The sequence below is a fragment of the Quercus suber genome, unplaced genomic scaffold (genome assembly GCF_002906115.3).
Source record: "Quercus suber isolate HL8 unplaced genomic scaffold, Cork oak 2.0 scaffold_156, whole genome shotgun sequence".
Classification (NCBI taxonomy): domain Eukaryota; kingdom Viridiplantae; phylum Streptophyta; class Magnoliopsida; order Fagales; family Fagaceae; genus Quercus; species Quercus suber.
Genome location: NW_027069617.1, coordinates 1,120,334 through 1,261,307, shown reverse-complemented (window position 1 = coordinate 1,261,307; position 140,974 = coordinate 1,120,334). Strand labels below are relative to the sequence as shown.

The window sequence follows — 140,974 nt, the reverse complement described above, 5'->3', positions numbered from 1 at the left end:
ATTATGCGTACCTTGGCTTGTGAGGGTATTGGGGCTTTTATAGTGGCTTGAGGTTGACATCCCTTTCTTGGCGCGGAAGTCTTTTCCTTATAGGACTCTCCTTGTAGAACCCTAAACGTGATGAATAAGTCTCCTCCTTATGCGGAAGATCTTTACCAAATATATAAGATTTCCGGAGTCCTACGGGCGCAAGGACTCTATTTGGGCCCTTATGAGAGTGGGTCAAAATATCCCCCATTGGGGGCTCAACAGGCCCATGGACAACAAGCCCAACATCCTTCACTCCGTCCATATCCGGCCCGTTCACATCAGGTCCGTCCAATGGAGGCCCGTGCAAATGATGGATCTGATCATTCGGGCATAAGTGGACCATACTCGATCCGTTCAGTCACATAAGACATCCCAAGATATTTTGTCCCTTTCAGTTGCCCCCTCACCCGATGGGTCCGTCAGCAATACTGAACGAATCCATGGGGTGACGGATCTAAAACTCGGTCAGGCATACAGGACGCCTATATCCGTAAATTTTCATCCGTACATTGCTGGATCAGGAGCTGATGCATTAATGTGTTGTGCCAAGTGTCATCCTGACAATGGCTGTTGTTTTGGAACGAGGCGTCGCTTCGTGTTCCGTGCACTCCCAGTATAAATATCAGTCCTCCGCCCCTCATTTCCTCACTTAAGGGCCCAAATAGAGTCCTTGCGCCCGTAGGACTCCGGAAATCTTATATATTTGGTAAAGATCTTCCGCATAAGGAGGAGACTTATTCATCACGTTTAGGGTTCTACAAGGAGAGTCCTATAAGGAAAAGACTTCCGCGCCAAGAAAGGGATGTCAACCTCAAGCCACTATAAAAGCCCCAATACCCTCACAAGCCAAGGTACGCATAATAAACCCCTCTCTAGCACTCTAGAGTTGTGAGAATACTTTCTGACTTAACCTTCGGAGGGTGTTTGGCCGGCACCACACCGGTGTCCTTCGATAGGTTTACTCTTTTGTTTCGTGCAGGTTAGCATACGAAGCGAAAGGAGTATCGTGCGATCCATTGGTGAATTTTCTTGATTCATCATATTAAAATATCAATTGATTTTTAGTGTAGACAAAGATCACTAAACTCCATATTCTTTATTCGATAACAATAAACTTTTAATAATAACTCATTTTGAACCAATTGTTTCTTCATCTCCTGGGAGGTTAGAGGTCTAGCCATCGAGTCCACCAAAGAGATGGGTCTCCTATGATGCTATTAATTCCTTATGGAAATGTTGGTCAGGACAATTTATCGTCCATTATGCCTCCCATTAAATACTAGCTATAAAGAAAAATATTAATTAGTCTAACTCAAATATAAATTTGCTGCTTCCCTATTGCCTCTTTAATTTAGACCATAAGCTATGCTAGATAATCATACATGATATGTTGTAGAAAGATTGAGCAAGCTGATAAGGGGATGACTAAGTTGTTCATAAACACAACTCAGGCTTGATTTGATAAAAAGTTTGTTAATGTTTGCTTATTTGTAAATGATCGAAACTTGAGCCTTAATTTTAAGCTTGTATAATAAACAAGCTAAGCTTGGTCAACAAAATTTATTTAAGAATAGACTCATGAACAATATGGCTCAAAATGATAATAATAATAATAAAATAAATAAAAAAAACCAAGCTGAGCTTAGGTTGGTTAATGGGCTTGATAATAAAAATGATATGAGCTTAAAAAATAAACTCATATTTTACTAACTTTTTAATTAATTAGGAGTACTGGGAACACATGTTTAAACCAAATGGGTTTGATAATGTGTTTGTATTGGATTTAGAACTCAAAAAAACTTGATATTGAGCCTGAGTTTGGCTTAACTTATGAATAAAGCCAAATCTAGCTCAATTTAAGCTTTTGGACTCAATAACAAACTTAAGCTCAAACATAGCAAAGTTCAGTTCAACTAAACCTCTTCTCTTTTACAACCCTATCAAATTGTATGTTTGAGTATTTTATACATCAAAATAATCAAAACTAGCATTAAGATGTGCACACGGTTATTTAACAAAATTTTTATATTTTAATTTTGTAATCGAGCAAAAAAAAAAAGATGTATGTGAATTAAATCATCTTCAAACTAATCTTCAAAGAAAGCGTCTTTTCTAATTCGTAATTTATCCCCTAGATGCGTCCTTCTTAAAGTTGAGCTGTAATTGTAGAACTGATCATCTAGTCATTGTCCACACTAATAATCAACTCATCCATTAGAGAGAATTTCAGTGCTTGAACTCATTTCTCCAAAAACAATTTTACAAAAGAAGTCAATCAATAAGTTATTTTACTTTAACAAAAAAAATTAAAAATATATTTTTAATAAAAAATAACCCAAATTGCAAATTGCATCCTGTGCATTCTCAAATATTTAGATGGAGAAAAGTTATAACTATTTACATAAAATTCTTAATCCTATAATTAGTAAGAAGTATTAGATAAATAAAACCAACCGACTGCATCCATAGTGAATTCAAAATTGCAACATTGAGCACAATACTTCAAGAGCATGTTTATCACCTATAAGGCTAAGGTTCTAAGCAAGATATAGAGAGTCAACTTCATCTGGTTTGAATTCTTCATTATCATCGTCGTATTCACTATCGTTTTCATCCCCAAACATATCTGCATTGTTATATTCAATATCGCCTAAAGATGATACACCTTCATCTTCACACTCATTTGTCTTCATTTCCATCTTCTGCTTCTTCTTCTTCACCTTCACCTTTTACAATACCATATTTTCAGCCCACGAGGATCATGACTTCTCAATATATCTGTAATTAATCCAATCCAACCCACATCAAAGTCAAGAAGAGTATATCATTTTAATGGAAATAATCAAAATATCAAGAGAATGCATATATTTATACATCTTTATATTTATCAAAGTCAGGTCAGGTTAAATACACCTCGTAACCCAAACACTACAAAAGAACCCTAAAAATAGAGAACATTTTATATTCTATATCAAATTTTATAGAACTAAAAGAATCAAATGCAAAACTTAGAAAATTTGGGGAGTTTGGGTTGCAAAACACCAAGCTTTCAGGGGAAAAAGAAAGAGGATATTGTGGTAGTAATGAAAGATGGGGTCTTAGATTCTGTTTAAACTATTCAAACCTACAAGAATCAAAACTTAAAAAGTTCAAAACTGTTGGGAGAGAATATTAGGGAAGGGTGCTTGTTAATGAAGGCTGATGAAATCAATAAAAAAGAGGGTTAACCACCCTAAGAAGGAACTGTACACCCTCTGAACCCTCAATTTGAAAGCAAGTGAAGAAGTTGGACCTAAAATCATAAAACATGAAAGTAAAGAAAACCTCAAATCTTAATGTTGTAGCTATTATCCTGTGGCAAAAGGAAAAATATATATAAAAGAAAAGAAGAAGTCAGATTTTATCATAATGGGAGTTGAATCTTAAAAGTAACTTATGCAAGCAAATGAATTCCACACACAGCTCTACTTTACCTTCTAGGACAGGAAATTACAACAATTCTTTCAGAGGAGATAAAGCAAGGAAAATTTCCACTTAAAAATGGTGCAACTCACTTTCCAAATGATAAGAAAGGCATCATATAGTACGTGGTTGAAGACATTCAACATCAACTTGGCTTGCTTTAAGAAAAAAGGGTTTGTTTTGTCTTCCTCAACAATACATTCACAAATACTTATAAAACAATACAGTCTCAAACAGACTCATGTCAATGGAATCAACTACATGATCTATGATTCTTAACATATTAATCAGTATCAGCCAAGCGTATTCGAGGACTATAATAAAACACAAAAATAGATTAATGCCTCAAGTCAATCTGCAGCGAGACAAGAAAGTCCAATGTAGGAAAAATCAATTTCATGACCCGGATAAATTCAACAATAATCTTAGAAAACATAATAAACAAAAAGCAATACAAAAAAATGCCTTAAGTTTTGCTACAAGTGATAAAAGGAAGGGAATGAAGGGAGATTTTATACAGCAGCCAACAATAAAGGTAATATAAACCAAGGAATCACATCAATATCATGACCAAGAATAGCAAGACATAATATTGTGAACAAACAATAGATGGAGAGAGATAGAAAGAATCAGGAAAGCGGTGTACTCAACTCTTAATATATAAAACGAAGTACAGAAAGTGTATAAGGACAATTTCTTGGACTGATCTTTGGTTTTCTTGATTCATCAAGGTCGTACTCGTAAGCAACCCTATTTAGATCAAGCTTAGTATTTTGAAGTTCTTCAAAAAGAAAATCATAACGGGGTCCTCTAGATTAATCCTGAAATAATGCCTAGTAACCTCTGCTGCGAAAAACAGATTAAATAAAATATAATTAAATCTATCAAGAAAGGGATGAAATTGCGTAGGCTGAAACTAAAGAACTCGTACCTTTTTTTTTCTCTCCATGTTCTGATTTCGGAGCCAAAGATTCTACAGGTGAATCTTGTGATTGTTGCATGATAGCTTTAGGTTCTGTGGCTATCTCAATTGCTGACTATTTATGTCACATTAAAAAACAAAAAAACAAAATCAACAAGTAATCATAGGAGTTTTCTAAATGAAAGTCAGATCAATCAACGAGTAAAGCATTGAAATTCATACCAAAAACATCACAGAATGCCCGACTTGATTACAAATCCACTCCGCTCTTGTTAATTCTGGTAAATGAATGATTTTCTTACTGTTTCATGTTTAAAAAAAAAAAAAATTGCAATTCTCTTATACTACTGGAACCAAAAACCTTGCACTTTGATGAGAAGATTCGTGAGTAACGATTTACAGTGCTTTTGAAGGTCAACATGAAGTATTGGACTACTGCTGCAGTTAAAACTGCAAGTTTAGAATCGATTTCCGAGAAAGACAAGAGCGGAAAAAATCATATTGTTAACTTGATAAGAGCCCAATTGTAATCTATTACTAGGAAAAAGGAGATTACTAAAACTGATAGGCATTATACATTACCCCCACTAAGGCATGGAGAATGCGTAAGCGATTGAATCTAGACTCCACACGTGGAGCAGCTGTGAGGCAAGGGAGAGTAGGTGATGGCTAAGAGATTTTGCCTTGATCAGTGCTGAAGGCGTGACTGCCTTGAGAAGCAAGTAAGATTTACACCTGACATGGTACTCAAACACTCACAAAAAGGAAGATAGTGACCTTCTAAGGTCAGAGGCTAGCTATGAGAACACCCCTTATTGACTGAGTACATCATGAGTCACCATGGGAACACGTGTACCAATCACAGTACTCCTGATGTCCCTCTTAATGTCCAAGACTTCCCAAGTAGTGGCAAAGCTACCTACCCACAAGTCCCAGCGCCATGTTGGTGTAATTCTTATCATTTAGTCAGCAGAGAGCATTACAGCTGTATAAAGATCTCAAGAGAGAGAATATAATGACTTGACACCTGTCCTTGTATTCAACCATATTCCTTAGAGTATAAAAGGAATATGTAGCTGAACTTCTAAAGCAAGAACCCAAGACACCAACCAGATATTTTGAGATGAAAGTAGAGAGTTGGTAGGAGAAAAAGGCAACTTCATTGTAAATTGATCTCTTTCCCCATACATAATACAAGCTGAGCCGAGCAAGAATGTTTTGTTCTTGCTCAAATAGTGGTTTTTTATCCCTTCTCTAGAGTTTTCCACATAAATCCTGTGTTGTTTTCTTGATCAGCTTCTTCTTCTTGTTTAAAAGTGCTTCTTTTGCATGTCCTACCATGACTTTATTTATTTCTTGTTTGAGTATCATGTCAAATCTTGCATCTTCTCGAGCTTTCTCATGTAAATGTACTATTAGATAACTTATTTCACTCTTATAAATAAACTCAAATCTAACTTGCACGTACGGGCATCATATTACGATGATTATTTGACTCAAATTTTGATTGAAATTCTAATTTTAGAGATGTTTTTAGTTATGAAATTTGGTTATTTGGTTTTATAATATGATTAATTACACGTTATTCATTCTTCTAAAAAAAAAAAAAAAACTTGTTTTATTCATATATCAGTCATTATTATTTAAATGCTTAAAAATCAATAAATAAAGGTCCTTAGGAAATACTTTTCTTCTTGTCCTTTAATGAATAGTGGCAAATACAGCAACTCACAAGGTTCGGCAATGGGCTTTGGCTGATTGCCTATTGCTAGTTCTACCGGACACGTGATGTGGACATGTACCTAAAGCTGAACGCATGTCCGTATCCCAGCGTGTCCAGTAGAATTGGCCACTAATCACAAGACTAACCCATGGATATGATACTCTCACTTTCAAGGCCAATATCAAAATGCAAGCATGCTTACAATTTGGCTAATTTAAGATTGCTTGAAGCACTTTCAATTATTTCTATTTTTCTCTCTATATGAATTGTAGAAAATTTGTATAGGAGTCTACCAAAAGAACACCTTTTTTCTTTTTCTTTTCATGGGTCACAAATTGGTTTACAATTAACAACAATGACAATGATGTCATGGTGAGATGTTTCTAAAGGGATATCTATTAATAATAATAATAAAAAAGTAAATGATACTCAACCTCAAACTTGAAAGGAAAAAACACTCTTATCTCTTGAGATTTGAAAAAAATACTACTCTCCATTTACAAAAAGTTTAACCATAATTAGTAATAATATAACTGATAAATTTAGAATTAAAATGCAGAGTTTATCAAGTACCAAAATACTTACAACGACAAATCTCTCCACAGCTCTTTGAAAAAAAATGGAAAAGAACAAACAAAAGTCATACTAAATATGTTAAATTAATCTTTAATCAAAATTTTAAAATAATGGATTTTAATTTTGAAAGACAGGATAATTTTGAAAAACTGCCCTTAAGCTAAGGGTAAGTTAGCATACAACATTTTTAATATTAATTAATTAGAGTTTAGTTAAACAAAAGTCAGAAAGAGAAAATATTTTTCCCTAGGAGATTTGGAGTGAAGTGTCATTTTCCTAAACCTGAACCTTAAAGGAGGAGAGTTTTAACATCTCAATATGATAGGAGGGATTCGTGGTTTGCATTTTTTAAGGTGTGGCTGTCTGGCATTTCTTTCCCCTTTTACACAACTAATGCACCCAGACAGGATTTGATTTGTGATGTAAGAGTCGAACGTTGGTCCATTCTCTTGATGTCTTTTTTTTGTTGTGTTGTTGATGCTATTAGACCAGGGATGTCATGGCCATGGCCATGGGTAAGTTAATTTAATAAACATTAATAAATCTTGGTTCCCTAATCGTGCCATTTTTTAAGGAAGACAAGTATGGTCCTATGGACCGCGTGTTGCTTGGGAACAAAACGCTTGCTGATGATGATTACCTTTTACTTGTTTTGATGATATTATAATAAAATCCAATAGTGTAGGTACCATTAACATTGAAATAATAAAGAATGGCCGAATCATCACCAACATGAGAGTGCATCATTTTAGAGAAGATGTAATACCTTTAGAACATGGCCAGCAGGTTCTTAAAGACCTGAGTGAAGCTAAAACAGCTGAGAATGCTAAAGACATCACAAGTTGAGGAGTCTTGGTGATACTGTCAGTACAGGGGTAAAGTTCTCAACCCTGACCCCTGAGCCATTTTCTTTGTATCACTCAAGCTTTGAGATAGGTCTGAAGAGAATATTTTCCAATCTAACCTTGATATAGTCAAACAAAATGATGGAATGAATCGAAGTAAAAATATCATGATATGAACCTTTTGTTTCTCAAGTTACTGAAAACCTTTTTTCAATTTTCTCAATCACAAAGCATTGGGTTGCTCTATGAGTTAATTCTTTCAATTCTTAATTATCAAAGCATCTCATTAGCTAGAAAAATACTAAAAGAATCTTTTACTTGCGTAGCAGCATCCCTCCAGTTTGGCATCTGCATATATTCTATTCTCTACCACCACAAAACAAGTTGATATTCTCTATCAACATAGCACAAGCCGATATTCTCTACTGCCACAGTACAAGCAAATACTCCCTACCACCATAGCAAAAGCCAATTCCTAGCTGAATTATACATCCTTCCATCCTTCCATCCTATCAATCTACCTTCAATAATTGTTGCTTACCTTCTTGAGGAAAGGAATTGAACTAATATACAGGCAATAGTTGCCAGAGATCACATATTAACTGCAGACTCAGCAATACAGCAATTTAAGAAGGTCAAAGGAAGCAACACAGAGGATCACACCATTGAACGAAAGGTTGTAAAAGCGGTCAGACAGCTAAATTGTTGAATAGAGGTTGCGCTTTAACTATCATGAAGCAATGCTCATATAAGGATGTGAAGATTGTGCTTTGTTAAATGGAGTGGTAATGTACAGCTTTTTGTATTTTAGCAATCATACTGAGCTCTTTAAAATCATTAAACAGAAATTCTCAAGAGCAAATAAACTCTATTTAGTTAAAAATTACAGAAAATTAAAAATAGATAACTGAAATTTGAAAAAGGAACTAAGGTAACAGAAGTTCATATAATAAAATCTCACACATGCATGTGAACAGAACCAATGGCTTTGATAATAGGTTGGGGTGAGTGCAATAATCTCATAGGCATCAATGCAAGTGAAACTTTAAGAGATTAAAATCCTATTCTTTATGAAACCGACTTGGACATACTGAAGATTTAAATATGGCTGCTCATGGTATTTGGATATAATGTGATGTCCATAAACCACAACCTATTATCAAAGCCATAACACATTATCAGTATTATATTAATAAGAAAAAAATTCTTCATTGCTAATAAATAGATACTAGTGATTCATTTGCATTTCCATTGGCATTCATTCCATGTCATGAATAGATGGCGATTGGCTTATCCAATTGACCAGCATTTTTCATGTTTGTATCCCACTACTATCGAAGTCATTCAGTTTTGTTTTTATATCATTCTATTAAAAGTTTGAACCGCATTTACAAAAGATGGTCTATGCCTCTGTTATGTAGGATCATTAGGGATTTAGTACTAAGATTTCTTGATGAGTTCTTGAAGGGTTTATGGATAAGGATTGATGTTTAAGGGTTCAGGTAAAGAAAAGATTGAATCTTGAATACGTAGATGGCTGTTTGGTGTTTAAGCAGTGAATAGAACAAAAAATAAAGAAAGGTAAACACTAAGCAATTACACCCTGGTTTTCCTAAGCAATCACATTTAAGTAGGAGAAGGCAATCATACCCTCAAAGCTTAAAATAAGCTGCTGGAATTTTATTAGAATCAATCTCACAATGAGTGTAATTGACTACAATAAACCTTTATATAGGCTATAGCTAAGTCCTTTCCTAGAAGGACTACGACTCCTAAATAACTTATTCCTAGGAGAACTAGGATTAATAATAACAAAGAAAAAGTGCTTCAAAGCTTCTAAATCAAAAAGGAAAAGGACTTGAAACATAAAATAAGATTCATGGGCCTTTGGCCCAAAAAAAGAATATTATATATACGGCATATGTAGCCACCCTCTCACATAAGGACGGATCCCACAAGCATGGGACCTACCCCTATGTGAGAGGATGGTTATATATACTTGACACACTATATACTCCCATCCTTTGATAAATCCAAGGACAGCCCATTTTGGAAATCTTGAAATTACCAAAGTGCCCTTACTCTAGTAAATCTTAATTAAAACTGATCCAGCGGCCAATAAACAAAAAAAAAAAAAAAAAAAACTCTATTCAGCTTTAAAATGACTAAGCATAAAAAAAAAAAAAAAAAAAAAAAAAACTCTATTCAGCTTTAAAATGACTAAGCAAGGTCCCAAGAGAGCTCTCCATCATCTGCAACATTCCAAACTAGTGCTTGAGCACTAGAACCTACTATCCCCACCTCTTATAAGTCTTTAAAGGAGGCTGCCAGTTATGTTCCCCATCACTGTAATTATACATATGTCTGGTTAATATTTCTCACTTTCTTTACCTTTACTGTGTCAAAATTGTGAACCAAATAACCACAGTTAGTTCCTTGTACCCTGACCTAAAATGAAACCCTAGGAGGAACTCGCTTTTCTTGCTTTTTTTAATGTCCATTGTATATTAGTGATGATGATGAGGTTGATTAAATTTTTGCAAATATGACATGACTCGTAAACATCAACCCAAGTAGGAAAATTGTGATTCCAAAATATCATCAAATAATCACTTGTAAGGATCTAAGACTCTCTAAAGCTATTGTTGTACAAAGAATGCAAGATGAAAGGTTTTTAAAATAATCTTAGAGTAAAAGGCCTTTTGTCAATACCAAGAAAGTATATGTAGCAGTTACTAGGCAAGAAAACAAAGACCAACCATATATACATTGTATTATTTTAGGCTACCTTACGTATAGATCTGATATACACGAGGTAGTTCTTTCTTATCATAAAATTTTATTTATCAAAAAAAGAAAAAATAAAACCAAGACTAGCCTTGCAATCATCTCAGCCAGTTCCCTGGAAGTTAAACTCTACAACTATTAAACATGGCCAAGAGGTTATGAGATCAACCTCCTATCCTTCAAGTTCCTACAAACATTATGGTACTCAACCAGATAATGCCTTAAGAAATCAGATCATCATGCATAGTTGCACTATTTCTCTATACAGAGGAAAAAAAGAGATCTAACTTCTAAGCAGAAACACAAATTAGAAGAGCAACTATCTTCCTCCAGCTGTATCCTACCCACATTTCTCAACAAGAAGCTAACTCTTTAAGAGCAGAAGGGTCTTGCTGATATTTCTTAGGAATCCTGTCAGGTATGTCAATACCAAAAAACCCAAAATGAGTTGTTACAAATTCTTAATTTTGTCAAGCTTGGTGGTATTTCCTTGGCAAGAAAATTGGATATCTTAAGTCTTATTCATTTTCCTTTTCTCTTGGAACCACTAAATCGAGCCAAAGAGAAAATACGACCCACATATCTGCAACTTCTTTTTAATTCGATACATATCTGTAGCTTCTACTGGAGAAAGAAAAGAATTCACCATTTTTTTTTTTTAAGTTTTACAAAGCCACCATACATTTCATGTCAACAACTATACATCAGCATATATCCTATTCCTCATCAAAACCCTATTTCCAGTAACAGTATTGTTCAATATTCTCCTCTGCTACTGTAGACTTCAACACACATTTGTATTGTGTTGCTCTATTGCACCCGTCCTAAACAATGAAAATTAGCTCTCCCTTACTTTATAAAAGGTTTAGTTCACTCTATTTTTCATAAACATGGCAAGTCAAGGTTTTAAGTCCTCATCTCACAATTCCATCATTCTCATTAATCTATTACATTATTGATTTTGATACTTCTAAAGGTGAATTTTACATGCTTTATGTTAGACTTCTTCAAAACTATCAGAATCCTCATTTAGATTATTTTTTTTGTTTTATTTTTATTAGTAATGTGATAGCATTAAAATTCAAAAAAAATAAAAATAAAAATAATACGGGAAGTATAAATGCAAAAGAAAGAACAGCATAACACTGAAAATTAAGAAACAGGCTCAGACTCGTGGGCTAATATGTAAAAAGGCTATGAAATCCAGAAAAGCAGTGGTAGAATTGTCATTTAGAATCTTACCATTCTTTTGTCTATAAGAAAATAAATACTCATTACATCATCAAGTATAAACAAAGCAAAAGACACAACCTCAAACAAAATATGTGACCACAAATTATTCATGCTATACAAGTGTTATCTAAGTCACATATATCACCCTGCTATGAATATAAAAACCTCTATAGATCCAGCAATCAGATGCAAAGATCTAAGACTTCACAACTGCTGTTATACAAAGAGAGAGTTTAAAAATAAGTGGGTCCTCTATATTATCATACTGGGAAAAAATTTCCTTGTTACCCTGCAATGACCATAAAATTTCCTGGTCACTTCTCCATCAACACCCACAATTCTATCACATGGCCAAGAATCCAAACAAAGAATCTATCTCTATCCATCCTGCAAGTTCCTACAAAAATTATTAAACTCCATAAGCCAATGAAGATGTCAAATCATGATTCAACACATACACTTTTTCAAAATCAACGTGCAAAACATCTAAGTTACTTAATGATTAGGCAAGTTATAAAAGTGATCTTCCCATGACCTCTCCCTAACTCAACTCCCCAACAAGAAGCCAACACTTCTAGAAGCAGCAGCAACCCTGGAGGGAACTATGAGGAACCAGTCCAGTGTATGCAAATTATAAAACTTAAGCATACAACTGTAAGGTTTAAAACTTGAAAACCTGTGAAGCTAATCATCAGCTAGGGAAGAAAATAAGTTAGTGTGGAAATCTTGATCCACACATCCCAAACACTGCAATGGCTCTACCTCCATTACTTAAGAATGGAAATTCTCTACTGTTAAACCTTCAACTGTCCATTGCATCATCCTCATCTTAGTTCTTACCGATAAAAGATTTCTAGGCTAGCAAAATTTGCTTTATAAGGCAAACCCAACCCCTTACTCTATCCGTAAAATATCATAAGTTCAACTGAACACGCCAATAACTGACCGAACACCCATAAGCGTATCCCCATGAAACCCAACTGTTTTAACTCCATGAATAATCTCATCAATTTATCCTAAGAATAAGTTTAGAGCTATTGCCAATAGATTCTTAAAAGTATTTATCATTGATCAAATTTAGTGAATATTCTCTGGACTTGCTTTGCTGTCAAGACCATGAACTATCATCTCACATCACCATTGTGGTTCCCTTTGAACAATCTTTGCCACTAACTCATCCTATTGGATTGTGATTTTGCTTTTGTTGCAATTTACATGCTTGCTTTATGTCAGACTCATTGCTTTTCTACCAATAATCTCTACAATTCCTATGTTCAAACCCATTAATGCTTTGGTCTAAAAAAGCAACTAAATACAACAATGACAAACAAAGTCTTAGTCCCAAAATTTTGGGGTCAAACAAAGTACTCAAAACATCAACCAAAACAAAGTTCCACCCTCTGATCATCACAAGTATTCATAAACCCAAAATTACAAACTTGAAAAAGAAAAGATTTTGCAAAAAACCCAATTCGTATATCCCCATAATTCAGCTAAAAAAACAAATTTGCAACCAACCCAATTCGTATATCCCCATAATTTAGCTTTAAAAAAAAAAAAAAAAAAAAAAAAAAAAGTAATGCTATATTACCTAATAACTTGTTATTAAATTCACATTTTAAAAATCCAACCGTTAAATTACATGTTCTATATGTTCTTAACATGCATACCAATTTTCATACTAATAGGATGTAATTTATCATTCGATCCATAAACTCATATTTTATGCATTATCTTAAACTACAAAAACTTGAATTTAAACAATTGATTGATGATATGACTATTAATTTTTGATCATCTTTAAATTTTGTAAGCATGAAGAATATGCGAAGATAATGTAATCCATCGGTGGATTTATCAAAATTCACATCTAATTAAAAAATATTAGGTAGTGTAATATTGCTTAAAGTTACACCAGGTGTAACTTGAACCCAACTTATATATATATATATATATTCATCCAATTGATTTGTAAACTTTTTTTGATGAACATTTGATTTGTAAACTGTTAGCTATCCCTTAAATCATATTGATAACTATTATTACTCTTTAAACAATTTAGATCAATATATTTTTTTTGTTAAAGAATTTAGAGATAATACGGTTAGAATATAATAATAATTAAAAAAAATGATAAATCAAACAAAAATTTAAATACTATACTCTACGGTTTACATACCTTAAGTAAACTAAAGTTAGGCTTCCCGTTGGTTATGATGCCATAAGGTCAAATTGTCACCATTGACAAGGTAATCCTCAAATTGTTAGAAAATATTTTAGTGGAATCCATTAGAAGTTTTATTTTCGTTTTAAGCAAATAAAACCTTTATTCATCATTTCACCACTTTTCCATTGGGTTATCACCATTCAGACCGCAAAAGGTGATCATATCTTAATCAAGAGCTATAAATTAAAATTAAGTTAACAGAAAGATAAAGCCAGATAATTCACCATTGACCAAACATTTCCCATCAACCAAATCCCTTTGATATCTGCACACCCATCGGTTTACACAATTTTATACTGCATGTTCCACCATTCTCTTATTCTATCAACAGATTCAACACCAAATCCAGAAAGAGGTCACAAAAGAGAGAAAAAAAAAATATGGGTTACAAGCATTTAGCCATGTTGATATTGATCTCTATGTGGGTGGTGGTTGTGACCAATGCAGATAAAAAAGCAGATAAAAAAGCAGAAAGATTCGCAATCTGCATCAAAGAGTGCACACCTGTCTGCATGAGTTTAGCTGGTGCAACAAAGCCAGCTTGTGACCCTGCTTGTTTTCTTGGTTGCAAACAGTTACTAGGTAAAGGAGCTGTGAATGAACCTGCAAAGGATAATTGATTTTGATGTTCTTGCACACCATATATCAGGTTTTGTTTTGTTTTTATGATTTGGGAATGGTGATTTGTAACAATTTGTGATTGGACCAATAAATGAGTTTTTATTAATGTATTTTGTTTCCAAATAGTTTTTGAACAAATGCAAGAAAATGCAAGTCTATGTTAGGGATGAGCATGCATATATCTAGATAAATAAACACATCACATCGCACGGATCGGGGTTCATTATTTTCATCACAAATACATAATATGAGAGGCATGATGTGTTTTTTGTTTGCCATGAAATGACTTGGATGATTTCATGTGAATAAAAAATTGATATATTTTCTATCCTTACACTTCTTCATTATTTATACTCTTTTTATCATTCCACTTTTCGATCATCCGAATCTAATTTAATTCAAATGAGTTAATGAAAGGACACTCTTTGGCCAAGGAACACATGAACTCGTGCATGTACAGTTGTGAGAATACATTAATTCTCAAATTAATATAAACCCCCTAATTTTTTATTTTTTTTAAAAGGGGTGCTGAATGCATTCTTTGGCCAAGTGCTCAACAAATCTGATTATATATCTCTTAATCAAGTTTCTTTTGTAAAAGGAAAAAAATTGCAATGGGATTGTCTCATAATGAACCTGTCACTAGCTCTTTTATTTTTAAAGAAGATTATGCTATCAATTTCAAAACTATAATCTTATCATTGGATCAGGAACTTCATAATAATCCAATGACAGGTTAAAGGTTTCATCATGCTATTTGAGGCTTGAAACACAGGTTTTAACTGTAGCCTAATTTCCATTTATTTATTCATGTATCCATTTGTTAATTTTTTTTGGGGTGTTACAATGGAAAACACAAGTCAACAGAAAACAACCCAATAGATTGAAACATATTTTCCAGAATATTACATTCTCAATGGACCATAAAAATGAAATTTTACACCTCAAAAAATCCCAAAAATAACTCATCTCTTAGCAAAAAAGAAAGAGACTAGAGGGCAATAGAGCCATAATCAACGAATGTCTTGGAAACATAAGGTACCAACGAGTAGAGTAACAAGACTCTTGGCAACAAAGTTGAGTGTTAATCTGCTTTTCCTATAAATATTGTATCATCCAAGAGACTATAGGGCAATTGGTTACAACAATCTTCTTACAAATTAATAAAACAATGAGTAATGACTTTTTTTGTGCAGTGATTTTATGATATAAATTTGGTACAAAAGCAACCTAGAATGTACAAGCTGCTTCATAAAATTATCAAAACAAAAAGTCTAATGCCATAATTTTTTTCAAAATTAACATTGATGTGTCATAAAAAAAAATTAATATAGTAGCAAGATCATACAAAAATAATGTCATTCCTATCACAACTTATCAAATTTGCAAGTTACGAAAAAACAAAGTGTGCTCTTAGCATTACTCTTGACAAAAAATTGGATTAAACATAATGCAAATTTCATTTTTCTTCTTCTTTCTTGAATATTCAAGGCTAATAATTTTTTTAAATCACAAAAATTTGTATAAAAAGATTCAAAATAGTTTCATGTAGTTTTGAAAAAATGGATTTTTTTTTCCTTCAAAAAATTAAAAAAAGAAAAAAGAAAAAAAGGCCAAGGCCATTTGAGGTCCAAACTCATAGGTAGCACACTAGTGGATAAACCCACAAACACATACACACATAAACCCCAGGAAAGAAAAGAAGAAGAAGAAAACAAAGAAAGTGCAAGCAATGGAGGCACTGAGAGTGTGGAGCCTAACGACGTCGCAGCCATTGAAGCACCTCTTTCGCCTCGCAACCGCCGCCACCACCGCCACCTCCTCTGTCAGATTCGTTCTCAGGTGCTCCTCCACCGCCGCTACCACCACCACGGGAGGCCGTAACCGCCGATCTTCTTCGTCTTCGTCTTCCACTTCTGACAGAGACGCCGTTCGCGCCATTCGCTTGAAGAAGGTAATCTTATAATTTTATCATTTTGGTTTATGTGAGGGAAGAATGGAAATTCAAATGTTGAACTTGTGGAGTTTGAATTGTAGTTACGAATTGTTACTTGGAGAATAGGAAGTTAAAATGTTTAATCTCTGTGGATTTTGAATTGTATTTCAAGGCAGAGAAGAAAGCAATCAGATTGATTTATCTAATAGTATTTGTCCAACTTGCAAAGTTCTAATATTTGCAAAAGTTTTGATTTTGATTTTTTATACTCTTTGTTTGGTTGCTGAGAAAAAGTTGGAAATGTAGGATTTNCGACCCACATATCTGCAACTTCTTTTTAATTCGATACATATCTGTAGCTTCTACTGGAGAAAGAAAAGAATTCACCATTTTTTTTTTTTAAGTTTTACAAAGCCACCATACATTTCATGTCAACAACTATACATCAGCATATATCCTATTCCTCATCAAAACCCTATTTCCAGTAACAGTATTGTTCAATATTCTCCTCTGCTACTGTAGACTTCAACACACATTTGTATTGTGTTGCTCTATTGCACCCGTCCTAAACAATGAAAATTAGCTCTCCCTTACTTTATAAAAGGTTTAGTTCACTCTATTTTTCATAAACATGGCAAGTCAAGGTTTTAAGTCCTCATCTCACAATTCCATCATTCTCATTAATCTATTACATTATTGATTTTGATACTTCTAAAGGTGAATTTTACATGCTTTATGTTAGACTTCTTCAAAACTATCAGAATCCTCATTTAGATTATTTTTTTTGTTTTATTTTTATTAGTAATGTGATAGCATTAAAATTCAAAAAAAATAAAAATAAAAATAATACGGGAAGTATAAATGCAAAAGAAAGAACAGCATAACACTGAAAATTAAGAAACAGGCTCAGACTCGTGGGCTAATATGTAAAAAGGCTATGAAATCCAGAAAAGCAGTGGTAGAATTGTCATTTAGAATCTTACCATTCTTTTGTCTATAAGAAAATAAATACTCATTACATCATCAAGTATAAACAAAGCAAAAGACACAACCTCAAACAAAATATGTGACCACAAATTATTCATGCTATACAAGTGTTATCTAAGTCACATATATCACCCTGCTATGAATATAAAAACCTCTATAGATCCAGCAATCAGATGCAAAGATCTAAGACTTCACAACTGCTGTTATACAAAGAGAGAGTTTAAAAATAAGTGGGTCCTCTATATTATCATACTGGGAAAAAATTTCCTTGTTACCCTGCAATGACCATAAAATTTCCTGGTCACTTCTCCATCAACACCCACAATTCTATCACATGGCCAAGAATCCAAACAAAGAATCTATCTCTATCCATCCTGCAAGTTCCTACAAAAATTATTAAACTCCATAAGCCAATGAAGATGTCAAATCATGATTCAACACATACACTTTTTCAAAATCAACGTGCAAAACATCTAAGTTACTTAATGATTAGGCAAGTTATAAAAGTGATCTTCCCATGACCTCTCCCTAACTCAACTCCCCAACAAGAAGCCAACACTTCTAGAAGCAGCAGCAACCCTGGAGGGAACTATGAGGAACCAGTCCAGTGTATGCAAATTATAAAACTTAAGCATACAACTGTAAGGTTTAAAACTTGAAAACCTGTGAAGCTAATCATCAGCTAGGGAAGAAAATAAGTTAGTGTGGAAATCTTGATCCACACATCCCAAACACTGCAATGGCTCTACCTCCATTACTTAAGAATGGAAATTCTCTACTGTTAAACCTTCAACTGTCCATTGCATCATCCTCATCTTAGTTCTTACCGATAAAAGATTTCTAGGCTAGCAAAATTTGCTTTATAAGGCAAACCCAACCCCTTACTCTATCCGTAAAATATCATAAGTTCAACTGAACACGCCAATAACTGACCGAACACCCATAAGCGTATCCCCATGAAACCCAACTGTTTTAACTCCATGAATAATCTCATCAATTTATCCTAAGAATAAGTTTAGAGCTATTGCCAATAGATTCTTAAAAGTATTTATCATTGATCAAATTTAGTGAATATTCTCTGGACTTGCTTTGCTGTCAAGACCATGAACTATCATCTCACATCACCATTGTGGTTCCCTTTGAACAATCTTTGCCACTAACTCATCCTATTGGATTGTGATTTTGCTTTTGTTGCAATTTACATGCTTGCTTTATGTCAGACTCATTGCTTTTCTACCAATAATCTCTACAATTCCTATGTTCAAACCCATTAATGCTTTGGTCTAAAAAAGCAACTAAATACAACAATGACAAACAAAGTCTTAGTCCCAAAATTTTGGGGTCAAACAAAGTACTCAAAACATCAACCAAAACAAAGTTCCACCCTCTGATCATCACAAGTATTCATAAACCCAAAATTACAAACTTGAAAAAGAAAAGATTTTGCAAAAAACCCAATTCGTATATCCCCATAATTCAGCTAAAAAAACAAATTTGCAACCAACCCAATTCGTATATCCCCATAATTTAGCTTTAAAAAAAAAAAAAAAAAAAAAAAAAAACTTGCAAACAACCCAATTCATATATCCCCATGATTCAGCTAAAAAGGTCAACCAAAAGATTAATCAGGCAGCAAATTAGCACAAACCCCACATTACAAAGACAACAAAAACAAAGCAACAAATTGAGAGAGAGAGAGAGAGAGAGAGAGAGAGAGAGAGAGAGAGAGAGAATTACTGTGCATGAATCCCAATGAGAGAGAGTATCAATCTGAATGGGAATGATAATAGTATCCGTTGTTGTAATTGAGAGTGGAGGAAGAGTCATCATCATCGTCATCATCATCAGAAGATGAAGAGGAAGAGTAATAGGCGTAGGAGTAGAAGGAATCAGGAGGAGGGAGACAGAGGAAGGTCCAGAGGCAGAGAGCAAGGCGACCCAATTGCTGCAAAGGGAAGCAGCAGATTAGATCCAATAGCTGATGGCTGCTCAGCCTCTCTGGGTTGCAAGCTATGTATTGCCATGCGTCTGCCGATACGTGAGCCACAGACAGCACCATCAAACTGTTGAAAACCATTTTTGGCCCTGTTTTGCTCTGTTTTCTTTCTCCCTGTTTTTTGGCCTGTTTTGCTTTGTTTCCTCTCTGTTTTTCTCTGTCTGAAATACAAGCAAAGGCAAGGCAACAAATGCTCTGTTTCTCACACTCTTTATATTTTTGTCTTTTTATTTTTATTTTTTATTTTATAAGTTTATATTATTGTCTTAAATTATGGTTTGGTGTTTGATTTGGTTTGTTTGTTCAATTGGTCGGGATGTTTCAAAAATGTATAAAGTCTCTATTTTTGTTTGATTGCTTTTTAGTTGAATGAGTCAATGTCTTAGTCTATTTATTTTTATATAATATAATAATATTACAGCCTTTCACCATTCTTATCTAGGAAATATTTTAAAATTTCATAAATAGATAGTATGACGGATTGAATTTAATCGCTTAGGCTTTTGGATTTATGTCATGCTTATAGTGTCTTACGGAGATATAAGCCTATATACATATTCATTACCTATAAGATTTTTATACAATTGGAGTATTTTATTGGCTTTAGTTTGTTGTCCTCTCCTCTCTTTCTTAAAAAAAAAAAATTGTTATTCTACTCTTTATTTTGTAAAGGGAAAACAAAAGAGGAAAGAGTTCTTAATTTTTATCACACAATTCACAAAAAAAAACTCCTCTCCAACACTCAAGTTTTGGATTCTTTAGACTTTCCTCAAACTCTTTTCCAACAATCAACACGTGGGTCTTTTACATTTTCCTTAAGAGGTATTTCATTTTTATTTAGTATTGACTGTTGACTTATGTCGGCAACACTGTAACCTGTTATGTATTTCCCTAGATTACACCTAAAGTTAGGCCAATAGTTGTTACACAGCAAAGGTTAAGGCACTATTCCTATCCTTTATATCATGACAACCTATCTCTTTGTCCCTTTGTGTGGAGTGATGGGAGACTTCAAACTCATGCTATGCGAGATTGTTCCATTGTCCAATCCTTTAAGAACCAGCAAGGAATTCCTTGGCGTAGACATCTCATTTCTCAAATATATATTGAGAATTCAAACAGCAATAAAAATGCAATTTTTTTTTTTTTTTTTGGTGGAACTTTGAAATCAAAAACAGAATTTGAGGGGCAAAAATGCTTGTTTTATAGGTTGAAGAATTGAGGAGCAAGGGGTTGGACCCGTATGCTTATAAGTGGGATAGGACTCACACAGCTAATCAGCTGCAAGATATCTATAGACATCTAGGGAATGGTGAGGAGTCGAATAGTGAGGGTGATCATGTTTCAATCGCTGGAAGAATTGTGGCTCGCAGAGCATTTGGGAAGCTTGCCTTCTTCACACTACGGGACGATTCTGGGACAATTCAGGTTTGCAAAGTTGCTTTGTTTTTGATTTAGCATTGAGATATTTGACTTCACGATTCATTCACCGGTTCAGTACTTGTTATGTTGGTACAAGTGCATATTCCTTGCATTTTCGTGAATGTGCTAGATGGTGATGGCTAATATGGACTCTCTCTTAAAGTTGTAGTTGAAAGTCTAGCGGGTTCCAAAAGATCAAGTGAAACGTTTCAGATCTTTTAATTAAGCGTGTAGAAGAATGTGGTTTAAGCAATTTTATTCTATGGATTAAGTGGTGATGCATAGAATCAGGTCTATATATAATTAAAATTTCACTTAAAAGATTATCAGTTCTTTGTTGAGTTTATTTTGGTGCTACATTATATATCTTCTAGGTGTATATATACCCCTAGGGTAGCAGAATTTATTGGGGATCATGTCTCATGAAGAGGAGGTCACTAGTTCAAACTTGAAATCTCCCCTTTTGCCTTCGCTTTGGGCCAAAGCTTACTTACAAAATAATTATAGATGATGTTATTAAAAGTGCCAGCATTTTCTGCTGCAAATTACTATAACAGGGCACCCACTGAAGTAATGAAATTATTCGTATCAGCTTTACTGCGAGAAGGAGAGGCTTGTAAATGATCAATTTGACCAGTTAAAGACGCTTGTTGATATTGGTGATATACTTGGTGCAAGTGGTTCAATTAAGAGGACAGAGAAAGGTAAGTCTTGCATGATATCATGATTCGTAGTTTTCTTTTAAAAACAATCTGGGTAGAGAAAGCTAGAATCAGATTTCTTTAACTGTTATACTCTTTAATAGCTGCTGATAATATGTATGTATGCACAGTGTTTGGGGACATTTTAAACATCCATGTTAACTAAATAGTAGCTGAATGTAAATCAAGGCATACAAAGTAGTCATTTTGGAACTTTTTTTTTCCATCATTTTGTATAAACAACTACTTCTAGAATCTAGATCAGTTCGGATGGGCCACCTAGAAAGATATTACTTCTTATAACAAAAGGCTATCTTTTTTGATTATTAGAAGAAGTTTTAAATTGAGTGAAGGGGCTTGCAGAGACCCTTTTCCTTAGCTCAGCTTTCTTCCTTTGTATTGGCTATAATTTACTTCTTTTTATTTTTATATTTGTTCAGTTGGGGTCCTTGTACGCCGCATGTGTGCCAGCCTGTTTCCTTCTTCTAATGTAATATTACATATCAGAGCAAATAAAAAGAATATTAATACTGTGATTCTGAGTGGTTGTTGGGCTCAAATGCGAACTTTGGTGACACTAATGTTACCTGATTAGTTCAGGGCATCCAACATAACCTGTTTTATATCAACCATATTTTCATTCCAGTTAGGAATATCAAAAATGCCTTGGTTGTAGCCATGCCACTTTCTTTCCTGATATTTTATTATGACATTTCGGAACATCAGCTTAGACCTAAGTTCTTTTCTCCTTGGTTCAACTTCAGGAGAGCTTTCTATTTATGTGAATTCATTTGCCATTCTTACTAAATCTCTACTCCCACTGCCGGACAAATTTCATGGTCTAACTGATGTGGACAAGCGCTACCGCCAAAGGTGAGTTCATATTGTTGATGTTGTTGTGCGTGCGTGCGTTTTTTTTTTTTACCAAAAAAAAAAGTTTGCACTTTTGGGAAATGCAATGCAAGTGAATTATGTGAAAAAAGAATGACTTCATTAAGATGATTTCTAATGTAGGTAATTGTATCATATATGAAGGATGTGATTTTGATAATATTTTTATGAAGATAGCCACTGATGTAGGAGATATTCTTGTTTCAAGTTGCATTGAAGCTCTTCTAGCTAGTCAGAATTTTATATAAATTCTGAATGGCATGCATTTGGCAAAATAACTTGTGGATATATATATATATATATATATTTATCAATCACAAACTCAATTTCAAGTCTCGAGCACTAGTAAAATAATGTAATTAAGTAACTATGTCCAGTGTTCACGTTTCTGTTGAGTACTTTCTCTTTGAGTTACTTCTACTCTCTTGATTGCTTTTTCTCCAGATGTATACATAGGCTCTCTTGTGTGTTTGTCTAGGTAACCAACAGTGTCTACTTCCAAACTTTTCAAATGAGCTTTCTTTGGTGGAGCACTTACATATGTAGCCTACTTCATTGTTTCAATTTCTTTTGGGTGCAACTCGTTACTCATCCATCTGCCACTGGAATCTATTTTCAATTATCTCCTTGGTCATACTTATTTTCCTTAACGCTTGATTCTATTTTTAGTCTCTGGCAAATTGGTTAAGTTCTGATGCCTAACTATATCTGTATGTATCTTATCTATGTCTAGGTATGTAGATATGATTGCAAATCCTGAAGTAGCTGATATATTCCGGAATAGAGCAAAGGTAAGTCATCTTCCTTTCCCCTCTTCCCAAAAAGTAACAAAAGACCTTATGGAGCTCTCAAGTTTTCATTTTCTTTTCTAAATATAAGTTTTTTGTATAATTTAACTGTAGAATTGCCAGCTGTGTGATATTTCTGTACATAGGTTTCATGCAGCTGTTTTATATCTCTTGATACCATCAATAGAATATGACTTTTTCCCCCAACATTTAATGTTAAACATCTTTATAGCAATGTTAAGTTAGCATTGTCAAAGAATCTCACAACATGAAATTGCTAATATTATTGTGATGTCAAATGGCATCTTGAAGTAGTGCTCACTTTTTCTCCAATAGATCACCTATATTACTGTTCAGCCAGCAAGTACTTCAGTAGTGCAGACTTTCAAATATTTTTCAGTGTCTACTTTTTAAGTTCTCTCTACAAAATCAGAACCTCTAATTGATTGGCATGAAAGCTATGTAATCTATAAATGCTTAAGGAATTGAATAAATGGAAGTTAATTTGACATTTATGAAGCTCCCAACTTCCTGCACTGTAATCAAGGTTTCTGATTTTGTTACAGCATCTGTTATGGATTTTGGTTGAATTGAAAGTTTCTTTGGAATTATTTTTTTTTTTGATAGGTAATCAGAGAAACTATTATTAATGAGAAAGAAAGGAAAGTACAAGTTGTTCATGATGATGAACAACAAGGAGTAGTAAACACAAACGACAAAACAAAAGAGAGGGAAAATCAGAAAGATAAATTAAGGGAACACATAAACTCTGAAGGAGACGAAAATTCAGTAAAGCCCCAACAACGAGACCACTCAAAAAGACTGCGCTGGCATAAAACCTTTAATTCCTCCACTGTCTTCTCTAAGTCCTCAAAGGAGCGACGATTTCGTTCCAACCAAACAATCCACATTAAACACCCTGGAATCAAATTCCAAATATGCGAGTTATGATTCCCAAGCCACTGATGCCAACAAGATAACAAACCCACCACCAATCCTGACATAACCCAATGAATACCAAAAGCCTGAAGTATGAAGATCCATAAGGTATGAGCAACAGGACAATGAAGAAGAAGATGGTCTACCGACTCCCCATCACAACAACACATACAACACTAATTTACCAAAGGGCGATCCCTAAGCATGAGATTATCCAACGTGAGAATTCGATCATTAGTAGCTGTCCACAAAAAGAAAGCCACTCGTTTAGGAATCTTTGGTTTCCAAACACTCTTCCAAGGAAACAAAAAATTTGGAGTACCCTGAATTGCTTGGTAGTAAGATCGGATGTCAAACTTCCCATCTCCTTTGAGCCGCCAAAAGAGAGTATCCCTCCTATCACCCCGAGGAATACGAGGTTGGATAACCTGAAGAAGAGAATAAGAAGCAGCTAGTTCCCAATCTTCAAAAGCTCTATAAAACCTTAAATCCCACACTCTACAAGTACCTCATTCCGGAATCCACAAAACCTCAGAGATGCAAGCATCTTTGGCAGCTGAACACACATAAAGCTCAAGATAGAGATCTTTTAGGGTGTTATCCCCAATCCACCTGTCATGCCAGAAGCGGATACGGGTGCCTTCACCCGCTACAAAAGGTAGATGTTTAGAGAAACTATCCTACCCTTCATGAATGCTTCTCCAAAGGCCACAACCATGAGTCCTCCTGCACACTTTCGTACACCACCCCCCTTGACCCTCACCATATTTTGTGAAGATAACTCTCCGCCAAAGATGGGTAGCTTCATGCCCATAACGCCACAACCATTTCCCTAACAAAGCTTGATTAAACGACACTACACTTTTTATCTCCAAACCACCCAATTTGACGGGTAAACACACCTTTGGAATTATCAACTATATTTAAATGATAACTTTGTGGAAAATTCTTCACTGGTTTTGAAATTTCTGTTTATATAATTGGTGCATTGGTTCTAATTTAAAAGGATATTTTGAATAATCTTATTGTATGGCCGGGTTTTCCAACCTAGTCCCAATGTGGTATCACAGATTGCTTTTCATTAGATTGTCCTGTTCTTTTTTTAAGGCCTGAGCAATTAAAAGCTAAACTTTCTAAGCAGATCGTGTCAGAGATACGTAAGACAGTGGAATCATTAGGCTTTGTTGAAGTTGAAACTCCAGTTTTACAGGTTTGTTAATATCTTTGAAGTTTCTTCCCTTTATATAGTGCACAATATCATAATGTGCATGAATTTCATGCCTTGAGCTTGGTTTTAATTGATTTTATTAACTAGGGAGCAGCCGGTGGAGCGGAAGCTAGGCCATTTGTTACACACCATAATTCACTGGCAAGGGACCTTTATTTGAGAATAGCGACGGAGCTTCACTTAAAGAGAATGCTGGTGAGAATTTACATGTCATACTTTCCCTATTCTAGTAAGTTATGACTTATGACTGGTCTTGTCAATGCCTATCTACTGTTCATTAATAAACTGCTAGTTTGCAAGATAAGACACTATTCTCAAAGTAATCACTGATCAGGTATCATTAATTTTAAGGGACATTATGTGGTATACAGTTGACTTCTGCTGTAAAATTCATTACCAATAGCTTTTGAGGAATAATTCATTACAAAGTTCATCAACTATGATGGTTGAGGTTACTTAGAGTTTATGGTTTTCATCTTTTTTTAATCTACAAATTTCTTTCCATAATCTATCTTAACAACAAGGAGATAAGTAAATTATTCAGCACAACTAATTTAGCGTTGAACACTTATTACTCCTGAATATCAGATGTATGCCCACGAAAAATATGGGTGTTATTATCTGACACCGTACATTGCTGGAAGTTCTCCTGCAACTAATTCAAATGGTGTCACTTCATGTATCTATTCTGTTAAGCCAATATGTAAAATCTTGGGAAATTTCCCCCCACAACTGGCATCCTTGTCCTTTGGGATTCTGTCACTTGTGCGAGATATTTAAAACCTTCCCTTGGAGTTTTGGAACCAATAAAGTTGACGGTGATTCTTTAGCCAGTAGAACAGCTTCTATGAATAGTGTTGGGAGATTGGTATCTTCTTTTTAAAGTTTCATAATCTTGCACTCTCTCTCTCTTTCTCTCTCAAATTTTAATATAAACGTGTTGTCTTGCTTGAGTTGTGTCCCCTAACGAATATCAGTTTCCTTCTTGTTTCTCTCCCTTTCTTTGTTTAGTGGATTTCATTTTCTTTAATATGAAGAGGATCTTTTTTGACCAACTCAATTCACTCTCTTTTGGCCCTATCATTGCTAGTGTAGAGCCTTCATTCTGAACCAAAATAATCCTTTCTTTTAGTGTATTCATGCTCTCCTATGAATATGACCCGATCAACATTATGGTCTCTTTTTAGGTGCTTAAATGTCACTACTAGATCTTGTCCTATACATATATTTTATGATTGCCGAAACTTTTCACATGCGTAATTGCTGGTCTTGTAACAATAAAGTACCTATGTTTTCTTCTAATGTAAGTTTTGAATTGGTTTTTACTAATTTATATCTTCAATAAAACCTGTGCCTGTGGATGACAGGTTGGGGGGTTTGAAAAAGTATATGAGATTGGGAGAATATTCAGAAATGAAGGCATTTCAACTCGTCATAATCCTGAATTTACCACAATAGAGGTAAATTTATTTTTTTGGTTAAAGTTTTTGCTTTTGTTGGACCTAGTACATAATTAATGTTGGTGCACTCTATGTGAGGTTAACTGTTGATTGCCTGTAATAATATATGCTGTTGACGTTTCAATCTATTAAATGAAGCTCTTATTATTATTGGTATTAGTTTGATCATAGATGTATGAAGCATATTCAGACTACCAGAGCATGATGAACATGGCGGAGGAAATTGTTAGTCGATGTGCTGTTGCAGTTCATGGGAAGCTTACAATTGACTACCAGGTAATTGTTTTATTACTTGCAGTTCTGTAGCACCAACAAATACCTGCGCTTAAGTGGAATATTCTGGAATTGGATTTATTGCCAAATAAGTGAAACACAAAAAGTAGTAACTGTGAATTAAAATTTAACTGAACATTGCCTCTTTTCATTTCAACCTTGCTTATAAGATTAGCTCTTTTTCCCCCCTATTGAGTTTTAATAATCCTGGCCTGTGTACTGTGTTAAAGGCAATCTTGGTATTGAAATTGGTCACAATTTAGGCATGCACCTTGCCCAAAGTATGAGTTACCTAAAAGTTCTTGGTAAGCAAAATGTTAAATTTGGAAGAAGCTTTGGTTGCTTCTGTAGTTTTGTATGTGAGCATGGGACTGGTTGTTTCACATGCATGGAATTGCTGTTGAAGAAACAAATTAGAATGACACCTCCCGTTAGTAATATATGGCAATGATTGATGTTTTAATCTGCTAAGCTGGTGTAATACATCTATGCAGGGTGTGGAGATATGTCTTGAGCGACCTTGGAGGAGGGAAACCATGCACAATCTTGTAAAAGAAGCCACTGGCATTGATTTCAGTGAGTTGGGAAATGATCTTAAAACTGCAAAGGAAGTAACTCTGAAGGCCCTTGGAATTGACCTTGAGAACAAAGACAAATCTTCTATTGAAGCAAGTCCATCTGTTGGCCACCTCCTTAACGAGGTCAGTAAGCATCTATATATCTAGAATCTAGAATTAGTGTTTTATTTTATTTTATTTTATTTTTCTTTATAATAATAATAAAAAATATATATTTAGATTTAATTTTAAACTTCCTTATGTGCAATTGCAATGTACGTAGAGTATTTTCCTTAATTATTGTTAATGTTGGTGGACTACTTTTTTTTCCGCCCTTCTAGTCTTTGTATTCCTGTATTTCCAATCTCATTAAATCTGCAATTCTTGTGTAATTTGCTTATATTTTTTTTTCCATTTAAGTGCTGCTGTATGAAAAACAATAATGCTGAAAAAGAAGAGTTTCTTTTTGTATACTTGCTTTTCTTTCTGTTATCCAGACTTCCTCTTTTATGAAGCCCTTCTCAGTATTTAGTCTTGTCTCCATAATTTTTCCAGGTATTTGAGATTGTTGTAGAACCGAAACTTCTGCAACCCACATTTGTGTTGGACTATCCTATTGAGATATCTCCTCTGGCAAAACCACATAGAAGGTAGTTGAAGTTGCATGATGAGATTATTTGGTTGTATAGTACTTGCTATGCAATGCCACAACTTTCAAGAACAATTTAAAAGATGTGGTACAATATTGCTATTACATGTATTTCGTATGTAATTACCATGTCAATTACATTTATGCATCAAGTATGACTTCGATTTGGAATCAAGTTTATCTTGTGATTTAAACCTGAATTTCTCCATATCTACTGTACTTCTGGCATTCTAGAGCCTTCTTTTTGCCTGGAATCATTCATTGAAGAATGAAGATCTTCATTCATTTCCTAAGAAGCATGGACACAGACTCTAACACAACGGTGGGGTGGGGATATAACAATTAACTAATATATCTTTAGGCATATTTTATTTTTATTTTAAGTTTTCAAAATAAATGGCAACTATCAAAATCATTAAAAACATATCTAAAAAAGAAGTTTATTTATTTATTAATTTTCATTTTAAAATCATTCATTGAAGATCTTCATTGCCTAAGAAGCATGGAAACAGACACTAACACTACATAGCACAATGGGGATACAACAATTAATTAATTTATAATTTTATATATATCTTTAGGCATATTTAATGTCTATTTTAATTTTTAAAAATAAATAACAACTATGTAAAAATTTAAAAACACATCTAAAATCAAAGATTAAAAAAAAAAATCATTTCCCCCCCTTGACGGACATTCATGCAAGAGTGTCCTTGGTATGTCTGTGTTTGACATGGACAAACCAAGGTTTTTGGAGTGTCCGTGCTTCTTAGTATTGCACATGGCCAGCTTGATTCTGCTAGTTTTGTCTTGATGTATCATATACTGGGTTATTCCTAGGTTGGCTTTATGCACATGGCCAACTAACAGATCCTGTCCTTATACATATGTAAATGTATTTGCTTTCCTCCTTGTTGCCTACCAGTTTATTCTTGTTTTTCCTGTCCTAAGCAGACTGATCTTTACAACCAAACCATTATGTACTTATTTCTGATAAAACATGCAGAATTCTGTGTGTGTTTGTGTTTGTGTGTTTTTAAAAGAAAAAAATTAATATTTTCCTTTTACAGGCATTGCCTTGCATCAATGAAGGAACATGTTGTGGAGAGATGATTGAAAGAATAACTTATTTGTTATTTTGGATGTTCTTCATAATCTAATTCTTAATCTTTCCACCTTAGGCATGCAGGGTTAACTGAAAGATTTGAGCTTTTTATCTGTGGTCGTGAGCTGGCCAATGCGTTTTCTGAATTGACTGATCCTATGGATCAGGTGAGCTTATCATACATTTTTGGATTTCATGATTTGCCTTCTATCTTGCTCAACTTCTTGCAACAAATTCACAACTGAGGAGCATCTGATTTTGAAATATTTACTCTGGATGAGTTATGAACTAAGTCTGTAGGTTATGGTTGGATTCAAATGTAATATGAGGGAAACCGGTCAATTTAGTATTGACTGGTACCGAAGTTGATGTTAAGTACATTTTTTTATATACTTGTTTGTGGATGTTCTTGTTGTTCTGTTAAAACTGTACATACAGTGGTTTTGACTAGAAACCAGAGGGGTTGTCATTAATCTTGTCTTTTGGCAGAGAGGACGCTTGGAAGAGCAAGTGAGGCAGCACAATGAGAAGAGAGCAGCAGTTGCTATGGATACAAACTCTGTGGAAGGAAAAAGTAATAAAGATGAGGATGGCTCATACGAAGTGACTCTTGATGATGACTTTCTGACGGCTTTGGAATATGGAATGCCTCCAGCTTCAGGAATGGTATGATTGTCCTTTTGCTGTATATTAATTTTGCTTGGTTATTTTTTGGAGGAATCCTCAAAAAATGATTACTTTAACTACAAATTTTTTGGGGTAAAAATGGGTTGAGCTCTTACTATTTTATGCATCTAGAAAGTGCATCAATTTTATTAAACTGTTCATACTGTCTATTTATGGTGTTTGATTTTATTTTGTAGGGCAAAGTCTACTCAACAATTGATCTGTATTTTCCAACCAACCTTTTATCTTTTTACAAACCTTAACAATAATTACATTAAGTAAACTTATATACCATGTTAAATAGATAAGCTAGTGCCTATTAAGTTTGTTCATTAAAAAACAAGAAAGTAACAAACAAAAGACCAATTTAACTAGTCCTTAGGATATAAGGTTAAGCAAAAGAAATCTGATGCTAAAATTATGAATTTAAAATAGCTACTAATATTATTTCAAACTGATAGTCTTCAACTTGTTGATCCTTTTTTGAGACCCCCTGTGTGTTTGTGTGTGTGTTTTAATGAAAACTTCAAAATACAAAAATGGGTTTATGTAGATCTCTTTTGTAGTTTGCATTATGCCGCACACATTTTTACTACAAACGGAGTATGGGCTGCTTGTATTATGTTTGGTAATTTCTTTTTAGTATAATACTAAAAAAAGATATAATTATGTTTAAATGTTAGCTTATACTGTTATATTTGTACATATATATGTATATATTTATATTTGGAAAGTTAATCAACATTCTGATAATTCATATAATGAAGGAATTTTTTTGAAAGATTAAGATTTTTTTTTCTCAGAAAAAAGATAATATATTAAAAAAAAACAAAAAGAAAAAGAGAATATGCATTATAACCTATCTACTGAAAAAAGTTGGTTCCTAAAAAATTATGAAATACTCAGAATTGTTAATTATTTATAATATGAAATATAGAGGGGCCTGCTGTGTTCCCATGGCTTTTCCAATGTTTTTTTTTTCCTGATAAGGCAACTCATTTTCTTGCATGGTGTATATGTCTTTTATTAGCATGATGGTCTTTGAAGTTCTAACTGAAATGCCCGCTGTTGTTATTTACTAGTTTGAATTGCAATATTTCACATAGTAAATAATTTCAAAACTCTGAAATCTCTAGTATTTATATTCAAGAAGACATTCTAAGAAATGTGTGCATAGGTGGGTGGTTGCACGTGTACATCTACTACATCTATTCGTTCTTGTAAAGAAAATGAAGGATTGAGAGCATTAATGATTTTATTTTTCATTCAACTGCTATTGCTACACATCTTCCTGAGCAATCTTAATTGAAAGAATTTGTTTTCAGGGACTTGGAATTGACAGGCTGGTGATGCTCTTGACCAACTCTGCCAGTATCCGAGATGTAATTGCTTTCCCAGTCCTTAAGATTCAGCAGTAGCGTTGCAGCAAAAGGTCTGGTGGCTGATAATTCCTTTGGATTAGTAATTATGTTGTAGTTTTTAAGAGGATTATAGCTGCCTCCAATGTCGACCTTTCGGTGGTTAGAGCCTATGCTGTTTTGTTCAATACATTGTGATCATTTTAGGAAAATTTTGGCTTGCATGGGAAGTGTGATGTAGCCTGGATGAAAAAAGCTTCAGTATTTGTTCTTAATGCAAACACATTACAGATTTTATTATTATTATTTAATTTTTTTAGTCCAAGGTGTTCATTATGCGGCTGGCTGTAAATTATGACTAGATTGAGACACTTGAGCTGTAATACAGTTTCAATGAAATGAATGAATATGATAGTTGTGTTGCCTATTTTGGATTCTGGATTCATGCCTTGTCTTCCTTTGCTGGCTTACCATAAATCCTGCCTATTAGCAGAAATTATGTGGTCTTTACTACTGTGGGAATTATGGTTTTAAAAGAAATATATAAATTGGTTTCAAGGGGGGAAAAAGTGAGAAACACCGGGGGGGGGGGGGATAACTGATTGATGGTGGTTAAAGTATCTTGAAAAGTGCATGGACTGATGGCGTGTATTAGTTATATTACCTAATAGAACAGGACAAAGAAAAAAGAGATACCTATTTAATCTTGAATATATGTATGGTATTTTACATGTTAAAAGGAAAAGAAGAATTGCTAATAAAGAAAAAAGTTGCATCATATACCCATCAAGTTATCTCACCCAAAAGTGAAAAAGGAAAATAAAAAAGCTTGTGGGGTCTTCCAAGATGGACCTTCCATTGAGGAAAAGGCCAGACAATTTCATAGTTCAGAAAGATTAGAATAACACAATTTGGGTTAGTAAATAGTGTAAAGCCCTAAAGGTCAATCCCCAAATCCCTAAGAAATCAAAGGTGGTTGCTTTGGCTTAAATCTTCTCAAATTCCTTGAAATCCTCATGCAAGATCATTAGAATATGCACACATGTGAGGCAACTTGGAAGCCTTGGTGGCTAATAATGCAAAATAGAGGAAACATGAAGTACTTAAGGGAACAATAGGTAATGGGAAGTCTTGCATAGTGGGGCATCCTCATTGAAGGTGTAGGTTAAAAACTGCTCCGAGGCACACAATAGAATCACTCATACAAATGCAATTAACAATTTAATTTTATTAAAACAAAAAGCTGACATTTTAATGGCTTTGGTTGAGGTTGCTTATTGGTTTTAAATATGTGGATGGAGTACTAAAATTTTGCATATGTTCTTTTCTTATACCATTTCGTTGACCACAAATCTTATGCGATCGTAGTGAGGTTCTCATTCTAGCTATTATTTATAATATCCTTATTTAAATAAAAGAAAATACTACTATATAAAATTTTAAAGTAATGTTAGTAGTTAAAAGAAAGATATATTTTAAAGTTCAAAAGTTCTTTCATTGTATACAGTGTAGAATATTTATGGCAGTTACTATTTAAGTTGATTTTGGAGGGACAAACAGTTACTATTTAGAATGTTGGACAGTTGGATTTGTCTTCAAAACTTCCAATTTGGTCACTCTCTTTCCAGGCCTTCCAGCTAAGGTTTTTCTCTCTTTCAGTTCTTTCTTTTCTCAGTTATTACATTAGGATTCTTCTTCCCTTTAATCATCATTGACAATGAAAGTGAAATCCTGAAAGAGGGTAGGATAGTCTTTTTAGAATCCATACATTGGAGTAACTTGTTTCTCACCTGGTAGAATACAAAAAAGGAGTCTTTTTCCCGCAAAGAAACAGGGGAAACAGAGGTTTCTGGATAGTTATAGGCTTGTTTCTTAGTTACAAATTTCTCTTAGAATTGGGCTTCATTATCAGAAACCTCCAAAATTCAAAATTCTTTTCTGGGTTTCACTTCTTTCACTGCAAAAATTTGTCTTTCTTTCTCTATCAAATCCTAAATCTCTGAAACAATAATGAATGTAAGCCTTATTTATTATTATTATTTTTTGTTAATCAGTATTTTCATTAATTTGGTTCTATTTTGGTAAGATTTTGCTACTTGCCTATTTGGGTCTTTTTATATAAAAGATTCTTATGATGAGTGCCAACTTGACAAAAATCTCACAATTTAATGTACTTTGCTTGTGAAATTCCCATGCTTGGTTTTTCTCTCAATAGTGAATACACTTCAATCAAAGGTTTCATGATTTAATTTAAATTAATGCGTTCTTTTTGGAGTTGTTAGGAGATGGGCTAATTGTAGTAGCAAACAGTTTTTAATCAGGCAAATATTTCATGAGGTTTTTGTTCTGCAAGATCCATTGTCCGTCCTTCATTTGCTTTTGCAAACCCTCTCCTCACATATACACTGCTGGACCATTGAAATTGGAAAATTCTCCACATGTGCCTTCAAAACCTGTCTCAGTTCCTGAAGCCTCTGATAAGTTACCTGGTGAGACCATTGAGGTCAAGGAAGAGAGCTCAGATGGGAAACAGCAACCAGTTGTGAAATGCCTAAAAAGCAGTCTCCGGAAGCCGACTTCAGAGTCTGGTTCTGTGAAAGAGGATCAGAAGAAGAAAGTACAATGGATGGACTATATAGGAAAAGAACTTGTTCAGATTAGAGAATTTGAATTGAGGTATGCTCTCTTCTTCTCTATCTCCAATCTACCTTTGCATTTCTGCCTCAATGTTCATTTGTTCAATTTTGTTTGCAGTGGAATTTCTTATTAGCTATATACTTTTTGTTAGTTGCTAATAGAGAACTAAAGATTCATAAAGATGTCACTTTATCTGTTTAATACTATTCTTGATGTGTTGTTACTTTAGAAAGTAGCCGGACTTGAGGATTGCTCATATTAAGAGAAATTCGGAATATTTATTATCTTGTATTTCTTTTATTAATAAGATTCCTTGAACTAATTGAAAAATATATTGGCTAACATATTTATGAGAATAAGGGTTAGTGTGAATGAGTGAAGGGAATCGGAATTGTTCATGTCAATCTAGAGAAGAAATGGGGTTTGATGGATAGCTTAAAGTCATAATTTTTATGTTCTGTGTCTTTTACAGAAACCTCGAATTACATTGGAAAAGATAATAATAATTGTTAATAGTTTTGAGCAGCTAAGATGAAAATGCTATGCTTGTTTCAGAAAAATGAGTATATGATTGAGTGACATAAAATAAAACCCAATCAAATTGGAGTTTGTGGTTTTATAGGTATTACACTTCCAAAGATGTCCTAGTCCAAGAAAGAGCATCAATAACTGAAGGCAAATATTTTCAATAATGAAGATAATTGTGGTAAAATGGAAACCGGTTCATATTGATAATAAGAGAAAAAGATTCTTTTAGGCATTTATTTCAATCCTCAAAAAGAATGTGCTTGAAGTTTCATGAGGACACCATATAATATTGAACTCTTGAAGCCATAAAACTGTATGGGTGTTGTTATTTCCGTGTCGATGAAACATTCTGCTGCTAATGCTAAGAGGGGAGTAATCTTGTACTAAGCATCATTTGTATGTGACAACGTGATTGATGTAACTTTCCATTCCATTTTTACATGTTTTGTTCTTTTTGTTTTCCTTATGAACCTGAAGGAAACAATTGTTGCGATTGAAATGCTCAATATATATCCTTTTTCTGCCAGGCCTTCAAAATTATTTCTCATTCACTGAATGGTAGGATTAATTTTTATGTATAGCATGGATGTGAAAAACTACTATCATGATGCCTTTACATTAATTTAAACCTATTGGTGTCTCTTCTGGATAGAAGCTTCATCATAGGGAGGGTGAAAAGTGAAAACGCTTAGGGTGAAAGGAATTTCAATGCAAGTTTGGGATTCACGTGAATTTTCTAGTTCAGATTTTCCCATTCTTTAAGATATTGGAGATAAGATCAAAGGATAGGAGAAGTATTGGGATGACTGTATTGAAGAGCCTACAAGCATCCAACGGTCTGGATTCAGAGAGATGTAAAATAACTAATTCAATTTTGTGAGCTATAACATGTTTTGATGTGAAAGAAGGCGGAATAAAGGTAATACTGGCATTTCAATGTGAGTGAGCACATGTTCCAAGTAATTCGTCATGACATTTATTTGTCAACCACATGAAATTATTCGTGATTCACAAAAAGCCATTGTGAATATGATGATGCCATGAAGAATATAAAGGAGTTTGGAGTAATATAGGTTCAGAACTAATGTTGCTAAGATTTAAAAGAGACAGGTTTCGGCTTAGCTTTTATCTAATTTTTTTTCCCCCTTGGGCATTGGTTCTGAATGAACTGACTTTTCTTGTTTAAAACTAAGTTCCTCGATGAAAGGTTTGCCATAATGATAATCAAGGCTGATGAAGGAAAGCAACTTTCATCTTCTTCTCATTACCTTGTTTCACTTAAGACAGGGTATATTAAGGCAGTTTCTCATAGAATTAAAGGTTAAAACAGAATGGTGAAGTAGAAGTGTGTGTCTTCATTGCTATGACATCTAACAAAGATCAATAAAATGTAATGAAAGAGAAGGAAGATCAGGGAACACTGGATCCTTTGGCATAGTAATTTCAACCATCAGTACTACAAGTGAGCACTTAATAATGCAAAGAAGAAATGAAAATGCTAGTTAGATGAGGCTAAGTTGGTTGCTGACAAAAGTTGAAGGTGTGAACTCTTTATTATTATTTTTTTTGTTTGTTGGGGGGAGGGGNAAAGTGAGAAACACCGGGGGGGGGGGGGGTTTGTATCTCTCTTGAACTATAGCCTATATCAAGTATCTTTGAAAACTCAGCATTTTCCAATGTGCAATGGTGGTGGGTTGTTTTAAAAAGCATGATTTAAGGACCCACAAAATGGTCTCCCAACTATAGCTTTTTACAAAAAATAAAATAAAAATGGCTTTACACATTAACTTTGTTACGTTGATGTGATATATTGATGATGTTACACGTTTTCTTGGCGTGAACTATGCTATATGTGTTTTTTGGCCAGACAACAATGTGGTATGTTTGATTCACAGCTGTTATCATGTCTTTTCAATTTTTTTTTTTGCAGTTTATTATGAATACAGCCAATAGCTTCTATCGTTGTGAGGGGGAGCAAGATTCAGACTTCAATTATTGTGATGAGGGGGTATTTATCTTTTGGGTAATTGCGGATTAACTAAGGAGTTGAGAAAAATCATTTTTATAAAGCTAAATAAAGATAGAATTTATCTAACTAAACATACAAACACAAAGAGACGATTTCCTCTTATTACGAAATCAATTGGCATCACCTTTAGTCTTTGTGTTAAAGGAAAAAGTTCGATGAAAATTTATCCCACTCACTATATGACAATTGATAAAATTTTTGTGTAGTTTTAGTCACATGACTTATTTAACGAGTCCTGTAACTTACTTAAATATTTAATGAGTCCTGTATACACGTTGATGGTTTTATGAGTTGCCATGTGAAAGGTTGGAGGAAAACTTTGTGAGAATGTTATCTAACATTAAAAACTAATGAAAATCAAATCTGAATTAGGAATTTGCTTACATAAGATTATAGGTTACATCTTCTTGTTGTAATGATGTACAAAATAGTAAACCTTCATGATTGCATGCAACTCTACTCTAGACATTACATGCTGTCATCATGCAAGACAGATTTGCAAAAGGGTAGGGACCTTTGTTCCCACACTCAAATACACTTGGGCATGCGCTTGTCTCTATAACACAAAAAAAGAAGCTAAAAGCCTAAACCTGACATCCCCTATTCCATACTTTCATTGATAATACTACCCTGGTTTTCAATCACCACTCATCAGCTTTAATTGGCTTTCTCTCTATTCTAATTATGTTGCTTTCCAGATGTTGTACATTTGTTGAAGGGCCCCAGTCCCATGCCCATCTAAACCTATGGCAAGCCTACATATTAATTGAATATTTATTCACAATAATTATCTTAGGAATCATGATTTTGATGGACTCAAAAGCTTTGCGGATTTGGCTCCTCTATTGGGAAGCTGTGCTTTACTGTTGGGTCGGTTCTAAACAATCATGGTTGTTTTTTTTTTTAACAAATTATCATTATTGATGTGACAGATTCATTGACGGTAACATCTCTTAGAGGCTTAACATGAAAGTATTAGAGTCTGCATTAATAATTTCTTACTGTTAATCGGAATATGAGTACAGCAATAAAAGGACAAAAGAAACAACAATTTTTGATGCTTTGACTTGGTAAAATTATTCAATGTCATTTTCAAGAGGCAATTGCAGAAGTTGGGGATAACTGATTGATGGTGGTTAAAGTATCTTGAAAAGTGCATGGACTGATGGCGTGTATTAGTTATATTACCTAATAGAACAGGACAAAGAAAAAAGAGATACCTATTTAATCTTGAATATATGTATGGTATTTTACATGTTAAAAGGAAAAGAAGAATTGCTAATAAAGAAAAAAGTTGCATCATATACCCATCAAGTTATCTCACCCAAAAGTGAAAAAGGAAAATAAAAAAGCTTGTGGGGTCTTCCAAGATGGACCTTCCATTGAGGAAAAGGCCAGACAATTTCATAGTTCAGAAAGATTAGAATAACACAATTTGGGTTAGTAAATAGTGTAAAGCCCTAAAGGTCAATCCCCAAATCCCTAAGAAATCAAAGGTGGTTGCTTTGGCTTAAATCTTCTCAAATTCCTTGAAATCCTCATGCAAGATCATTAGAATATGCACACATGTGAGGCAACTTGGAAGCCTTGGTGGCTAATAATGCAAAATAGAGGAAACATGAAGTACTTAAGGGAACAATAGGTAATGGGAAGTCTTGCATAGTGGGGCATCCTCATTGAAGGTGTAGGTTAAAAACTGCTCCGAGGCACACAATAGAATCACTCATACAAATGCAATTAACAATTTAATTTTATTAAAACAAAAAGCTGACATTTTAATGGCTTTGGTTGAGGTTGCTTATTGGTTTTAAATATGTGGATGGAGTACTAAAATTTTGCATATGTTCTTTTCTTATACCATTTCGTTGACCACAAATCTTATGCGATCGTAGTGAGGTTCTCATTCTAGCTATTATTTATAATATCCTTATTTAAATAAAAGAAAATACTACTATATAAAATTTTAAAGTAATGTTAGTAGTTAAAAGAAAGATATATTTTAAAGTTCAAAAGTTCTTTCATTGTATACAGTGTAGAATATTTATGGCAGTTACTATTTAAGTTGATTTTGGAGGGACAAACAGTTACTATTTAGAATGTTGGACAGTTGGATTTGTCTTCAAAACTTCCAATTTGGTCACTCTCTTTCCAGGCCTTCCAGCTAAGGTTTTTCTCTCTTTCAGTTCTTTCTTTTCTCAGTTATTACATTAGGATTCTTCTTCCCTTTAATCATCATTGACAATGAAAGTGAAATCCTGAAAGAGGGTAGGATAGTCTTTTTAGAATCCATACATTGGAGTAACTTGTTTCTCACCTGGTAGAATACAAAAAAGGAGTCTTTTTCCCGCAAAGAAACAGGGGAAACAGAGGTTTCTGGATAGTTATAGGCTTGTTTCTTAGTTACAAATTTCTCTTAGAATTGGGCTTCATTATCAGAAACCTCCAAAATTCAAAATTCTTTTCTGGGTTTCACTTCTTTCACTGCAAAAATTTGTCTTTCTTTCTCTATCAAATCCTAAATCTCTGAAACAATAATGAATGTAAGCCTTATTTATTATTATTATTTTTTGTTAATCAGTATTTTCATTAATTTGGTTCTATTTTGGTAAGATTTTGCTACTTGCCTATTTGGGTCTTTTTATATAAAAGATTCTTATGATGAGTGCCAACTTGACAAAAATCTCACAATTTAATGTACTTTGCTTGTGAAATTCCCATGCTTGGTTTTTCTCTCAATAGTGAATACACTTCAATCAAAGGTTTCATGATTTAATTTAAATTAATGCGTTCTTTTTGGAGTTGTTAGGAGATGGGCTAATTGTAGTAGCAAACAGTTTTTAATCAGGCAAATATTTCATGAGGTTTTTGTTCTGCAAGATCCATTGTCCGTCCTTCATTTGCTTTTGCAAACCCTCTCCTCACATATACACTGCTGGACCATTGAAATTGGAAAATTCTCCACATGTGCCTTCAAAACCTGTCTCAGTTCCTGAAGCCTCTGATAAGTTACCTGGTGAGACCATTGAGGTCAAGGAAGAGAGCTCAGATGGGAAACAGCAACCAGTTGTGAAATGCCTAAAAAGCAGTCTCCGGAAGCCGACTTCAGAGTCTGGTTCTGTGAAAGAGGATCAGAAGAAGAAAGTACAATGGATGGACTATATAGGAAAAGAACTTGTTCAGATTAGAGAATTTGAATTGAGGTATGCTCTCTTCTTCTCTATCTCCAATCTACCTTTGCATTTCTGCCTCAATGTTCATTTGTTCAATTTTGTTTGCAGTGGAATTTCTTATTAGCTATATACTTTTTGTTAGTTGCTAATAGAGAACTAAAGATTCATAAAGATGTCACTTTATCTGTTTAATACTATTCTTGATGTGTTGTTACTTTAGAAAGTAGCCGGACTTGAGGATTGCTCATATTAAGAGAAATTCGGAATATTTATTATCTTGTATTTCTTTTATTAATAAGATTCCTTGAACTAATTGAAAAATATATTGGCTAACATATTTATGAGAATAAGGGTTAGTGTGAATGAGTGAAGGGAATCGGAATTGTTCATGTCAATCTAGAGAAGAAATGGGGTTTGATGGATAGCTTAAAGTCATAATTTTTATGTTCTGTGTCTTTTACAGAAACCTCGAATTACATTGGAAAAGATAATAATAATTGTTAATAGTTTTGAGCAGCTAAGATGAAAATGCTATGCTTGTTTCAGAAAAATGAGTATATGATTGAGTGACATAAAATAAAACCCAATCAAATTGGAGTTTGTGGTTTTATAGGTATTACACTTCCAAAGATGTCCTAGTCCAAGAAAGAGCATCAATAACTGAAGGCAAATATTTTCAATAATGAAGATAATTGTGGTAAAATGGAAACCGGTTCATATTGATAATAAGAGAAAAAGATTCTTTTAGGCATTTATTTCAATCCTCAAAAAGAATGTGCTTGAAGTTTCATGAGGACACCATATAATATTGAACTCTTGAAGCCATAAAACTGTATGGGTGTTGTTATTTCCGTGTCGATGAAACATTCTGCTGCTAATGCTAAGAGGGGAGTAATCTTGTACTAAGCATCATTTGTATGTGACAACGTGATTGATGTAACTTTCCATTCCATTTTTACATGTTTTGTTCTTTTTGTTTTCCTTATGAACCTGAAGGAAACAATTGTTGCGATTGAAATGCTCAATATATATCCTTTTTCTGCCAGGCCTTCAAAATTATTTCTCATTCACTGAATGGTAGGATTAATTTTTATGTATAGCATGGATGTGAAAAACTACTATCATGATGCCTTTACATTAATTTAAACCTATTGGTGTCTCTTCTGGATAGAAGCTTCATCATAGGGAGGGTGAAAAGTGAAAACGCTTAGGGTGAAAGGAATTTCAATGCAAGTTTGGGATTCACGTGAATTTTCTAGTTCAGATTTTCCCATTCTTTAAGATATTGGAGATAAGATCAAAGGATAGGAGAAGTATTGGGATGACTGTATTGAAGAGCCTACAAGCATCCAACGGTCTGGATTCAGAGAGATGTAAAATAACTAATTCAATTTTGTGAGCTATAACATGTTTTGATGTGAAAGAAGGCGGAATAAAGGTAATACTGGCATTTCAATGTGAGTGAGCACATGTTCCAAGTAATTCGTCATGACATTTATTTGTCAACCACATGAAATTATTCGTGATTCACAAAAAGCCATTGTGAATATGATGATGCCATGAAGAATATAAAGGAGTTTGGAGTAATATAGGTTCAGAACTAATGTTGCTAAGATTTAAAAGAGACAGGTTTCGGCTTAGCTTTTATCTAATTTTTTTTCCCCTTGGGCATTGGTTCTGAATGAACTGACTTTTCTTGTTTAAAACTAAGTTCCTCGATGAAAGGTTTGCCATAATGATAATCAAGGCTGATGAAGGAAAGCAACTTTCATCTTCTTCTCATTACCTTGTTTCACTTAAGACAGGGTATATTAAGGCAGTTTCTCATAGAATTAAAGGTTAAAACAGAATGGTGAAGTAGAAGTGTGTGTCTTCATTGCTATGACATCTAACAAAGATCAATAAAATGTAATGAAAGAGAAGGAAGATCAGGGAACACTGGATCCTTTGGCATAGTAATTTCAACCATCAGTACTACAAGTGAGCACTTAATAATGCAAAGAAGAAATGAAAATGCTAGTTAGATGAGGCTAAGTTGGTTGCTGACAAAAGTTGAAGGTGTGAACTCTTTATTATTATTTTTTTGTTTTGTTGGGGGGAGGGGGGGGGGGGGGAGGGGGGGGGGGGTGAGGAGATGGATGGCATGCAAAAAATTAGTGTAATAACAATTAAAGTTTGATTCTTCAAACTAAGATACAATTTTCAATCAATGGACAAGTATTTAAGGCCAAATCCAAGTTAGAATGTGCGTTGTGGATGTTAAACATGAAATACCATTCTCTCCTGGATCTGGATGCTTCTGTTATTTCATAATTACGCTTCAACTTTCTGTAAATTATGTCTTTTTGAAGTGCAATACAAATCAAATCTAGCTTGGTTAAAATTTCTTGGATTAGCTGGGATATAGATTATAAAATTTGTCTTCAATCACCATTGTCTTCAACCAGTTAACGTCTGCTTACTTACATGTGTCTGTGTGTTTAGTTTAAATAAATATGCATATATTTTAAATTAATGCAATCAGAAGGACTTTCAATGGCACATTGCACATTAGCTATTGCTAATTGAGGGATCCATATTCATTTTATGCTCATTATGCGGTTGTGTTTGTGATTTTCTTACATTTCATTCTTTTTTTCCCCCCTGACAGTGAAATTGAAGATACTGATAATGACAGTGATGACAATAAAAGCTGTGTTTGTGTTATTCTTTGAACCTGTTCAATCAACTTCTACTCTACAATTTCAGCAGCAATTGCAACAATGACAAGGGAGGCAAAACAGTTTAATGGTTTTGAACTTCAGCATATTCATCATATGGATATGAAATTGGAAAGGAGCTATATTGGGCTCAACATTTAACTTTCATTTACTTTGGTGCTGCCTCATCAGCTCTCTAATCAAGAGTACTCCAAAAAAATTCTGTACGCTAGATACTTAATTTTCTATTGTAAGAATATCAAGCTATTGTTTATTTTCTTTTAAATAACAACATTGGTTTCTTCAGCTGTCTATGAATTTCACAGAAGCTCTAATCTTTATCAAAATATGGTTTATTCCGTTTTTGTGCTTACTGTTTCATTATATATATTCAAGGTTTCAACACCCAGCGCTTCTTAGAGCTATTAACAAATTTGGTTCATGAAAACACCTTACATCAATCCGCATCACATAAAAGTTGACATGAAAAAATGATATGTTGTGTGATAGTGTTTAGTGTAAATGAGTAGCTTTTAACACGATTAAGGAGTAGATCAATAATAATATGGCTTATTTAACATGCAAACAACTTGAAATGTTCTAGTTTATATAAATAAATGTCATCTTTATATACCATAAATTTAAATTTTAAATATAAAACTGAGTAATTAAAAGAATTTAGTATCCGGCCAACTCATCAATGAATGGACCAAAGTGGACCAAAAAGAAAGAAACTCACTTTAGGATTCTATTGGTTCAATGAAGGGGAGAGGTGAGATGACAAAGAGGGCATTTAAAAATCTAGTAGGAAAAAAAATCGGTGGAATTTTAAATTTTAATTCTAGGGAGTAGCTATTGAAGAACCTGAATTCTGAATAGTCATTCGGGTTTAATGGGTAGAGGAAGAGTCAAAAGAGAGGGAGAAGCAATGGATTGAAGTAAGAGCAATGAAGAAAAAGAAAAGTGTGGAAATAGATTTTTCTAAATTAAAGTAGATCATGAATGTATAAAGACAAAGCATATATGAAGTTAAACCACCCAAGTTATTAATAGAAAAAGAAATCATCTAAGATGAATGTGGCCAAGTTAGTTGGTTAATATATTTAAGGGTTTCATTAATGGATCCCTTAGACCAATTGTTAATAAACAATTTTAAGAAAGTTTTGACATTACTTTCATGGAAAATATAAAAAAACCGTCATAAAAATTAATTGCTTTTTTATTTTTCCATAAAAAATTTATAAAAATATTTCCTAAACTAATACTCTTAGAGCATTAGTAAACTTTTCCCTATATTTAATATTGTCAACAAATTAGATGAACAAATCAATAAGAAAATGCTGATGAAATGGTTCAACAAGAGTGTAGTAACATTAAATGTTATGCAACATGTTTTAGAAAAATAAAATCTTAGGTTAATTCATTATTTGAATAAAATATGTTTTTGACCCTTGCAATTTGTGATTGTTTTCATTTTAACTCTTTATGTTTCAAAATTTTTATTTTGGTATTCATGTTTAATTTGTATTCATATGCCCTTTATTCCAAAATTTTCATTTTCATGAAGAGCCAAAATGAAAATTTTGAAATGTAAAGAGCTTATATAAAAACATAATCAAATAAGAATGGCTAAATGAAAATTTTAAAACATAAGTCTCAAAATGGTAATAAGCCCAAATTGTAAGGGTTAAAAGTGTAAACATAGAGCTAATTATTTTAACTAGTATATAAATTTACATAATATGCAATGCATGTGTAAACATAAATATGATTATATAAATATGTTTATGTGTAGAAAACATAAACATTATTTCAATATCTAGTTTTTTAGTTTTAATTATAATGTTCTTATATGAAATAGCACTATTGTTTTTATTTGTTCAGTATCTCTTCCAATTTAAGTTTATGTCTTGGAAATAGTAGACTAGCATATACAAAGTTTGCCCAACATATCAAAATATGTGTTTTTTCCATAGAAACTTTATGCTATATAGTTGGCTTCTACAAGTCCGACTTGATATTGATCACATGATTATTCAAGGAGATTTTGTTTTTTCATCTCTTACGAAAACGCAAAATGCATATAACAACAACCAGTGTGATTAAAAATATGTACTTGGAATCCAGAGTCAACTCCAAACGTAAAAAGCTTCTACTTCCATTGAGGCTTAAAAACCAATCTGATCTTGAAACCTTAACCAAGGTTAGCAAACTTGAAATTTTTGTTAAATTTAGTAGCCCACAATGGATTCACTTAACTTTTGAATTTTTTTTAACACAAAATTTATGTATTTATTTATTTATTTTGTACATGAATACTTTTTGTATCACATGTTCTGAAAAATAAAATCTAAATACTAATTTATGATTTTTATTGCTATAAAAATTTAATTCATGATACAATTCATGAGGAAAAAATAAACATAGACTATCGTTCATTATGTTATATTTAATATTTTTTTGAAATGTATTTTTAGAAAATCAGTAGACCTATTTGGAAAGTCAGAAATGCACCTTACATATTCTTCGACAATGGTTTTTAATATCGGTTTTAACTCAAAATAATTCCTACCTGTATGATGTTAATAGCAACATATATCATGTGCAAAGGCACACAATAAATTGAAAAAAATTAATAAGTCTGATTAAATGAAGTCCAATTAAAGAAAACTAAATGATTATGATTTTAACTAAAGAACCATTACAAAACCAAAACAATTCAATATGAGTGAGATACATGCCATTGAAATATAAAGTCAATAATGATTGTACAAAGTAATATTACAAATGAAGTTTAAAATACAACTTGTCATAAACTTGAGAAAAAAATTATTAGTGAAAAATAAATTAAATAGAGGTTGAAAATGTGTTTTACTAACTCATAATCTTTTGTATTTATTTTTATTTTTTATGTGAATACTTTTTGTTTTATATGTCAAGAAAAGTAAAATTGGCAAGTTAATTTTTTATTTTTAGTAGTATGCAATTTATTTGATGTGCAATGCATGTGAGAACATAAACATGATTATACATATATGTTTATATATGTGTAAAACATAAACATAATTAATCACGATACTTGTTATGATATATACAACACCTATTCATGTTGATTCTCAAAAAAGAAAAAAAGAAAAACACCTATTCATGTTTAAAATGTAAAGTCCTTATTTGGGATACAAAATGCAACGTAAATGCATAGAACAACACAAGATGCATAGAAAAACAACCACAAAAATGCAACGTAAATATGAAATATGTCCTTGCAACACTAAAGGTATAAAGGTTATACTTTCAATAAAGTAAAAAAAAAAAAAAAAAAAACCATCATGTCATCTATCCCAAACCCCATGCAAGACTAAAAAGTTGAAATTTTCAATAAATGAATTATCCCACGATGGATTAACTTAAATTTGACTATTTATTTTGAGCTCAAAATTATTGTATTAATTTATTTATTTTGTATTTGAATATAACTATAAGAAATTTAATTCACATACAATGCATGCGGAAAACATAAACATGGACAATCACTACTTGTTATGCTCTATTCAATATCATTTCAAAGGTGTGATTATAGTGTCAACATTATGAGCTTGAACATACTCTATATGTCTTGATTTGTATGTCATTCATCATATTCATACCCATTAGCCAGCAGCTCGCATACATTAAGAAGAGCATCTACTTGATCAATTGGTTCCTTGAAATAAGCTTCACATGCTGCACCACTAATCGCGGTGTACTTAAAAAAAAATTAGTCCACTCGATCCATTTAGTGTATTTTGGCCCACTTTGGTCAATTTTAGTCTAATTTGGTCAATGTCAGTCTATTAAGTCTAATTCAATCTATTTTGGTCATCTTCGATATATTTTGATCCACTTTTGTCCATTTCGCTTCATATTGATCTACTTTGCTTCATATTGGTCTACTTCCGTTCATTTAATCTACATTGGTCCACTTTTGTGCACTTACTTAAAAATAGGAAAAATATAAGTTTAGGCTGAGAGTACCTATTCTAAATTTGAATTTATCAAAAAATGTAAATCTAAAACTTGTTCCAAATTCTATTAAATTTCAATAATTTAATCTCAAATTTGTTTCACATATATTTATTAATGAATTCAAACTTATTTCTACCCTATCTGTTTATTTTATTTTATTTGGTTAATTAAAAAGAGATGAACTTAACATTATTTTCTTTCTCAAAAAATAAAAAAAATTAACATTATTTATTGTTAAATTCAAAAACACTATTAGATCATATTCAAACCTTAGAGCCACTATGTTTTTTTTTTTTTTTTTGTTGAGAAACTAGAGCCACTATGTTTAGTTGTGAGTTACGACATATATATATATACACACACACATACACACAACTATACTAGCATCCATTGGTCAGGATTCAGAGAGATGGCAAATAACTTACTCAATTTTGTGAGCTATAACATGTTTTAATGTGAAGGAAAGGTGGAACAAAGGTAATATTGGCATTTCAATGTGAGTGAGCACATGTTCTAAGCAATTCATTATGACATTTATTTGTAAAAACCCATATGAAATTATTGTGATTCACAAAAAGTCATTGTGAATATGATGATGCCATGAAGAATATGAAAGTTTGGAGTAATATAGCTTCAGAACTAGTGTTGCTGAGATTTAAAAGTGACAGGTTTTGGTTTAGCTCTTATTTTTATTTTTATTGTGCATTGGTTCTGAATGAACTGACTTTTCTTGTTTGAAACGAAGTCTCTTGATGAGGGGTGTGCCATAATGATAATCAAGTGTCGTCTAAACAACAATATTTATTTCTTCAACTGTCTATGAATTTCACAGAAGCTCTAATCTTTATATCAAAATATGCATGGTATATATATATTCAGTTTTTGTGCTTACTGTACTTCTTAGAGTTATTAACAAATTTGGTACATGAAAACACCTTACACCCATCCACACCACATACAAGTTGACATGAAATTATGATATTTTGTGCGCTAGTGTTTAGTGTAAATGAGTAGCTTTAACACAATTAACAAGTAGATCAATTACAAATGATTTGATTTATATAAATAAATGTGTAAAGTTGAATTTATTCAACTATGTGTTAGTTTTATTTCGTGCCAAATTTGCTTGTAATTCAGCAATTAGAAACTATGTATTTAGGTGAGAATAATGTGAAAACTGTGTGTGAGAAAGTGTAAAGAATTGATCAAGTGTGTACATCAAAGAGCATCTCGCGACTGGATCTCGCGATTGACTCGCGAGTGGTGATCTTGTAATTCAGCAATTAAAAACTATGTATTTAGGTGAGAATAATGTGAAAACTGTGTGTGAGAAAGTGTAAAGAATTGATCAAGTGTGTACATCAAAGAGCATCTTGCGACTGGATCTCGCGACTGACTCGCGAGTGGTGATTAGTCAGAAGTGTCACACGTGTGAAGCATGTAGGAAGCTGAAGCATCAGGACAGTTGGATCACTACAAGATAAAAAGTACAGTCTGACCATTTTGTTATTTGGCAACTGGACTCGCGACTTGTCCCAGTCGTGAGTGACTCACCAAAGCACCTTGTTTAGCAGAAATATGACTTTTCACATTTCATCTCATACTCTACTATAAATACCCTTATACCCACGAAATGTAGAGAGTTTTCAGAGAGAATTTTGAAAGATAAACCCTAGAGAACAACAAGATTGATTCATCCATAATCTTATACATTTGATTCTCCAAATTCCTCTACTTTCACCCTCTCCATTGTCATACCCTTGAGAGGACCTCTGGCCAAATCCTTATCTCACCATATTCATATCAGTGAGAATGTTATTTGGTGCTTGGGAAGCAGTTCAAGAGGGAATCAATTCATTTGGTTGAAGCAATGGACTTATTGCAGGATCTGGTAAGTTAGAGAAGACAAGGTTAGGCTTAACCCTATTGGAGCAAGAAACTTGGAGGGCTTAGATGCATCGGGTAGACTAGGCTTGGATGGTCTATTACTATTCATGTATCCTAACTGATTTTCTAGTGGATTATTTTACCGCTTGGAGGGTGGTGGAGAAGTTTTTCGTTGAGTTTTTCAGTTTCTTCTTCAATAACATGTGCTGATGTTATCTTGCATTTGTTTCTCTCTATCCCTTACTCTTTGCATTTAATTACGACTATGCTGTGATTAAATTATGGCTTAGAGTAGTTTGTTTATTTGGGTATAGTTTAAATTTATCATTCTGTACATATATTGTTTGAATATAAACTTGTGTTGATAATTTTGAATTTAAGGATCTAAACATTCACTAGTATTTTCACACCAAGTGAGCTTTCAAAATGTCATTTTTATCAACCATAAATTTAATTTTACATATAAAATTGAGTAATTAAAGAATTTTATATCCAACTCTTCAAAGAATTGATACTAAACTTAATATCATTACTCTTCAAATTTCTTATCTCTTACTCTATATATATAATATCATTTCAAAATACTAAAGTTGTTTAGTTCACTCAAACTAAAATATTAATATTAGCTGAGAGAAAGGGGGGTGGGGGAGAAAATAAAGAAAGATAATATCACAAATCACTAAGCCTTTGTTTGGATAGAGATGAAAAATAAAATTATTTTACTATTCAGCTTATTTTTACTACTATTTATAGGTTTTATTATACTTTTTGGTACTATTCATGACCCACTGTATTATTTCAACTAACTTCTACATTTATTTACAGTATTTTCAGCAATAAATTTTCAGTTTCAACAAAATAAGTGATATTCAAACATACCTTAAATTAAACAATAAAAAATAATATTATTATTTTTTCTTAACAATATTTTTTAATAAAATTGGACTTAGAATAAGTAATCTTGATCAAAACTTATCTTTTTTATTTTCTTATCTAAGTGCACTGAAAATACACCGAAGTGGACTGCATTGGACAAAATGGACTAAAGTGAATAAGAGTAGATGATGCGGGATGCTTAAACGTTAAGAAAGTGGAACACATCTACTTCTAAAAAACAGGAACCAAGCGGGAGGATAGCAACAGATAAATCTTTGACTGGGTTTAATTAAATCTACTTCTAAAAAGCAAAACACGTTTGACAGAGATTAGTGTGGGGGGTAATCCTTGACCGTATGAAGTGGCTAAACTTGGCTAACAACGGATAAATCTCTACAAACAGGAGGATAGCAAAACCGAGGTTTTTCTCGGTCATCTTGAGTCCTAACTTCTTAGTCCTTATGTGCCAAGGTTTATATTTGGGTATACCATGAAAAGAAAACATGTTTCTTTTTGTTCGGTCCAAATGGGGTTTTCAAGCGATAAAAACTGTTTGGATAGCCGAAGGAAAGCCTCCATTATTTCGCATCCAATCAGTTAGACAATGAAACTTGAACTCTTGGTCACTCACTAACATAGGATCTGCACCATTTAGGATAGGATCCCCAGGGTCAAAGACTAAGCATGAGGATTAAGCACCAGGTTGGGGTAGGATAAGAGTCCCCCGGTCTAAAAAGAGGGTTCAAATATGATTGTGTGGATTAAGTGCCTCCACTCCTTTGTAGAGGATGGTCATGTCACTTGGACGATCCAGTTTTTACAAACGGAGCCTTGGTATTGGCTAGCCTCTCCTAGGAATGCATAAATTTCAAAGATGGGTAATATCACTTCCTTTTTTCCCTGTCTACTTGAAACCAATTTTTATGGACATGTTCATATCATTTGACTCACACAAGCATGCATTTTTAAACATAAGCATTTTTGAACATAAAAGCTCATTCCTTTTTGTTAGTTTGCTCATACATGCCCTAACTTGAACACAGTTTGTTGTCAATTGTCAAATGCTCAGATTCATATCCATATATGAACACAAAATCCCATTTCAAAAACATAGCCACAGCCAAAACTCCAACCTTTTAAACCCCAAAAACCTGAAACAAAAATCTTTTTCTTTCTTAAACCCCAAAACCCCGACTCATCAACCAAGATGCAAATAAACAGAAAGTTAGAAAGAAAATAAGATAAGAAAAATAGAGAGAGAAGAGAGAGGACGACAACCATCACGATGGCAGGGCTGGCCGTATAGGCTCGGCCATGGCTGGGTTGAGAGAACCAAGAAAGAGAGAGAGAGAGAGCCTACCCCAGCAGCAATAAAGTGGCAGCAGAAAACAAAGATGTCAAGAAAGAGCTGTGATTTGATTTCCGCTCCATGTTGGATATGCTCCGAGGCTACTGGGCCGTTTCATTTCATAATCATCTCTAACATCCAATTAGATTTGGACTGTCTTAGATAATCCTCACAGTTTGTCGAAGGTAACTGGGCCTAACACAAACAAGGAAAATAGATTTGGCCCACTGAAAGGCAAGTGTACAAGGCCTTCACTCAAAAGCCTAACATTGAAACAAAGGCCATTGTCTCTCCAAGCTGTGAAATATGGGAAAGTTGTTTTTTTTTTTTTTTTTATTAAATCTTTTTTATATGGGAGTTCAAATTTCTTTTTGTTTCTTGTTTCTTTTCTCAATACACGTGAACAGTCAAAGAAAAAACCCCACATCTCTACTCAGAGAAACTTTTTAACATATCAGTGTTATTGGTATACACGTGTGAGTGAAGTTTCACATTATTTTATTTTGTTGATAAATTAAAAATCGGTTTAATTGTTCTTGTTTAATTAGTGGCTTTGTAAACATAAACAAATCGTACATAACAAACCATATCATAGAGAAAAACCAACTAACCGTAAAGAATCGTGATGGGAAACATAATAATTACAGAATTACTAATGAATAATTTTAAAAACTATGAAGGTCTTCCTGTTTCAGCTTAAGCCCATTATCCAAAAGTGTGAAATTGAAAATCAAATGCCAGTATGCAGTCCAATAACAAAAGCTATGAGAACTAGAAACTCAATGTTCTATTTTTTAGGCTATGATGAAGACAACAGTTTGTTGTAAACAATTGTAGAATGACTATGGTTTATATTTCTTTTGGCTAAAGAAGAAAGAAAAAGAATGGCATGACGAGGTGAACTATTTGCATGGATTTATATCATCAGATATCGGATATATTTCTTCTCAATGGCCCTCTTACCTTATCCTACAATTCAATGACAGAGATTCTTTTAGTTGAATAACCAGGATTTTACTCAACCTCAATAATCAGGCATAAACAGGAAACAATACAGCTAGCAGCAAGTTTGCAAGCCCAAAAAAAAAAAAAAAAAAAAAACTGAACTTAATAAAAAAGCAGCAACACTATAAGCGTCACTGGCTAGTAGCTACTAAATTACAACAAAAACAACAACCTAACAATCAAAAACAGTAGAGGGATTCCCCGAAACATCATAGCACCCCGTTCTGAACTCTATTCTTCACCTTAGTTTGCAACTCCATTTCACTTCTCACTTTACCATTGTGAACCCCTTTCATTTTTATAAATCCAAATATGATAAGTGGTAGCCCCTCAATCCAACTTGTTGATATGTATGAAATATTGTTTGCTCGACTGAAAGTCTTTACAATGCTGGGCTTCATATCTTTGACCATACACTGCATGCATAACTTATAAAACACTTGAAATTTATACCCTTTGCCTTCTTTGTTGATGGTGATGATTTGGAGGTTTTGCAAGGGCAAAATATTCAGTAAGATAGAAGATTCCCACTACTACAAAGAAGCCAACGGCATATCCAATTTCCATTCCTTCCCATGAAAACTGTGTTTCCTTACTTTCAACTTCTTCTGGTTTTATTGGTGACATGTCTTCTGGACATGGCACCTGAATTTGCATTCCACATATTCCACTGTTGTTGGCATAAAATTTTGGATCATTCATTGTATCCATTTTGATGATGCCGAAAATCTCACCAGTGAGTCGCACGACGCGTGTACACTCAAAGACAACACCTGCACAATAAACAAGAAGAGGACCTCGCAGAGGGCACCGGTGTGGTGCCGGCCAAATACCCTCCGAAGGTCAAGTTAGAACTTCTTCAAACTCTAGAGTGCTAGAGAGGGGTTAATTATGCGTACCTCGGCTTATGAGGGTATTGGGGCTTTTATAGTAGTAGAGGGTGGACCTTTCTTCCTTGGAGTAGAAGTCTTTTCCTTATAGGAATCCTTATGCGCGTAGATTGCGGAATCCTTTCCTTATAGGACTCTGATACTGGGCGTGGAATACAAGTAATTTCCCTAAGACCCATGCGTGATGACCAAGTTATGTTCTTTATGGAACCGTCAGCCTTTCAGCCGTCAGCCTGTTACTTCCCTTCAGCTAAGTTACCGTCAGCCTTTATGCTTTGTTCAGCAGCCTAGGGGACTTCAGCCCGTCGGTTTTGTTTTAACCTAGTTAGCATGCATTCCTTCGCGCCTAGCATGTCATAGAGGACCCGTCAGCCAGAGCAAAAGCTGACGGGTTGGGCTCATGGTACCAGCGTGTAATTCTCCCATATCACATTTGACTACCAATTGGAATCTTACCTCTAAGCTTGTTGTTACTTACATCCAAAATAGTCAGTTGTTGTAACTTTGCTAGTGATTGAGGAATTGAGCCCAATAGATTGTTATGAGATAAGTCCAAACTCTCTAGATTCTTTAAATCACCAAGACTTACTGGTAATCTCCCATAAAGTTTGTTATGTGAGACGTTGAGAAGCTTTAGAGCCTTCAAACTTCCCAATGAAGTTGTAATTTCACTAGAAATTTGGTTCATGGACAAGTCTAGCAAAGAATAGATCTCAATGTTGTTCCACGATAGACCTTGTTCCACCCTCTTCCAATTGACAATTAGATCATGAATCTTGGTTTTGAAGCCATTAATTACATTGAGATATGAAAATCCGTTGGGTGTTTCAATCATACCAACAAGATTTCCTAATTTTGCAGGTCTTTTTCCAACAAGATGGAAAAGCTTGTTGGAATTTCACCCGAGAATTCATTTGAAGATAAATCAATGATTTCTAGACAACAAATGGAGCTAAAATCTAGTAGAGTGTTGCTAGAAAATTTGTTGTTTGACAAGTCCAATAATTCGAGTCCATCCATATTGGTGATGGATTCAGGAATCTTCCCTGAAAATTTGTTTCCATCCAACATAAGAGCAATGATTCTAGAGGCATTACCAATGTTGTTTGGTAGTTTTCCATAAAAGTTGTTCCGAGATAGGGAAAGAGAATTCAAATTTGGGAGTTGAAGAGACAAGAGGGGAGAGAACCTGTGAGATTGTTACCTGACAGAAATATTTCAGAAACATCCATTTCGATAAGCCATTGTGGGAACATTCCTTCTAGCTGGTTCTCACTCAGGTCTAGAGTTTGAAGAGCCTTCTGTGTAGAAATCCAATTTGGAATTTCTCCTGCAAGACCACAAGACTTCATAGACAATGCATACAGCATACAAGTTGGCACCATTTTTGCTTTGTTGTTCTGTTAGAGATATATATTAGATATATTAGCCCAATGTAATAAGCCTAAGTCCATTCCTGCTTATACTAGTAGTTTAGGGTTTAGTTGCCTATATATACTTATGTTAGGGTTATTGTACTACACTCTTATATAATAAAGATGTAGCCTTTAAGGGATTCCTTCGTAGATGTAGGCTGTCAAGGCTGAACCACGTAACTCTCGTGTTCACGGTGTTCATATTCTATGCTTTCTCCTTCCGCATCCACTCTAACATACACAACATGGTATAACACATTGCGTTGATAATAATAATGTTATTTAACATGGTATCAGAGCCAAACTTCGTTCTTTGCATCAAAAAAAATCTTTAGCAAGCAAAGAAGATTCTCATGTGTATACCACAATCTGAAGTCACACATGTTTGACTGCTGGATCCAGACTCCATAGCATCTCCCAGCCACCATAGCTCTGTGCTGTGTCAAAGTCCAACAACCAAGCAAGCTGTGACATAACTTATCAGATTTGGGCAAATCCATGCTTCGCCTGATGAAACCAACACCATATAGTGCTCCATGACCTCCTGCGACCAAAACCTAGAAATCCGGTCATCCGAAGCCTAGCCATCTCCACGCGCCGCCTCAGATTCTTGACTTCCAGATAGTCTTCTTGGCACACGTGCCGCCCTGGTGGCCTCCTCGTCCACCGATCTACAGAACCTGAGATTCCGGCCATCATATGAGCTTACACGCGCCTCCACGCGCCTCCCTAGCTTCTGGATTCTCCTCCACGCGTCAGTGAAAATTGCACGCTCCTGCCACTCGCGACAACTGTTGCTGATGTCATCTGACGTCACATGATGATGTCATCACTCCACCTCAGCAGCCACGCAAGCACGTCCACTTCAACCCTAGACACGTCAGCAGTGTCGCCTCGTTAGCACCACGTCACTTAGCTGACCGTTGACCCGGACTGACCCGACTCGGACCACCCGGATCTGACCGTGAGCACTGACCGTTGACTTTGACTAGGACTCGTTGACTTTTACTTCTGTTGACTTTGACTTTTTGCTTTGACCTTTGACCAAAAGTCAAAATTTTCGAAACGGACTATCTTACTCAGTTTTTCGCGTAGATTCCAATTTTGGACTCCATTTCTTCATTTGAAACTCCGAAATTGGCCAATTGGCACATTCTTCATTGTGGTTTCTTTAAAGGTATTCTTCAAGGCATCTCCAAATGATCTTCTCATATTTATCCAATCTCAAGCCTTCATCAAGCTTCTGCCTTGAGTTTGAGGGAGGGTGTTAGAGATATATATTAGACATATTAGCCCAATGTAATAGGCCCAAGCCCATTCCTGCTTGTACTAGTAGTTTAGGGTTTAGTCGCCTATATATACTCATGTTAGGGTTCATTATAACATAGGTTTTGTATTATACTCTTATACAATAAAGATGTAGCCCTTAAGGGATTCCTCCATGGATGTAGGCCGTCAAGTCTGAATCACGTAATCCTCGTGTTCTTGATGTTCCTATTCTATGCTTCTCCTTCCGCATCCACTTTGACATACACAAAATGGTATAACATATCACGTTGCTAATAATAATATGTTATTTAACATGTTCCATGTCAGATTATTGCTACCGATAAAAAGATACTTTAGGCCCTTCATATCAAATAACCATAATGGAATTTCTCCATTGAGAAAGTTGTTATCCAAGTGAAGTGTTTCCATTTTCATCAATTTTTGTATGGATGGTGGGATGGCACCTATGAGCTTGTTGTAGCTCAAGTCGAAATTTTTTACATTAGATAGATTGCCAATATCAATAGGAATTCCCATTGAAAATGAATTGGAGTGCAAGTCCAAGTTTTCCAATTCCTTCAAATTCGTAATTGAAGATGGAATTTCACCAAGAAAATTGTTTTCATAAAGAAACAATTTCTGCAACTTTGTCATATTCCCTATCTCCTTAGGGATATTTCCATAAAAAAAATTACCTTTCAAGTACAATTCCCTCATGTTTTGAAGAGATCCCACTTCCCCACTTAGAATACCATGGAATGAACTGAAACTCATATCAAGATATTGAAGATGGGTCAGTTGAAAAAGCTGAGAAGGAATGGAGCCATTGAAGTAATTGCACCTCAAATTAAGATAAACTAATTTGGTCAGATTAGCTAAGCTCTCACCTGGCAATTCTCCTTTTATTTGGTTGCTGGCCACTTCAAGGTGCATCAAGCTTCTGATGCGAAAGAGCGGCGTCAAGATGATGGGAGATAACACCACTGGCTCTGTGGACCATATGATGCTTGTCAAATATAGAGCAGTCACAGTCCTTGAACCGAAGTGAGAATTACAATGGACTCTGTCCCAGTGGCAACAATCTATCCTAGGACTCCATGACTCTATATCTACAGACGGGGTTTCTAATAAAGAGGAATTATCAATAGCATTGATTAGAGAGGCTTTAAAGTCGAGAAGGGCTTGTTTTTGATATTCAGGACAAGAGAGAGAAGGGGTGAAGAAGATGACACGTACAAGAAGTCGTAGTAATAGCAGTACGCTCAGTTTTGCCATTGTTGTGTGTCTTTCTTCTTTGTTGGAATTGGATGGGTATAAATACAATAGAGGTTCATTTGGTGCACTACTGAGTTGCGATCACCGCAATGGTCTTGAAGTTTCTTGGAAAGAGGTGGGAAAGAATGCAGACTAGAAGGCTGTTCGTGGGTCCGTTTGCTCATAAACTTCTCCAATGACTCATCTCATCATGAGATTCTCATAATCTCATGTCTCCTATTTTAATCCGACTTGGCTTAGGGGGCAACTTAGCAGCATTCCGCGTGTAGAAAGTTTAGCTAGAGAGAGAGTAGTGCAAAGAAAAGAATGGAAGTGCGTGTCAGAGAGCGAAGAAGAAAACACGAGGATGTAAAAAATCTCATGTAATACGAGGAAAGAAACTGGAGGGCACTTTGGCATATGTGGGGTCAAAAACACTCTTTTCCTTCGATTGAAAGGGTGAGGAGGAATAATAAAATTATAGAATCCTAACAATGACAACTACCTGTAACTCAAGATTTATGGGGATAAAAAAGAAGGTAGCTAGAAATAGTCGAATAGAGAAAGATTATGAAAGCATTTTAATCCATGTATTGGGGGTGAGTACTGATCACGGCAATGGTCTTGAAGTTTCTTGGAAAGAGGTGGAAAAGAATACAGACAGCAAGTCACATTAACTTGCCCCTTTCACTGGAATCAGTTTAGTCAAATTTTGGCGACTTCTTTTCCTTAAAGTGCAGAAACGTGATTCACTGAAGAAATAACAAGAAGCATACTCTTATTTTGATGGGTCTGGACTCTAAGAGGGATATGTGAATGGGTCTACTTATGAACTTCTTTTTCCTTTTCCTCTAACTGTGAGACACGCACAAGGGTGGGAAAAATTGGGGTTTTCTCTGCATTATTGTGTTTCATTGTTCTTTGTTCGATGGTTATGAAAAGTTGGAAGGAGTGTGAAAAGGTGACTCACATACTGGACCAATAATCACGGTGTACTCAAAAGTCTTAACTCAATGGGTACATAGCAGGTAGTTTTTTGAAAATTGGTGGTAAAGGAAAGAAACTGGAAGGCACTTTGGCTTGTCTGGCGTCAAAAACAAGGGACACAGTAAAGCTAGTAAGACTAAACGAAGAATAAGACACTATTCTTATTCAATTGAAACATGGGGAACGAATAATAATTGAGTTCTACCAGTAACGACTGTAGTTTAACTGAGAAGATACATACAATTAAATACGACATGTCATATAGCAGCAAGAACTCAGTTAAGCGTGAATGCGACAGGTTGTGCAATTGAGCAATGAATTACCAACTTCAAAGATTTAAGGAAGTACAATTGTACGAAAAAAAGGTAGAAATAAAGGAAGATTTTGAAAGTATTTTATCCATGAATTTGATACATCATGAATAAAGCACCTTATATTATCTAAATATTAGATTCTTACTAACAATGACAGGTTCTTGTTGTGCTCCTAACATCAGTGAAAAAAGATAATACATTTACAAATGGTATATAATCCATTCTCTTTCTTTCCTTTGTGGTTCCAAACATAATGTTTCAAATTATAGGTTTCAAATTCTATTACTTCTTCAAATTTAAGTTGTTGATCAGCAGAATATAATGTTAGCATTCTGAACTTGAACATACTCTATATTTTTAATGCTTTGCTGGTCACCCATACCCTTCAGACAACTTGCATACATTAAGAAGAGTGTATACTCAAATGGTACCTTAAGAAGAAGAGGATAGTATATTTGGTTGTCTCCATTAGAAATACTACAAAGTATCAACCAATTGAGTTACAAGAATCTTAATTAGTTGGAAAATAAAATTTGTAGTATCAGTAAAGAAAGGGAGGTAACTAATAAGACATACCAAAATAATCATGTATGGGCATAACATAGGATTCTTATAACATAGAACAAATTTATTGGAAATAAGCTGAAATCTAAATGGCATTGGAAAAGTAACAAAAAAGAAAAATACAAATTTGGGAAAATTTTAAAGTACATCTAAGCGAGGAAAACTCACTCGGAAAATGTAACAACAAAATAACAGTTTTAAAATTTTTGAAATATTTGGTAATATTTTTTAGAATAAAATTTTATATCTCTTGAAAGATAAATAATAGAATTGTACCTAAATTAAACTAACTTTAAATCTTATCATTTGATTTGAGGAAATATATCCTACCAATTAATAAAAAAAACTAATTTAATAATTAACAAGAATGTAATCATTTATTCCAGAAAAGAGATAGTCACTTAGCACAAATACGGCTTCTAGCCTAGTATAGTATTTGATGTAAGAAAAATGATTTAGAAAAATGGTTAAAAGGGCAAGAAAAAAAAATCCGAAAAGGATTGTGTGTTTTGATTAGTAGTCGAAGGTTAATGCAACACCTATTTGATTGGTCGAATATCAAAGAATTTTCAATTCTATCAACAAAAAAAAAAAAAAAAAAAAAAAAAAAAAAAAAAAAAAAACCTTGTTTGGGTGAATTATAAGGAGAAATCCTGTCATGAATGTGGGTTTAAAGAAATTTTAATGGATTTTTTCATGAAAACATTTCTAATCCCTTAAAAAAAAAGAAAAAAAAAGAAAAGAAAAGTAAAGAGAAACATTACTTCCAAACTCAATAATTGTTATTATTTTTATCAATAAAAATTTAAAATTTTTGTATACATGGGCTTATTGGGAAAAAAGAAAAGAAAAAGGAAGGTAATTATTATTATTATTTTTTTAAAAGAGGGCAAAATGCAGATGACAGTGACACAGAATGGTCAACGGTCAACTCTGTCCTGGGTTGGGTTTCGTTTAGGATATATTTCCTGTGTGGGCTTGGTATTAGATATCAGATCTTTCTAAGACTAAATGGTGAAGTCCAGTTGGGCCGAGTTGGCATAATCAGGATGTAGTGTAAAATATAAACTACTCAGTCTGGGTCGTTTCGGTTCGGTCCTAGATTTGCAACCACAAAAAGGACTGGACTGAACATTAAGTACATATAATTTTTTAAAAATTTTATAATAATAAAAAACCTAGGTTTAAAAAACCTAAGTGCAAATACATATGTGAGAAAAAGGTAAATGTGAATGAGCAAAGGAAACTGGAATTGTACATGTTAATATAGAGAAGATATGATACATGTTAAAGATTTGAAATTGAGTATATGATTGAGTAACCCAAAATAAAATACAATCAAATTGGAGTTTTTGGCATTAGAGACATTACACTTCCAATGATTTCCTAGTCCTGGAAATAGCATCATTAGCTAAAGGCAATTATGTTCAATAAATGAAGATAACTGTCATAAAATGGAAACTGGTTCATATTGATGATTGGTGAAAAGGATTTCTTTTTGGGCATTTATTTCAATCCTTAGAATAATTTTCTTGAAGTTTCATGAAGACATGACCCAAAAATGTTGCACGTGTAATGGTGAACATTTGAAGTCATAAAACTCTATGTGCATGTATCGCTTATCTGCGTTTATCATGATGATGAAAAATTTTGCTGGTGACGCTAAAAATATATCTAACACTATTTATGTTTGTTAGATTTGGAAAATTCTAGTGCCAAAACATATCAAATTTGGAATGCAATGAACTTATGAGGAGGTAAAGAATGTTGATAAGTGTAAAACTGGATGGGACCAAGTGAGTATTATAACTGTTGCACAAGTGAACAAGGTTAATTGCAAGACTATAGTAAGAATTTCTCTCTCTCATTTAATGTGTGAATAAGATAATGATTATTGCTAATGTTGTGTAAAAAAAAAAATAAAATAAAAAATAAACGCTTGTAATAGGTGCTAAGAATGAGTAATTCTTGTTAAACATAATAGAGGTTCAATTGGTGAACAATTTACTAATTACTGATGTCGCGGAAGCTTGAAGAAAGCATACACGATACTCTCTTGATGGAACAGAAACTAAACTGTTAGTTCCTGGTAGTAAACCTCGAATCTACGAGGAGTTTTCCCTGAATCCACAAGGAGATAAAACTGGAATCCACCATAAGAAAATTTGACAAAACGTCTGTGTTTATTGATAATAATCTATAAACTGAATTGCCTTTGGAGGCTACAATGCATTTAAATAGTAAAAACAAAACTTAGGGCAACTAGAAACTATAAGGCGGCTACGAAAGCATATAAAACCCTAATTTGACTAAACAACATTAAAAACACCTAAAAACAAGGAAATAAATGCCCTAAACTTAAAATAACGAAAATTACATAAAAATACCAAATATAAAAGATTACAAAAATTAATTAGAATATTTTTTCTTATTTCTCATAACAACAACAACAACAACAACAACAATAATAACATGAACGACATTAAAATTGAGTTTTGCTTGTGGGAGTGAAGTACCCTGCAACTGAGAGAGCAAAAGCAGTATGGCTCTTGGATGCTGCACTAGTAGGCCTAGCTCACATTTGTTGGTGAAATCTGTTTCGCTGATGATAAATTCAGCCTTACGTTTAATGTGTTTCCTCAAGAACACAACCTTGCCATGGTTGATGGTGCCTCTCTATTCCTATAAGGTCCAAATTTTTTTGATTATTTGAGACCTTAATCACTTCGTGGGTTGCGGACTTCCTTATCTGTCACCAAACAGAGAAGAAACACATTAGGAATTCCATATTCTTGGCAGTCAAGTATGGCACACAAAGAACGAACGTGTGAAGTTTCTGATATATTAAACTGAAAAATGAGAACTCTATGTATGTGACACAGTTATTTAATCTGTACGAATACAATTATTTATTGGTAGAGAAGAAACACATTAGGAATTCATTATTCTTGGTAGTCAAGTATGAACACAAATAAAGAACATGTGAAGTTTCTGACACATTAAACTGAAAAATGAGAACTTTGTGTATGTGACACAGTTATTTAATCTGTACGAATATAGTTATTTACTGGTGGAGCATAAGGTGAGACGGAGAAGCTGCAACAGAGGATGTGCATTCAACTAAAACGATTACTCTATCAAAAAAAAAAAAAAAAAAAAAAAAATTAAACAATTACGTTTTTCCTCTCTTCCCCAAACAAACAGATTCGGCAACAAAGAGGAAAATTTTAAATTTAGAGAAAGGAAATGGTACCTGAAAAGTTGTGGTGGTTTTGGATACTAATAGAGCAGAGAGCACCGTTCATGCAATCCAAGCAGTACCTATTGCATCCAAACTTGGGGCAAACACGGTGCAACTTGCATTTTTCATAGCTTTTAGCCATGGAGGCCATCTGTTGTTCTCTGGTTTCTTGGTTTTTCATCGCCACCTTGTTAGGAGAAACAGTAACCACTACAAGAAAAAATATTTATTGCAACAAAAAAAAAAAAACCATTGCAATAACATTAGAGTCATTGCAATAGTTGATACAAGGTGTTGCAATAAAATTTGAGGTAATAGGGTTATGCAACAAAATTTTCTGTTACAATAAACTCCAAATATTTTAATAATAACTTTGATGCAAAGATATATATATATATATATATATATATATATATTGTTGCAATAAATAATTTACTATTTCGAATATATATATATATATATATATATATATTGTTGCAATAAATAATTTACTATTTCGAATATCTTGTAAGTATATGCTATTACTTCACGATACTTGTTGTAATAGATTGCAAATAATTTAACAAAATAAATTGGATTAAATTACTGCAACGATATCTTTATTGTAATAAATAATTAATTCATTTTGTCACTACGATTGACTATAGAATAATTAATACCAAATTATTACAACGATATATTCATTGTAGTTACGTGTTTGTCATTGCAATAGATTGTAAAAGAATTAATATCAAATTATTGCAATGGTAACTTTGATGCAATAAGCTATTAATTCGAAATTTTCATTGTAATAGATTGCAAAAACAATTGGTATCAATTTATTGCAATGATTCTTTCATTTTAAGTTATTGCAACAATTTTTCCTAATATATTAAAACTTTTGTTGCAGCTGAAAATTATAAGTTATTGCAACTTATTATTGTTGATACAATAATTTAACATTTTTAAGTTACTATTGCAACAATTTTAACTTGTAAATGCGATATTTGGTCTAAAACTACTATATACATATTTTGTTGTATTAACACTTGATGTAATAGGCATTTTTTGTTGTAGTGAATAGAGCAAAATTAGATAGAGAGAGAGAGAGTGTGTGTGAGTAAAACAGAGAGAGAGAGAGAGAGAGAGAGAGTTAATTGGATCCTGACTTTGTAGAGAAGAGAGAGTTGCCTGTGTGTGTGTGTGTGTGAGAGAGAGAGAGAGGGAGGTATGGACCGTCTATTTGTAGAGAAGAAGAAAGAGAAAGAGAGACAGTTAATTGGATCCTGACTTGTTATTCCACCCAAACCCCAAAGATAGAAAACTAATATGGGTAAGGGGTTTTTTTGAACCTGTAAAAAAAAGCTAATATGTTTCTATTTTTAATATTAACAAAAAACAAACACTACAACAAAAAATGTTTATTACAACAAAAAAAAAAAAATCGTTGCAATAACATCGAAGTCATTGCAATAGTTTATGCAAAGTGTTGCAAAAAAATTTGAGGTAATAAGTTTGTGCTACAAAATTTTTTTGTTGCAATAAACCTTAAATATTTTAATGAAAATTTTGATGTAATAATATATTTGCTATTGCAATAAACAATTTATTACTTCGAATATCTTATAGCAATAGGCTATTATTTCATGAATTTTATTGCAATAGATTGTAAAGATTTGACTAAAATAATTTGGGTTCAAATTATTGCAACGGTATATTTATTGTAATAGTTATTTTTTTCATATTTTTTCTTACAATATATTGTAAAATAATTGGAATTAGATCATTGTAATAATATATTCATTGCAGCTTCATGTTTGTCATTGCAATAGATTGTAAAATAATTGATATTTTAGTTATTGCATTGTTGAATTTGTTGCAATAAGCTATCTCTTTGAAATTTCTATTATAATATATATCAAAATATATAATTGGTATCAAGTTATTACAATGGTTTCTTCAATTTAAGTTATTAAAAAAAAATTAATTTCTTCAATTTAAGTTATTGCAAAAATATTTCTAAATTCAATTTAGTATTAAAATCTCTATTGCAACTCAAAATTATAAATTAATACAACTAATTATTATTAATGTAATAATTTACTATTTTTAAGTTACTATTGCAACGACTTTTAATTTTTAGATGATAATATGTCTAATACCACTATACTAATTTTGTTGTATTGACACTTGATGTAATAGACTTATTTTGGTATAGTGAAACGTCATACTAGATTGACTTAATACATCAAAGGTGGAATAAAAGTACTAAGTTTTACAACCCGATTTTTACTTGTTTTTACAACCAAAATATTGCTCTAAATAATAATCCTAAGTTTAGTTTGGTTCTTGACTTTTCATCCTTTAATAATGAAATTCGTAAAATGACTAATGCTAGTGGTTAATCAAGAATTTGAACATGTAACATGATGAAATTCATACGGCTTCAAACTTTCTATCTTTGATTTTGAAATTGGGTTATAGTTGTAGATATATGTGAATTTTGTATGAATTATTTGTGGACATATATTGCATTACTTATTATAAATAAAAGTTCTAAATGAATTGTATTGGCACTGGCAGTAGCAAAACTCACTCTAATAATTGATTAATTACACATTGTCTAGTTTTAGATTTTTTTTTTGGTTAAAATAGTTACAATATGCTATTAATCATATAATTTGAACAATTTTTCTAGATCCTTAAGTGCTTTGTGCACAAAGAGAACCTAAGAAAGGAATGGTCATATATGGTTTAATTGAGTCCAAATCTTCTGTCCCACTTTTTCTGCTCCACTATATACTCCACCAATAAATACTTGCCACGTGTTCACCTAATTAATTAAATACTATCATTATTGACTTATGAATACTACAGTTATTAATTAATAGTAATATTTAATTAATTAGGTGAACACGTGGCAAATATTTATTGGTGGAGTATAGAGCGGAACAGGAAAAGTGGGACAGAAGATTTGGACTCGGTTTAATTTGGGGGTGGAGGGATTATTTACAGTGTCCAATGCAGTAACCTCAGACAATTAATGAGAAATTAATGAGATAAAAGTAAAAATAAGCTAATGTGAACTTTTAAATAACATTAAAAATTTTTTTTAAGGAAAAGAGTTAAAAAAAGACTAAATGTAAAATTATAGAGCGCCATATGGCAGGATCTCTACTTATTGATTGATTGATTAATGCATATTTATTTTCTTATTAATATTAATTAATGCAATAGGTGTTTGAATTTAAGTGAAAAAATATTACAATTATAAATAAATTAAAATATTGGAGAATCTAAAGTGTACTTAAAGTATTGTAGTTAAGTTTAATCTAAAGGTTATATAGTTTTTTTATACTATAAACCATAAATCTTTTCATCGCTAAAATTAAAAAAAGAAAAAGAAAAAGAAAAAAATGGGTCACACTCATATACAAGATTAAAATTTCTTTAATTACAAGCTCTGTACTTTTTTTTTTTTTTTTTTTTTTTTTTGAGAATTTACAAGCTCTATACTTATTCAGCCTCATTTAGTTCACTTATACGGAAATTTAAGTAAAATCAATATGGTGCTCTCCGTTTCCAATAAAAAGCAAGAGTAATATAAGAGTGCCTTGTTCGTTGGTTCTCTAAACTATAAAACACTACACACGTTCACAAATCACAGGTGACGTTTTGGTTCTAATTTGTTATACTAAAATAACAAATGTCAGGACATATTTATGTGGAAAGCATACTCCCAACCAAACACCAACCAAGACTCAGGGGCATTGGGCGAGATGTTAAATGCGAGCTGTGTGGCAGTTGCGAAACGTCGGGACATGCTTTGTGGGGGTGCAAATTGGCAGGGGAGGTATGGGGAAACACAAGACTGAAGCTACCATATTTAGAGACCATGCCAAAGGACTTCATCGATATTGTGTGGGAAATTAAACTCAAGAAGCCTGAGCTTGACTGGGAATTATTTGCAATCACGGCATGGAGTCTGTGGAGTAATAGAAACTCAGTATGCTATAGAGGAAAGTGCAAAGAAGCGGCATTGATAGCTCGAGAAGTGACTGCATATGCGAAGGAGGTCAGACAGACCAACGAGGTTCAGGGCAGACCTTCACAGTCAAGTGGGCAAACTTGGACTCGGGGTGCTATAAGGTTAATGTTGATGGGGCGGTGTTCAAAGAAATGGGCTGCTGTGGGGTGGGAGTAGTCATCAGAAACGAGGAGGGGCAGATCGATAATGGGGGCGATGAGTAAGAGGTTGGATTTGCCTTTGAAAGCGCTGGAAACGGAAGCTAAAGCAGTGGAGGAGGGCATCATCTTTGCAAGGGACCTCAGCTTAAGGATCATCAGTGTGGAAAGCGATGCTCAAGTTGTGGTAAAATCCTTTAAAGCACAGGGCCAAGCATCGAGCTCCATTCATAAGGTGATTGAAGGAACAAAAATGGAACTCCGTGGTTTTGATACATGGGAAGTAAACCACATCTGCAGAGCTAAAAACTCTGCAGCACATCTCATGGCAAAGCATGCCAAGTTTATTTCTGACTATTGTGTATGGGTGGAAGATATTCCACCAGTTATTGCCAATCAAATTCTGTATGATGTAGCGCAGCTGAGCATTACCTCAAGTTAATGAATTTTCAGTTTATCTTGATTATCAAAAAATATATATATATATATATATATATATATGAGAGAGAGAGAGAGAACTTGTCACAATCTTGGGCTAAAGAAACATACAAGATTCATCATGAAGATCATTTCCGAGAAGGGTTTCCCACAAGATTTGTCAGACTTGGGTCCAGTTCATCCAGTGACTTGGATGTTGATACTATACTTGTGCACATCTCAGGGTTGTAAGAGGTATGTGTTGGGTTTGTAAGAGTGAAGTATTCAAGTATATTGATAAGGATTTGTGGCTCAGCCCTGATGAAATTGCTGGGATACGGATGGTAGAGTCAGAGAAATTGGTAAAAGATAGAAAGATCGTTTTAGTTCTTGATTTGGATCTTACTTTGCTTCATTCAACAAAAGATAGCAAACATCTGAAAACTCGTCAAGAACTTTTAGAACAAAATATCAACAAGGATGGCCTAATCTCTCTGAGACATTTGGGGATGATGACCAAGTTGAGGCCTTACGTCCACACTTTTCTTAAAGAAGCAAGTACCATGTTTGAGATGTACATATATACAACTGCTGATCGAAGCTATGCATCGTTAATGGCTGAGTTTCTTGACCCTGAAAATGTTTACTTCAAGTCAAGGATTATTGTACGTGAAGATTTATTTGCCCCAGATGAATAGAATCTTCAACTGGTGCTGAGGCACCAACGCATGGTTCTTGTTCTCGATGACACAGAGCATGTGTGGAGATATCATCCAAATAACTTGATTCTTGTTGAGAGATATTATTTCTTTGATGCAAGACATGACATTGTATCTCTTTCTGCAATGAACAATGATGAAGGTGAGACCACTGGCGTGCTCGCAACCATTCTCAAGAAACTTAAACTAATCCACAGACTGTTTTTCAACCCCAAATTCAAGGGTGGTCTTGCACATAGAGATGTTAAATTGATACTTGATCGCCTTAAGGTCTCCCAAGGATGTAAATTAACCTTTGAAGGTATTTTTTCCTTCAAATTTCGAGCCCCAAAATTCACGTCTTTGAATGATGGCAGAGGAGTTAGGAGCCATTTGTTCTACGAGTGTTTTTACCTCCAGGACACGTGGTCACTTTGGTTGCCACGGAGGAGGAGTCTCGGCAGGCAGAGCTGGACGGAATAATTTTGGTCCATCCAGCTTGGTTACATAGTTGCTATGAGTTAGCCAAAAGGTTTCCTGAAGCGAATTATCCGATCAAGCTGAAAAATAAGAGATTGAGATCATCTTAGTTCACTTCTATTGACAGCACTGGTATAATTTCCAATTTTTTGTTGTTAAATGTTCTTTGCAATTAGTGTAGTAGATTTTTTTTTTCCCTGGACAAAGGCATTTAGGGTTCCTAACTTCTATTTTTTGAAGCTTGATTACAAATAGTTAATTGCTATGTCTAGGAATTGAATTCTACCTCAATTGTGATTATGAGACATGATTACTATGGTTTTTGATAATCTGATTCATATATCTCCTTTTTTTGAGGTCCACAATTTTTTTCTGTGAATTTGGCCATGGAAATTGAAACAAGACCCTACTGAATGTATCCAATTATGCTATTGTTAAATAGAAAACTTATTTTGTATCTGCAAGTGCATGAATTGTAGGGGTGGGAGAATATTAAGCCATGTTAGTCTAACATCAGGTGGTTAAACTAACTGATCTTGAATCATAGTTTAACATGCATAGACAGAGAATGGAAGCTGAATGAATTTTACTGTATCTAAAGTATTTATACAAAAAATGGGAAGCCACCATATATCCACTACTAGGGCACTTGTTTCGTCAAGGCCACTTGTTTCGCTTTCAATACAACCTCTTTTAATACTAAGTGTGACTCATAAATATTTTCAACTTACACGGATCCATTGATCCCAAGCGCATGGCATGTCATAAGCTTACTAATTAATCATCACAGTAGTTCACTCTAATCTGGCAAAATATTGTCTCATGCTTGGTCATTGTCTTATTGAATACTCTATATATGCAATGTTTTTTTTTTATTTTTTACAAGATATAAATTTTACTCTAACGTAATTTAAGTATATATGTGTATAAAAACTCCCTCCTGGAGACTTGAACTCTGTCCCTTACCCCTCACACCTCACACCCCACAAACACTTATACTTGTGGAGTTATTATCGCATCAAGGATGTGTGGTGGTTATATGCAATGTTCTTAATCTCACACGTGATATTCATATTTTTTATTTATTAATGTTCATATTTAAAACGTGTAATAAATAATGTCTATTGATGATGTACATTGACGAGTGTAAGAAAATAAATGCTCTCTAATCCCATACGCCCCACTCTAAACTGCTTGTTTGTTAATTGAACTGCAACCCAAGCACGGCATATATACTTTTGACATAAAATAATCAATGCACCTCTTCTCACATAACTAGCAGTCATATACACCATTACACAATCTGCAATGCCGGAACAATGATTTGCAAATATGTGGTTAAAGCTTGAAAAATGAATATCAAGAATCGCCTGATTTGACCTACTTATTGAATTACATGCAGACAAGTTGCCTCTGATTTTGGACCATTCATTATGAAAGAGTTCTTACATGAAAGACTTGAATTTTTTATGCATATTCCTTCTCGAACTAATTGGGTTTTATATAAGCATAGTTTTGGTTAGAGGTGGCTATACACACTACTTTATGAGCAAATTTCGGAATTTTCGTAATAGGCTTTCAGTTGATTGAGAGTCAACCGAGATTTTCAGTTTGAATTTTAATTTCGCACGGCTGAGCTTGCGTTCTCACAACCGAGCATGTCATTCTTAAACAGCAAACAGAAGTTTCAACCTTCAACCTTCATTACTATTACATTACAGTATCAAAACCCAACAATACAAATAAAATTTTCATAAAATCTTTTAGTACATAAATTGAGTCACACAAGTGGGACTCAATTTGCTGGAACCGAAGAGTATCACCAAAAGAGCAGTGGAAGAAATCTCTTAGTACATACATGTACATAGCCTACAAGCTTGTTTCATACAAAAGCAACGTCCCAAGAGAACTAATTTCCAAATCAAAGGCCATGATACAATTTGAGAATTTAAAATGAAAGTTACTTGTTTAGACCCTAATGTGGCTTGCTATTGCAGTGTAAAGTCCAATAAGTAAGCCAACTATGTTAAAATTTTTTTTTTTTACCAAATTAAAAAAAAAAAAAGGGTTGAGTCACAGGTTAATTGGGTTGAGTCAGGGTTGATTTGCAAAAAATTGGTAGGATCACAGGTCAACTTATTTTCTATTCGGGTCAATAAATTTAAGTTTAGGTCAAGTTAGAAAATACCAACCCATTTCGCCATGTCTAGTTGAGAGCTAGAGGATTCATCTCCTGTATATACCATCAATTCAACACCCTTATATGGCGTTTGGTACGGAAGAATCCACATTACTCTTGACATTCAGATTCCTAGAAATGTGATTCCTAGGAATCACATTCCTAAGAATGTAGCTATTCCTATGTTTGGTTTATTCCCAAGAATCTTAAATGGATTATTTATTTTTCCCATTCTATCCTTAGATTTGAATGTGAATTATCAAGTCATTTAAAAAAAAGTGTTAAAATTTTCAATTTATAAAAAATACAATTTTCTTTAAGTTTGAGAATCTGGATTCTCACCTGTTTTAAAGGGAATTCACATTTCTACTGAGAGGGGTTTAAGGGGGAATTCAGATTCTCTTGGCATCTGATTCCCTAGCATGATTTGCAACTAAACATGGGAATCTTTAAATATTCCTAGGAATCCTAAAACATTACCCTGTGCCAAACGTCACATTAGAGCATGGCATCAGATTTGCTATGTCAAATATCATTTTAACACACAAAAATTTATTTTATTAATTTTAGCATAGAATTTTACAATACACTTTGCATCACATATTTTGTTTTAAAATTGCACCACATTAAAATAATCTTTAAAAAAATCTTAGCTTTATTAAAAAATTTACAAAAAAAAGAAAAAAGAAAAAAAAAGCTCAATCACCATTGTCCATCACCCCCCACATCCCACCACCACCGTCCATCACCCCCACAACCCTCCATCACCACCATTGGAACCCACCAATAGAGAGAGCTTCAGTCCTAGATGAGAAAAACAAGTACAAAAAAATAAAAATAAAATATGAGAAATAAATAGAAGAGACAAAAGATAGAGAGGCCGACTGCCATTGGTGGGGGTTCGCCGATCTTAACCACCAATCTAAACCCACTAGTGGAGCAAAAGCAGGACCTAGGCACCAATAGTGGTTGATCTCAACCCCACCACCGCCACAACAGCCAATATCAACAAAAAAAAAAGAAAAAGAAAAAAGAAAAAAACCCACAACCACAGCGAGAGAGGGACAAGAGAGGAGAGATGGGGGCAAGAGAGAGGAGAGATTATCCGAGAGGGAGAAGATAGAAGATAGAAGTAAGAAAAAAGAAAAGAGAGAGGAAAATGAGAGAGAAAAGAGCGAATTTGAGAGAGAGAAGAGAGTTTTTTTTTTTTTTTTAATATTTTAACAACTTGTTACTTTTGTAGCATGTTGTAAAACAATTTGGGATTTGGCCAATGATAGGGCATAAGTTTTAGTGTTTGGTGTGCCAAATGCTAAAATTTCAGCATTTAGCATTTGGCAAACCTGATACTAATGCTCTTAGATCCCAATTTTAATCTTCCAATAATAGCAAGCTCTAAGTCTCATGCCACACAACCTATAATGAATGACAACATAATCCCACTAAACTTTGAGAACCACTCCATTCTTTTGGAGGGAAGAAATGTAGCTAGAACCCACAATAAAATGAAAATGGATACGAGTACACTGGGATAATCATTAATCTCAATCCTTAATAGTCTATTATACATTATTCTAGTCAAAATAGCATTGCTTATTGACTAGAAGGAAATTAACAAGAAAGAAAAGGGGAAAAGGGACACTTACATCATTTTCCAATTGCACAATCCATTTGCTCGAAAGAAATCATTAAACGATAGTTATAGACTGGACACAATATTAAACCTAAACAAGTTTTCTAGATATATAGAGTTCAAAGCTTCTTAAATTATTCGTTCTTTCTTTTTTTCTTATGAAACTCTGGGTTTTGGAAGTTGATTATTTAGCTAGGACACCACTATCCACCACTAGGTTATGCCCAGTGACACACTCAGAATCATCAGATGCAAGAAACAACACTGCATCGGCCACATGTCTTGCTTTCAATACAACCCCTTAAAATACTAACCGTTCCTCGAAGAGTTTTCCCACTTGCTCAGCATCCATCCCAAGCGCATGGTATGCCATTAATGGTGTAGCAACCACATAAGGTGATACACAGTTTACTCTGATCCCATGCTCCCCAAGCTGTTGGCTAGCCGATCGAACCAGCCCAAGCACTGCGTGCCTTGAGATGAAATAATCAATGTGCTTCTTGTCACCACAACTAGCAGCTACAGTAGCAGTGCACACAATGCTTCCCCTAACGTGCCCTTTGATCATAGCATTTGCCGCATGCTTTACACAAGCTGCCATGCCACGAACATTGGTTGCAAATAGGTGATCAAAGGCTGAAAAATCCAGATCAAGAATGGTCTGATTAGACCTACTGAAAATTCCAGCATTACATAATGTTTAGTTTCCCATAATTTTGGACCGTCCATTCCACCATGGCTTTGACTTGCTCTTCATCTGTAACATCACAATGGATGTAGCTAGCAAGGTTCAAGCCAATGGATTCAGCAACACCTTAGCCTAATTCATCTTGAATATCAGCGATCTCCACCATACGTGCACCATGACTAGCAAAAAGATGTGCGGTTGTCTCTCCAATGCCACTTGCGCCACCGGTTACTATGACCACCTTGCCCTCTAGTTTCTTCTTGCACAACACTGATTCAGCCATTGTTTACCACAGAATTGTAAATGAGATGAAAAAATTAAGCTGCAATTATAATTCTTCTAAAGATAACCAGTTAACCTTTATATAGCATTTTACTTATTGAAAAGTCTAATATTAAGGGTGTGTTTGGATATCGCTTATTTTGTTGAAACTGAAAATTTATTATTAAAAATATTGTAAATAAATGTAAAAGTTAGTTAAAATAGTATAGTAGAATCCATAAATAGTACCAAAAAGTTTAATGAGACCTATGAATAGTAGAAAAAATAAGCTGAATAGTAAAATAATTTTAATTTTCCATCCCAATCCAAACGCACACTAATTGAACAAATCTATTTTTCACGGTTAGAAAACTTGTAGGGTAATGTAATTTGTCTTTGGCCCATTCATAAAGGTACTACAATGTTACGTGCAAAAGAAGTGGAGTTTCTGTTACATATTTTAACGTTATGCTTGCTACAAAATATTTGGATGTTTGCTTAATTTTAGGATCAGAATAACTTGTTGCATAATATTAGGATCAATTGCATTTGTATTTGCATTTTAGTAGGATAAGGGAATTTGTTAACTTATCAAGTGTTTGGGGAGTAACGGCTAGTGGAACTAGTGTTTGAGTTTTATTAGGATAGTTTGTTCCTAAAATGCAGGGCTTATCTTGTATAAAAGGAGCAGCAGTTTATTTAAATAAAATCATCAGATAAGAATTATTTATGCAGAATAATCTGTAGAGGTCAGGGATTACTCAATCAACCCTAATTTCTTTCTAGTCTTTATCCAATATCCATTAATTATCAAAATAGGTAAAGGTCAAGTCTTGTACGTACCATACAATTAACACAGTTGAGAGTTGAGACATATTCATGTGCAATTAAGTTTTAGAGACTATTTCATCCATAATTGCGAACTCTTCAATTAATAATGCTTCTTTTGATCTTTCAGTTAATATGTCCAGCAGTCTTCGGGTCATATGGAAGTGGATCCTAGAAAAACATAATTTAATAATGTATTAAATTAAATACATCTTTATCACTAACCTTAAAAAATTCTTTAACAAAATCCTATTAATAAACCTTAGGTTGTCTGTTTTAGGAAAACAATCTTCATTAATTGTAGAATCAGTTGCTACCAATTTCTTGAGATTTACCACCGCGCACTTTAGTGCAGTGGTCACTTTACAAGTATAAATAATTGTGAGATGTGGGGTGTAAGAGCCGGGGTTCAAATCTCTAAGAAGGAGTTTCACATACATATACACTTTTATTAGGTTAGAGTAAAAATTATATCTTGTATAAAAATAAAAAAAATAAAAAATTCTTGAGATTTACACCCTGTTGTAATTATTACAACACAAGGAAAATCATCTGGCTGAACTAATAAATTTTTAAAAATTGCTCAGCATCCATCGATCCCTAGCGCATGGCATGTCATAGGTTTAGTAATCACATAAGATTATATGTAGTTCACTCTAATCCCATGCACCCCATGGCCACCATCCCAAACTGCTTGCTTGTTAATTGAACCAGCCCTAGCACTGCGTACACACAAACTAATCCTAAGGTGCCCTTTGACCATGGCACTCGCTGCACGCCTTACTCAAGCTGATGTTGCTAAATTGGACATCTATTTTTAGATGTTACTGTAACAACATGCAATTTTTTTTGCATTTTGCGTAACCAGATTTGAGACTCTTTTTGTTGTTGTTGTAGATTTGATGGTACAAAAAAATTTAAAATTGATAAGAGTTTATTTTGCATTCCCAGATGGGAATCCTAACAGCACTTCAAAGACTACTAGAGCTTGTGAGTAGTTATCGCCTTATCGGACTCCCATGTATCTCTTAGGATCTATGAGATTTTCCATGCAGCCAGGATTGTAGGAATTATTTTTTAGCTTCCATGATGTCTAATTTACAAGGTGTAGTCCTCGGGTGGCTCAAAGGCTGGGTTGAACAATTCAGCCAAAAGGGATAAAAAGGGTTCATTTTGACTTAGTTACAATATCTGAAATGTTGTACATTATATACTGAATGTAAACACTTTGTTATTATTTGTTTTTAATTGGTTAATGCAACTAGACTAGGTATTGAATTTATATAAATAAATAAATAAATATATATATATAATGTAACTAAGTTTTAGAGATATATATATATATATATTTTGTAACTAAGTTTTACCTAAAGGTAATTTTCAGTTTTATATCCTATAATATATAAATCTTTTCATAGTATAAAAAATAAAAAATAAATAAATAATGTCCATAAAACCTAATCCATATGTCCTGCCAACGCCAAATAAAAAAAAAATAAAAAAAAGGTCACAACAAATACAAGATTAAAGCTTCTTCTATCAAAATGAAAAAGAAAACCAAAAATTTTCTTCAATCACAAACATTATACTTGTCTAACCTCATTCATTTGCATGGAAATTTAATTTAAATGAATATGGTGTTATCCATCTATATCTACATAATATTTAAAATCTGAAACTTAGTATTGATTGTTGATATGCCCCTCTTGAGCCATATCAATGCAGCATTTAGGTTCATTTAGTTCACTTTAGACCATTATGATCCATTTGGTCCATTCAATCTATTTCGGTTGAATTCGCTCCATTCAGTCCATTTTAATTCAATTTGGTCCATTCGTTCCAATTTGGCCCATTTTGGTCCACTTTGATGCATTTGAGCAATCATAATATTTCCTTGAAAAAAAAAAATTGCAAAATTTAAAACACTTTCAAATGAGAAATATAGATAGATTAATTTTAAAAAAATCTAACATATTATAACAATTATACTTTGTTAGAAAATAATCACATTGTTTTAAGAGGAGTTTGAGACTAATATTTTCTTAGAAGAAATACTAAGAAAGTAAGAAGAGAAATAGGAGAGAGGAGGTTTACGACAAGAGATTGTCTATAGATATTAAGATAAATTAGGGAGATCGAAGTAGATAAAGAAAAGGAAAAAAAGAGTGAAGAATAGAAAGGAGAAGAGATATATAAAACATAATTAAAAAGGCACGTTTACCACATTAGTAGTTTGTAAAATTTTTTGTAAAAGGTTTGTATCTCTAAGAGCATCCTTATCAAGGTGAGTAAAATTTTTAACATATACCACTTCAAAACCCAAAATTTTAGTTTTTAACAACACATTTTACAATATACTCAATATCAAACCTTCTATATTTTTTACCATTTCATTTAAATAATATAAACTACTCATTAAAATAATAATAAAACAACTCCACGCAAAATTATAGCAACCAGCCAATCCCCTCCTCCACCACCCCTACCACCGCTCCACTTGCCATAACCACCATTGTAGCAACCACAACCCACCACAGCCACCACCACCACAAGTCACAGCACCACCGTAACAAGTCACAACACCACCATTGTAGCAACCAAAACCCATCACACACACAAACCCAGGATCGGTGACCCACGACCTATGCTCCACGCCCCACGCCCCACACTGAACCAAAACCATTACCACAAACCACAGCAGAAAACCCACTACAAAACCTCCATCGCCGCCACCACAAAACCCACCACCCACCCACCTCGCTCTCAACCCTAACCAAAACCCACTACCCTGATTCGAAGACAACACCACAAAACTCAAAATCAGACCAAATCTCAGCCCCACCGGAGATTCCAGAGAAGAAATCAAATCGAATCTTAGCCACAATCCATCAAATCAGACCAACAACATCCATCAATCAGAGCAAATCTCAGCCATGATCCACGATCCACCACCACCACGATCCATCGATGAGAAGAAGGAGAGAGAACCTGTGAGAAGAGAGGAAAAAAAAGAAAAAACCACACAACCACGCTGATCTACCCTTAATGCCGATGCCCACATCGGCCAAATCCATAACCCACATAACCACTGTTGAATCTACCATCAAATCACAAACTAAAAAAAAAAAAAAAAAACATTGGGATAGAGATTGGCTTCCCTTGATGCTCCGGCCTGGGTTTCGTTGGAGAGGGAGGCAAAACATCGAGTAGAGGGAGAGGGACAGAGAGAGAGAGAGTAGAGAAGTGGTTGGAGGCTCTCAGAGCAAGAATGAGAGATGGAAGAAAGACACAAAAAGGAGAAATAAAAAAATAATAAGAAAAGAAAGCGGGCCCCACGGAATAAAAAAAATAATATAATTTTTACCCTTGGTGAATAGTGCGGTCTCAAATTTGAGACCTCACTGTTCATCCATGCAAAAAATTATGGCATTTACAATGCTTGATGGAAGTGCTTTTTTAGAGGTTGGGGTGTCAAATGCCAAATATTTGGCATTTGACACCCTTGATAAGAATGCTCTAACATTGCTATAACAGAATTAGTTAGATAGTTAATAACCTATAAGATAACTACAGCTGGATTAAACACCCACGTTCACTGCACGTGTCACAACTAACTTTGCTAACAGATAAATATTACATAGGAAAAACGACAAGTAGCCCAAGTACACCGACTAACTAAACGATTGCAGTTTAATTCAAACTGCATCTATGTTGATGTGTGCGTGCTTCCTTTAGCTTGTTTTTTCACCATTTCCAATACAAAGGTAAGATTAAAAGAAATATTTTACTATTTAATCTGAATTATAGAATGAACCCTTTTTTTCTTATCAGTAAATGAATCAGTTCTAAGAATATAGGAGAAAAAAAAAAAAAAAAATTAAGAGTGCGTTTTTGGTTCCCTAAACTCTCACACACTCCAGAAGTTTACATTTATTATTCGTTACAAGAGAGAGAGATAGAGAGAGAGAGAGAGGGGTTGTCTCACCATGAAGATAATTTCCGAGAGGGATTTTCCACAAGATGATCACCATGACGACTTTGATGATACCCCTGAAGAAAATACTGAGGAGACTTGTGCACATCTATGTGTTATTAGAGGAAAGTGTGTGAGCTGTGAGAGGGTAGCATTGAACTAGTACGTTCATCAGGGTATGTGGTTGTGGCTTAACAAAGATGAAATGGATCGGATTCGGAAGGTAGAGTCAGCGAAATTGTTAGAAGATAAGAAGATGGTTTTGGTTCTTGATCTAGATCAAACTCTGGTTCATTCAACAGAACAAAAAAAATGTCTGAGAACCCCTCAAGAACTCTTGCAACATAACTTAAGGGATAGCCTATTCCGTGTGAGACGACCTTGGGGAATGATGATGATTAAGTTGAGACCTTTTGTTCACACTTTTCTGAGAGCAGCAAGTACCATGTTTGAGATTTATATGTGCACAATGTGTACACGAAGTTATGCGTTGCAAGTGGCTGAAATTCTTGACCCTGAAAATGTTTACTTCAAGTCATTAAGAATCACTGCACGTGAAGATTTACTGGAAACAGGCTAAAAGACTCTTGATCTTGTGCTAGGAGAGGAACGCATGGTTCTTATTCTTGATGATACCTAGAGTGTGTGGAGTAAGCATCCATTCAACTTGATTCATATCAAGAGGTATCGTTACTTTGATTCAGATCCTGATAGCTGGAGTGCTGATGAAGTTGAGTCCGCTGGCCCGCTCATCGCCATTCTCCGAAGACTTAACGGTAATCCACAGACTGTTTTTTAACCCAAAATTTGAAGCCGGTCTTCAGTATGGAGATGTGAGATACATATTTGCTCGCCATGACGTTCTCCGAGGGTGTACATTATCCTTCAAACATATTTTCACTCCTGATTTTAGGCCCGAAAATTTGCGTCTCTGGTTGATGGCAGAGGAGTTAGGGGCCAAATTTTCTACGGATAATTTGATAAAACCCATCACACGTGGTCACTTGGTTTGCCACAGCGGAGGAGTTTCGGGAGGCAGAGCTAGAAGGAATTATTTCGGTCCTTTCAAAGTGGCTACGTGCTTGCTACTATGCAGTCAGTAAGGTATCTGAAAAAGATTATTTGATTAAGCCGAAAGATTAGAAGTTGAGATGATCTATGTTCACTTCTATTAACAGCACAGGTCTAATTTCCAGTTTTTTGTTGTTAAATGTTCTTTGCACAGGTCTAATTCAGGGTTCTTTACTTTTAATTTTTAGAGCTTGATTTTAAGTAGAAAATGCTACGTGAGGAATTGAATTCTTCCTCCATTGTGATGAGGAAACATAGTTACAGTGGTTTATCTCCTTGCTGACGTCTACAATTTCTTATGTGAATGTGGCCTTGAAAATTGAAACGATTCTAACCTGTTGATATATGCTATTGTTGCTATTTGTTTGATGGAAACTTATTTTGCATCCGCAATTACATAAATTGTAGGAGTGGAAGAAAATTTAGTTATGTTAGTCGAACATTAATTGGTAAGCACTGATCTTGAATCATAGTTTAACATACATAAAGAATGGAAGCAAAAAGTGTTTAGTATCACCAAAAGTTAATAAACAGAGAATAGAAGCCACAATGCACCACCACTAGGTTATGCTTGCGATTCATCCTGAATTGCTTGCTTATCAATTGAACCAGCCCAAGCACTGCATGCACACAAATTCATCCTAATGTGCCCTTGACTATGGCAGTCGCTGCATGTCTTACTCCAGCTGATATTGCTACTGTAGACATCTTGCATAACAGGATACCTGGATTTTGTATTTGCATTTATAATGTTATATATTTATGTGTAGTTTCCCTCTCACTTTCATTTACATTTTAATTGCACAAATAATTTATTGATACTTATGAAGGGCTATTTGTTACATTGTCTAGTTGGAGGATACAGTTTGTATCTAGTGCATTTTTGCACTGGACATGATATGATGTAGACATGTGTCCAAAACTGGATACGTGTTCGAATCATATTGTGTTCAGTTAATGCAAAAATACACTAGACACAATAGCTTTACCCTTAATTGAAAGCCTTTACAAGTTGGGAATTAGATATTTGACTATAAAACAAACAACATAACTGGTTTGAGACTAGAAATTTGAACCTCTAGCCCATTTCGTTGGCTGCTACAATTTTAGGAAGTGGTTGAGGAACAAAATACCAGGTATGATATAGGATTCCCACTGCTATGATGAAGCCAAATGAGAATCCAATCACTACTCCCTCCCATAAGAGCCATTTCTCCTTATTCTCGTCCTTTAAAGGTTTTGTTTGTGATAGCTCTTCTAGACATGGAACTCGAATGTGCATTCCACACAGTAGACCATTGTTGGCAAAAAAGTTTGGATCATTCATGGTTTCCATTTGACCACCAACTGGAATCTTACCAGTGAGCTTGTTGTTACTCACATCCAAAACAAACATTTGGCTAGTGATTGTGGAATTAAGCTTGATAATTTATTATGTGACCAGTCCAAACTCTCTAGGCTCTTTAAGTCACCAAGACTTATCGGTACATTCCCATGGAGGATGTTATGTGAGATATTGAGAAGTTTTAGACCATTTAATCTGCCCAATGATGCTGGGATCTCACCGAAAAGTTGGTTCATTGATAAGTCTAACAAACCTTGTTTATTTCTTCCAATTCACTATCAAATCATTATACTTTAGCGAGATGGTGAAAATATTAGAGAGTGATGAAAATGATTTGTTTGGTTTTTCAATCATACCAAGAAGATTTCCAAACTTTGCAGGAATGTTGCCAACAAGATGATTGCTTGAGAGGTCAAGGATTCGGAGATAACTAAGATTGGAAATAACATCAGAGATGGAACCTTGGAGGGTGGTGTTTCGTAAATTTAGGACTTGAAAGGTGGATATTTGGCTAATAAACTCTGGCAATTCACCACTGATTTTGTTGTCATGGATATCTAGGTGTTCAAGATGACTCATATTGGTTAGGTTTCTAGGAAAGTTGCCAGTAAACCTATTTTTTCCCAAAGCAAGAATTTCAATTTCTTGGTAAAATTTTGTTGGAATTTCACCTGAGAATTCATTAGAAGAAATGTCAATGTATCCGAGGAATACATTGGAGCTAAAATCTGGTAAGTTGCCAAAAAATCTATTGCTTGACAAGTCTAGTAATTGGAGGCGATATATATTAGAGATAGAGTGAGGAACTTTCCCTGAAAAGTTATTTTCAGCCAACATGAGAATCAGGATTTCAGTTGCATTACCAATGTTGTTTGGTAGTTCTCCAAAAAAATTATTTCGGGAAAGGGAAAGAATTGATAAACTTTTAGAGTTGAAGAGAAAGGGTGGAAGAGAACCTGTAAGATTGTTATCTGACATAAATATATTTCCAACGTTCATTTCAGCAAGCCATTGTGGGAAAATTCCTTCCAGCTTGTTCTCACTCAAGTCCAAAAAGTCAAGAGTCTTCAGTTTAGAAATCCAATATGGGATTTCTCCAGCAAGACCACAAGATTTCATGCACAATTGAGATAAAATACACGTAGGCTCTATCTTTGCATCACTATTCCAAATCAGATTATTTCCTCCAAGAAAAAGATGCTTCATGCCCTTTATATTGAACAACCAAGATGGAATTTTTCCACTAAGCAAATTGTTTTCCAATTGAAGTGTTTCCAACCTCACCAATTTCTGCATGGATGATGGAATACTCCCAGTGTACTCGTTGTTGCTAAAGGACGAACTAGTTATGTTGGATAGATTACTAATAAAATTAGGAATCTTCTTGGACAAGGAATTATCCCTCAAGTCCAATACTTCCAACTCCTTCAAATACGATAATGATGATTGAATTTCGCCAAAAAAATTGTTGCTGCGAAGGTACAACTGCCGCAACTTTGTCATGTTCCCTATCTCCTTGGGGATATTTCCACCAAGAGAATTATCTTCCAGGTCCAATACCCGCAAGTTTTGAAGTGAGCCCACTTCCCTGGTAAGAATACCATGGAATGAATTACTACTCATGTCAAGATAAACCAATTTGCTGAAATTGGCAAAGCCTGGTAATTCACCTTGTATTTGATTCCCTGCCATGTCAAGAAGCATCAAGCTTCTAATGCAAAAGAGTGGTGTCAAGATGGTGGAAGTCACCACTATGGGCTCTATAGATTGCATAGAGATAAGGTTGTTGTTAGTACATTTTAAATTAAATATGTTGAAACTCAAAATAACTGAAGATGAATAAAGAGATGAGTTATAATTTGTTAAAAAAAAAGAGTTACTTATATGTAAGTTAGATTAAATAAATTAAGAGAAGTTTTCTAAATTAATAAATAACATGTAGGTTATGTGAAGGGTTGGAAGACTATATATACGGCTATGCTATGGACTAATTTCATATCAAGAGTGAATGAAGAAAATAGTTAAAAGCAAAGAGTGTTGTGTGAGAGAGTGAATTCAATAATATTCCTAAATACTTGAGAAATTTCGGGCCAAAGAAAGGTGTTCTTCTGGTGGAGTTTTGGGCTTGAACACTTTGTGCAGAAGCTGTTCTAGCCATACAACATTTGTTGGGCTGTTGTATCCTGGGGGAGACAAGTCAGAGAAGGTCTGCATCGGTTACAAAGATTAGCCAACCAAGGGTTTGAATCTCCTTAAAGAGAGCGAGTGCCGCGCCTCAGTCCAAATAGTGTTGTGTAATTTCTCTCTTTAAATTAATAATATTCAGCGTACTATTCAGTTTCTCTTAGTGTTGTTTCCATTATTATTGTGTTTGCACCAACAATTTTAAGGAGATTCAAACACATGAATCCTACACAAGAGAAACCAAATGAGCCTGTTGGAGATCTTAACAAGTCCTTTCGCTTTAAGGGAGCCCACTTCAAGAGGTGGAAAGGAAAGGTCCTCTTCTACTTGAGTCTTCTCAAAGTCGCCTACATCCTCACTGACAAGAATCCATCAAAAGTTCCTACTGATGAGATGAGTGAGGAAGAATATATTCTCCATCAAGAAAAAATAGATAAGTATACAAAAGATGAATATAATTGTCGCTCTTATCTATTGAATTGTTTTGCCGATCATTTCTCTGATTATTATGATACAACTTACAATTCTGCTAAGAAAATTTGGAAAGCTTTACAAAGCAAGTATGATACCGAGGAGGCAGATGCAAAGAAGTATGCCTCTAGCAGATTTTTCCGTTACCAAATGGTGGATGGAAAATCGGTGGTGGATCAAGCACAAGACTTCCAAATGATTGTGGCAGAATTGAGATCCGAAAGAATAAAGATTGGAGACAATTTGGTGGTAGCGGGCATAATTGATAAACTACCACAATCTTGGAGGGAGTTCCAAAAGACTTTGCGGCACAAACAAAAAGAGACATCCTTGGAGACTTTGATCACACGCATTCGTGTGGAGGAGGAGGCTAGAGGACAAGATGCACTCATGACACAAGAGAGCAATGGTAATTCCACCACAAAGGTAAACTTTATTTCAGCCAATAATAATATGCCCAAAAATCATTTTCCTAGAAATGGTCAATTGAAGCCTAAAAAGAGAGCCTTTAAAAATAATAATAGACCTCAAGGAAGGGGAAACCCGAATAAAAATTATAATAAGAACCAAGGACCCCCTTCACAAGATCAATTTAATAGATCATGTTTTGTCTGTGGCAAGAGTGGGCATATTGCTCGATTTTGCAAATTTCGGAAACGTGAATCTGTCCCACAGGCTAACATAACCGAAGAGCCTTTAGTGGCTATGATTACAAACATCAATATGGTGCAATATGTTGAAGGGTGGTGGGCAGATTCTGGTGCTAATAGGCATGTCTGCTATGACAAAAATTGGTTCAAATTGTACACTCCTTTTGAAGAAGAAAAAACTGTTATGCTTGGTGACTCTAGCAAAACTAAGGTTCTTGGGAGTGGTGAATTCACTTCTGGACGTGTGCTAACATTAAAAGATGTACTTTACACTCCGTCCATGAGGAAGAATTTGATGTCAAGCTTTTTGCTTAACAAGGCTGGCTTCAAGCAAACTATGGAATCTGATAATTATGTAATCACTAAAAAGGGATTATTTGTGGGCAAGGGTTATGCTTGTGATGGAATGTTTAAATTGAATGTTGAGAATAATAAAGCATCTACCAGTTCAGTTTATATGCTTTCTTCTATTAATTTTTAGCATGCTCGTTTGTGTCATATAAATAGTAGATATGTGAGAATTATGAGTAGTTTAGGATTAATTCCAAGACTGTCAAAAGATTTTGAAAAATGTGAAACTTGTAGTCAAGCTAAGATTACAAAAAGGCCTCATAAAAGTGTTATAAGAAATACCGAATTGCTTGAGTTAATTCACTCCGATTTATGTGAATTTGAGGGAATTTTAACTCGTGGAGGAAATAGATATATTATCACTTTTATTGATGATTTCTCAAAATATACAACTATTTATTTGTTGAAAAATAAAAGTGATGCTTTTGAAAAATTTCAAGATTTTTTAAAAGAAGTTTTTTTTAGAAGATAAATGGTACCCAAATACAAAGAAAAAGAGGAACACCATACGGTCCATAACTATCAATCGTAATATTTTGTTTCCTCTTCCAAGTTGTCCTAAGAAGTTAGAAATTAGCTTAGATTTAGATGAGATTAAAAGAAAATTAACAAGAATTTATGTAGTATTTAATTTAGAAAATTACAAAGCTATTTAGAAATTAAAATAAACAAATGGGAGGTAAATGATCAAGTACTAAATCAATAAAACGCATTCCAATTCTTTAAACAAAAACAATTTTAATGGGTAAAATGAAATTATGTAAAAAATAAAATAAAATTGTAAACATGAATACAAAGAAATTGAATATCAATTGAAAAAAAAAAATGAAAAAAAAGAAACAAGGTATTTACAATCTCAGAAAAGAAAATCAAATACAAACCTTTACATTGTAATTTGTCAAATTATTAATGAAAATAACCATATAAAACTAATTTATAATCCCAAATGCAAAGAAAAAGAGGAACACCATACGGTCCATACATATCAATCATAATATTTTGTTTCCTCTTCCAAGTTATCCTAAGAAGTTAAAAATTAGCATAGATTTAGATGAGATTAAAAGAAAATTAGCAAGAATTTGTGTAGTATTTAATTTAGAAAATTACAAAGCCATTCAAAAAATAAAATACATAAATGGGAGGCAAATGATCATGTACTAAAGCAATAAAACACATTCCAATTCTTTAGACACTAACACTTTTAATGGGTAAAACATAATTATGTAAAGAAAAATTGTAAACATGAATACAAAGAAATAGACTATCAATTGAAAATTGGAAAAAAGAAAAAAGAAACATGGTATTTACAACCCTAGAAAAGAAAATCAAATACAAACCATAAAAAACTGTAGCAAAAAAGTAAAGAAGTTCAAGGAAAGAAAAAGAAAACTAACCTCAAATGGACTTTCCAATTCTAGTTGTAATTTGGTGACTTATGCGGTGGAAAGAAAGCAATTCAAAACTTATATATATATATATATATATTTTAGAGATATTGGGTCCATGAGTTCATTATCTATTTGTATATTAGGCTTGTAGCCCAAGCCAAGGATGAGGGTTTGTCTGAGGAGGAAGAATTTTTATCAGAAGAGACTATGTTAGTAAATAAAGAGGTTAATTTTGATCATAATGGCTCAACATGATGGGCCAAGGATAAATGCCTCCTCGACCAGCCAAAGCCAAGGTTTGAAGAGGTAGTCTGTCGACCAAGGTAATGTTCCAAGAAGTTCTATTGGTGTGGATAAGTATTGCAGAGACATCAGATAGGGAGGAGTCCTAAAATGTCTAAAGAGAAAGCTACTGCCTCCGTATTAAATGCACTGCAGCTAACTCTCTAGCTGCATTATGGAGGTGATACCTGAATAGTGGATTTTAGCCTTACAGCTACTATATGAAGACTTATGGGAGGTTGTGATGGGATAAGTATCAACACCAACTATCTGGAGATTATAAAAATAATATCAATAATTTTGATACATTATCCTATTCTCTATTAACATGTTCTAGCAATTGTAGTATTTTTTTTTTCCTCCTAGATTTCAGAAGTTCAAATAAAGAACTAGGATTTGAACGTATATTTCATATTGGGATGCATCGCACCAAAAAATGACAAGACATATAATATACTTATATTACAAATACTCATTATTTTTATTATCCACATCATCTTTGCCAAAATAGAATGAACTATCTAAAAATTTTGTGACTCTAATAATAGTAATAATAATAATAATCAAAGTCCTATCTGAAACTGTTCATTGAATATAAAAGTTTTCAAATACTATAAGAATGACTTTTTTTTTTTGGGAATATAAGAATGACTCTTTGTTTGCCTAGGTAATAAAAATGTATGACTACATGAGTATGTTCTATATTGTTTTAATTACTTTAAATTACAATCAATTGTCTCCTCCTCTATAATATTAGGGGAAAAAATTTTAGGTTTTAATTTTTTTTTTTTCTAGTACTTAATATCAATAAGTCACAATAATCATTCAAATAATAGTTACATTCTTACACATCTATATATATATATATATATATGAACAGATCAATAGACCATAACATGGAGTCTACAAGAATGAGAGTAATATTTAACCGCACAAAAATTTACAAGAAAATTTGTCTTCTTTTTATTTTTCTACTTCTTTTTTTATTTTTATTCTTATTATGTCAATTCAAATTCTTTGTTTTTGTAAAACCATGTTTACTCTTCACTATTTAATTATGAAGTTTCTTGGGTATGTCATATATTTGATGGCTGATTTAAATGATTTTTGACAAAATTTTTTTTGAATAATTTAATAAGTTATGTTATATATATTTGGTTAGTTTATTAACTTATGTGGTAGAATTTCATTTTTGGTGATTCAAAAAATTATTCTTAACGAATTATTATTATAAACTAGCCACGAACCTGTGCGTTGCGCATGATAATTATTTTTATGGTGGTTTTATTAAAAAAAATTTTACAATTTAAACTAATCTAATAATGAGTAATGTATTTCGTAATTATATTTTTATTTATTATAAGAACAATCATAAATGTAATATAGGATCAATCCAAAACACCAAAAAAACATACACTAAAAAAAAATTAATAAAACTTAACAATGATTAATTGAACCAATATTAGGATAAAATTTTGTTTTTGATAATCTATTAAGGTTATTTTCTTTGTAGAAATTATAATTTCGGCCACTCAAAACATATTATCAAATAAACAATTATTAGCAAAATCTAGGAATTAAATTTCTATACATGAATTGTTATAAAATAATAATAATTAAAATAAAATTGCAAAAGTTAAAATTTGTCACCTATCCGATTATTCTTGTTTGGCTAACCTTTGCTTTTCTTTCATTTGGCTAACCTTTGCTTTTCTTTAAATAAATGGCATTATAAAGTATTTCTAGTACAACTATTAAGAGTACTTTGTCTATTACAAAGGATTAGAAAATAAACAAAAATTAGTAAAGTCTCACAGTTTAACATCTAAACTAAGCACTATAAAAAATATGCTATGTAACAGAATAAATACCAAATTATCTAAATCATGCTATGTAATAGAATAATATTATATTTGTATATGCTATATTTAATTCTTTAGAACGCAATAGGACAACATTTAACATTCAAAGAGAATTAAAAAAAAAAAAAACAACAACAACAACAACAACGACAATTTAAAAAACTAAACTAAATCACAATTTAAAAAACTAAACTAAATTGCATTAATCAAAAATAGAGTTTTAAAGAATATAAAAAATTATCAACCTAAAGTAGAGATGCAAGAAAAATAAAAAAATCTACCAAAAAATTGAGAGAGAGAGAGAGAGGGAACCTTTTTTTTGTGAGGGAAAACTATGCATGGAATAGAAGAGATAGTGATAAATTTATAGTAAGAATGTGTGAATAAGAAGAGATAAAAATAAAGGAAGATGAAGAGAAAGAGGAAGAATGATATTAATGTAGAGGGTAGTGAGAAGATGAAAAGGTAAAGGAGGGAGAAAGATTGAAGAAGTAGTGGGGAGATGAAATGGTAAGGGAGAGAGAAAGGTTGGAGAAGTGTAAATAAGTAATGGAAATAAATAAATAAATAGTGGGCTGCATTTATAGGACTGAAAATTGTAAAAATTATTTTAAAATTGTAGGAAAATTATATTTTAAAAAAGAAAAGAAAAAAAAGTATGACGTGGCAGCTGATGTGGCGCAACGTGAGAGCAGCAGCATTAAACGCTACGCTTCAGCTTTTAGTAATATATAGATGAGTGGGGGAATGTTAGTACATTTTAAATTAAATATGTTGAAACTCAAAATAACTGAAGATGAATAAAGAGATGAGTTATAATTTGTTAAAAAAAAGAGTTACTTGTATGTAAGTTAAATTAAATAAATTAAGAGAAGTTTTCTAAATTAATAAATAACATGTAGGTTATGTGAAGGGTTGGAAGACTATATATACGGCTATGCTATGGACTAATTTCATATCAAGAGTGAATGAAGAAAATAGTTAAAAGCAAAGAGTGTTGTGTGAGAGAGTGAATTCAATAATATTCCTAAATACTTGAGAAATTTCGGGCCAAAGAAAGGTGTTCTTCTAGTGGAGCTTTGGGCTTGAACACTTTGTGCAGAAGCTGTTCTAGCCATACAACATTTGTTGGGCTGTTGTATCCTGGGGGAGACAAGTCAGAGAAGGTCTGCACCGGTTACAAAGATTAACCAACCAAGGGCTTGAATCTCCTTAAAGAGAGCGAGTGCCGCGCCTCAGTCCAAATAGTGTTGTGTAATTTCTCTCTTTAAATTAATAATATTCAGCGTACTATTCAGTTTCTCTTAGTGTTGTTTCCATTATTATTGTGTTTGCACCAACAGTTGTCAAGATATAGAGAAATCACAGTCCTTGAAAGAAAACGAGTACTACAAATGACCCTGTCCCAGTTTCAACAATCTGAGCCGGAATTCCATGACTCTAAGTCAATCAGTCAGCTTTCTAATGAAAGAGAACTAGTAATTTTGAGGATTTAAACTGGAGAAGGGCTTGTTTTTGATCTTCAGGACAACAAAGAGAAGGGATGAAAAAGACGGGAAGTGTTAGTAGCAGGCTGAGGGCGCTGGCCATTATTGTTGTGTTTCCTTCTTCTTTGTTGGATTGTTATAAAAAGTTTGGAGGAGTGTGATAAAAAGAGGTTCTCATTCTGCACCACTAATCATGGCGTACTCAAAGTCTAACTCAATGAGCACGTAGCAGTAGTTTTTGAAAATCGGTGATGGAGAAAAGAGAGACTGGAAGTGGAAGGCGTTTTGGCTAGTTTGGTGTCTCTTTTCATGGAGTGAGTTTACTATAACATTTGACTTTCTATCAGAACTTAAAGAATAAAGAGAGCAAAACGTGAAGAGCATTTTTGATGTTTTGAACAAATGATTCTGAGTAAACGACTTGTCCTTTATCTCCTAATTCATTCACTGCTTACTGTCGTTTAGTTCTGTAACTTAATGGTTATTTGTTGGATATGTGAGTGTTAGGGGAGTTAGAGTTTGTTTAATTTGTTTTGCTTGTAGTATATATATACTAGACTTATCACACGTGTTTTGTGCATGTAATAATACTCTTTTTTATTTATTTATTTTGATTTAATGGTATAATGCTTAAAAGTGATACTATGTAATAACTGTTTGTATTTATTTATTTAAAAAAAGAGGGAAGGTAACGTGGAATAATATTTAAAAATAAGATAGAGAACCGTAAGAAGTTAAAACCCAATGAGACATTTGAATTTATTGGTTGGGATAAAAATTGTGATAGGTAAAAAAAATTGAGATTTGAAGTTTGAACAAAAGAAAGATGATATAATAAGTTAGTGTGGATGGATGAAGATTTGTGATAACTGTATATAATTTGGATAAAAAAAAAATTGGAATGTTTTAAAGAATTAAAAAAAAAAGCCATAGAAATTTTGAAATAAGAATAAGTAGTTTTTACGAAAGGTAGTGTTTTTTTTTTTTTTTTTTTTTTTGAAGAAGTAATTTTTTTTTCCTTTTGTACGTGAGATAGTATTACTGTTTTAACATTTTTTTTTTCTTTTTTGTAGGGAAAAAAAAAAAAAAAACTAAAGGGTATCTTATTATAGAATTTGTATGAGAATATTTTGGTATGTCAAAAATTGAAAATGAACAGAGAAATCCTCTTATTAATAGTGTGTGTGTGTATATATAGATACATATAAACATAAAACAGAGCTTGTAAGCCTTATCATAATTAATGAGAATGAGTTGCATTCTCTCATTTTCTTCTCAGTTTTGAAATGAAAGAAAAGAGACCTAGTTTTTTGAATCCGCAAAATAAATGTATATAAATAATTTATGAGATTAAATTCTATAAGGATGTGGTGTAAAACCCATGTTTTACCCCTCCAATCCCAACATGCCACATCATCTTATCACATATTTAAGAATAAACATAATCACAGTCAATCAATTCTAATGCCCATATATAAATCCAACCAAATTGGAAATCTATTGAGATGTTATTAGGTGTGGTAGGATGTATTGAATTTTAATAAATTTTAAGTAAAATGCTAATGTGGCAATCACTTATTGGATGGTGTAAAACATAGGTTTTACACCCCATCCTTATAGAATTTAATCTCATAATTTATATATATAATATGTCTTTAACATGAATTATTTTTTTTTCTATAAAAAAAAAAGAGTTATTATATACTTTTTTTTCCCCATATGTAAGAAATTTTATTAAGGCAGTTTTATATAATTTAAGACAACTATTTTCTTTAAATAAGGTATGTGTAATTATCCTTTAAATTATTTAATCACATTCAATATGTTTTAAATATTTTAAATCAAATTTTTTTGTTAAATAAATTAAGACCTAAAACTGACACATTAGAGTATAACAATTATGGGGCCCGTGGGCCTGACAGCCACAGCCCATCGCATAGTAGGCCCAAGGCCAGCGCCAAGGAAGACTGACCAGCTAAGGCTAAGTTGGGGAAAACCTCTTTTTTGACCCACGCCGAGGACCTCTCCGTCCTCGGCATACTAAGGATAATTTTTGGGAGGGGACAAGTCCAGAGCAAGTTGTCACATTCACACTTAATGCATTCACCTAACCCCTCTGGCCGCATTAATGGGGATATAACCCCTTAGCAGGGCAACGTTGATCAGAGTGAACCACTTGAGTACCGATAAGGCCTTTGATGGGACGGATGGCTAGAAGGGAGGCGAATGGATGATCAACAGATGGAAGAAGGAGATAGGAAGATGAAGACTATATAAGAAAAGCAAGTAAAGTAAAGAAAGGGAGGGGGAAAGAGAGAGAAGAAAAGAGGCTCCTCGGCCACGGGCCGAGGAGCATCCCCCTAGTTGTAAATAAACTCTAAGTATTTTCTTTTATAAAAAAGAGTTGATGCTTGATGAACGACGGCCAGTGCCTAAACCTTTAACCCACTCTCTATAAATTTATTGTTTGGGCTTGTTGGGCTGAAAAACCCATCCATATTCAGGGTCAAATCCAAACTGAGTCTTTACAATTGGCACCGTCTGTGGGGAGGTTTAGGGTGCTGGCCGGCGCACCAGGCGATTGTTCTAAGTGGTCGTTTTATAGTAGGTTGGCGAAGTAAAAAAAAAAAAAAAAAAAAGAGATAAAAGATTCGACAGCGAAAAGAGAAATCTTGATATTATTATTTCATAAATAGAAACAGTACAAATTACAATCAGAGGCTCAGGTAGGCATGTTTCACAAACAAATTTACAAGCTAATCCTACCAGCTATTTCTACAATCAGAGGCCCAGGTGGACCCGCCCTAAAGAAGCTAGCCGGAGGGAAGTGTCAAACCGTGCTTTTATTGGTATAAAGAGAATGGGAGAGCTTGACACAAAAAGCAGGGAAGGGGGAGGGCCATTATGTTTCCAGGCCACCAACAACTCCCTTCTCGGCGCAGCGGAGCTGGAACAAAGAGAGGAGCAGATGCAAGGGCTCCGGGATACCTTCCCCCATGATGTTCCCTTGATTCTCTCCGATCCTCACGAGTGTTGGCCGTTGGAGACGGCAACACTCGAGCACCGCCCATGAGATGAATTCGCACGTCTTCTTCGTCGGGGGTGCGCTCCGAGGAGAGACGTTAGGTACTCTAACAACATCCCTCTAACCCACCTTGTAGGGCGCCATCGGGGTTACGCCTAGATTCTGCCGCACCGAAAGCCCAGTGGGGGCTGCGGCCATACCAGCTTTTGCCAATTCCAGTAACAATTCCGGCGGGGTTGTTAAAAGGGCTTGGAGAGCTGGAAGAATGTGTTTTTTCTGTTTGTATTGAGAGGTCCATGGATTGTGGGGAAACCATCTCCCCACCTTATATAGGGGATGGGGGTTGGTGAGAATTAATTCATGCAGAGTTCGAAAAGAGAATTATCAGCTGGGCTAATAATGAAGCTACCAATTTCCAAGGAGGCCGTAGACCGTTGGACTCGTGTTAATTCACGAGGACATTAATGAAGGCGCGTTTCGCACACCGAAGCGTCAAGCGCGGAACACGAACAGATAAAGGGCGCTTCATAAATGAAAAAGATGGGGCCTCGAGCTGGAGGCGAGATCAACGCCACGTGTAAAGATCATAATCCGACCCAAGGAGGAATCGTCTCCAGTAAAGCGGTCCGAGGACAAACTAGATACTTACAGAAAAATAGAAGTGGTAGACAGAGCCAAGGTATTGCATGGTCCTCGGACCCAAGCCTATGGTAAAACTATTCACACTATTATACCTGGGTACTAGACAGAACCAAGGTATTGTATGGTCCTCGGACTCAAACCTATGGGGAAACTAGATACTTACAGAAAAATAGAAGTGGTAGACAGAGCCAAGGTATTGCATGGTCCTCGGACCCAAGCCTATGGTAAAACTATTCACACCCTTATACCTGGGTACTAGACAGAACCAAGGTATTGTATGTCCTCGGACTCAAACCTATGGGGAAACTAGATACTTACAGAAAAATAGAAGTGGTAGACAGAGCCAAGGTATTGCATGGTCTTCGGACCCAAGCCTATGGTAAAACTATTCACACCATTATACCTGGGTACTAGACAGAACCAAGGTATTGTATGGTCCTCGGACTCAAACCTATGGGGAAACTAGATACTTACAGAAAAATAGAAGTGGTAGACAGAGCCAAGGTATTGCATGGTCCTCGGACCCAAGCCTATGGTAAAACTATTCACACCATTATACCTGGGTACTAGACAGAACCAAGGTATTGTATGGTCCTCAGACTCAAACCTATGGGGAAACTAGATACTTACAGAAAAATAGAAGTGGTAGACAGAGCCAAGGTATTGCATGGTCCTCGGACCCAAGCCTATGGTAAAACTATTCACACCATTATACCTGGGTACTAGACAGAACCAAGGTATTGTATGGTCCTCGGACTCAAACCTATGGGGAAACTAGATACTTACAGAAAAATAGAAGTGGTAGACAGAGCCAAGGTATTGCATGGTCCTCGGACCTAAGCATATGATAAAACTATTCACACCCTTATACCTGGGTACTAGATAGAACCAAGGTATTGTATGGTCCTCGGACTCAAACCTATGGGGAAACTAGATACTTACAGAAAAATAAAAGTGGTAGACAGAGCCAAGGTATTGCATGGTCCTCGGACCCAAGCCTATGGTAAAACTATTCACACCATTATACCTGGGTACTAGACAGAACCAAGGTATTGTATGGTCCTCGGACTCAAACCTATGGGGAAACTAGATACTTACAGAAAAATAGAAGTGGTAGACAGAGCCAAGGTATTGCATGGTCCNAATTAAATTCTCAAGTGAGTCTCTGTACTTCAAATATATATATATATATATATTTAGTAATTTAGATTGTTTTTAATTAATGAATTGAGGTTCCACTTAAATATGATTTCAATTGTTACTTTCGATAGTTTTTAATTATTAAATTCAAGTTTTACTCATTTAAATACATGTAATTAATTGAGCCTTATAGTTCAATGTATTATTAAAAATCATTTTATATTTTTTTTAGGTATTTCTACCATCTTTCATTCAATTATATATATATATATATATTATGATACCTTAAGTCTCACACAATATACATTTGTTATATAACTTAAAAGTAAAGTATTCATTTATTTTTAAATAAATTAATAAAAAAATTATTTACATATGAATTTTGATTAAACTGTGCATCGCATTGGCATAATGCTAATACTATGTAATAAAAGTTAAGTTTAAAAGCCGTAGTTATGCTAAATGGCTGCACTAAATTGCAATTTTTTTTTTTTTAGAATTTAAAAAAATAATTTTTTTTTGTACTTATCTTCTTCTCCTATAATTTTTAAATTGATAAAAATCTTAATTTGATTACAATCCAAACTCTTCATCTAATCCTTTTATTATTATAATTTATAAGTTGATAAATTTTTTTAATTTGAATACAATTCAAACTCTTTATCTAATCCTTTTTTTTATTTAAATTATATTACTAGGTGTAAAAAAAAAACAACAATAAAATACAAAAAACAACAACAATCTTCATCTATTTCTTTTTTAAAATTTAAATTATATTAGGGGTTGATTGGTGAGAGGATTTTTGTTTTTGTTTTCAAAACAGTATAAAAACAATTTTTAAAAATTTGAACTAAAAACTATTTTTCAGATAATAATTTTTATATTTTACGTATTTGACTCCCACTTTTAAGAACAATTTTCAAAATACTAAAAACAAAAAATAATTGTTTGGGAGACCATTTCTATTTTTGAGATTTTAAAAAAAAAATATTTACAAAAAGTAACATGTAAAATCTGTAGATTACTTTTTTTTTTTGTGTATGAATAATGATAAGGGAATAGATTTCGTCATTTTTTTAATGATAAGTTTCAAATTTGAAGTGTGAGAATTTTTTTTTTTTTTTTTTTTTTTTTTTGNCGCCAAGCAGCTGCTTGTCTCCCCACGTTCTACGGCTTGATCAAGATCCCACGGTCCTCATTTCCCCTCATTTATGGGCAGGAATTTTATCGCTCACCTTTTCACTCCTATAAAAGGAGGACTCAGAGCTAGCTGAAGCTCATTTTGCACATTTGGCAATCTAAGTTGAAGAAAAAAGCTCCCGAGGAGAACCTTTCACACTTACTCATAGGTGTGTTGATTTCTTGATTCCTTCTTTTTGCATAATTTTTAACACTTCACCTCTCAAAATACCACGGGTAGATACGCTAGGTTAGTGGACACAGCTGAGGCTAGGGCGACCTTTAGGGCTCGATATAAAATTCCCAACAGTGTTGAAATCCAACACTGTGAGGAAGGTGAGTGGCTGGTCTTAAATAGACCTCCCGAGTCCGTGGTTATTCCTATGATCACTTTCATTGAAGGCGGGATAGAGCTTCCTATGGGGACGGTAACTAGGGATTACCTTATAAATTATAGGTTAACCCTGACCCAATGTTCTCCAAATATTTTTAGGATCCTCGGGTATGTAGTTGCAATAAACTGTAGAATGGGGACTAACCTCACCTGGCATGATGTAAATTGGGTGTATAACTGCTAGAAAGGGGAAAAAACAAAATACTACATGAAGTGTAGGATCCCCGCAGTTAGGTTAATTTCCTGCCTGCCTGACTCGAGCAAAGGCATGGACGAGGATTTCCTCATTGTCTCAGGAGGATGGCACAATGGGATACACTGCCCCACCCAGGAAGGAGAACCAGGTAGCACTCCCGAGGACCAGATCACACTTAGGATTTTACACAACTTTTCTAGTGTCAAAGTTTTCTTCCTTTTTGTTTGTTTGTTTGTTTGTTTTTTTTTTTTTTTTTTTTTTACTAACAATCTCCATGGTTTCATCTAGCAGACGAATACCACACAATTCCAGCCAAACACTTGGTGAACTTCAAAGACCTGAACAGGATCCTCAAGTCAGAAATATTTTTGCACAAGGACGGACAACTTAGGGCGGCTCATGTCATTCTTGGCTACAAACCATTCACCAAGCACTTCCAAAGTCCGAAGTACATTATTAAAGCCAGGGACCCCTACTTGGCTTCAATAGATGTTGCCATACTAGGTTTTTTGCTAATAGAACCACCTCCCAAGGGGACCTAGGACGCTCAGCTCCCAACACCCCTAGAGGCTAAACTCCTTTATTCACAAGAACCTCCTATCCCATCAAACATTGAGAACGAGGAGTCTACATTCGATTTTGTTCAGGAGGTGACAGACAAAGATTTTAATGTTTTTTACCACCCAGCCGCTCCCAGCACTTCACAAGCCCACACACCAGCAAACATGGGTTTCGAGGAGAAAACTCCATACCTCCTTGCTCTGCTCACAGCCCACACAAGGGTCTCTTCCTTGACTGTGGCAATGGTGCCTCGACCACCCATCCCAGTAGCTACACAAATGCCACCTTGATGCCGGGGATAAGAAAAGAAAATGGGCCTATGGAGGCAAAGAAGCCGAGGGCATCGAGGAAGGGGAGATAACGCAATCCTCCCACCAGCCCCCAGCGAAAGAGGCTCAGACTGGCAAAGGGCAATCAAAGAAGTACACTCTCACTAGGACTTCCAGGGAGGTTGGAGGAGACCAACCGAAGAAGGCCTCCATCTAGAGGCCTATTTTTACTCTTAGCTCGGGCAATCTAGTGTTGGAGGACACCAACTTGAGGGACCCCAGAAAGGGTAGCTCTGGATTGGTTGCCAAGTGCCTGGAGAAGGCACTGTGTCTGCCAAAGGATATGGCAGAGTTGAAATCTTTTAGGAAGCGCAAGGTCTTCCTTGCTTTGAAGCAAGATTTGGCTAAGGTATAGGGTTGATCCCATGTGATTGCTTTTCATTAAAACTTTATGTACATCATATAACACTTTTGTGTGTGTATGTGTGTAGGCCGTCCAAGCTGCTTTCATGGCAGAGGAATGGGTGGTCCATTCCCTAGACATGGCTAGGGATGCCAAGAACAAACTGGAGGCTACCGAGAGTGCCTACTCAGACGCGAATAAGAAGCTTAGGGAGACTCTTGCCCAATTGGCTGAGGTGGAAAAAGCCCATAGGAATGTGGAGTCTGCCTTTAAGGGCTACGAAAAATAGGTTGCCAATGCCTTAAGCTACATACAATGCGGGCATGACTAAGACGACAGAGAGCCTCACTGTCCAGCTGAGAGATGTTGCCCGTGCTTTATGCTTGGAGGTGTGGGGCCAAACTATGAACGTTGCGAGGGTGAGCACTAAATCAGAACTTCGAGCTCCTGAAAAAGTGTACTACCCTCCTGCTCTGCGCCTGGCCCCCACTCTTCTCAACCTCTAGAAGATCCTAAGTCTACTCCCCTTGCTTCCTTGGCTCAACTTGGTGATGCTCTCTCTTCCACTTCGTCCAAAGCCAAGGAGAAGAAAAAAAGAACTTCCAACTCCAGTGGACATGACAAACGTGGAAGCCGAAGAGGAAGCGGCCAAGGCAAAGCAGTTAAAGAGAAAGAAAAAGGAAAAAGACAATCCTAGCCCAAGACAGATCCTCCACAACTTGTTGTTCCCACAGACGGCGCCAATTGTAAGGATCCAATGAATTTGTGGCCCAGACCCACTTAGAATAATAAGTTGTGTCTTTCAACCCTAGCCCAAACCAATAGAATTTGTAAGTGAAGGCAACTAACAACAACAGAGGGCTTTGCCCGAGGACAGTTACAAGGAAAAATAAGATTTGTATTTAGAAACAAATGAGTATCAGGCTCCTCCCCAATTCTCCCGAAGACACAAAGCTTGTATAAAAAGCAATACTGTTCATTCTCTTCTCTCAATATTCTTCCTTCTATTTTTCTTTTTCCTTTCTTTCGACTTCTTTTCCAATGCTCCCTCCTTTTCTTATATACCTCTACCTCTATCACATCTCCACCATCCATTTCTACATAACCTCCCCCCCTTTTTGACACTTGTTTCCTTCCACATCTGAAAAAGATGGTTGAAGGAGTCTGCTTAGCTGTGGCTTACATTGTTTAGGTTACCTCCTCATTAATGCGGCTGATAAAGGTGTTGTTTATCATTTAATGCGGATGCAATAGGCTACACCAGACCAGAAGCTTCCCTACTACCCACTGACTTCCACTCTCTTCAGACTCTAGCTCCCATTTAGAATACTACTGAGTACCATGGTTCATTTCTTCTCTTCCCCGGGTGGCTTCCTTCCTCAAGCTCGCGGCTTGCAACATCCCCACACCAATGCTACGACCCTTCGACTTCATTCTCAGTCCTCGGGCTCACACACACACACACACACACACACACACATATATTATGATACCTGAAGTCTCACACAATACACATTTATTATATAACTTAAAAGTAAAATAACCATTTATTTTTAAGTAAATTAATGCAAAAATTATTTACATATGAATCTTAATTAAACTGCGCATTGTACGGGTATAATACTAATATACACTAAATAAAAGTATCATATAATTAATTATAATCTACCGCATAAAATAATTATAAAAAAATAATATAGTAAAAATTGTACTTCTAGAATAGCTTGAAGTGACATTTTCCAAAACTCATTAATGAGATAAGAATGTAATTGCTGTGTGTTTGCAGAAAAGTTAATTGCAAATGACTTGACTGACTTACCATAACGTGTTAGTGGATGGCTTGACTAAGGAATTGCTGTGTGTTTGCAGAAAAGTTAATTGCAAATGACTTGACTGGCTTACCATAACGTGTTAGTGGATGGCTTGACTAACTTCTTCTTTTCTTTCTTTTTTTATTTTATTTTATTTTATTTTTATTATTATTTTTTTTTTTATGAAAGGGCTTGACTGACTTATGGGTCGAGGATGTCCTACGTACACACGCCAATGTCACTTTGGCGGGCCTATGTGGAGTCTACGGAGGACTCCCCGCACAAGGTTGAAAAAAAACATAAGAGGTTTCCCATTCTTTTGTGAAAAACGTGTCCTCCCCCTACCATTTTTTCCACAAGACAGTGACACCCTTTAGAAAAGTTGTCCTCAATCAATTTTTTTTGGGTAAAATATTATTTTTGTCCCTAAACTATCACAAAAATTCGTTTTTCGTCCTTAAACTTTCAAAAGTTCTATTTTCGTCCCTAAACTATCACAAAAGTTCGTTTTTCGTCCCTAAATTTTCAAAAGTTCTATTTTTGTCCCTAAACTTTTCCAAACGTATTGATTTTCGTCCCTCCCACATCAGCACTCTGTCAAGCCACGTCAGCACTCCAACAGAACTTTTGAAAACTTAGGAACGAAAATAGAACTTTTGAAAGTTTAAGGACGAAAAACGAACTTTTGTGATAGTTTAGGGATGAAAATAGAACTTTTGAAAGTTTAGGGACGAAAAACGAACTTTTGTGATAGTTTAGGGACGAAAATAATATTTTACCCATTTTTTTTTAATTTTTTTTATTTATCATGTATTATAACATATATAAATATCTAATAAAATTTATAACAACAAAATTTAGTGACAGTACTTTGAGTTCCTTAAGTTTTCATCTAAAGATTCAGTCATGTTGCTACTTAACTAAAAAATACACTTCTATCTCATGTGCAAAAATTCATATGACAAAATTTTAAAAAGAGAACATAAGGAACAACGCTTAAGTATTGTACTTAAGTTTTACCAAACTTATAAATATATATTTATTATAAATTTATAACTAGTAATTAATTTAATATCACTTATGTGATAATATTTAATAAAATTAATTAAATAAATCAAATTAGCATATGTTTATAGCATTTACATTCATATTGATTAAACTCATAAGTGATAATATAATACATATATGAGTCAAAATAATAAATTTTTATTATCATATATATCATTATGCATAATCAACTTTATCTAATTTCATTCTTAAAAAAAAAAAAAAAAAAAAATCCTTTACCTAAGTTAATTTTATTATTATGTTCGTCATCTAGCAAAATTATTATTTTTATTAACATTTTCTTCACCATCATCAATATTTATTGTCTCTTCTTGTTCTTTTATTTTAATAATTTTAATTTATATTTCTTCTTAATATTCTAGCTTCTTAGATTTATAACAATAATAACATAAATAAAAAATAATTATATTTGTAGGGTCGATTTTTGTAGCCTAAGCCCAAAAGAGATTGGTTACAGGCCCAACGAACCCAGAACAATGAATTTGTAGAGAGTGGGCGAAAGAGCTGGGCTGGTTATGAAGCACAGAACAGTCAGCTGGATCACGTGCAACAATGATAACGTGAACTAAAGATCGGGTAACTCCATGAATGAATGTCCGAAGATGTGTTTTATTGAATAAACAACGATTACAATGTTCAGAGCTATAGTAAAGCTTTTTTTTTTTCTCTCCCTCCTCCCCATTATCAGGGCACCCTTCTTCTTTATATAGCATCCCTTCCTATAATCTTCATCGTCCACTTGTTCTTCATCCACGCGTCCACTCGAGTGCATGTCATGTCGTGTGTCTACTTTAATTCTTTGTGAGTGGCGGTAGCTGAGGTCGCACTGTTCAGGGGTCTTCTCCACATAAATGCGGCCAGAAAAGCTGCTGCAGCGTATTAAATGCGGTGGTACCAGCCTTTCCTTCAGATATTTTCTGGTTCTGATCATTTCCGGATTCACCCAGAGTCCATCATCACCGTTGGGATCGTTGGGGAGGTTAGTCGGACTTTTCACACATTCGTTTGATCAAAGCTCATCATAGCCGAGGAGGAAGGCATCCTCGGACAAATGGTGGCCTTCTCGGACGACACTCCCTTCTGCTTAAGGGCTTCATGCTTTAGGTGGGCCGCCCCAACCATCATTAATTCTCGGAAACCCCATGGCCCTTAATCAGTGGGTTCCTGGCCCATTAAGTAGTTCTGGGCTCTTCCCTCCACAATATTATTTTTTAATACCTTATTCACTGTATTAAAAAAAACGTGATTTGTTAAGTGTATAATTCAAATTTTGTTGGAAAAAAAAGAAGAGAAAAAAATTGGCATGTTATTTTATTATGCTCAATCAAGGGATCCTATAATTTTGTGTTATAAACAAGTCTAACAACTTGTTGGACTCAAATCAAAACACAATTTAAAAAAAAAAAAAAAAAAAAAAAAAAAAAAAAAAAAAAAAAAAAAAAAACCAATCTAAAACAACATATCTATATGCATGTGCATTGCAAGATTCATGAACATGGTCAATATGTATCTACAATACAATACTTTTTTCACTCGATACAATACATATCGTACAATATGTATTGTGTATTGTACCATACTAAGAACTATATATGCCCCTATTTTATTATAAAGAAAGCCATTTGACAAGTCCAATACCCTCCTCCCCAAAAATTATGATTGGTTATTGTGGTCAAATTGAGTAATGCTACCGACACATCAATTTTCACAATATTTTTCATAACAATTAAATTAGTAAATTTTTTATTAATTCTCGTGTGAGCTTACTACTGACATATTATCACTATTTTTTACCAAGCAATACTAATTTGCCACCTTGACAGTCGTAAATTTTTTTTGTACTACTAGACTCATTGGGCAAATTATGTCCACAATAATATGATGGTGGGCTAACCCTTACATATTTCTTTCTTTCTTATTATTATTTTTATGTGTTTAATGGTAAAAAAAATTGAAATTTAATATCTTATTCCAAATCATTAAATTGAGTTAAGATGAAATTCTGGCTATCTTGATTTTATGATTTACATACTGCAAATGAGATGCTATAATATTTTTGGAAGGTTATTGCGTTCAAAGTTGAGAGTTGAGAAGAATCATTGGGTAAGGCAAACGTGAAAAGGTGAATATTTTCATTTTTTGCATTTTGCAAGTTTGAACAAAATTATATTGGTCAATATAATATGCATTATGTGATTTTAAATTTTTAATGCTTTGAGGTTAACTCAAGGTTTGCTATATATGTGTGATGAAAACTGACAAGCACTACTGGAGACCACAAATTGGTGGCTCTGACTAAGCTTAGATAAAAACAGAAACAAAGAACATGAAAATATAAAGCCTTAGTGAAGAGTAATTTTATATCAAATTTCTATTTTGAATGATTCTAAAAAATAAAAATAAAATAAAATAAACATTGAGAAGTGCTGAAGATAAAGGCCTTAGGGTTGACACTGTACAAAAACAAATATCTTTGATTTTAGCTCAATCATGAAAATTATACAAGTAAAATATACAATATACTAACTGTTCGTCTAGAGTATAGGAAAGTCATGTAAAGAGTTCTTCTCAGGACACAACAAAATTTCATAAGTAAAAAAAAAATATATTGTAATAAATTACACCGGAACCCAATATTACAACTCAAAACAAAGATGTTGTGAAATTGTTCTAAAATTATGTTGGTTCCTTAGACTTTATTGTCATGTGATTTCTTCTTGTCTAAGCAAACCTGTTGCAGGGCAATAATTACAATAATTAGACCCCAAAAAATAAAAATAAAAAAGCATTTAAATCACTATCAGTTAAGAGCCAAATAGTAATTAAATTGACTAATCCAACCTAGCAGTAGCAGCATATGAGCCCACTTATCAGGCCAACCACTATAAAGAGGACTGCAGGAGTACATGGTCTTGAGCATAAAACTAGTCCATGGCTACTCGCTTCTCCTACTTCGTTAGGTGTATCCTCTATATCTATAGTCTCTTTGCTTTTCTATGCCTTCATGCCCATGAAGCAAGAGAGACTACAGAAAGCTACCACCTTAATCATACACATACTGTTCAAGTCAGTTCTCTAATACCATCATCTACTTGCACTGCTTCTACCAAAGGTTTAACTCTCTCTCTCTCTCTCTCTCTCTCTCTCTCTCAAATCATCATGGTCATCACTGCGTTATATCTCTGTCTTTACTCCTATTGTAATTGCCGTTGTTCCTCCTACAAAACAAAAAACTAGAGAGGAAAAAATTGGGATATTTACTATCCACTCCCTTAAAATTTGGGAAAATAATACTTGATCCCAAAACTGAACTCTCCATTGATATTAGTAATGGAATATTAGAAAATTTTAAAAGATTCTCTTTTATAAAGTTTAGCCATGGTTAGTAAAACATAATTGATAAAATTAGAATAAAAGTCCAAAGTTTATTGAGCACTAAAAGACTTGCAAAGGAAAGTTTCTTCCGTTATGGGTGTTCTTTAATTTAAAACAACGAGTTCCATTTTTATTTTTATTTTTTTTTTTGAAGGGAACAAGTTCCACATTTGATTGCTTTGTTTATCAGCATTAGTAATAGCAACATTAATTCTTGGTATATGGTTGCCTTAAGATATTTATTTTGAATCATTTAAGTTAATTTGAAAGTTGTTGCAATAATTGTGTCAATTACCAAAATTACAACTTTTATGATGGATGACTTTTATTTCAGACATTCCATATCTATCTTCTGTCCCATTTTTCCTGCTCCACTCTATACTCCACCAATAAATACTTACCACGTATTCACCTAATTAATTAAATATTATCATTATTGACTTATTAATCCTACAGTTATTAATTAATAGTATCACGTGGCAAGTATTTATTGGTGGAGTATAGAGTGGAGCAGGAAAAGTGGGACAGAAGATTTGAACTCATATCTATTGCCTTTCATATTTTTACAAATAGATGTTAAGGTTTTTTCCCTTTAGATTTGGAGTAGAGTTTCTTTTCTCTAAATCTCAAAGGAGAGAAGTGTAATTACCTCAAAAAGATTTTATGTTTTTATTATTACAGCACTTGTAAAACTATAAATTTGGGAGTAATGCAGTTTAGTCAAATGGAGAAACCTAATATAAGAATAGTAATTAACACAAAGAATGTTCATGGAACAATGCAATAAGTCTAAGGACATGATATTTTTTCACAACTTTAGGAATCGATAGTTAAAAAAAAAGGCTTTTCACAATTATTGACGCAATATATTGTAATTGATATATAATAAAAAAGGCGTCAATAATAAATTCAATGGAAAGTGATATCATTCCAATCATATATTAACTTACCAATTTAACAAATTTTGAAAAAATTTATATATGGAAAAAAATTTCTCATCTATCATTACTCCCAAAAATGGTAGAACTAGGATTCTATTTATGTTGATAAGATTAAAACATGAAAGAAAAAAAATATCCAGATCAAAACAAGATACTCATTACAAGAATTTTAAATAAGATTACCATTTGAAGTGCACATTTATGAAATAGAAATATCTAAAATTATTTAGTAGAATAAATCACAATTCCATAATATCAGATATTGTAAAAAAATTTCTAACATCTCTTTTATCAAAAGTTTCATATATGCGGTCTTAGTTTTTCCTGAGTAGATAACGAAGCATCTGCTAGAAATTTTTTTTTTTTTTTTTTTTTTTCATTCATTTACCTTTTATACGTTCTTAATATATTCTTTTTAGATATTAAAACCTTTGTCTCTTTCTTGTTGATCATAAAAAGAATCGATTTAAGGGAGAGATGTAATATGATATAAACAGAATTTGTTTTATTTAATTCATCGAATTATTATTATACAAAAGGCTTAAATGAAGTTTTTTTTTTTTTTTTTTCTTCAGATTAGTGAATGAGTGGTTAGACAATATAAGCTTGATACATGTGATGTCCTGTTATCAGTTTTGAATGCAACATGTCCATATATATTATAAGAAGCAGTGTGTATTCAATCTACCAATGGGGTAAACTGGGATTTTTTAGAAAATAACTACAAAACCCAAACAATATTATTAGTTAGCCAACGTTTCAAATATATTGCATTTCTAACAATTCGACTTCAGAAGAGTCGATTTTACTGTTTATATCGCCTATTTTTGCGCCACGTAAATAAAGAAATCGAGTCTAGTGGACTCATTTCTTATACATAGAAACGACTTCAGAGAAGTTGTTTTCTTTGTATAGAAGCCGAAATCCCAGCGACCCAGACCTGCAAATAGCCTCAATCCAAAGAAATCCCAGCGACCCAGGCTTGCAAAATAGCCTCAATCCAAACCCAAAAAAAACGAAACCCAAATAGGAATGACAATCCAAACCCAAACGAAACCCAAACCCACGAATAACAAATCTGATTTGATCTGATCTCGAAATGGAGTCGTCGTCGATGTTTGTGGAACTGGAAGACTTTGGTCAGACGGACCTGACTCGGCGGATCCGTGAGGTTTTGTTGAACGCCGACTTGGAGGGTACGACGGTGCTGGAGCTCATTCAGAACGCCGACGATGCAAGCGCCACCACCGTCCGACTCTGCCTGGACCGCCGTCCCGCCTATGCCCAGCTGTGATCCCAGTAGTTGTAAGTAATTTGGAGTCTCATCTGAAATACAAGGTTGATTCAGTAGAAAACGACTTCAGAGAAGTCGTTTTCTTTGCACAGAAAACGACTTCTCTGAAGTCGTTTTCTTTGTATAAGAAATGAGTCCAAAGGACTCGATTTCTTTATCTACGTGACGCAAGAATAGGTGATATGAACAGTAAAATCGACTCCTCTGAAGTCGAATTGTTAGAAATGCAATATGTTTGAAACATTGGCTAACTAATAATATTGTTTGGGTTTTGTAGTTATTTTCTAAAAATCCCGCGTAAACTTGATCCAATCCAACCTAATGCCAATACATTGACTAATTTTCTCATGCATTGATAGATTGGATTTTTTTTTTAAAAAAATTATTTTTCAAAACTTGGGTTGAATCGGGTTTAAGTTTTTTTTTTTTTTTTTTTAATTTTTAATTTGATACAAGTAAATTGACACAAACCATGCTATTAATAATTTTTTAAAATTATTAATTTGGTTTATTTGAATTTTTAGAATCTGTTTAAATTTTTTTAAAGGTATTTTTTGATAAATTGGAAAATTATGCTCAATTATATAAATGGATAGGAGGGTTGGATTTTTAAAGTTATATGTTTAGGTTTGATTGAAATTTCTTAATCTGGAGAGGTGGAATTGGGTTGAAAAATAAATTAAATCCAATCCATGCATCCTTAAATATGAGGTATATCTCCTTCTCCTTCTCCTCTCTTTTTTTCGGCACATATAAACATATAACATATTTAGTTTTTAAAACCTTTTTTTTTTTTACAAGGTAGAATTTCTACTCTAGTCTAATCTAAGTGTATATGTATGTGAAACTTCCTCCTGAAGACTTGAACCCTACCTCTTGCCCCCACACCTCACAAGCATTTATACTTGTGAAGTGACCACCACACCAAAGATTTAAAACTTTAAAATAAGGCTAACCTCACAAAAATCTCACAAAGCTTAGATACAGGAGAAATTTGTCCATGAGAAGTTGTTTGGTGGCGTGGCCCATCATAAATAAGGGTACCTATATATATATATATATATTTATTTATTTATTTAGTGATCCCGTTGCCAAAGACTTTTCTAAAATATATTCCTCCAACCTCCCTACTATATGTAATTCAAAAATATATTCTCAACTACTTTAAATTACATAACTTACTTAATAGTTATATAATTTTTAAATATTTAATAAACCATTTGATTTAATACATGTAAATGATCTTATAAATAGTCACATAATATAGGTTTAAAATACTATCTATAAAAAAATAAAATTTAAAGTAATATGTGGGTAACCACTTATTTTTTCTTGTTTTATTATTGTTTTTCTGGCATAGGTTATTTATTTATTTATTATCAATTAAATAGTATTTTTTCTGGACGCAAAAGCATGTTGTAATAGACTACATGCAAAATTATTTACAGGTATGCATTGGATTCTCAATGTGTTTTTTTTTTTTTTTTTTTTTTTTTTTTACAGTGGATTCTCAATTTTTTATCCTCATTATATTCATATGCATGTGTTCCAAATTCCTTTTAAGTTCAGGTCCAAAAAGGGAGGCATCCTTGACGGTGAAACACAAATATGGCCCATGCTTTCTTTTTTTTTTTTTTTTTTTTTTTTTTTTTTTTTTTTTTTTTTTGTGTGACGCATCGTTGTCAACCTACCGTAAACTAGCTATTTAGGAACGATCGTCCATTGCGCCTGCTAGTGCACTAATCCTCCCCACAGACGGCGCCAATTGTAGGGACTCAATTTAGAAAAACCCTAACAATACATTTCTAGAGAATGGGATGAAGAATTAGGCCCTAACAAACTAACAACAGTACACAGGGAATTTTTCACCATTGAAGGGGGATGAACCCAACTTATTCCTAAGGGTAACTCCTCGGCGCTTGTCTGAGGAGGTTCCTTCTCCCTTTTTCTTTTTCCCCCCTTTTTAACTGCTTTGCTCACCCTTCTTATATAGTTCTCTTCTTCCTATCTCTTTCTTCCATCTGTTGATCATCCACTTGCCTTCCCTCTGACCGTCCATCCCATCAGAGATCTTATCAGTACTCGAGTGGTTCACAAGGACCATTGTTACCCTGTCCAGGAGTTACATCCCCATTAATGTGGCTAGGGAGTTAGATGGGTGCATTTAGTGTGAAGGTAACAACCTGTTCTGGGCCTGTTACCCCACCTAGAATTAGCCTCGGTACGCCGAGGACAGGGATGTCCTCGACGTGGATCCAAAAAGGCATAGGTCTTCATACACCATCCTCGGACGATCATCCCTCCTCGGCATGGGCCTTGGGCCAAATGCCAAATGGGCTGAGGCTACCAGGCCCACGGGCCCCACAGGTTATATATTTATTTATTATCAATTAAATAGTATTTTTTCTGGACGCAAAAGCATGTTGTAATAGGCTAAATGCAAGAATTATTTACAGGTATGCATTTGGAATTCTCAATGTTTTTTTATTTTTATTTTTATTTTTTATACATTTTTATCCTCATTATATTCATATGCATGTGTTCCAAATTCCTTTTAAGTTCAGGTCCAAAAAGAGAGGCATCCTTGACGGTGACACACAAATATGGCCCATGCTTTCAAAGCAACAAAGACCAATTACTGGTTCTCAATCACACTGAACTCCTCCTTCAAGACCAGTCCAGGGTGAACTCAATCCACTCCATGTTCTCTAAGAACTCAGATGGCAACAAATTAAGAGAATCTCAGGCCACCACCATTCCAGCCAAATCTAGTCTCAGCATCGACTCTGGTAACTACATCGTCACCGTTGGCCTTGGCACTCTCAAAACAGATCAAACACTGGCATTTGACACTGGTACCGACCTCACTTGGGCACAGTGTAAACCATGCGAAAGACAATGCTATAAGCAAGTGGACCCAATCTTTGACCCATCCAAATCCACATCCTACACCAACATTTCATGTCCTACACCCTTGTGCACTCAACTCACTTCTTCTACCAGAGGTAAACCATATAAATACAATCCCACTCAATAAAAAAGAAAGGGCATTGCTATTACTACCTAGCTATTTTAGTAAATCAATTAAATTAGCTATTTTTAATAAACTTTACTTATTAAAATAAATTGGCCGTAATGTATTTTCTACATCTAGTTAACATAATGGTAACAGAAACAGTATAATGAATTTAGAATTTCTAAAGCTTGGGGATTTTGACATAAATTTGATGAGATTTTTTCTATTTATAGATTTTGTCGCTTCATTTCAAATAATATTAAGTAGCAAGATCAGTACTATCTCAATCATTTTGCATAAATTAAATTGAAGAAGTTCTGACTTCTTGCTCAGTTTCACACATACACTTCTTTTTTAAGGAACCCTAAATTTGAGGATTTGGTACAATAATTTCAACATTTTATTAACACTACAGGAAGCCCAAAACAGTGCTTCAATTCAAAGTGTTAATACGGTGTACGCTATGGCGATAATTCGTCTACAATTGGATATTTCAGCGAAGAAAGGCTAACCATAACATCAGACATGCTAGACAATTTCGTATTTGGTTGTGGTCAAGACAACAAAGGCCTCTTCAATGGCATTGCCGGGTTGCTAGGCCTCGGTCGCGGCCAAGTTTCCCTTGTGCAACAAGCCGCTCAAAAGTACAGCCAGTTTTTCTCGTATTGTCTACCTTCCACAACTAGCTCAACGGGGTACCTTATTTTGGGAAAAGGCAGTGAAATTTCGAGTTCACTAAAATTTACACCTATGTTAACACTTTCTCAAAGGCAATCATTCTATGGCCTCAACTTGATTGGAATAAGTGTGGGTGGTCAAAAATTATCGATTTCCACATCGGTTTTTTCAACTATGGATACTATCATTGACTCTGGGATGGTCATTACACGTTTACCTCCAACAGCATACAATGCATTGCGAACAAAATTTCGCGAAATAATGCGTAATTATCCAATGATAAGCTCGAGTTCTTCAACATTCGATACATGCTATGACCTTAGCAAGAGCCAGTCAGTTTCAATTCCGAGCATAAGCTTTTTTTTTGGTGGTGATGTGAGCGTGAATTTGGACAAAGTGGGAATACTTTATGTGTTGAGACAAACAGAAGCTTGTTCGGCCTTTGCTGGAAATAGAGATCCAAGCAACATTGCCATTTTTGGTAATGAACAACAGAAAGGATTAGAGGTTGTGTATGATGTTGTTGGAGAGAGGATTGGGTTTCGTCCTGGTGGTTGTAGCTAATGGAGTGATAGTATACTCAAAAATAAATAAATAAATAATGGAGTGATAGTAATATAATAAGGTAAGCGAGTAACAAAGAGAACCTTTGTGTTAGCTCGTGGGCATTATTGTGAATTACGGTATAATTAATGAGTAAAACCATTGATAAAAATCAATGGAAATGTTAATGAAGGTCATTGGACATGATCTAACTTGGATAACCTATATTTACCAAAGGTCTTAGGCCTTTTGAGGATTTAGTGATTTAGAAAATTAGAAAAATCCTAGCAATATCCTCAATGTTTGAAATAAAAGTTGAGTGAGATTAGTGGAAATCTATGTGAAACTCCTCAAGATCCTCTTTATTTGTATAATGAAATTTTAGTTTTAATATATCCAAAAGTGAAAATGGTTTTTTTTTTTTTGGCTGAAATGGTGTTAAGCTATTTAAAATCTTATTTCATAGTGGAATGAATAATAGCTGATTTTTTAGGTTAGAACAGGCTAGTAACTCCAAGGTAAAATTCTTAAAATCCTAATGATTCAATTAAGTCTTTTTATTTTGGTTTCAATCATTTGAGTCATCTAACTTTAAGAATTATTTAATGTAATCATTTCGTTACAATGACAGCGTTAGTCACCCAAAAAAACGAGGTCATTTTGAGCTTACTAAATTAAAAAAAAAAAAAAAAAAAAAAAAAAAAAAAAAAAAAAAAAAAAAAACAATTCCGAGCATAAGCTTTTTTTTTGGTGGTGATGTGAGTGTGGATTTGGACAAAGTGGGAATACTTTACGTGTTGAGACAAACAGAAGCTTGTTTGGCCTTTGCTGGAAATAGAGATCCAAGCAACATTGCCATTTTCGGTAATGAACAACAAAAAGGATTAGAGGTTGTGTATGATGTTGTTGGAGAGAGGATTGGGTTTCGTCCAGGTGGTTGTAGCTAATGGAGTGATAGTAATATAATAATGTAAGCAAGTAACAAAGAGAACCTTTGTGTTAGCTCATAGTGGGCATTATTATGAATTAGGGTATAATGAGTAAAACCATTGTTAAAAATCAATGGATATGTTAATAAAGGTCATTGAACATGGTCTTGGGCCTTTTGAGGATTTAGTGATTTAGCGAATTAGAAAAATCCTAGCAATATCCTCAATGTTTGAAATAAAAGTTGAGTGAGATTAGTGGAAATCTATGTCAAACTCCTCATTTTTATATAATGAAATTTTAGTTTCAATACATCTAAAAGTGAATATGGTTTGTGTGTGTGTGTGTGTGTGTGTGTTGGGGGGGAGGTGTGTGGGGCTGAAATGGTGTTAAGTTATTTAAAATCTTATTTCATAGTGGAATGAATAAGAGCTGATTTTTTAGGTTAGAATAGGCGAGTAACTCCAAGGTAAAATTCTTAAAATCCTAATGATTCATGGTTAAATTAACTAAATTAAATTGTAAATTGTACTCTTTAACTTTGTCTAAAATTCAATTAAGTCTTTTTACTTTGGTTTCAACCATTTGAGTCATCTAACTTTAACAATTATTCAATGTAATCTTTTCGTTAAAATGACAGCATTAGTCACCCAAAAAAAAAAAAATGAGGTCATTTTGAGCTTATTAAATTAAAAAAAAAAAATCCAAAATGACAAAATAAAAATTATTTTTTTGTAGAAGAAGAAGAAGAGAAAATAGATTTTTATTTTTATTTTATCAATTATATCAAGTCAATTTTTTTTTTTTTTTATAATATCAAACACGGTGTTGAAAGCAAGGAAGAATGCACCCAAGCCACTAGCAACTCTAAGAGCATAAATGGAGAACAGGGCAGTGTTCAAGCAACTGAAATTCAGAGTAATTGGATTAGTACAGAATTGCTAGGAGGTGATTGAATCAGTTCCTTATCATGAACACTTCATTCACACGTACGAAGGAGCACTGCCACGTGGATAGAAGCAGCAGTTACAGCTTGTACACGTGGCTTGATGGTTAGGATATTTTGTAACTGATTTTCCCTTCAATTGCGGAGTTAGTTATTTCTTTTTACTTGTTCAGATTGTATATATAGATAGCAGTAGAGTAGAGATTCATTCATTCATTGTATTCACTTTTCTTCAATCAATAAAGATCAAAAATTCTTTTTAGAGAGAGGGAGGGTTCTAGAATTTTTTACACACGGGCAGTAACTATTTGTCTATCTCCCAATAATCAGAAAAAAGAAAGGGAAAACCTAGATTCCTTTCCATTTAACGTAATCTCTTTCTCTGAACGTACTTGGATCTTTAGAAAGTTAGGCTTCTTGTGCTCGCCCTTGGAGATGTTAATGGAGATGAGCTGAAACTTGAAGTTTTTCTCATAGAGACAATCTAATGCCTTAGACACAGTTGTGGACATGGGTGGTCCATACACTTTTACTAGAGTCGCATTTGGAAGGAAGGAGGTTGGGTAGCCTTGGGCTTTTGTTTTGGGTTTCACTTCCTTTGCTTTCTTTCTCTCACACTTTCTTCCTTTGTGTTTGATATGTGAACTCTTGTTTCATTTTCTACCACACAAAGAAGTGGGTTTTATTTACCTCTCAAATTTCATCATATTTGAATCTGATTTGATCTCCTAAAAGTAAGATCTGTGCCAAACAATTCCTTGGGTCTGAATATTTCCTTCCCATTTTCTTATTTGGTGGGTTTTCTATTATGAAGACTTTTGTTGTATATCAAGGTTCCAAAAATCAAACCTTTGAACAAATTTCATGTCTCAGACAGGAATACTGCGTAGGACAGACGCAGGATATACTTTCTCCAAACCTTTTCTATTGCGGCTAGCCGGCTACCAAGGCATTGGCTTGGTTTCACCGTGGCTATGGCACGAACCTTAGACCATATAATAAATTTTACTAGTCGCAAACTCGTGCGATGCACGGGAAAATTTTGAATGTATTATTTTACTAATTTCTTCCCAATGCAATTATTGAAATAAAATTGCAACATTTTCACAGTGATCAAAACATCTTCTTTTCTATTTCAGCACTTTTGTTGTATCCAAATAGAGAATAACACTAAAAAATAATTAAACCATCCCAAAGCCTATAATTCTCAAAGTTAAAACACTATATATTAACTAAAACAAACCCAGAATTAAAACCAAATAGAAGAATCCCAAGAAACCAAAAATCCAATAAAAATTGCATACAAAAAAAAAAGGGAAAGAGAAAATCTAATAACAAAAATTTCATGATTCTTCTTTGCCACAGATTTGACAACAAAGGAAGAAGAAGAAAACGTGGAAATCTTCAAAGAAAAAAAAAAAAAAAAAAAAAAAAAATGTATGTGAGTGTGTTTGCTTCACAAAAAAAAAAAAAAAAAAAAAAAGAAGAAGAAGAAGAAGAAGAAGAAGTAGTTCTATTCGGTCTATTTGATCTTATTCAGTCCATTCAATATAGATTGGCCTTATTTGGTCCACATTGGTCTTATTGTGTACACTTCGGTCTTATTCGGTCCCCATCAGTTCTATTTGTTCTATTATTGGTCCTATTTGGTCCATTTTGTCCACTTTGGTCCTATTCTGTCCAAATTGGTGCTATTTGATCCAGTCTGTCCACTTGGATCCTATTTAGTCCCTTTTGGTCCATTATGTCCACTTAGGTCTTATTTAGTCCATTCGTTCTTATTTGGTCCTAGTCAAAGGTTCCAAAGATCAAACCTTTGAACAAATTTCATATGTTTGTTACAGGAATACTACATAGGACGAGCACAGGATATACTTTCTCCAAACCTTTTCTATTGCGGCCAGCCGGCTACCAAGGCATTGGCTTGGTTTTGTCGTGGCTATGGCACGAACCTTAGACCATATAATAAATTTTATTAGATTTTTGGATTTTTTTTTTAAAAAAAAAATTAAGAAGCTTTAAATTAGCACAATGACCTCATTTTTTGGTGACTAATGGTGATTTTTAACTGAAGTATTGCATTAATTAACTATTAAAGTTAGAGGACTGAATTTTTTGAAATGAAAATTATAGGACTAAATTGAATTTTGAACAATATTAAAAATTTATTTTTGTAGCCTAAATAATTAAAAATAACATGGCATGATAAAAATAATGTGGCACCACTTTATTAAATTAACTAAACTCGTGTAACAAGCTTGTGTGAAATTTAACGAAAAATATGGATTAAGGAACTACTAATGCAAACAGAATAGAACTTAATAGGATAAAATCCAAATTCTAAAATTTTAGAGTGTAAAATTCAAATACCCCCAAACTATAGGAGTGTAGTTTGCAATTTAGCCAAAAAAAATTATGACATTTTGCACTATGTAAATCATAATATCAAGAAAATCATAATCTCATCCTAACTCAATTTAGTGATTTGGAATAAGAAAATTTCAAATTTTATTTTACCATTAAGCTCAAAAAACAAAATAGAAAAAGGAAATATAGTGGCTTCGATTATATGAGTTGATAAGACCTATGGTAGATAGTAGATAGACATGGAAAAATTGGTCAAAATTTGCTAACCCGACCCGACCCAACCTAAACCCAAAATTTTGACTCGAAGTAAAAATAAGTTGACCTGTAACTCAACCCGTTTTTTGAGGGTCAACCTCACTCTTTTCTTAAAAAAAAATTGGTAAAAAAATAATAATAAAATTAAGATATTATTGGTTTAATTTTTTGTTGAAAGCTTTACAATGCACAAGTCAAACTCAATTGACTATATATATATATATATAATGTCATTTAGATACAATGTTCTTAAGGATACATTTGAGACATTTACATAACTGCATGCAAATGAATTCAAAGATGAATGGTTGAACATTTTCTAATGAATAAAGACTTTTAAATATCAAATTACAAAGTACATGTTAAGATAATATAGTTATAGTAGAGTTAAAAACATACTATAAAATTATAGACATGTATGAGAAACATTCATAAGTAGGAAAAGAGTGAAGCCAAAGTATATCAATGAAATTAGCATAAATTATGGATGCTTTGGCCTATTTTTTAACAATTGATGTCCAAAATAAATGGCTTTTCAAAATAAAATATGATATTTCTTGGAATGTGTGTTGCTTAACAATAATATGATATTCATAAAAGAGACTATGTATAAATAAGTTAACAATCAAACTTTAATATATACTCTCAAATTGAAATAAAGTGTCAACCACAGTTGATATTTTATTATAAAATTAGTTTTCAAAATTGTAAATTTCTTATATGTTTTTATTCTTTATCAAATTAGTTATTCAATAAGGCATTTGTAATTTTGTTTTTGTAGGGACACAGTTTACGGCCCAAGCCCAAGACAAATGGGGTGATGGCCCAATAAGCCCAGTACAATAAATTTGTAGAGAATGGGTTAAAGAACTAGGTCCTAATGAATTTAACAACGGCTAGTATGGATTTAAAAGATGATCAAGCAAGAAAATGACACATAGGACTGGATAAATTCACTATCTGAGGAGACAAATTTGAGAATAAGTCAATATTAATGCTTACAAATGCATCTTTGATTGCTAAAGTATTCATTTTCTATTTTTCCGATCCCTTTCTTATGGAGGGTTTCTCACATTATATAGCTCCCCTTTGGACCATCTTGATCCTACACTTGTTATCACATAAGCCTTCACTTGAGTGCCTGTCCCATTAGACATCCATTTTGGCTCTCTGTGAGTTGTGGTAGCCAAGGTATCACTATTCACGTGTCTTTTCCACATAAATGCGGCTAGAAAAGTAGATGCATTACATTTAATACGGTGGTAGCAGCTTTTCCTTAGATATTTATGAGTTCTTATCGCTTTTATATGTGCATGATGCACGTTTTTATTGTAGGAATCTTCTGGAGGGTCACCCAAGCTATTGGAATGCAGATTTGAACTGTATTCATAACATCCAAGGAGGAGTTACTCCTTGAACTACTCTCTATCTGTTCCTTCCTTTCGAGGCTTTAAACTTGGAACTTCTCACGGTTATTTGCCTCTCCTCGGACATATTCACGTCTTCGGATGAGGCCCAAGGCCCAATATACAATTTTGAGCCTTTGTCCCTACAATAGCCCCTTAAAACTCTGGTTTTTCTCTCGCATCCGAGGAGAAAAAATGGGGTTTTGATTTGCTAAGAGTTAGTAAATTAAATCCCTGAGTTTACACATCTGGGGGTACAATTTTATGTGCCTCATAATTGCTACTGACACTTCGAAGCCCGCGAAGCATCATTAATTGCTCTAGGCAGCGCTATGTCCCTCACATCTGATGGTGAGACGCAGATCGAACGGCTGACCTTTCTCTTTAGAATTTCGAGCGGTATAACTCCCACTCATTTTTGCCTTCTATATAAAACCTTGAAGGAAACCATTTTTTCCTCATTTTTTGAACTCTCAAGCTTTCCAGCAATCTCAAGCATTCAAACACATAAAGCCTGCTAAGTCATTAAGCTTTCCATAATTTTTTTTTAAAGAAATCTTTGAGAGTTTCTCTAAAGGTTTCAAGGATCATCATACACGTTAGTTTGCGTAAGTTTTAATTTCTTCAAACCTTTCTTTTTCTCCTCGGCCCTCTAATTCTTATCTCTCCACTCATCACTTTCGGTGGTTCCCCTTTAGTTTATTGAGATGGGTAGGTTTAAGCATTTAGTGGACTTCCCTGCCAAAATAAAGGTCTTTAAGGAAATTGCCCCGCAATACTGTCCCCCAGAACAAATAGTAACAGACTGAGAAGAGGGAGAAGTCATAATCCCCATGATAGCCTTCATAGAAGGGGGAATAACCCTCCCTATGGGTAGGATAACAAGGGACTACCTCTTCAACCATAGGATATGCCCCTATCAGTGTGCACATAACCTTTTTAGGGTCCTAGGAAGTGTCGATGCTCTGAACAAGCATTTGGGCTTGAGGCTCACCTATCACGATATAGTCCACATGTACGAGTGTCATAAACAAAAAGAGGCGAGATTTTACCTCAAATCCAGATCTGACATGGTCAGGCTCATTTCGTGTCCCTCCAAATCTAACAAGGGGATGAAAGACAACTACCTGATTGCTTCGGGGGCATGGCATGATGGTCTTCATTGCCCAGTCCGAAAGGGAGAGTGAGGTGGGATGCCTTAGAATTAGGTTTCCTAACAATAGATCTAGACTTTTTAACCCTGACCCTGTTTTGCTTCTTATTGTCTTGCTCTTTCTTAATGATGGATTTCAACTTTTAACTATGTGTTGTTCTTCGTTTGTGTTAACAGATAAGAGGCATGTAGCTTCCAGGCTTAGCTTAACTAATGTTGAAGCCCTTAATTACTTGCTGAGATCTGAGATCTTCGTAAGTGAAGACAGACAGCTGCGGGCCATTCATCTAATTTTGGATTTTTAGCCCATTTCGGAGATATTCCAAGAGGTCGGCCATGCCATAAGAGCGGGTGACCCACGGATAGCTCGAATCAAAGTATCTAAGCCCAACTTTTTAGCCCCAAACGACCTTCCACCAATAGCACACCCATACCAACAGAACGTTCCTCTGATTGTCCAGCCATTCCAACAAGTTCCTCTTAAAGCAGCAGTAGTCGAAGAAGGGATTACCTCCTCCGATTCCTCGCTCGAAGAAGAAATTCATAAATTTCATTTCGGAGAGGAGGAGCCTTAAGAGCCTCACCGAACCTTTGTCTTTTCTAGCTTGCTGGATTCCGCTATAAACCATAGCATCAACTAATAACCATTGGTCCCTTCCAAACTGCTTCCCTTAGCACCAAAAGACCTTCTCACAAACGTGGGTATAGTGAGAAAAGGATTTGGTCAAGAACCTCTCAAGGATGTATCAATGGAGAAAGTGAGAGTAAAGGAATTTGAAGAGTCTCTATTTGAAGATTGTGGATGAATCAATCTTGTTTTTCTCTAGAGTTTCTCTCTCAAAATTCTCTCTAGAAGCTCTCTACATTTCGTGAGTATGAGGGGTATTTATACTAGGGTGAGATAGGAATGCGAAGAGTTAGTTTTTTCAAAACAGAGCTGGTTAGCGACTTGGCCTCGCAACTTGGTTGAGTCACGAGTTCAAGCCATGAGATAACAGAACAACTAGGCTGGACTTTTTGTCCTATAATGGTCTAGCTAGCGCGACTGTTCATCTTCTCACACGCTTCACTCGTGTGATGAATTTGGAGGCTTGCCAGTCGCGAGTCACCCGCGAGTCCTAGCCGCGAAGCCTTGCATCCTTGCATAATCTTGAGCATTTCTTCACACTCTCTCACTCACTACCCTTACATGAATCCTACCTAAATACAGGGTTTCTAAGTGCTGAAATACAAGCAAATTGGCACGGAATAAAGTCAACAAGATGGTTGATTAAATTCAACCTTACAATCTCCCCCTTTGGCTATTCTGTAACAAAACCCTACAACAAACTCTAGACTTAACGCGTGAATTGAGAACAGTTGGAAAACTCACTCACACCTAACTCTAGAATCTGTGAAACTCTTGAACCATAAGACCAAAAAATCTCCTGAAACACAATAACACAATAAGTTCATTGTATGCAGAAAACTTGTAATGCATATGGAGCAAGCACAATGCGATCAAGCAAAAATGGGATAAAACAATAAACCATGGCTTGACCAAAACAGCAATCATTTTATACTAGTGATCACAATGCTCATTCACTCAAGGAATGAACATCCGGACATGCAAGCTAATAAGCTTATTTGCAAAGTGTTAGGACATATGTGGTTTCACTTGTTAGAGAAAATTTGTCATTCTTTTATGTAATTGGCTAATCCTTTGACAAAATGCACTCAACTTGTAATTGGGTAGTTCTAGATGTTTTTAATACTTCAAGAAATAAGGTTTCAAGATCAAGTGTTGAAGTCATCAAGTCTATCCAAGAAGCAAGCTAAAGAAGTGCAAATTCATTAAAACTCGACACCTACTCGATAGCTTCTATCTATCGAGATTTATAAAATCAGATTTTCTGATCTGATTTCTTGGGATCTGTGAATGTGTCTTTGGACCTTCTTTTCTTCTAACCCTAGACATATAAAATGATTGTTTTAAGGGCCGTTAAAGTGTTCACAAGTTGCACAAGCATTGAGCAAACTCTGTTCAAGCAAGTTGTGACCGGAGACAAAGTTTTGTCCTAGTTCATCTCTACTAAAGAAGTTACTGTGTATGTGCACCTTTAGGTTTTGTGACCAAGCATCTTCTTGATCTTCATCATGGATGAACTGAAGAACTTTGCAGCCAACAACTCTTTCTAGTTGGTGATTGAAGTCGTGAACTAGGATCCGTGTAATTGGTTAGTCACGTACTTGGGAGCCGTGCATTGAAAAAGGGAACTGTCACTACAGAACAAGTCCAATTGGATATTGGGGTAAGGGTTCAACTGTAGGTTGGTAAGGTACTTGGGATTCCTTTACTTGTGATCGCTTGTTGTGATAATAGTGGAGTTTCAAGAGTTGTGACATGAAAATCACCCGGTGGGGTTTTAGCCGTTTATTGGTGATTTGTTTGTACTACCACGCATTTGTATATTAAATTGATTAATTAATAACTTAGCTAGTTAATTAATTAGTTTAATCACAAGGGGTCAATACTTTTTTTTGGCCTATCACAAAGTATCATTTGCATGTCCAACACTCAACCAATGCACAAAACATATATGCATCTAGGAACAAGATCCTACAAGAGCACAAGAGTGGTGTACTGAAAGAAAAATGCATGACATTTACCATCAAGTACAAAAGCTACGTAACATGGATACAAAGACCTAAAAACCTTAAAAGCTTACAAAAGCCACAGGTATAAACACAATAAATAAACACGAAACAAAGTTAATATGAAACAGAAAATAAACATAGTCCTTCTTGCTGAAATCTCCCCCATTGATCCAGCTGTTTCTCCCCCTATCATTGTACTTCCCCTGCCAATTGCCAACATCATCTCCCCCTTTTTGTCAAGGAATAGCTAGTCCTCATCATCTTCTAACTTTCTTTGAATTTGATCAAATTGAGTTTGGATAGAGGTGAACTTCATATCCCATTGAATGTTGAGATGGTGCAAGATAGATGTAAGGCCGAACATCTTGGCACTCAATTCGTGGACAGATTTCACAATGTTGTCTAGTTTCTTATCAGATGTGGATGAGCTAGAGTGCGAACCACTGTAAGAGGCTGAAGTCTCTATTTTGATTCCCTTTCGACTATGACCAATGCTAGCGTTATACGTACGCATGTTGATTGGTGCTAGTTTTGTTCAAGGAGACTCATCTGTTGAAGGATGAATACCTTTAAGCTTTAATATCCTAGAAATAGAGCAGCAAAACGGAATGCATATCTGTGATTCAATTCGAAGAACCATTTTGCGCAAGACATGAAAGATGTGTGCACAAATGTCAATCTCAACATTAAAGATCAAATCGTGAAGAAACAGGGCACGACCAAGGTTTATGTACCCGGTGCTAGATAATGGATACAAGTTGTGAAACATGATGATTGTAAACACCCTCAATTTCGGTGGAAGAGAGGAAACACTGACTGAGTTCCCATTTGATGAGAATTCCAAGTTTTTTCCAAGAGCATCCCGAAGTAGGTCCTTATCTAGACATAAATCATCGTAAACTGGTGATTTTTTAAACATCGGTAGATTGATGTGAAGAATCTCAGCCAGATGTGCTGGAGAGACTGAGAAACTCTTTCGTCTAACCCAGCATTTAAGTTCTTCACCTCCAACAATTGCATTGGCATAAAACTTTTTGACCAAGTCCTCATATGCTTCATCAAGATCGGAGAGAAGGTAATTCTAATCTTTGTGAGCAAACCATTTAGGAATGGCGGTGTCAAAAAGAGAAGGTTGATCAACGACCCTTTCAAGTAACGGTGTAGCATTTTTGAAAAAATTCTCATGATTCTAAAAGGCAGCATAGGATTTGAACTTGTTGGGATCGAACACTCTAGATGATGAGCGGGTCCTCTTTGCTCTAGGTGAGAGTTCATCAACATCAATGACATGTTCCTTCCCTTTGTTGTTGCTCCCTTTTACAGCTACTCTCTTGAATAGAGACATTTTCGCCTTCTGTCATGTTTTATCAAAAGAGAAAACCAAACAAGACACCAAACAATATTAGCAATGGGAAAGTTCCAAAAACATGGTTAATGAAGGAAACTCTAAAAAATTGGGATTTAGGTTCCAAACATGAAAATGAGTGTGTGTGAGCCACAAACATCACAATGTGTACTCAAGATAGAGTAGATCCATACATAACCACCAACAAAAACACAACAATTTCAATCATGAGATCAGATACAAGATCAAACAAGAGATATACAAATATCAGTAAACCATACAAATCAAGAGGAATAAGTAATAAATGTGAAGAATACCATGTAAGAGACAAAACCCATACCTTTTCTTGAGGATTGAATCAGAAATGATGGACAACAATGGTGATGTATGCAAACACATGGTGAGTTTGAGAAAAGTTCAAATGATAAGGATAATGAACAGTCACAATAGATCGAGGGAAAAGTAAAATGATTTTTAAAATTGTCTTTAAAATGCAAAACACGCGTTTTTCACGACTGAGTCAAGTTGCCAATCAATCGCCAGGGTAAGTCACGAAACACTTTGAAATTAAGATTCCTGAAAAATTTTCTAAGTGTTTTTCGCGACTAGAAAGTCTACTCGCAAGACAGTCGCCAGGTGAGCTGCGAAAATCTCTGTGTACCCCGCGCGACTGGACCTTCCACCCACGAACGAGTCACCTCACTGAGCCGCGAGAGGCATAAAAACTCAAATTTTGAAAAATATTCTAAGTATTTTTTGCGACTAAGGCATTTACCCACCAGTGAGTCACCAATGAGCCAGAAAACCTTCTGAGTAAAGTTCGCGACTGAGGCATGCGACTAGACCAACCTGCGACTGAGTCACCAAAACAGGGCAACACTGTTTTTGAAATTTTAACACTTTTGTAAAAACAAAATACTTTCCAAAAACAAGCTAAAACACTCAAAAATATTTTTGTGTTTGATCAACAAAGATTGAGCTTGTGAAAACACATTTAAACAAGTACAATCACACAAATGAATTTGGCATTCATTGAACATAGACTTGTGTGATATGTGTGGGTATCAAAGATGGGATAGTCCTTAGTCTAATGTGAAGCTTCAATGATCAATTCAACCAAGGCATACACAACTAGCACTAGATAATGTGATCCATCTCAATTATTGAAGTATGCATATATGACCTCTCACATAAATTTGAGTACATATCTTTGAAACTTTTCATTTGGCTCCATATACATTATATTATTTGATCATTTTGAATCAATACATCTCATTATGAAATCGATGCCTGAAATTTTTAATATTTCAATTTGATGAGTTAGCCTTTGGCTTTTTAGGCATCATACTTTTTATTTTGGTCGCTTTCCCTTTTTCCTAGTCAAATACTAGTATGTGCGATAGGCTTTTGCAGCTCAATATCTCTTTTCATTTGGAGATTTACATTTGGTGAGCTCTTTAAGCAAAAACAACAAAATAAAGAGTGGGAAGATATATAGGTACAGGTCTATGCATGTCTCAAGATCAAAAAAATCATTCACAAATTATTTATGACAAGATTGAAGATCTATTTACAATAGTCACATAGAAATCAAGATTTCTCCCACAATGATATGAGTGCATATGAGACAAGCTAAGCTCGTAAATGCACAAAGCCATTAGTACAAAGGTACAAGGCAAAACATGCTTTGAGACAAAGCTCAACAAAGTCGATCAAACTTTTTGAATTTTCTACTTTTTATGTGTTTTTAGATTTTTGACATAAAAGCAAGAAAAGATTGATCAAAAACAATGTAAAAACATTTTAAAACAAAAAAAAAATGCTATGCAATTAACCAACAAAGTAATGTGTGCCCTACAACCAAGATGATACAGTATAAAAAGGGAAAGCACACAGCACACATGAGATTCAAGGGATTGTACCAACACCAATGGTCTTACGAAGAGATTCAAACCGTGGACCATCGAGAGGCTTGGTGAAGATGTCTGCCTTTTGATTATCTGTGTGAATGAATTCAAGACATACAATTTTTTCTTCCACCAAGTCCCGAATGAAATGGTAACATATCTCTATGTGTTTTGACTTCAAATGCTAAACTGGATTCTTAGAGAGATTTATGGCACTGGTGTTATCACGGAAGACACACATTGTATCTTGAGGAATCCTGTAATCATGAAGTAGTTTCTTCATCCAAAGGAGTTGTGTGCAACAACTTCCACCGGCTATGTATTCAGCTTCAGCTGTAGAGAGAGACACAGAGTTTTGTTTCTTGCTCATCCAAGAGACAAGATTGTTACCAAGGTAGAAACAACCTCCTGAGGTACTCTTTCGATCATCCACACTACCAGCCCAGTCTGCATCTGAATAACCAGCAAGGCATGCATTTGAATCCTTGGAATACCACAACCCATAATCTAGAGTACCATTGATATACCGTATAATTCTCTTTACCGCAGTCAGGTGAGATTGCTTTGGAGCAGCTTGATATCTAGCACATACACCAACACTAAATGCATTCGATCTACTTGCAGTAAGATAGAGTAAACTCCTAATAATGCTCCTATACAAGGTTGGGCTCACTTCCACCCCAGAAGAATCAGCATTCAGCTTTGTGGAAGAACTCATGGGAGTGGAGGCATGCTTTTTGGAGTCTAGTCCAAACTTCTTGACAATATTCCTAGCATACTTTTCTTGTGAAACAAATATGCCTTTCTTCTTTTGTTTGACTTGAAGGGCCCAAGAAAAATGTAAGCTCCCCCACCATACTCATCTCAAATTCTTTCTTCATCTCCTTAGAAAATTCTATAGCCCGATCATCGATTTGTAGCTCCAAATACTATGTTATCAACATATACTTGAGCCACTAGAAGGTAATCTTCATTATTCTTAACAAACAAAGTTCGATCAGTATAACCTCTTTTGAATCCTCTTTCTAGGAGATAATGGGTAAGCCGATCATACCAAGCTTCAGAGGCTTGTTTTAAACCATAAAGGGCTTTCTTCAATCTTAACACATGATCAGGAAAGTGAAGATCCTCAAAGTCTTTAGGTTGTTCAACAAACACTTCTTCATTCAGATATCCATTTAGAAACGCATATTTGACATCCATTTGGTAGAGTTTGAAGTTCATGGTGCATGCGATGGACATAAGAATTCGAATAGACTCAAGTCTTGTCACAAGAGCGAAAGATTCATCAAAATCTACTCTTTCTACTTTAGTGTATCCTTGAGCCACCAATCGAGATTTATTCATGATTATCTCTCCATCTTCATCTGTTTTGTTTTTGAATATCCATTTAGTGCCGATGACATGAACATTTTCAGGCCTTGGAACAAGTTCCCATACATCATTTCTCATAGCTCTTCATGCATTGATTCTACCCAATTTTCATCCTAGAGAGCTTCTTCTACCCTGTTTGGCTCAAATTGGGCAAGGTAGCAATGATATGTTACATGATTGGCCAAGAGTATGTTTCCTTTTCTAAGATGAAGATCTTCATCTAAAGATCCAATAATGTTGCTATCAGGATGGTTCTTAATCACTCTTGATGATGGCTTCTTTGATGTAGAGACTTCATCATTTCGGGAGATGGGAGAATGAACTTCTAGAGGAGTAAGAGGACTTGATGTTCTAGACATAGATCTCGTTTCCATTCTTGTGTTCAAGGGAGTTGATTCCTTTTCTAGTGTAGTTCCTCCAGCTTCTATATCAAGAGCTTCAGCCTCAACAGTGGGTTCTTTGGTGTGTGGTCCTTCCCCATCGTCAACCATTTCTACCTTGGTTATGGCATCATCAATTTTCACATTGATGGACTCCATTACCATCTTAGTTCTCTTGTTGATGACCCTATATGCTCAGCTAGTAGTAGAATATCCAAGAAAAATACCTTCATCACTTTTAGCATCAAATTTTCCAAGGTTCTCCCGATCATTTAAAATGTAGCACTTGCTTCCAAACACTCGGAAGTACTTTACTTTCGGCTTCTTTCCATTCCAAATCTCATAAGCGGTCTTCTTGTTCCTACTTGGAAGAATATTCTATTACCAATGTGGCATGAAGTGTTCACGGCTTCTCTCCAAAAATTTTGAGGAATTTGCTTGTTGAGTAGCATCACTCTAGCCATTTCTTAAATCACTTTATTCTTCCTTTCAACCACTCTATTTTGCTGAGGAGTTTTGGGAGTTGAAAATTCCCTTTTGATTCCGTTCTTTTCACAAAATGACTCAAATCTTGCATTCTCAAACTCCTTGCCATGATCACTCCTTATCTTGACAACAGGAACTCCTTTCTCGTTTTGTAACCTCTTGTAAAGAATTTCCAATTTTTCACATGATTCTGATTTTTCTCTAAGAAATTCAATCCAAGTGTATCTTGAGAAATCATCAACAATGACCATAATGTACCTCTTTCCTCCTAGACTTTCCGTTCTTGTAGGCCCCATTAGATCAACATGAAGAAGCTCTAAACACCGTGAGGTAGCAATCACATTCACCTTGTGATGACTTGCCTTTGTTTGTTTTCCTATTTGGCATGCTCCACAAATAGTCTTCTCCACCTTTCCAAACTTTGGAAGTCCCTCAACTGCTTCGAGTTTAGAGACTTTAGCTACTTGTTTGAAATTTGCATGCCCAACTCTGTGATGCCAAAGTTCCAGCACGTCAACACGAGCACTTCTACACGAAATAGGTGATATAGGAACTACTCCATAGCAATTATCGATAGTCTTATTTCCCTCAAAGACTTGAATCCCTTCTTCGTTAATGATTAAGCACCCCTTCTTTGAGAACTGGACAAGAAAATCCTCATCAGATATTTGAGTGATGCTTAAGAGATTTGCCTTCAACCCTTTGATGTATAACACATCTTTCAATAAAGGTAATCCCGGTATTTCAACAGTCCCTTTACCGAGAACTTAAGCATGACTCCCATCACTGAATGTCACATAGTCACCAACTTTCTCTTTGAGAGTCTTAAATAGTGATTTATCTTCTGTCATGTGACATGAACAACCGCTATCAAAATACCATAAGCATGAGTTAAATACCTTCAATGAGGTGTGCACAAATAAACAAGCATGAGACAAGCATTCTTGACTATCAAACATAAATTTATTTTCATTATCCATGCATCTGTTAGATTGAATCTTCTTTTTCAGATTATTAACCTTTTCACACAATATTCTATTTCTTCTTTTGTACTTTTTAATCAAAGAGTTAGACTCACATAGACTATTGTGTAAGATGTAATACTTATTTTCAAAATATTTCAGCATGTGAGCAAACATCCTCGTATGTTTCTTAGTTTTTAATAACTCTAAGAGTTCATTGTTAGGACACCCTTCAAACATACTCATAGAGTCATTGTCATAAACATTTAAACCACAATTCAACATGGCTTTTTCCATAGCAACATCCATAACCAAAGGGGTCTAGGATCGCACTTAGGTGTTTAAACCACAACAAGTGCACCTGCTCTAATAACAATTGAAAGTTCAAATAGCGTTGAAAACACTATAAACATTTAGACCCCTAAATTACAAAATATCAATTCAAGTTTATTATCAAACAATAAAAGTGCAGAACATGAACATAAGCTAATGACAGAATTGATAAACAATCTAAACCAATATAAAATCACATCCACAGCAGTAATTAAATGGTAAAGATTAAGGGAAGAGAGATGCAAACACAAAGACAACACGGCAATGTGTTATCGAAGAGGAAACTGAAGCTCTCGGCGTAAACCTCTCCGCCCCTCCAAGAGGTCAATAATCCACTAGAAAATATAGTTGGGATACATGAACAGCAATAGACTCTCCAAGCCTAATCTACCTAGGTACCTAAGCCCTCCAAGCTTTTTGCTCCAACGAGGTTACGCCGAACCTTTGTTTTTTCTAGCTTGCCGGATTCCACTATAAACCATAGTATCAACCAATAACTATTGGTCCCTTCCAAACTGATTCCCTTAACACCAAAAGACCTTCTCACAAACGTGGGTATGGTGAGAAAAGAATTTGGTCAAGAACCTCTCAAGGATGTATCAATAGAGAGGGTAAGAGTAAAAGAATTTAAAGAGTCTATGTAAAGATTGTGGATGAATCAATCTTGTTTTTCTCTAGGGTTTCTCTCTCAAAATTCTCTCTAGAAGCTCTCTACATTTCGTGGATATGAGGAGTATTTATACTAGGGTGAGATAGGAATGCGAAGAGTCAGGTTTTTCAAAACAGAGCTAGTTGGTGGCTTGGCCTTGCAACTTGGCTGAGTCGCGAGTTCAAGCCACGAGATAACAGAATAGCAAGGATGGACTTTTTGTCCTGTAGTGCTCCAGCTGACGTGACTGTTCATCTTCTCGCACGCTTCACTCCTATGCTAAATTTGGTGCCTTGCTAGTCATGAGTCACTCGCAAGTCCTAGCCGTGAAGTCCTGCATCCTTACACAATCTTGAGCATTTCTTCACACTCACTCACTCACTACCCTTACATGAATCCTACCTAAATACATGGTTTCTAAGTGCTGAAATACAAGTAAATTGGCACGGAATAAAGCGAACAAGATGGTTGATTAAATTCAACCTTACAGAGTTACTCCTCGGACTACTATCTGTCTGTTCCTTCCTTTCGAGACTTTAAACTTGGAACTTCTCACAGTTATTTACCTCTCCTCAGACATACTCATGTCTTCAGATGAGGCCCAAGGCCCAATATACAATTTTGGGCTTTTGTCCCTACAGTTTTATATTTTGAGATGTTGTTATTGTGTAGAAATGAAACTTGTGTATTTATTTTAATTATCCTTTTTGCTATTTTGTTTTGGTTAGTAATTTTGGGATTTATATAATTTTAAAATTATTGAACAAGTATTGTTTTGTTTACTCATTTTTTATATAAGTGATAAATTTAAAGTAATGCATTTTACATCAAGTAATTTGCTACATGACTTTCCAAATGAAAAATACATTTTTCTATATTAAAAAAAAAATTCATGTGAAAAAATACAGGTTAACTTGACCCGCAACCTAATTAACATGACCAGCTTTTAAGCCACTTAAAATGACCCTGTTTTGACCTAACCCATTTTGACCCGCAACATAACTGACCCCATCCAACCCGCTCATTTGCCTTGTCTAATAGCACAGCGCATGCAAAATGGACCTTATAAAGTAGACAACAAAAAGTAAATTGCTTGCCATGAGAGTCAAGAGCATTAGTATTGGTGGTGCTAAAAAGTTAAATTGCTATTTTTAGCACCACAAACTCCAATTAGTGCTCAACATTGGTGGAGCCAAAGGTAAATTTTTTTGGCTCCTTGCTAAAGTTAACAGCCAAGAGTAGCTATTTACTGTAGCAAGAAGGCATAAAAAAATTATTGTTTATTCTTTTCTCTCTCTTCTCTCATTAAAAAAAGATTTTCTCTTTTTCTTTCTTTTCTATCTCTCTCTCTCTCTCTCTCTCTCTCTCTCTCTCTCTCTCTCTCTCTCTCTCTAGCGCCTTCCTCATCTCCCTCTCGTGGGTGGGATTGTTGTGGTGGGTAGGTCAGTCTTGAAGGTGGCTGGGTGGTTAGGTTCGTCGGCGTCGGCTGGGTTCATCAATGTCGGTGGACTATGGAGTGGGTAGTTCATAGGCTGTGGTGTGGTGTGGTTGGTTCGATGGTTGGGTGCCTTGCTTGGTTGCGCTTTTTTTTTTCCTTCTCTCTTGTTGTAGGCTGTGGTGTGGTTGTGGTTGTGTAGGTAGATCAGGCTGCTTGATTTTTTTTTTTTTTTCCTGCTGTGGGCTGTGATGGTGGTGGTGGTTGTGGTTGTGGTTGGTTGCTTTCTTTTTGTTTTTTGATTTTTTTTTCTTCTATGGATTGTGGTGGTGGTTATGGGTGTGGTTGTGGCTGGTGGTGGAGGTGATTGTGGTTGGTTCCTAAAGTTTGTGGTAGATGTTTTATTATTATTCAAATGGGTTCTTTGTTTTATTTTAATCAAATAGCTAAAAATATAGATCCATTAATGTTGGGTGCATTGTAAAGTGAAAAGATAAAATAGATAAAGTGACTTTTATAGGTGCTAAATAGCCAAAATTTTAGCTTCACTTATATGGATGCTGACAACAAAAACAAATAAATTGCCTGGCAAAATTAGACTTGTCAACCCAACCCAAACCCAAAATAAAATATCTAACCAGACTGAACATTTTTTGATATGGAGTAAAATAGGTTGAATCGACCTAGTTATTAAATTTTTGAGTCAATCAGGTCAACCTGCGAATCAAACAGGTTAACCCCTTTTCTCTCTCTCTCTCTCTCTCTCTCTCTCTCTCTCTCTCTCTCTCTCTCTCTCTCTCTCTCTCTCTCTAAAATGGACCAAATGGCCAAATTAGACAATTCATTGCATTCATGTCAAACTCATGAAGGTGATTTCTTTTTCACACAATAACCTAATAATTTAGTGCACCGCGACATTATTATTTAAAAAAAAAAAAAAAAAAAAAACCTTAAACATAAGCTTAAATGTATGGAAAGTCCTTGTTTTTGTCTTTGCTTTTCAATCTCACTCTTAGATCTCAATTCTCAAGTATGAAGATTTGCAGTGCTTGATATATAACTAATATTGAGTAGATTAAGGTAGAATTCATATTAAATATTTACTTATTATTCTTTACTTGATGTGTTATGTTTTATTTTTAAATTTTTTTAATCAATTATTTTTTAGGTAATTTAACTTTATTATTATTATGCAGACGACATGAGCAAGTGCACTTAAGAAAGTTGATAACATGATATGATCCACAACATTTAGTAATTTTTTATTGTGAAGACATAATTAGAAAACTTTGGATTGTGTATACTAAAAATAAGAATTTATGTATTATTTAATTTTTATCTTTGAATACTTTATTATTTGTTCTTTTATTTGTAACGACAGAAAGTGTGGATGCCCGATTTTTCCTCCCTGGGGCTCATCGCACATTGGGTCCTTGGCAACGTGACTATTGTGTGCTTGTGTATCTAGGGTGAGGTGTGTGTGTGTGTGTGTGTGTGTGTGTGTGTGAGAGAAAGAGAGAAAGGGAGTTCCTTTTTCTTATTTTTATTTTAAGAGTCACCACTAACCATTGGTTTTGTATTAGGTGTGATTGGTTACCTAGATGTCTAATTTATTTTAAGTTACCTAATTAACTAAACCAAATTTTAAAGAGTCATTAATTAAGGTAAACCAAAAGTCTTTGAACCAAAAGATCTTAGACTCGGAAGTTTGGTTATGTGTGGGGAAGCTGCTCATTAATTCTCGATAGATAGCTCGACAGATAGCTGCTATCGAGACTTAATTTAAGACTTGATAGATAGCTCGACACTAGCTCAATCTATTGAAAATTACAATTTCAGAATTTCTGGATCTGAAATCTGGCCCAAGCTTATGTGTATGTGTAGGGTTTCTTTTCTCACATTCCTAGACATATATAAAGCTTATTTTAAAAGCCTTCATATGCAGATACAATGACCAAGTGCTTAATTTCTCTATAAGAAGCTAATGCATTTGTACACCATTGGGTTTTGTAACCAAATGCTTCTTGATCTTCATTATTGATGAAGTGAAGAATTTTGCAGCCAACAATAACCATTCAAGTTGCTAGAGTTAGTCACGTATTAGGATTTGTGCAAAGGAGTTACTCATAAATTGAAGTTTTGTGCATCAAGGGAAAGAAGGCTACTACAAGATCAAGTCTAATTGAGTACTGGAGCAAAAGTAGTTGATAAGATTCCTTATACTTGTAACCACTTGATTGTTGATCAGTGGATTCTTGGGAGTTGTGACCTTAAAATCACCCAGTAGAGTTTTTGTCTTGGTTTTCCCTATTTGTCAACAAATCACCATGTCAGATTTATTTTCCACTGCATTTAGTATTTTTGGTGATTTGTTGGTGTCTCCATGATTTGCATGCATTTAAACCTAATTAACCAACTTGGGTAAATGAATTAATTAATCAGGGTCAAGTTATCTTAACCCAACAAGTGGTATCAGAGCAGACACAATCTGATTAGGTTTTAATATTTGATGTGTGATCCATTGACCCTTGTTGTCATGGAATCAAATTGCATGAAAAGATCTTTCTCTTCAAATATCTCTTTCATTTCTAACCTTTATATGCTTAAGTTTTTCAAAACATGAAAATCTAAAAGTTATTTGAAAGCTCTATTGATGATTATTGGCAAAGGTCTATTTGTGAGTAGAAGAAGACTAGACTATCTCAAATTTTTCCTTTACAAGGGCATACGCGTTAGAAAGGTAAAGGCAAGGGTAAAATCACATGGCTATCAAATCAAAGAAAATATCATACCTGATAACTTAACAAATAAGCATGAAGTGAACATCATTGGCACAAAATGGATATTCCGCAACAAGACTGATGAGGAAGGAAATGTCATATGCAGCAAAGCTAGACTCAAGTACAAGGAGTGGACTTTGATAAAACTTTTGCACCTGTTGCTTGCATTGAATCCATAAGAGTCTTACTTGCATTGGCCTGTCACTTGAAGTTCAAGTTATATCAAATGGATGTGAAGAGTGCTTTTCTGAATGATTTTCTCAAAGAGGAAATCTATGTAGCTTAGCCTAAAGGGTTTATTGACCCATACTTTCCAGATCATGTGTTTTACCTTAAAAAGACACTTTATGGATTAAAACAGGCACCGAAAGTGTGGCATGATCACCTCACTAAATATTTGGTGTCAAATGGCTTCACAAGAGGACAAGCTGATCAAACCTTGTTCATCAAGAAAGTTGATGGAGAACTGGTCATAGCTCAAGTTTATGTAGATGGCATCATTTTTAGATCTACAAAAGATGACTTGGCTCACTCCTTCTCAAGCATGATGTGAACTAAATTCGAGATAAGCATAATTAGAGAATTGAACTACTTCCTTGGATTGCAGGTTCGTCAAAGTGACTCTGGTATTTTCATCTCTCAATCTAAATATGCTAAAAATCTTGTGAAGAAATTTGGTTTAGAGTCTACTAGCTCTATCAGAACACCTATGAGTCCAAATGTTAAACCCACCGTTGACTTGTTAGGAAAAAGTGTTGATCCCTCATTGTATAGAAGCATGATAAGTAGTCTTCTTTACCTTATTGCCAGTAGGCTTGACATTAGCTACAGTATTGGAGTGTGTGCTAGATATCAAGCTAATCCTAAAGAATCTTATAGTACTGAGTAAAACGTATTATCAAATATGTTAAGACGACCAGTAACTTTGGAGTATGGTATGATAAAGATACTAATGATGTCTTAACTGAATATTCTTATGCGAACTGGGCTGGGAATGCTGATGAACGGGAAAGTACTTCTTGTTAAGACATATGTGGTTCACTTGCTAAGAACATATGTCATTCTTTTATGTAGTTGGCTAATCCTTTGACAAAACGCACTTTACTTGTAATTTGGTAGATCTAGGATGTGTTTAATACTTGAAGGAACATGTTGTTCAAGTCTAGTATTAAAGCCACGAAGATTGGACCAAGAAACAAGTGAAGAAAAGTTATTCATTAAAACTGGACAGATAGCTCGACAGCTGCTCGACACCTCTCGACAGCTGGCTATCTATCGAGCTCTTTAGTTGACTATTATCACAATCTTGACACCTTCTCGACAGCTGGTGGATTGATCAAGAAAGCTCCTGTCCCCTCGACACCTCCTCGACACCTAGCTATTTATCAAGGTTTAAAGCTCGACACCTCCCGATCGATCGAGGTTACGGGAAATCAGAATTTTCAAATCTGATTTTTGGGCCAGGCTTTTATATTTGTGTAGGGTTTCTTTTTTCACAACCTTAGACCTATATAAGGCTTATTTTAGAGGCCGTAACATAAGAGAATACAAGAAGAACATATGCAAAAGGTGACCGATGTCTTATTCTCTCTGAAAGAAGCTACTGTGTCTTTACGCTTTAGGATTTTGTAACCAAGTGCTTCTATATCTTCATTGTTGATGAAGTGAAGAACTTTACAGCCAACATTATTCTTCCTCAAGTTGGTGAGTGAGTCACGTACTGGGATTCGTGCAAAGGAGTGAGTCACGTACTGGGATTCGTGCAAAGGAGTTAGTCACGTACTGGGATCCGTGCAATATCAAAGGGTGGTGTTCATATATTGAAGAGTTCAGAGGTTCTAAAGTGGTAGAAGGTTTCTGCTGTGAGTTCATCTACAGGGATTGTAGAGTCTAGGGACAAAAGTTTTATACTAGATTTGAAACTTCTCTTTACTATAGTAGATTGCTTTTCAGGAAGGTTTCCCCCTAGGTTTTTTACTGTGAAACTGATTAGTTTCATTGGTTTTCTTGAGTCATCATATCTTGTCTTATTTATTATTTTCGCTGCATGATTTTGACATGATAATGATATTTGTTTGTTTTAACAAGTTTTATTCGTAATAAATCTAATTAACAACTTGAGTTTAAAACTTGTCAATTCTATCAACCGAGGTCTAAATTTTCCAACAAGTGGTATCAGAGCGGATTCACTCTGATTGGATTAATTTCTTGAGTGTGATTCTTGACCCCTGTTGTCATGGATCGTGGACAATCTCTTTTGATTCCTCCTTTATTTAATGGAACTAGTTATGCATACTGGAAAGTTTGTATGAAAGTTTTTTTGCAGGCTCTAGGTGAATAGGTATGGCAAGCTGTTGAAGTTAGCTGGATTAAGCCAAAGGAGACGCCGATGGATTGGGATGATGCAGCAATCATAGCGGTAAATTTGAACAGTAGGGCCTTGAATGCTTTGTTCTGTGGGGTGACTAATGAGGAATTCAAGAAAATATCATCCACGGAAGTTGCCAAAGAAGCTTGGACTATTCTTGAGACCACCTATGAAGGTACCAAGGCAGTAAAGACTGTGAAGCTTCAACAACTCACTAGTAGTTTTGAAGAAATAAGGATGGAGGAGGATGAGACCTTTGATGAGTTCTATGCTAAACTCAAGGATATTGTGAATTCTACCTTCAACCTTGGAGAATGTATTGCAGAATCCAAAATTATTAGGAAAACCCTTAGGTCCTTACTTGGAAGATTTCATGCCAAGATCACTGTCATTGAAGAAGCAAAGGACATTGATCAAATTCCTTTGACTGAGCTTGTAGGGAACCTTCAAACCCATGAGATAGGATTAGGCTCAATGGGAAAAGGTGGAAAGAGTAAAAACTTGGCTCTCAAGGGTATAGAGGAAGAGATTAAGGACTCTGAAAGTGAAGATGAAGATGAAGATGATGATGAGGATGAGGATCTATCATTCATAACTGATGAGATTATCAAGCTTCTTCAATTTAGGAAAAAGGATAAAGGAAACCCTCCTAAAAAATCTAAATCCTCAAGGAAGGGCAAGAATGAGAAACCCCTCATCAAATGCCATTAGTGCAAAGGTTTTGGTCATATAAGGATAGAGTGTCCAAACTACCTCATGAAGGAAAAGACCAAGAAGTCAGAGGATAAAGGGTTGGTTGCTACTTAGAGTGACACTGAGGATGACTCTTCTGATGAGTTTGTGGATGAATGTCGCCATGTTATGGCCTTTGCTACCACAACCAATAAGGTGATTGTGGAGAGTGCTAGTGACAGTAAAGATTCTTCTGATGATGAAGTACCCAAGAAGATGACCCTTCAAAAAGTCTATGGTAAGCTATGCACTGAATTCATAAAATCTGAAAAGATTTCTCATCTTTGTAGAAAAGAACTTAATGAGGTAAAAACTAAAAAAGCTGATCTGTTAGTCAAACTGGATGAGACTACAAGGTTAGTTGAGACTCTTATTATGGAGAACACTTCATTAGAAGAAAAGGTCAAGAATCTTGAGGTTGAGCTTAGTCAAGCTAGAACTCAAATAGAGAGGATGTCTAGTACAAAGCTTGATGAGGAATTGAGTACTCAAAAGCCTAATTCTGATAAGACTAGCTTAGCATATGTTGTTTCCTCCGGCCCCTCCTCTTCCACGGCTTCTTGTTCAAGGACTGTCTTTATGTCCCAATCTGAGAAAGGTAATAAAGGTATGAAATCTAAATCCTTTGTTAGACCTCATATTTGTCACCATTGTGGTGTTTCTGGATACATTCGTCCTAATTGCTTTAAGTTGTATCATCATAAGTAATTGTCCAAACGGTCACAGGTTTCCTCTCAAGGGCCTACACCTTTGTTTGGAGAGTTATTAAAAGTTTTGACATTTTTAACTCAATTTCAAGAGAATTTTAATTCTTCTATGTCCTTTAGTAAACATACTAGGACACGTGCCTTTTCATCTTCACGGCCAAAGACTATTGCTGTGTGGGTGAGAAAGAAGCCTAAGACTTAATTGTCTTTTTTGTTTGTCCGATCCTTTAATTCTTTCTATCTAAAGTAGGACTCTCTTTACTTGATTTCTTATCTACTTTTGGAACCATGTTTTCATGCATCTGCATTTTTCCATCATGCCTTCATGCATATGCATCATTCTTTCATACTCTCATATTGTTTGTTTGTTTTTGTTTGGTTGTTTAGTTTTATTTTGTTTTGTTTTCAAAATAAAAATAAAAAGGAAAAATTAGAAAAATACAAAAACAATGTGTGTTTTGTGTACTTTGGTACTTATGTACCTTGGATGACCATTGAAACAAAGTTTTCTAAACTTTGTATCTTTTGTAACTTAGATGAACATTCCTATGCACAACTAAGTAAGTGAGCTTTGTAGCTCTTGTTTGTGATGAGAAAGATTAAGTTGTCTCTTGGACTTAATACTCGTACCACTCTTTTTGACGGGTAGGACTAGAAAATCCTAAGAGAAAGGCATAAATAACCATCTCACCATTGTTGCCCGCTAATCATAATATGACACCTATATGCTTCGGCATAGTAAAAGTGCAGTGTCAAAGACACCCATATGCTTCGGCATAGCAAAAATGCAGTGTCAAATGCTTACCATCATGGGTATTTCTTTTCTCTCTCTAATATACCCATGCATGATATGCTAAATAAAAGAAAATATGCAAAGAAAACAAAAGGAAAAAAGATTAAAAATGCTTTAAATATAATTGCAAGCGTGTATTCTAGGAGATGTGGGAGTTATAGGATGTACCTCAAAAGTGATAATCCCCATCAAACAGTTATGATTGTGTGTGAGTTAAAGTTATTTTCTCATATCTCAGATCGTCATAACTTGTATACACATGTGCAATCTTGTGATATTTTTCACACACAACACGTAATATTCTTTGCTACTCTGTGCAAGTGCAATGTGATTTGGCCATCACAAAGGTTTTACATGTGCTATTGTATACTCACTAAACTGTCTTGACTTGTTTTTGAAATATAAAATTAGTTAGTTGTGTGTGTATGTATGTTTTGGAATCTATGTGCTTAACATTTTTTTTTGTTAAGAGATTTGTTTTTCACATGTTTTGCATCTTTCTATTATCTTGTCATCCATAGCATCTTGTTTCATTACATTCATGCATTTATATGGATTTCTTTGTGCCCCCTTGATTATCCTTGATCATCTTTATGTTTCTCGGGTGAAACTTTCTAACTTTTTGTACCATTTGTCAATCATAACAAAAAGGGGGAGAAATTGTGGAGACTTTGTGATTACTTTTTAAGATTCTACATGTTAGGGGGAGAAATACATGCCTCTGTAATAGGGAGATGTGTTTCATCTTGTTAGGGGGAGTACACCTCCTTCTTCTTGTACCTTGGGTCTTGTGACCATGTTTACATACATTATGCTTATCTTCTTTATATGCTGATGTATATTTCTTTCACATACCTTTACATGTGTTGTTTCTTTTCTTTCTTTATACACATGTTTCTCATAACTTGTATTCAATCTATTATTTCTGTTTCACACTAAGATGCTTTGATGAGTTTTGTTTAAAGTGTTTCAGAAATACAGGTTGTCAAAGTCTGCTTACCATAAACTCTCTTCTTGCAAAGTTTTTCAAGAGTTTGTGTTAGGATAGATTTTATTGTATTCAACAAGTGAGTATGAGTTAAGTGATTTATGACTTCTCTCATATGTTCATTTGTTTGTTATGGTTTTGTCACGGATTGATAAAGGGGGCGATTGTTAGGACATATGTGGTTCACTTGCTAAGAACATATGTCATTCTTTTATGTAGTTAGCTAATTCTTTGACAAAACGCACTTTACTTGTAATTGGGTAGATCTAGGATGTGTTTAATACTTGAATGAACATATTGTTCAAGTCTAGTATTAAAGCCATGAAGATTGGACCAAGAAACAAGTAAAGAAAAGCTGTTCATTAAAGCTGGACAGATTGCTCGACACCTCTTGACAGCTGGCTATCTATCAAGCTCTTCAATTGACTGTTATCGCAATCTCAACAGCTAGTGGATCGATCAAGAAAGCTCATGTTCCCTCGAGAGCTTCTTGACACCTCATCGACACCTACCTATCTATCGAGGTTTAAAGCTCGATACCTCCTCGACACCTCCCGATTGATCGAGGTTATGGAAAATTAGAATTTTCAGATCTAATTTTTGGGCTAGGCTTTTGTATTTGTGTATGGTTTCTTTTTTCACAACCCTAGACCTATATAAAGCTTATTTTAGAGGCAGTCACATAAGAGAATACAAGGAGAACATATGCAAAAGGTGACCGATGCCTTATTCTCTCTTAAAGAAGCTACTGATGTCTTTGCGCCTCAGGGTTTTATAACCAAGTGCTTCTTGATCTTCATTGTTGTTAGGACATATGTGATTCACATGTTAGGAACATATGTCACTATTTTATGTAATTGGCTAATCCTTTGACAAAACACACCTTACTTGTATTTGGGTAGATCTAGGATGTGTTTAATACTTCAAGAAACCTTGTTTCAAGTTCAAGTGTTAAAGCCATGCAAGTCTGTCTAAGAATCAAGTGAGAAAGTGCTGAATTTTAAAACTCGATAGCTTCTCAATACCTCTTCGACACCTGACTATCTGTCGAGCTCTTCAGCTGATTCTTATCGCAATCTCGATAGCTTCTCGATAGCTGGTCGATCAATCAAGAAAGCTTCTGTCCCCTCGATACCTTCTCGATAGCCGTATCTGTTGAGATTCATTAAACCTCAACACCTTCTCGACACCTCCTCAATAGCTACTATCTGTTGAGGTTACGGGAATTCAGATTTCTGTTTTTGGGCCAAGCTTATATATTTGAGTAGGGTTTCTTTTCTCACAACCCTAAACCTATATAAGGCTTATTTTAGAGGCCGTCATATAAGAGAATACAAGGAGAACATATGCAAAAGGTGACTGATGCCTTATTCTCTCTGAAAGAAGCTACTGCATCTTTGCGCCTTAAGGTTTTGTAACCAAGTGGTTCTTGATCTTCATTGTTGATGAAGTGAAGAACTTTGTAGCCAACATCTTTTTCCTTAAGTTAATGAGTAAGTCACGTACTAGGATTCGTGCAAAGGAGTTAGTCACGTATTGAGATCCGTGCAACATCAAAGGGTGGCATTCATATATTGAAGAGTTCAGAGGTTCTGAAGCGGTAGAAGGTTTCTGCTGTGAGTTTATCTACGAGATTGTATAGTCTAGGGACAAAGGTTTTGTACTAGATCTGAAACTTCTCTTTACTATAGTAGATTGCTTTTTAGGAAGGTTTCTCCCCAGGTTTTTTACTGTGAAACTGGTTGGTTTCGTTGGTTTTCCTAGGTCATCATATCTTGTCTTCTTTTATTTTTCCGCTGCATAATTTTGACATGATATTGATGTTTGTTTGTTATTAACAAGGTTTATTCATAATTAATCTAATTAACAACTTGGGATTAAAACTTGTTAATTCTATCAACCGAGGTCTAAATTTCCCAACAAGTGGTATCAGAGCGGGTTCACTCTGATTAGATTAATTTCCTGAGTGTGATCCTTGACCCCCGTTGTCATGGATCATGGACAATCTCTTTTGATTCCTCCTTTATTTGATGGAACTAATTATGCATACTAGAAAGTTCGTATGAAAGTGTTTTTGCAGGCTCTAGGTGAACAGGTATGGCAAGCCGTTGAAGTTGGCTAGATTAAGCCAAAAGAATCGCTAGTGGATTGGGATGATGCAACAATCATTGCGGTAAATTTCAACAGTAGGGCTTTGAATGCTTTGTTCTGTGGAGTGACCAATGAGGAATTCTAGAAAATATCATCCACGGAAGTTGCCAAGGAAGCATGGACCATTCTTGAGACCAACTATGAAGGTACCAAAACAGTAAAGACTGTGAAGCTTCAACTCACTAGTAGTTTTGAAGAAATAAGGATGGAGGAGGATGAGACCTTTGATGAGTTTTATGCTAAACTCAAGGATATTGTGAATTCTGCTTTCAATCTTGGAGAATGTATTGCAAAATCCAAAATTGTTAGGAAAATCCTTAGGTCCTTACCTGAAAGATTCCATGCCAAGATCACTGCCATTAAAGAAGTAAAGGACATTGATCAAATTCCTTTGACTGAGCTTATAGGGAACCTTCAAACCTATGAGATGGGATTAAGCTCAATGGGAAAAGGTGGAAAGAGTAAAAACTTTGCTCTTAAGGGTATAGAGGAAGAAATTGAGGACTCTGAAGATGAAGATGAAAGTGAAGATGAGGATAAGGATCTAACCTTCATAACTGATGAGATTATCAAGCTTCTTCAGTTTAGGAAATATGATAAGGGAAAACCTCCTAGGAAACCTAAATCTTCTAGGAATGGCAAGAATGAGAAACCCCTTATCAAATGTCATGAGTGCAAAGGTTTTGGCCATATGAGGATAGAGTGTCCAAACTATCTCATAAAGGAAAAGACCAAGAAGTCAAAAATTAAAGGGTTGGTTGCTACTTGGTGTGACACTAAGGATGACTCTTCTGATGAGTTTGTGGATGAATGTTGTCACGTTATGGCCTTTGCTGGCTCAACCGATAAGGTGATTATGGAGAGTGCCAGTGACAGTGAGGATTCTTCTAATGATGAAGTACCCAAGAAGATGACCATTCAGGAAGCCTATGATAAGCTATGCATTGAATTTATAAAATTTGAGAAGACTTCTCATCTTGGTAGAAAAGAACTTAATGAGGTAAAAACTGAAAAAGCTGATCTGTTAGTCAAACTGGATGAGACTACAAGGTTAATTGAGACTCTTGTTATGAAGAACGCCTCATTAGAAGAGAAGGTCAAGAATCTTGAGGTTGAGCTTAGTCAAGTTAGAACTCAAATAGAGAGGATGTCTAGTGCAAAGCTTGATGAGGTATTGAGTGCTCAAAAGTATAGTTCTGATAAGACCGACTTAGGATAAGTTGTTTCCTCTAGCCCCTCCTCTTCCATGGCTTCTGGATCAAGGACTGTCTTTGTGCCACAATCTGAGAAAGGTAATAAAGGTATGAAATCCAAAACTGATTTGTCTAATTTTAAATCCTTTGTTAGACCTCATGTTTGTAACCATTGTGGTGCTTCTGGACACATTCGTCCTAATTGCTCTAAGTTGTATCCTTATAAGCAATTGTCCAAACGGTCACAGGTTTCCTCTCAAGGACCTACACCTTTATTTGGAGAGTTATTAAAAGTCTTGAGCTTTTTAACTCAATTTCAGGAGAATTCTAATTTTTCTATGTCCTTTAGTAGACATTCTAGGATACGTGCCTTTTCATCTTTACGACCAAAGACTCATGCTGTGTGGGTGAGAAAGGAGCCTAAGACTTAATTGTCTTTTCTATTTGTCCTCTGATTTAATTCTTTCTATTTAAAGTTGGACTTTCTTTACTTGATTTCTTATCTGTTTTTGAAATCATGTTTTCATGCATTTGCACTCTTCTATCATGCCTTCATGCATATGCATCTTTCTTTCATGCTTTGCTTAACATGTTTTTGTTTGTTTATTTTCAATTTTACTTATTTTTGTTTTTTCGATAAAAATTTAAAAAAAAATTGAAAAATTGAAAAGTACAAAAACAGTGTGTATTTTGTGTACTTTGGTACTTGTGTACCTTGGATGGCCAACGAAATAGAGTTTTCTAAACTTTGTATCTCTTGTAACTTAGATGAGCATCTCTATGCACAATTAAGCAAGTGAGCTTTGTGGCTCTTGTTTGTGATGAGTAAGATTAAGTTATCTCTTAAACTTAACACTCGTATCACTCTTTTTGACGGGTAGGATTAGAAAATTCTAAGAGAAAGGCATAAATAACCATCTCACCACTGTTACCCGCCAATCATAATATGACACATGTATGCTTCGGCATAGCAAAAGTGCGATGTCAAATGTTTAACATCTTGGGTATTTCTTTTCTCTCTTTTTATGTCCATGTATGATATGCTAAAAATAAAAGAAAAAATGCAAAGAAAATAAAAAGCAAAAAGATTAAAAATGCTTTAAATATAGTTGCAAGCGTGTATTCTAGGAGATGTGAGAGTTATAGAATGTACCTCGAAGGTGATAGTCCCCATCAAACAGTTATGATTGTGTGTGAGTTAAAGTTATTTTCTCATATCTCAGATCGTCATAACATGTATACATATATGCAATCTTGCGATATTTTTCACACACAACACGTAATATTCTTTGCTACTCTTGATACATGTGCAGGTACAATGTGATTTGGCCATCACAAGGTTTTACATGTGCTATTGTATACTCATTATACTGTCTTGACTTGTTTTTGAAATATAAAATTGGCTAGACTTGTTTAGTGTGTGCATGTGTTTTGGGATCTATGTGTTTAACATTTTTCTTGTTGAGAAATGTGTTTTTTACATGTTTTGCATCCTTCTTTTATCTTGTCATCCATAGCATCTTGTTTCATTACATTCATGCATTTATATGGATTCTTTGTACCTCCTTGATCATCTTTGATCATCTTTATGTTTCTCGGGTGAAGCTTTCTAGCTTCTTGTACCCTTTGTCAATCATGACAAAAAGGGAGAGAAATTGTGGAGACTTTGTGGTTTCTTTTGGAGATTCTACATGTTAGGGGGAGAAATACATTCCTTTGTTAGGGGGAGATGTGTTCATCTTGTTACGGGGAGTGCTTATTTCTTTCTTCTTGTACCTTGGGTCTTGTGATCATATTTACATACATTATGCTTATCTTTGTTATATGATATGATGATGTATGTCTTCTGATGGTGCCAGAAAACATCAAGTCCAAACACTCGTCCGTATGGTCGTCCACCTCAATGCTCAGCTGTGCTTAATACCCTCGTCCCTCCGTTACCACCAATGCCCGTTTAAGCTCGTCCAGTGTAGGACGAGCGGGCTGCATATCTCGTCCTTCAGTAATGACGGACGAGATGGATAATAGAGAGCTAGACCTCGTCCATCATTAATGACGGACGAGGTCAATTCACAGACGGACTAAGCACCCTTTCAGCCAAAAGCTGCATCGCTTAAGTCTCAACACAGTTTCTGAAGAGGTAACCCTTGTGGCAGTTATGGAAGTTATACACTGAATCCTCCAAACTCTACAACGATTGGTAAAGGTAACTGATTTCTACTGCTATATAAAGGCCTGTCTCTGCAAAGGTAA

General features: G+C 34.5%; 6 protein-coding genes, 2 long non-coding RNA genes and 3 pseudogenes across 10 annotated transcripts; 5 read left to right on the top strand and 6 right to left on the bottom strand.

Moving 5' to 3' along the window:
• Positions 1-2,370: 2,370 nt before the first annotated feature.
• Positions 2,371-5,144, bottom strand: LOC136069203 (uncharacterized). 2 transcript variants are annotated; one of them, XR_010630445.1, is made up of 4 exons: positions 4,637-5,144; positions 4,424-4,529; positions 4,144-4,338; positions 2,371-2,808 (listed from the first exon to the last, which is right to left on the bottom strand). It is a non-coding gene; the product is annotated as an uncharacterized LOC136069203 (long non-coding RNA). The 2 variants fall into 2 exon arrangements; XR_010630444.1 differs by having other exon boundaries at positions 4,144-4,335; positions 4,637-5,141.
• A 10,930-nt stretch (positions 5,145-16,074) lies between these two features.
• Positions 16,075-31,809, top strand: LOC112026664 (lysine--tRNA ligase, chloroplastic/mitochondrial). Its single transcript, XM_024059357.2, has 14 exons — positions 16,075-16,380; positions 20,555-20,773; positions 21,360-21,471; positions 22,233-22,341; positions 23,093-23,150; positions 25,228-25,296; positions 25,402-25,509; positions 26,682-26,774; positions 26,946-27,050; positions 27,542-27,748; positions 28,160-28,254; positions 29,435-29,525; positions 29,848-30,024; positions 31,350-31,809. Exons 1-14 carry the CDS (start codon positions 16,159-16,161, stop codon positions 31,440-31,442), a joined length of 1,758 nt encoding a protein of 585 aa, XP_023915125.1. The 5' UTR covers positions 16,075-16,158; the 3' UTR covers positions 31,443-31,809.
• Positions 17,306-19,550, bottom strand: LOC112026618 (uncharacterized). Its single transcript, XM_065777483.1, has 2 exons — positions 19,087-19,550; positions 17,306-17,733 (listed from the first exon to the last, which is right to left on the bottom strand). Exon 1 carries the CDS (start codon positions 19,424-19,426, stop codon positions 19,115-19,117), a length of 312 nt encoding a protein of 103 aa, XP_065633555.1. The 5' UTR covers positions 19,427-19,550; the 3' UTR covers positions 17,306-17,733; positions 19,087-19,114.
• A 1,221-nt stretch (positions 31,810-33,030) lies between the features above and the next one.
• On the top strand, positions 33,031-34,053 carry LOC136069202 (uncharacterized). The gene is made up of 2 exons (XR_010630443.1): positions 33,031-33,398; positions 33,736-34,053. It is a non-coding gene; the product is annotated as an uncharacterized LOC136069202 (long non-coding RNA).
• A 4,695-nt stretch (positions 34,054-38,748) lies between these two features.
• On the top strand, positions 38,749-42,757 carry LOC112026663 (uncharacterized). 2 transcript variants are annotated; one of them, XM_065777482.1, is made up of 3 exons: positions 38,749-39,116; positions 39,454-39,776; positions 42,397-42,757. In XM_065777482.1, the coding sequence occupies exons 1-3, from the start codon at positions 39,111-39,113 to the stop codon at positions 42,458-42,460; spliced, it is 393 nt and encodes a 130-aa protein (XP_065633554.1). In that variant the 5' UTR covers positions 38,749-39,110; the 3' UTR covers positions 42,461-42,757. The 2 variants fall into 2 exon arrangements, with proteins under 2 accessions (XP_065633554.1, XP_023915123.1); XM_024059355.2 differs by lacking the exon at positions 38,749-39,116 and having other exon boundaries at positions 39,123-39,776; positions 42,397-42,509.
• Positions 42,758-52,013: 9,256 nt separating this feature from the next.
• LOC112026654 (receptor-like protein 46) lies at positions 52,014-55,794 on the bottom strand. The gene is made up of 4 exons (XM_065777494.1): positions 55,479-55,794; positions 53,661-53,786; positions 52,913-53,305; positions 52,014-52,339 (listed from the first exon to the last, which is right to left on the bottom strand). Exons 1-4 carry the CDS (start codon positions 55,792-55,794, stop codon positions 52,014-52,016), a joined length of 1,161 nt encoding a protein of 386 aa, XP_065633566.1.
• A 15,461-nt stretch (positions 55,795-71,255) lies between these two features.
• LOC112026620 ((+)-cis,trans-nepetalactol synthase NEPS1-like) lies at positions 71,256-72,042 on the bottom strand (annotated as a pseudogene).
• A 6,928-nt stretch (positions 72,043-78,970) lies between these two features.
• Positions 78,971-81,010, bottom strand: LOC112026653 (receptor-like protein 46; annotated as a pseudogene).
• Positions 81,011-81,640: 630 nt separating this feature from the next.
• On the top strand, positions 81,641-96,010 carry LOC136069209 (uncharacterized). Its single transcript, XM_065777493.1, has 4 exons — positions 81,641-82,318; positions 82,514-82,784; positions 95,570-95,727; positions 95,810-96,010. The coding sequence occupies exons 1-4, from the start codon at positions 81,641-81,643 to the stop codon at positions 96,008-96,010; spliced, it is 1,308 nt and encodes a 435-aa protein (XP_065633565.1).
• A 5,521-nt stretch (positions 96,011-101,531) lies between these two features.
• Positions 101,532-108,752, top strand: LOC112039157 (aspartyl protease family protein At5g10770-like; annotated as a pseudogene).
• A 12,822-nt stretch (positions 108,753-121,574) lies between these two features.
• Positions 121,575-122,108, bottom strand: LOC111998595 (secreted RxLR effector protein 161-like). Its single transcript, XM_024030689.2, has one exon. It carries the CDS (start codon positions 122,106-122,108, stop codon positions 121,575-121,577), a length of 534 nt encoding a protein of 177 aa, XP_023886457.2.
• Between the last annotated feature and the right edge of the window lie 18,866 nt (positions 122,109-140,974).

Coding starts and splice junctions, on each gene's coding strand:
- LOC112026664 (XM_024059357.2), top strand. CDS start 16,159: ATGGAGGCACTGAGAGTGTGGAGCCTAACGACGTCGCAGCCATTGAAG. Junction 25,510..26,681: donor TTCACTTAAAGAGAATGCTG/GTGAGAATTTAC, acceptor TGTGGATGACAG/GTTGGGGGGTTTGAAAAAGT. Junction 27,051..27,541: donor AGCTTACAATTGACTACCAG/GTAATTGTTTTA, acceptor ACATCTATGCAG/GGTGTGGAGATATGTCTTGA.
- LOC112026618 (XM_065777483.1), bottom strand. CDS start 19,426: ATGGTTTTCAACAGTTTGATGGTGCTGTCTGTGGCTCACGTATCGGCA.
- LOC112026663 (XM_024059355.2), top strand. CDS start 39,433: ATGAGGTTTTTGTTCTGCAAGATCCATTGTCCGTCCTTCATTTGCTTT. Junction 39,777..42,396: donor ATTAGAGAATTTGAATTGAG/GTATGCTCTCTT, acceptor CCCCCCTGACAG/TGAAATTGAAGATACTGATA.
- LOC111998595 (XM_024030689.2), bottom strand. CDS start 122,108: ATGAGTTCTTCCACAAAGCTGAATGCTGATTCTTCTGGGGTGGAAGTG.
- LOC136069209 (XM_065777493.1), top strand. CDS start 81,641: ATGAATCCTACACAAGAGAAACCAAATGAGCCTGTTGGAGATCTTAAC. Junction 82,319..82,513: donor ATGGTAATTCCACCACAAAG/GTAAACTTTATT, acceptor GTCTGTGGCAAG/AGTGGGCATATTGCTCGATT. Junction 95,728..95,809: donor TGAAGCAAGATTTGGCTAAG/GTATAGGGTTGA, acceptor GTATGTGTGTAG/GCCGTCCAAGCTGCTTTCAT.
- LOC112026654 (XM_065777494.1), bottom strand. CDS start 55,794: ATGACAAAGTTGCAGAAATTGTTTCTTTATGAAAACAATTTTCTTGGT. Junction 53,787..55,478: donor CCTAAAGTATCTTTTTATCG/GTAGCAATAATC, acceptor GTGGTCTTGCAG/GAGAAATTCCAAATTGGATT. Junction 53,306..53,660: donor TTCTGAAATATTTCTGTCAG/GTAACAATCTCA, acceptor CTGCAAAATTAG/GAAATCTTGTTGGTATGATT.